Here is a 121,374-nt window from a genome sequence, read left to right as displayed (position 1 = left end):
TCTGGAACAGATTTTCTTTCCCAAGATCTCCATTGTCTTCTTTATGTTCCATGCTGCGCTTTTTGGTGTTGGCTTTGGTTTCAGGTTTCATGAATAGCTCCTTCTGGATTGCATCTCCATGGTAGCACAACGGGATTAGCAGATCTGTACCATCACCAATATGAATGGTATCAACAACCTTCGCTGACTCCACCAGTGCGTCTTGACGATCAGGATGTCTGCATCTCCTTTGGCATGAATCGTAGTGCAGCCCGCTCTCTCTAGGAAGGAACCCAGCCTATGAAGAAACCTTTGTTTACTTTGTTGACGAGAAACTAATTTTTCTGCAGCTTCAGCAAAGTCTTTCATGTGAATATCACATTTGGTCCCTTGGAGCTGCCCGTGCGTCCGCAGTGTGTAGCATCCTTGATGGCAGGCCCATCTTCATAACCATCTGAGTCAATGGTTGACTTTCCGTACCGATTTGTCACATATGTGACATACATATGACAAATGCTCTCAAAGGTTTGACCTCTTGACCATGGTAGACGTTGCAAGAGTGCACCACCCTCAAGCACGTAATGTAGATCATCACCAGTCTGATCCTGTTTCACCATCTCCCAAAGGGCTTCACCTAGTGCCGCTTTGTTTGGCTTCTTGACAGCCCAACATTGTCAAATAATGCCGTGGGATGACTACAAAGCTCGTATTGAAACAAGGCTGCTGGATCTTCCTGATCTTCGCGGGTGGCAATAACACTCAGCCACTGGAAAAGCAACTGTGGATCGACCTGAACTGGATCTCCGCCAATGACAATGGTTGTCTTGGATCCAAGTGTGACTGCTAGATTGGAAAGAGTACTTGTTCACATTTGTTTCCAACCATTGACTCTAGTATCCCATTGGCCTACAGATCTTGCCTTGATGACATTCACTGTTTCATGTGCGGCAACACCACTCATGATATTGTACAGGGATGGCTCACTATTGAATGGATCCTATTCTTTGAAGGCTGCAATGAACTTGTAGATGTCCTCTGTGTCCTGTTCTTGTCTGGACTTGGATGTGTCTTTGTGCTGTTCACTGGTGTTGTGGGTCACACCAGTGAGCTCTTGCATAGCGAGATTTACCTCAGCACAAGATGGCATCCCCAATCTCCAGGTCAGCCACTGAGCCTCCGTCATACCTCTGCCTCTGGTTAACCCACCACTTGTTTTGATTCCCTCATTAGCACTTGCTCAATTACGAGATCAGTTGACAAGCCTGCCCAGTACCGATTGCTTTTCCTGACAACATGAAATCCATTCATGAAGCTTGTGTACACATTAGGAATGAGTCTTCTCAAGTTGGCACATCGTTTGCAGATACAGGTACGCAGATTTGGCATACAGATTGTGCCCTGCTGAAAACATAGGTTTATTTCACTTTATTTGTTTCAATCAGGTACTTAGGTGCAAGGTTATAGTGATAATATGAATTTCCTCTACTGGCAGAAGCTCCACCACTTTCCCATGCTAGGATATTTTAGGACTTTTATTATGGGGTTTAGAGAACCATACTAGAATGTACTGCAATAGAATCAATTATTTTGCAATTAGTGGTGGGTAACCCCGTCAGATTGACTGGACTATCCTGGATGGAAAACAGTGTGCGTTCACAGTGCAGCACATTGCACGCTTCTTGTAATTCATTGTCGCAGACAATCTCTCCCTTTCAGAAAAGAATGGGTTAATTATGGACAGTTGGTGTGGCTTTCACAGCACATCATAATTTACTAACTTTATTGAGTTTATCGAGGAGGTGACAAATGTAATTAATCAGTAGATGTTATCTGCATGGATTTTAATCAGGCATTTGAAAAAAAATCCCCCATCATTGGCTGATCCTGATGATTAAGATGCATGGATCCACGATGACTTTGTATTTTGGATTATCCATAGAAGACAGAGGTAGTGGTGGAAGGAGGCTATTCTGGCTGGAGATCTGTGATCAGTGATTTGTGCTGGGATCCCTTTTGTTTGATATATAGATTCATGACTTGAATGTAAATGTAGCTGGGCTGGTTGGTATGTTTGCAGACAATATCAAAATTTGTGTAATTGCAGACAGCGAGGAAGGCTGTCAAAGAATGCAGCAGGATATGACAACAGACAATAGACAATAGGTGTAGGTGTAGGCCATTTGGTCCTTCGAGCCAGCATCGCCATTCAATGTGATCATGGCTGATCATCCCCAATCAGACTGATCATCCCCAACCCTGTTCTTGCCTTCTCCCCATATACCCTGACTCCACTATCTTTAAGAGCCCTATCTAGCTCTCTCTTGAAAGTGGACGAATAGAGTTAAATCTGAGCAATTGTGTTTTGATGGAAGGTTGAATATAAGGGAAAGATATATTGTTAATGACAAGAGCCTTAACAATATTGATATACAGCAGAATCTTGGGGTCCAGGTCCATGGTTCCCTGAAAGTGGTGACAGAAGTAGACAGAGTGGTAAACTAGGTGTGTGGTATGTGTGTGTGTGCTTGCCTTAATCAGCCATGGCATTAAGTATAGGAATCAGAAAGTCTTGCTGTAGTTTTATGAAACTCTAGCTGAGTTGCATTTGGAGTACAGTTCTGATGCCCTATTAAGGGAAGAACGTGGAAGATTTGGAAAGGGTGCAGGATGGGTTTACCAGACTTTTGCCTCAATAGAGTATGAGCTTGAAGGAGAAGTTTGGAAATTTGTCATTGTTTTCTCTGGAGTGTTGGAGGTTAAGGGGAGACCTGATAGAAGTGTACAAAGTTATGAGACGCTTGGATAAGGTAGACAATCAATCTTTTTCTCAGGGTGGAAATGTCAACGATTTGAGGGCATAGATTAAAGGTCAGAGAGAGAACATTTGGAGATGAGTGGGGTAAGTTTTTTTACAGAGAGTAATGGGCGGCTGGTACGCACTGCCAGGGGTGGCGGTGGTATATGGGATTAATACGGATAGGTGTTTGATTGTCATCATTGACCTGGTGAGCCAGAGGGCACTTTCTCCGCTCTGAGACTCCACAACTCTATGATGGCATGGTGTGGGGGTGAGGACCATGGATAGATCATTGGGCTTTGAGGAAGGACTTGTCAGGAGAATTGATATTCCCTTTTGCCCTCCTTCAGGCATAAGTACCTCATGCATCAATTCCGCGTGACAACCTTTGCTGTCCTTCTAAGTGTTCAAAGGGTCCAGAACAAACCAAAGGAGATTGATCCAAGTACTCAACCCTTGCAATGGGAGAGGTTGAAGGTGAGTGCCCCAGCCATGTACAGGTATGAAGGAACTTTGTAATCTATAAAACCTTTCACAGCGTAAAAATATCCCAACGCTCTTTACAGCTAATGAAGTATTTTTAAATGTGGTCTCTGTTGTTCTGTTGGAAACAAATGTCTACTTAGTGCACAGCAGGCTTGTATAGGGACAAGATGACAGCCCAATAATATGAGTAATGTGGATAGTGGATAAATTGTTGGCCATGGCATGGGAGAACCCTCCTGTTCTTTAAATATTGTGCGAGGTCATTCCCTGAGAGCAAAGATGGGTGTCCGTTTATTTCATCCCAAATAAACTTCCTGTTGTGCATTTTCCTTCAAACCCATGAACATTTGATTCAAGTGCAAGAAGACCATCCGTTGAATTGGAGTTGACACCACTTAGCATCACTCTCATCAAATAATGACACAAGCAGTATTTCCTACGTTTAATTACTCCTTTCCCACTTGTCAGATGAGATGAGAAACAACAAATATGTGTATTGGTTTACAGTTTGCTCCTTCCCCATTCGCCATCTCAAGGGGCAGAATCTTGCTGCATTGGCTGTCCTCACTGAAGTGCACAACTTTCACCAGTATTGTAAGGGGTGAAAGAGGATATTCTGCCACAGCGGGCGGATGTTGGGTTGCCTCTCTTTTTTTCTAAACAAAGTCACCTCAGACTCTTTTACATTAAGTTTTGTCTGGCATATCCCAGCCCAGTCATGTGGGTCCTCCCAAGTCCACTCCTCTGCAACTCATTGTTTATTATGCTTGTACTTCCATCATCAACCATTGGCATAACTTCAAAGAACCCAGTCAATCAGAATTTGTCTTTTGTGAAACAATGTCTATTTTCTTATGTGTTCAAGAAGGAACTGCAGATGCTGGAAGATCGAAGGTACACAAAATTGCTGGAGAAACTCAGCGGGTGCAGCAGCGTCTATGGAGCAAAGGAAATAGGCAACGTTTCAGGCCAAAACCCTTCTTCAGACTGATGGGGGGTGGGGGGAGGCGGGGAGAAGAAAGGAAAAAGGAGGAGGAGGGCTGAGGGAGAGATAAGAAGGGGAGGAGACAGCAAGGGCTAACAGATTTGGGCGAATTCAATGTTCATGCCATCAGGATGCAGACTCAACCTTTATTGAGATAAGGTTGTTCACATCGATATTCTAGAAGCCTTTGCGGACAAAACACAGACACCCAGATCATCCATCTTTCACCACAGTAATGTGAGACGTGTCTCTTTGAATACGCAAACACAAAGTATTGTTTTGTCAGGATTTGAAAGATATCTCTTGTGACCTACCAGAAAAACAATGATCTTTGTTAATGAAGTTGTCGTTGTAATATCGAAACTGATAACTGCTTGTAAGTTACTTTTGGAAGTGGTTTAAAAGTGGTTCTTGGACAATGTACACTTTAAATTATCTAATTACGGCTGCTATTTGGCCTTGAATCATTCACCCAGCAAAATGCCTCATTGTGATTTACGTTTTTATTTTAAATTTTAGGATCTTTTAAAGAGCTTAAGTTCTTCCATCGTTCTTGAGAGAAAAGATGCTGTTAAGGCAAGTTCCAAAATTTAACTTTCAAAATATGAGTGGATTAATGGAGGTGAACGAGTTATTATTCTGGACTGTTCACTGACCTTTCATCTCGGGTACAGATGCTCACCTGGCTGACATGTGGAAGTCCCCTCAGTAACTGGTGCTAGTGCTCAGTGCATGATAGTTCATGGAAGATGTGGTTCGATGAAGGAAAAGGAAGTAATGGGGCAGTCCAGCCTACCCAGGTTGTCCAGCCATGGACCATCCTGCTTCTTCCATTGTGGTCTGTGGAAGGCCTTCCTGAGGCTCCCAACAACACTGTCCATTGTGGAGCAGCACAGTCAGCAGAAATGGCTGCCCCTCTTCATTGGGGCCTGGGTGGAGGGTACTGCATCGAGGGGTCCCTTGCAACCTGATTCTCTCGTGGTTCACAGACTCACCAGCCGCCTACCACTGGAAGAGTCTGTGTTCCACATGTGCATGGAGTGTATGAGGTTGCAGCCCCTGTTCCATTATCTAAAGGGGCTGCTCCTTGCCTTCTGTCTGAACTTCACACCCACCATCCTCATCTTTGGACACCCTGTGTATAAGGGGGAGGGTATGGCCGAAGATGTCCTGGTTGCGTTGCTCCTAGGCCTGGCCAAGCTGGCCATCCGCGAGTCACGGCACCAGGTGGAAGAGCGCTCTGCGCGGGCCGGCTGCCTGCCCCTTTTCCGGGGTTCCGTCCGCACCCTGGTGGTAATAGAAAGGGACTACACGCTGTCCACGGGCACCATGGGGGATTTCCTGGACCGCTGGGCACCGCATGGGATGGAATGCATCCTCTATAAGGATGGTGATATCGTTGTATGGGAGTTTATTTAGTATATTTGTTTGACTTGTATTAAGGTGGTGGGTTTTGTTTTTATTTATTTTGTACTGTAAATATTATTGTAAATAATTGATTAAATGATTTTTTGTTATAAAAAAAAGCAGAAATGGCCACTGCACTGACAGTATGCCTCTGACAGAGGGAGGCTCACTCTATGTTCTCCAGCGGGAAGTGGAAGGGCCTGTCAATGGCTGGTTATTCGGAAACATCTGGGAACAATGAAAACATAAATGTATCAATAAAATAATTACTCGTTTTGTTTAAATAAATTAAAAATAATTAATTGTAAACTAATAACGACACACACACACACACACACACACACACATACACACTACTAAACAATTAAATACTTTGGACTCTGGTGGCTGTCCAGGTTGAGTAGAGCTCTTAAAGTATCTACAGTATGTGTGTATAGAAAGCTATTCACCAGCCCCATGCGCTGGGTAAAATTGGAGGTAATGTCAGATGTTTGATGTCACTGCAAATGCCCAGTGGCCTCTGCACGGGAACATCATGTTCAGAGTGTATCGTAGTTTTTTTTCCTGACTGCTGTCCAAAGACAAAAGTTTGTTTTCCATAATATACATACTGCTCTATGTATTTGTGTGCTTGTACAGTATCGGATGGGTTTGTCCCCTGAATATCAATGGGTACCATTTCATAAACTAGATTGTTTCCTGTAAAACAAACTATTGTGTGGGTTAATATGATGGATATACAATATTGTGAGTCCGTAGTTTCATTATAATAGACACCTTAGGAATTGCTGTCATGTAGTGGTAAATAGTGCTGTGCTCAGACTAAATTGATGAATTAGTGTGTTCAGTGGTAATGCACAACAATCTAAATTTAAACTTTAGATTTAAGAGATACAACATGGTAAAAGGCCCTTTGGCTGACAGAGTCCATGCCGACCAACAATCACCATGTACACCAGCACTATCCTACACACTAGAGAGAATTTACAATTTTGCGGAAGTCAATTAAACAACAAACCTGTCTTTGGAGTGTGGGAGGAAACTGGAGCACTCGGAGAAAACCCACCTGGTCACAGGGAGAACGTACATACTCTGTACAGACTGCAGTCACGGTCAGGATCGAACCCAAGTCTCTGGTGCTGTAAGGCAGCAACTCTACCACTGTTGCTTCGTAATAAATTAATAAATTCAACCTAATACTCTAAGGATAGGTTGAACGTGATGACTTCCAGTGGGAAATGCAGAACTGACACAAATACAGATGACTGAGGTTTACACCACACACACTGCTTGCCAGCTCTAAACTGTTCCACCATAGGAATAAGAGTAGCCAGAAGGCCCTTCAGCCCTGTCATTGCATAGCGTAAGTTCATGGCTGATCCACCTCAACACTATTTCCCTGCACCATCCCCATATCCACCAATTCCCTTCTGATCCAGAATTTCATCAATCTCTACTTGACTGAGAGAATTGTACAGATTCACCTTCCCCTGAGTGAAGAAATCTTTCATCTCAGTCTTAAATGGCCTTTCTTTTGTACTCATCCCTGGTTCTAAGTCCTTTGTCCAGGGGAAACATCAACATTATCAAAATGTCTCACCATTTTAAATAAACACTGCATTTGCAATGTTTAACTTTATGATCTTTAACTTAATAAATAAATAAAGCCCAGCTTTATATCATGAGTTGTTATTTCAGTGTGCTTTTTCCAACAGGCTCTGAACTACCTTAATTGCAACAATAAGGAGATAATATCTGCTCTCCATAACACAGTACGTATTCACATCTGCAACCTTCATCTCATCTACAGGTTATCTTCAAAAGGTGACTGGAGGGTAACACCTGGCAGTGAGGAATAGGCTTGTATCTAACCCAGAGGACTAGATGGTTTGCAAATAGAATAACAGATGAGGCTTGAGGGTAGGATAAGAGTGAGGGGGGGGAGGCATAGGAGGATGGAGGAACTGACAAGGGCCTGCAAACTGCAGAAGGGAGGGTACGAGTTGGGAAAACACCAGGAAGGGGCGAGGAAGAGGAGAAGAACAATAAAATCACAGAACTATACAGCGGGGAAACAGGCACTTCCTCCCACTTTGTCCATGCCGACCAAGTTGGCATTTTGCACCTGTCCCATTTGCCTGCATTGGGAAGCACCCTCTAAACCCTTCCAATACATTATCCAAATGTCTTTTGAAAATCTTAAAGGGCCTGACCCACAGCGGCAACCTAATTAGCGAGTTTAGAAGAGTTTGCGCTCGACTCAAACTCGCAGCATGGTCGACACATGGTCCTAGGAGGTTATAATGCCCGTCCCACTTAGGAAACCTGAATGGAAACCTATGGAGACCTTGCGCCCCACCCAAGGTTTCCGTGAGGTTCCCGGAGGTTTTTGTCACTCTCCCTAATGGTCGAAAGTGGGAAAGTGGGAAATCGGTAATTTTTTAGTCTAAGCCGGCCATGCTCGAGGGAAGTTCCCGCAAAAATATGTTGCCTTTTTAAAAATCGGTAATTTTTTAGTCGAAGCCGGTCATGCTCGAGGGAAGTTCCCGCATACTCGCATGCTAAAAAAATGTTTGTGGTAAAAACTGGTCAGCATGTTTCTTTTGGACTCGTAGTGCAATGGAGTGGGATCGCAATGTAGTTATAGGCAGTCGAGGGCAGCCGTAGACAATCTCCTTTGCTGACCAGGCATTTTAATTGGCTCATTGGAGTTTTTAGAACCAAGGAAAACTACCCCACACCCTTCTTCCCCCCCCCCTCTTTTCTTCTCCCTCCTCCTTCTCCCCCCCCCTCTCTCCCCCCCCCCTCCTCTTCTCCCCCCCCTTCTCCCCCCCCCCCTTCCCCCTCTCCCCTTCTCCCCTCCCCCTCCCCCCCTCCACGCTCTCTCTAGAGGACTTACTGTACACACAGCCGTCTTTTATCTTCCTGTTCATCACGGGTGTGAATTTCAGACAGCGCTCCCCCGCTTTCCCTGGCCCCACCTTTGCGATGTGTGTGTGTGTCTGAGCTGCTGGGTGTGAACTGGTTAAACTGCCTTCCATTCGTTTGCATCAGTTGCAGACCGATAAAGACTGTGCAGTGCAATGTGAGACGATGAAGGCTCTGGTCACGCTGGGTGAGTGCTCAAATACAGGACTGCTGTTCCACTCAACATCCCACTGACAGCGATTCAGCTGTTGGCCACACCCGCCTGGGCTGGTGAGCTGCTCTGGGTCCCTGCGAGAACATGGAGTGATGTTGTGGGTGGGAGTTTTTTTATGAGAATACATATGGGTACGGAGCATGGAGTGGGCTGTAAATGTCTGTGGTCGTGAATAATGAAGGAAGCTGGGATGAATCGTGGGGAAGGGTAATTTCTAGCCCAACCTGCTCAGGTCATCCTCATATTCACAGTGTGGACCCTCGGAGAGGAAGCTGGACCCAATCAGGACCCCAGCTGATGTTTGAATTATGCTTAACAGCTATAAGTTTGGGAGAAAATTCACCTGGGATTCCTGGTACTGGTCACTCTTTAGTGCATGGATCAACTTAGCACAAAACTATGATCTACATAATTAGAGCAGTAATGTCGCCACTATCCTTAACCTGCTGCCCTTGTAATACCCTCTGTCGGATTTGTGCCACCTGGTGCCTCCACTCTGATTCACACTGTCCGTTTCACCATCAGGCCTGCACTTACTGACCCACATGGGCTGCCGACCCAGCTCTACCTAGATTATCAAATCTAAATCCTTTCTTCAAACCTACTTGTGGCCTCACTCCACCCTCTCACTGTTATCTCCTTGCGCCCAAACATTCCTCCTGTTGCAGCCTCTTTAACATCCCCAATCGTATCACTTTGCTATTGACAGCTGTATCTCCAATTATCAAGATCCTGAGCTCTGAGATTCCCTTCCTAAACCTCCACTTCCATGCTATTAACGTGCTCCTAAAACAATATCTCACATCTCCCTTAATACGGTATTCTGAGGCATGCCATCAGAGTTAGTTTGTTTGTTTACTGCTCTGCGACGTTTTACCATGTTAAAATATAATGTGAGTTTGATAACATGAGTTACTATGACTAGCGTATTGGGGCTTGTGGTGTGACTGAAGCTGTTGTCCATAACTAGTCCTCCTCCCATAAAGGGGAGGAACAAACAGGAGTGGTGTGAGGAAAGCAGAGGACAGAGGCACCACTTGTATTACACAGTCATTTTTACTCTTCAGGATACTGGGATGAAGACTTGATAACAAAATTTGTCGATCATTTGAGTTGGTCAAGCGGCACACATCTGGAAGAATTAATTGTGATTCTGAGGGATACACTGCGGGACTTGTCACTTGCACCCGACCACCAGGTATGGTACGTGGCACAGTCCACTTGGGCTTTGCTTTGGTTTGGCAACAGGATTCAGTTTTACTCCAGAAATATGACCACAAACACCGGATATGTACCAGGGAGGTCCTCATTCATAGTCAGAGAGTTATAGAGTTATACAGCACATGCTCTTCTGCCCACCAAGTCCTTGCCCATCTTTTTGCCCCTCTACACTAAGCATATCTTTCAATACCTACATGTCTGTCTGCATGCATCTTAAACATAGTGATTGTATCTGATTCTACCACCTCCTCTGGAAACACATTACAGACATCAACCACTCTCTGAGAAGACCCTATTCCTAAGATTCCTCCCTTCTCCTACCTCTCAGCTTGAACTCTGCCATTTGTCTTCATCTCGGCTATCATGCTGATCATCTAACCTATCTATGCTTCTCATAATCGTATACACTTCCATCAGGCCACACCTCAGCCTCCTTCGCTCCAGGGAAAAAATAAGGCCATCCTATCCAATCACTCCCCATAACAAAAGTCCTCCAACCTGGGCAATATCTTTGTGAATCTCCTCTGCTCCCTCTCCAGTACAACTACATCCCTCTCCTGCTGCAGTGTGATGACCAATACTTCACACAATACTCCCAAGTGCAGGTGAACCAGTGCTGTCTAAAATTGCAACATAATGTTCCACCTGTGTAGGTGATGCCTTTTTAAGGAAGAGGCTTTTAAACCCCTGTCCCACGGTACGAGTTCATTCCAAGAGCTCTCCCGAGTTTGCCCTGATTCGAACTCGGAGATTTACAGTAATGGCCACTCGTCGGTACTTGGGGCTCATGTTGAAAAATCTTCACGAGTCTTCCCGTGCTTACCTGCCGTTAGCGAGTCTCCCCGAGTACCTGCTGTTCGCGTTACGAGCCGGTAAGAGACGTCCCCGAGCTCCGACGTTCATTCTCCGTGCTTATCACGAGTTTGATTTTTTTAAACTCGGGAGAGCTCTTGGAATTAACTTGTATTGTGTGACAGGGCTATTAGGATGTAAAGGAGTCTGTTCATGGCAGGAAGAAGAGCAGGTGATTTTTTTTTTCACATGGCTATCCCTTAATCAACAATGGGAAGTACATGATCTGGTCAGGGTTGCACTGCTATTTTCTGGATCTTCCGGTAACGAATCAGCTCTTGCATTTCTTATATTAAGATAGAAATGGCACTTTATTGACTAAATTACCACGGAACATCCCAAGGTTGTCACTGAGGCTCTGTAAAAACAAGGTCTGTCTCACAAGTGGAACAGCAGCACCCCTCTTCCAGTAACTCCATCTACAAGTCCTTATCTCTCTCCCTCCCTTGGGTACTTAATCAAGTTACTCCTTACACCACTTTCCCCTTCCCCATCTCTACTCTCCTCACCAATGCTTTGCAATTGTTTCATAGGTCCAAGGAAGGTTTCTTTCTGAGCTCCAGGATGCAATAAGGTTAATAATATGAGTGTCAGTGGAAGGGAAAGGGGTGGGCAGACACAATGAGCTTCTTCTGAGTTGTAAAGTTCTGGTTTATAGCAAAATGTTCCAGCCTGTTCCTGAATATCGCACAACGTTTCCTTGTCTTTTCAGAACCTGGAGTTCAAAGCAAAGGAGAAATTGCATTTACTGTTGACAACACTGATGACAACTCCTCATTCCAACGACATGATCCCTGTGCATGCTGCAGCCTCCCTTTGTTACCTAAACAGAAATGATCAAAACGCCATTGAATACATCATGAGCTATCTTTACGCCGGTCACACCTACCAAAAGAACCTGGTACGTGATTCATAAAATGCTTGCCTCTTTAAGAAGGTCAAACTCGTCCTCAAACCCAACAGTCACCCTCCCTACAATCCTCACTGAAAGAGCTCACCCCATCCGCCCCAGGTTGATTGAGAGCGCAAGTGAGTAAGGCACAAAAGAGGGTTCAGAGAAGTCGTGGAGACCTTTGCCAGGAATCAGCTCCATTCCAATCGGTGGATAAGGAGACAATGAGGAGTTTTCTAAGCTTCTGGGTTATAGAAGAGGTGTCGCTTCTCAATGGTGGAGGAGGGCCCTGAGTATGGCCACCAGAACTGCGCACTAAACTCCAGGTACAGTCTCACCCAATATCTTGCACAGTAGATAAAGGACCAACCAAAGCACAATAGACAAGACAGCATCTGTTTGAGATCTGAACAATTTGAGAGCATCAGCACTCAGTGCCCTTGGGTCCTGGGTCTGCAGTGAGTGGTAATCACTACTAGAGGTAGAGGCCTAGCTGATTGTCTGATGAAATTCCAACAGATTTCAGTCTCATTTATTAGTTAGAGCCAGCCGGATATATTGCAATGTCTCAAATCAAGGTGAGACTTCAAATTGCTATCGCTTGGTCAGCATACCCACCATTAAACTTGGGGTGAGAGATCTTTGCAAATGTTAAGGAGAAAGTAAAAGATTAGCTTCCTCTTCCATTTTGCAGGCACTGGATGTGGTGATAAGGTATCTCAGGATATATAAGACTTTCATAATCCAAGTTCTCCTGAAACAGATCCAAACCTCTCGTATTTACAAGGTTAGTCAGCAGATTTCATGACTTTTCCTTTAGTTGAGCGACTTTAAATAATGTAACTATCAATATTCTAGAAGTATCCAATTCATGGGGAAAATATCTAGATCATGATGAGATAAAGTGATATAATGCCTTAACACATCTGAAGTAAGACCAGAGAATGCCAACATTATTCACAGGTCCGGCAGAGCAATGGTGAGAGAGAAACCTGAAGCATTAAATTTGTTTTATAGAAGTTATAAAACTATGAGAGCATTGGTAGGGTAGACGGGGTTAGGGTTCCTCCTAGTTTTATTTTCCAGACTGGAAATGTCAAAGATAAGTGAGCAAAGCTTTAAGGTGAGAGAGCCAAGTTTTTGACAGAGTGATGAGTGCATGGAACAGGCTGAAGGTGGTGGAAGCAGATATGATAGTGGCACTTAAGGGACTTTAAGATAGGCACGTGGCCGTGCAGGAAATGGAAGAATATGGATCACATGCACGCAGAAGAGATCAGTTTAATTTGACATCATGATCAGCACGGACATTGGGGGCCAAAGGGCCCGTTCCTGTGCTGTACAGCTCTGTGCTCTGTGTTCGAGGAATTAGGATTTATATTAATGCAGATTAAAGTTTGGGAGCTACATGAATGGTGGTCAAGGGACTGCAATTGGTGGTTGTGGGGAGAGGGACTGGCGCCATGGATGTATGGGGAAAGGCAGTTAAAGATTCTGAAATGGAGGGAGGAGTTCACGCTGTGGTGGGGTTGAAAGCTTGATGTTCACCTAATGACGAACAACCGGTATGGGGTTCAGGCCCCTTAAAAAAACACACACACACACACACACACACACACACACACACACACAGTTGTGATGAGTACTAGGAAAGCGAGCTCCTGCCGCTGTTGCGTAGAGGACTCCACAACTATCCCAGGGTTAGGGTTCCTCCTAGTTTGCCAGTCAGGAGGGTTCACCTCTCGCACAGTACCCCCACGAAGCTAACCTCCCCAGAAGGACATTGGACATCTTCTGGTTTAGATGCAATCTATCCCGTTGTATAAATCCCGCCTGAAATCAGAACCGCTGCTTCACAATATTCCAGGAGAGAGCATGGGCACGAGCCACCAGGCTCTTCACCCACCATAACATGTGTAGTAGTCAATGATAAACCACACCTTGCCACAGCTCACCAATTTAGGATCATCATCTCTTTACTTTTACCCTTCGTTGATATCACTTCCATCTTCTTCAGCATTGGCCATGATGTTCCATTGAAGACAAACGTCAGCCACGCCCTCTGCTTCCACAAGATTTCCTATGTTACTCGCAAGTTACAAGCAGCCCCTCAAACGTGCTACGCAGACAGGTGATCCAATTGAGATCTTTTAGATGGTTGAGGGATTTGATGGGGCATTAGGAGTAGAATAAGCTAGGTTGTTTAAGTCTGAAATCAGGAAATTTCTTCAGACGAAAGGTTCTGGAAATCCAGAACATTTCCCCTGTGAAACTTTGGTTTCAGGATAGGGAGCAGTTGGTTGTTCTAGAGTAAGGTGATCAAAAGGTTTGTAAGTGAGCACTGTTCGGCAGCTAAAAGAAAAGTGGAGCAGGTAGGACACTGGATGGGAACCTCCTGTTCCCACACAACACACCAACACAACAGGCTCTACTTCATTTAATCTTCATATTCTGCACGTTTAACAAAATCATTTTAATGTTTCATGGCTGCAGCATCGGTTAGAGGCACTAGATTTATTGGTCGTCGTTGGAACACAGCGCATTGTGGAAGCTAATATGTACCACGCTGTGGCTAGTGTGCTGATGAAAAAACTATGGCAAGACCCAGTCGTGGTAAGGAACTTGATATGTAGGTTTCCTGGTGACTTGCAGCATCGGGCAGTAAACATCAGCTGTCCCAGAATGAGCCACGTATTGCACTTCACCACAACGTGGACCGTGCTATAGACAGGCAGGAAAACTCTATCCATTGCTCCTCTATCAGAATTCCATCAGATAATGTAATGGATACTTTAGCTGATGTTGGGCTCCTGTCTGAAGCCACCCCTTTCTGACACTGAGTGCCAGGGATTATACATTAGTAAAGATGATTGATTTGTATACAGCACAGTGTCTTGCTGTCTGTGCAACATTACCCCAGCAAAAGCCCAAATCGGTCGACCGGGTGATTCTGTTTTTATGTTCATTTTAACTCATAAGCTAACAACCCAGATAAACTGGCTATTGCGCCTGTTTGTGAGTTTGTACAGTGAATGACGTGATCCTATAAACCAATTAGCATTACCAATATTGTAGCAATGTTACAAAATTTTGAGATTTTAAAAATCAAGTCTGTAATTTATCCCATCCGATAAAGCATAAAAATAAGTTTAATTTGACACCTAATTCACTTTCATATATTCAGTATTAACAAAGTTATGGCCATTTTCATACTCGGAAATAAGCATCTTGTTCCCTATTGCTTTTCCAATGACTGAACACAAAAGCTGTGATCGAGGACAGTCAAAAGCCTATAACTTTATTAACAATTAAGAGAACTGAAGGAAATTTTCAGTTATTATAGACTGAAGCATTCTGAAACAAATATGAAACAATCTTACTTGGATGACTTGAAATTAAAGCATATAATTAGTTAGTTACCTAATTGTAGCTAATTACAAAATTCAATTACTAGATCTAAACATCTGTCAATTTCTTAAGAATAGATTAACATTTTTAAATAGCCTAAGTGTCCAAATAACATTCACACAAGAATTCACAATAAAACATGTTTTTAAAATCTCATTGTCTTGGATTTATAGACCAAATGGAAATAATTTAATGTTTAATACCTGTAAATTAATGGCCATTTAAATCACCTTGTGAGTGGGTTTTACTGTAACGGGACCATTTGGAACGTTGAGGTTGTGGTGATTTATACCCCCATATCAGCATGCCGGTTCGTATGGGGACTAAATCACCGTTTCGCAACTTAAAATGTGAACTAAAGGCATCTTAAGAAACACTTTTATACATAAAAATAAACAACTTTCTTTTACCTGTCACCTACATGAAATCCATCCCCGTTGTCGGCGTTTACGGCTTTAGAAGCTGGTTTTAAAATGACTCCAGCATTGAAATTGTCGGGCGATTTGTTAAAAAAAAAGACACTGAACGGCAGTTGGAACGATTCTTCAGCAAATGCTTGGACTCCGACAAAATATAATCCAGGACAAGGTAAGAGAAAATCGCGTTTTAACCCCCCCCCCCCCCCCCCCCCCCATCAAACGCGCCAAAATCGCGCACACACGGCAAGTGGCAGAACTGCAGCGCTGCTGAAGGTAAATATTGTAACATACCTAAATATTGTAGTTCAAAAATTAGGGGCTGTTTCTCAATCTTAACCTCTCCCTCAAGACTATGGGGAGAAGGAAGGAACGGGGTACTGATTGGGGATGATCAGCCATGATCACATTGAATGGTGGTGCTGGCTCGAAGGGCCAAATGGCCTACTACTGCACCTATTGTCTATTGTCATGTTGATTTCACACGTGAAAAGCTTGAATTTGTTAATCTTGCACTCAAACCCACTTTCCTCATGAATGAGTCCACCAGATTCAAAGCAAGATTAAATATTAGTTTGTACTTTTCACATATATGCTTTTACCACCGAACAGTTAGGTTTCTATTTAAAAAATAGGATTTCACTTGTAATGTAGTATTACTGTGTAAGCTTCATTTGTCTAGTGTGTTTATTAGTTAAATAGTTAAGGAAGCTGTGTGAATACTTGGCCAATAAACTTATTCATTCATTCATTCATTCATTCATAGGGATTCATATTTAGTTGGCAGGCAGTGACAAGTGGGGTACTGCCACGCTCAGTTTTTGTTCATAAGTTCATATGTCATAGGAGCAGTAGTAGGTAATTCGGCCCATCATTCTATCATGGCTGATCTATCTTTCCCTTTCAACGCCATTCTCATGCCTTCTTCCCATAACCCCTGACACACTTACGAATCAAGTATCTGTCAATCTCCGCCCAGTGACTAGGCTTCCACAGCAGTCAGTGGTGATGAATTCCACAGATTCACCACCCTCTGACAAAATAAATTCCTTTGATTTTGACTAAAGAAATTCCTTCTCATCTCTTAGGGTATGTCCTTTTATTCTGAGGCTATTCCCTCTGGTTCTAGACTCTCCCACCAGTGGAAACATTCTCCCCACATCCACTCCATCCAGGCCTTTCATTATTCAGTAAGTTTCAATGAGGTCCCCCACCCCTCATCCTTCTGAACTTCAGTGAGTACAGGCCCAGTGCCGCCAAACTCTTTTGGTCCCAGCTATTCTCATTATACATCTCTAATGATGATGAGGAAACGATGCGTATTATCTCCAAAATGCAGTTTAACATGGATAAATGTGAGGTTATCCATTTAGCTTTAGGAGCAGCAATGACCATTGGACATAGGTTTAAGGTGAGAGGGGAGGATTTAATAGGAACCTGAGGGGCATTTTTTTCACACTGAGGATGATGGGCATGTGGAGAGAGCTGCCATTGAAGCAGTTACTATAACAACATTGAATATGCATTTACACAGGTACATGGATGGGAAAGAGTTAGAGGGATTTGGGGCAAACACGGGCGGTGAGACTAGCAGAGATGGCCATCTTGGTCGGCAAGTTGAGCCAAAGGTCCTGTTTCCCTGCTCTATGACTCAGTGACTCTATATAAACAAAAATATGTTATCTAGATGGTGATAGATTGGGAAAAGGGGAAGTAGAACAAGGCCTGGATAGCAACAATTGCCCAGTATAGTCACATCCTCTTTATAGTGTTACGAGCGGAACAGTACACAGTACTTCAACTGTGGCCTCACCAAGTTTTACCGAGACCTCCTTGCTCTTCTACCCTGTCTCAGCCGATGAAGCCAAGCATCCTCTGTGCCCTTTTCACCACCATACCCACTCGTGCTGCCACATTCGGGGATCTGTGGACCTGTACACAACATTCCCTTTGTTGGTGAGGCCACACCTGGGGTACAGTGCATAGTTTTGGTCCCTTCCCAAAAAAATAAGGGCTGGAGGCAGTCTAAACAAGATTTACCAGCTCATTCCTGGAATGAAGGGACTGTCCCCTCAGGAGAGGCTAGACCGTTTTGTTTTTTATATTTGCAGTTTAGAAAAATGAGGGGTGATCTTATTCAAACATATAAGATCCGAAGGGTGGGTTGACAGCATAGATGTTGAGATGTTTCACAAGCAGCAGGATCACGAACAAAGGGATATTATTGTAAAATAAGGCGCCTTGCAGGAAACAATCAAAGGGTAGTTGTGTAGGTTATTTTTTCTGATTGGGGACCTCTTCTTCTTATCGAGTCCACACACAATGAGAAGTTGTTCAGCCAGAGCTAAACACACTTCTCGCCATCTGCATGCAATGGTGTCTGTCTTGTGCTTCTTGTGCGTGGAGGTAGAAAGATTGGTGAAAACAGGGCCACGGCAGAACGCTCTTTCCTTGACCCCATTGGGGACCTGTAACCAGTAGAGTTGCCACTGGGGTTTGGTGTTGTATGTTATTTACATTAATGGTTTGGATGATAGTGTAGTAAACATTGTTGGTAAATTTGCAGATGGCACCAAAATCTGTGTGGTAAATTGGACAGTATGGAAGGATATCATAATCATACTTTATAAGCCAAGTATGTTTTGCAACATAGAGGAATTTGATTTACCATACAGTCATACCAATAAAAAGCAAAAAAAACACATAAAATACATTTTAAAATAAACTCCTCCACATTGACTCCTCCACATTCCTCACTGTGATGGAAGATGAAAAAAAAGTTCAATCTCTTCCCTTCTTTGTTCTCCCGCGGTCGGGGGCCTCGAGCCTTCCATTGACGTGACGATCTTGGCTCCCGTAGGTGGCGGTCGGGCCCTCTGTGCCGGGGCAATCAAGCTCCCCTATCGGGGGGGGGGTCTCAGCTCCCCGCGCCGGGGCGATCGGACCCCAGGTTGAACCTCGTGCATCTTTGGTGCTTCCCGACATCAGTCTCTATCCGAGACTGCGAGCTCCTCGATGTTGAAATCTTAGAAAGCGTCTGATACCCGCTTGAAATCTTTCAAAAGCTACAATGTGATTAATAACACTTAAACAAATAAAACTGAAGCAAATAAATGTAAACAGAAGAACCAACCTTGGAGGGGTGAGAGAGAGAGATGGGAAAAATATACTAAATAACGTGAGTGATCGTGAATGAGGTACTTACCTGCAAGCCAGTCAGGAAACCCGTTCGACCGGAGCCCGTAATGACGTGACCCGTTTAAATCCGATACCCATTTAAATCTTTTCCGTCCACCAATACATCCAATTAGTTCAAATGGTAATAGTACCCGCATCAGACAGCTTTAAGAAATTCTCCGCGAATACCTTCAGTAATACTTGAAGGTCAAAACATAATTGGTGACACATCATGTTAATACGATGTTAATAGAGATATTTAACAAGCGCTTAACAATACCCCCACAAGCGGAGATTTTAATTGTTTTTTTCCACCAAATTTCAAACTCCGGATTACAAAACATGGGGAGGGGGAATTATCCCCCACCTCTCAAAACATGGGAGGGACGTATCCCCCCCCATCCCCCCTCAGGATTTCCACCCATGAGAATGCACATTGGTATGTCAAACCAAGACAGGACTTACACAGTAAGTGGTAGTGTTATAGAACAGAGAGATCTGGATGTACAGGTCCATTTTTCTCTAAAAGTGTTGAGCCAGGTGGACAATGTGGTGAAGAAGGCGTTTGGTATGCTTGGCTTTATTGGGGAAGATATTGAGAGAAGTGTAAACTTCCAACTATATGAAGGATGTCATTAAATTGAAAGAGTGGAAAAAAGTTTCATTAGGATGCTACCTGTACTTGCGGGCTTGAGTTATAAGGAGAGGTTGGATAGGCTAGGTCTTTTTCTTTGCAGCATAGAAGGCTGAGTGGTGACCTTACAGTGGTGTACAAGATCATATGGGCATGCATAAGGTTAATGCTCATAGTTTTTTTTTTCCAGAGTAGAGGATTCTAAAACTAGAGGGGATAGGCTTAAGATGAGAGGGGAGAGATTTAAAAGGGACCTTAAGAGTAATTTTTCACTCAAAGGGTAGTCGGCACCTGGAATGAACTGCCAGTGGAAGCTGTAGAAGTGGATATAATAATGGCTTTTAAAAGATATTTGAACAAATATAAGGGTAGGACGATTGTAGAGGGATATAGGCCAAATGCAGGCAAATGGGACAAGCCTAGAATGCTATGGCCAGCATGGACAAGTTGGGCCATAGGGCCAGTTTCCTGTCTGCATAGTTCTTTGACTTTATAATGATGCATAAATTAACCCTTTGCTTTCTGTGTTCAGGCTGTGTCTCGCCGGGCAGCCATGATTGTGAATATGCTGGGCATGAAAAGGGGTGTGTGGGATGATGTTGAAGAGTGAGTCCTTAACAAGCTTTTTGCAATTAAATTAACCCAAAGTTTTTCCTTCCTACCAGCTCTATAATCAGAGTGGGCTTTGCAATCTGTGGTACAGGTCTTGCAGAGGATGCATGCAACACCAAACAGGCCCTCCAGACAACCTGATCATGTGGAACATTGCTCTAGAAAAATGGTCCTAAACTCACTCTCATCTGACAGTTAGGCGGACCCCCTCCTCTTGGGCTACACAGAACGGCCTTCTACCCTCTCTGGACCTCTAATGTCTACTGTCTGAGTTCCCCTGCGGCCAGCAGATTTAACAATCTATCACAGGGCCCCAGTGCAACCAAGGATACATCTCATCAAGCCCACCTCAAGGCACACAAAACATCTAATAATCTATTATCTTCATTCAAAGAACACATGTCCCCATCTCCTCCCTGAAATCTTCAACTACAATGTGCTTCTCCACAATGAATACAGATGAGAAGTATTGATTTGAGACATCACCCACATCTTCTGGCTCCACACAGTTTTCCCTTTTATACGTCGAGTCAAGTTTATTGTCACATGCACAGGTACGTTGAGGTACATGAAATCTTCCTTGCAGCAGTATCCCAGGCACATAGATCACCATCCTGTCACCAACTAGAGAGTAGTCCTGAGCTACCTCTAATCTACCTCATTAGAGACCCTCGGGCTATCCTTAATCAGAGTTTAATTGGACTTTATCTTGCACTAAACGTTTTTCCTTTATCTTGTATCTATTTGCTGTGGGCGACTTCAATGTAATCATGTATAGTCTTTCCACTGACTGGATAGCCCGCAACAAAAAACTTTTCACTGTACACGTGACAATAAACAAAACTAAACTAAACTAGATTTAGACACCAAACAAAAACATCAATTACATATAAATTCTACAAGATACAAAAAGATAAAAACTGCAAAAATAAAATCCCTTTGGTCCATCAGGGGAGCTATCCTCATCTTATTTATCCTCTTGCTCCTAACATAAATAATATGCTTTGGGATTTTCCTCAGTCTTGCTGCCAGTGATACAGTGCTCCCCGCCCCGTTATTTCCTTCTTTGCACTTATTAAACCCCTGAAGAATCTCCAGTGTTTTCAGTTTCCTACACCTGCCATGTGCTTCCTGTTTTTTTCCTTTTACTCAACCTTCAATATCCCTTGACATAAAAGATCCTTGGACTTGCTACCATTTTTTTCACGCTGACAGGACAATATTGGTCCAGGAATCCTACAATTTTAAGTGATCCACTTGTCGACTGTAGACCTCCCTGCAATGACCTCCGTCTACTTCTGCCTTCTACTTCAATCGTCTTATGCCGTGTCATTTGCCTCCTGAACCACTCGCTACACGAGCCCTGCACCAACATGACGAGACCTCCTTGTGCTTGGCTCATCTGCCATCTCGCTCCAATTAGATATTAGTCCATCTTTAGATTCCTTTACCTGAAGCGCATGATGTCAAACTTCCATTTGCTAGCTTTTTGTGCTCTCACACAACCTATCCAAATAGAGTTGCAGAATTCTCATTTTGCTCATCAGAACATGCCTTTCCACCTATTTTCATGTCATCAGCAAACTTGGATACATCACAGTCTCCTCCTCTGGGCCATTAATTTAAATCATATGTAATTGAGGGAAAAGAACTGAGCTGGGACTCCACTGGTTATTTCATTCTCACTCTCTGCTTCCCTCTTATAACCAATCCTCAGTCCATCCGAACACACAATCCCACTATTTCTGAAGTGCTCTTGAACTGAGACTCCAACCTAGCTACACTTGCTTGACACCATCGCAACCCATCCCTCATCCTGACCCCACCATACCCCAACCCCATCCCAAACATCTAATTTTCTAGGAGAATAATTTATTGTTTTCATCCTCATTAGGCAGCTGGAAGATAATGACGCATTGTCCCGGGGAAGAGCAGTCATCTCTATGGTGAGATAGTTCCCCGATGTGCTTTGGTTTGAAGTTTATTCCTGTGAATAGGAACATTAACCTTGGGGAGAATCAGAATGTATCACAGACAGTCTTCATAAGCTCCCAGACGAAAAGTACTGATTGTAAACAGAGCAAAGCTCCGTTCAATCATTGCAGTGTCTGTACATCACTGTATGCCAATTTATCTCCTGAACTGACTAACCTTGTCTTCACTTAGAGGTGTAGCTTTGAAGCTGGGGTAATAGTTTGGAGGAAGACTAATGTTAGGAATTGTAATTGATTTAGGGCCGGTGAGGGGTTAGGATTGGTTTGGGGCTTGAGGTTCAGCAAGTGAGTTCATCCGGTCAGGAGGGGAATCATGAAACTCTGGGAACTGGAATTCTCAGAGGCCTGTGAGGAGTTTACTGTCTGAAGCTTAGGGGCGACCGCGCCTTTGCGGTTGCAGCTCCTAGACTGTGGAACAGCATCCCCCTTCCCATCAGAACTGCCCCCTCCATCGACTCCTTTAAGTCAAGACTAAAATCTTATCTATACTCCCAAGCCTTTCCTGACGTCCACTGAGCGAGGGCTATATGTATATATGTATGTAGTTTGTTTGTTTATACTATTCTTATAACAAATGTAAAGCACTTTGGCCAACGAGAGTTGTTTTTTAAATGTGCTATATAAATAAATGTGATTTGACTTGACTTGAACTGAACAGAATACTCCAATACTGTACCAGGCAGTGAGTTGGAAATCGGATTCTTTATTCAAAAAGCAGATTTGTTCGCCAGATGGCATTTAGAAATTCCTGCAGCCTGAACGTCAGGTCCTGCCTCGTTGTAGATGATATGTTTCCTGTTTGCTCCCTCATGAAGTAAAATGGTGTCCTCCCTCCTTCTGTTTACAGGGCATTCTTGGGCTGCCCAACCGGAAAGTGCTTAACACACTGCTTGAGATGCTGGAGTCAGACATCAGCCAGTACGTGCGATTCCAGGTCTGTGCATTATGCTGACTACAGTGGCAGCTTGGTTCCTTTAGATCTAGAGATGTACGTTTATCTGAAACTGTATCTGAGAACCAGTCCAGAGCATGGGAATGGCAGTCAGCTGCCTGTCAATGAGAGATGTGTCCCAGGTGAGCCCCTAAAGTGACACAGAATCCCACAGCGTTAGTGAGATAGGGGTGGAATATGCTGCCCCAGTGATGCATTTTCATGTTCATAAGTGATAGGAGCAGAATTAGGCCATTCGGCCCATCAAGTCTACTCTGCCATTCAATCATGGCTGATCTATCTTTCCCTCTTAACTGCAATGTCCTGCCTTCTCCCCATAACTCTTGACACCAGAAATAATCAAAATTATCTCTACCTCTGTCATAAAAATATCACTTGATTTGGCCTCCTTCCTTTTAGTCTGGAGACAGCATAGAGAGCTTTATTCTACATCTGACATGTCCTAAAAGTGTTTGCTGGGATGGCGTAGAGAAATGTAATCTGTATCTAATGTTCTCCTGGTCCCTGGATGAGGCTTATTTACTGAACATTTCCATCAGAGCTTGACCTCAGAGGAATGATCCTGAAGCGGTGGACAGGTGGAAAGGTGTTGGAGAATTCTCCAAGGTAATGGTAAATCACTTTAGGTGATCTTCACCCGGTTTTACCATGATACGTACCAGCTAAGTTGTTGCTCATGGTAAGTCTTGACAACCTTGGTTTCTCCATTGCTGTAGCTTCCTCTCTTGGCTTTTTGCAGCCTTGTTGGGAGGCCGTGTTGTTTTATGGTGCATTCACAGGCCTCCACTGCTGAGCACAATATAGCCACGTCACTGTTTACATGACCTATGAAGCTGAGCGGGTCCACAAGACCAGGTGAATGTCCAACAGGCCGTTCTCACTTTCCACGTAGACATTTTCACCCAATCTAACCCGTGCTGACCCTCCCCTGGGAATGTTTGGTGGGACAGTGTAGAGACATGATCGCCCTCTCTGTGAGTCGGCAATGGGACAATGTAGAGGGTGCTTTACTTTGCATCTCCCTGTTATTGGGGTGTTTGATAGAGCAGTGCAGAGAGCTCCACTCAGTAAACAATTCATGGCCCACTGCAAAAAGGCCTCATGCTCAAGCACTCCCGTCCCTCTGGAGAATAAACACATTTCTTCCTGTCCGAGGTCTGATTTGTTTTTGTGGGCACTTGGATGTTTAAATTCTGCACTCTCCGTGGCCTGCTCTGGTTTCATGCAGCTGGTTGTAATCCACTGTGTGCTGTTTGTTGACAGATAATGCGCACATTTGCTAAGCTGCATCTGAAAGATGATCAAGTGAAGCTGAGCCTGATGAACCGACAGCTTGGAGGAGGGCCACTTGCCAGGTATCGTGACGAGAATCAACACAGTCACACACACTGGGTTGCCAACTTTCTCACTCCCAAATAAGGGACAAAAGGTCACAATGCGGGACAAATTCCCGATGGCTATTCGTTGACCGACTCGGCCGTGGCTGGTGAATGATGAGTTGGTCTGGGTGCTGGACTGCACACAAAGCCCAGCCGGCGGGCCAGCTGAGGAGTTTTGGCCCGCGCAACGTCGCACACAAAGTCCAGCACCCCATCCAACTCATGATCAGCCATGAGAAGGAGGGGTGGTGGTGTCGGCGGTAAGCGAAGGTCCAAAGGTCGGACAGCTGGCCGGGCTGGCGACCGACGGGGCCACAGGCGAGGCGCTGCTGCTGCACTACATCGGGACGGGTGAGGCGGATTTCTGCAGATTGTCCTTAATTTAATCTGCAGAAAGTTAAGTGACTGCCCCAGTGAGAGCAAACTCATCCCTATCAACCCATGTGCCAGCTCCTGCTTCAACGCCTCACTGATGTGAGTGTACTTTGGGGCCAATCATGCCCACACATATGCAGTCTCATCTCACAGGCAACATACCTCAGCGAGGTAACAAATGATCCAGCATGAGTTGGTGATTGCAGGAAACGAGAGAAGGGAGAAGTAAATTTAACAGTAAAATGCAAACATATATTTCTCTAATTCCCACTGGCGTTCTGTGCCAATAAACAGACGTTGACCATCTAAATCAGTCAATTGAAGCCACATGAGGGCCACCTGGCATTGGTCAGAATGTCTGTGTTCTGATAATGTTGGAGCACAAATTCAGCAACCCTGAGCAAGTGGCATCAAGGCAAGGCTGCTGTCTCCCTCCCCCACACACAGATGTTTGTGGTCAGGTTAATCAACAATTATCTTCACATGAGCTCCTGGTTCATTTACCGGGAGCTCATTCCATTGAATCTGTTAAAGTTCTACAGACCGTCCTGGATTGGCACTGGTTAAGGTTCAATGTCGTGTTTGGAAACTCATATGTCATCATAAGTGTCAGTGAAGATGATGGTGCCAGCTCTCTGCCTACCACGGTAATGGAGCAGGGCAGACCAGATATCAGCTGGCTCACACTTTCAGTTTAGTATATAACTTGCGTTTTAAATTCCAACTTAATTTAACTTAGCAGCGGTTTTATAAATTACAATTTAACCATTTGAACATTTAGTTAGCATTTTTTTTAGCCATAGAGTCGTGGAGCGTGGCAACACCCCTCCCTTCACCACCTCCAGTTTAAATTCCATTTGGAATATTTTGGAGGACCAAGAAACCAAGAACCAAGAACAGGCCTTTCAGTCCAACTTGCCCACACTGACCAGCATGCTCCATTTACACTAGACCCACCTGCCTGCATTTGGCCAATATACATCTATACCTATCTTGTCCATGTACCTGTCCAAATGTTTTTTGAACATTGTGGTAATACCTGCCTCAGATACCTCCTCCAGCAGCTTGATCCACATTCCTACCACCCTTTGTGTAAAAATGTTGCTCCTTAAGTTCCTATTAAATTCTCTCCCCCCCCCCTCCTCCTCCCCTGCCCTCCTCCCCCTCCCCCCAGATTTTAATAAAGGCCATTTTTATACATTTTAGTTTCATCAAGCAGAAATTACAGCAGTGTTTATACATAGTCCCCCCCCCCCCTTTTCAGGGCACCATAATGTTTGGGACACAGCAATGTCATATAAATGAAAGTAGTCATGTTTAGTATTTTGTTGCATATCCTTTGCTTGCAATGACTGCTTGAAGTCTGCGATTCATGGACATCACCAGTTGCTGGGTGTCTTCTCTGGTGATGTTCTGCCAGGCCTGTATTGCAGCCATATTGAGCTTATGCTTGTTTTGGGGGCTAGTCCCCTTCAGTTTTCTCTTCAGCATATAAAAGGCATGCTCAATTGGATTCAAGAATTGACCATTTTATAGCTTTGAAAAACTCCTTTGTTGCTTTAACAGTAATTTTGGGATCAATGGCTTGCAGTAGAATGAACTGCCGGCCAATGAATTTTGAGGCATGTTTGAACTTGAGCAGATAGGATGTGTCTACACTTCAGAATTCATTATGCAACAACCATCAGCAGTTGTATCATTAATGAAAATAAGTGAAACATTACCTTCAGCATCCATACTTGCCCAGGACATAACACCCCCACCACCGTGTTTCACAGATGAGGCGGTTTGCTTTGGATCTTGGGCAGTTCCTTCTCTCCTCCACACTTTGCTCTTGCCATCACTCTGATATAAGTTAATCGTCTTCTCATCTGTCCACAAGACCTTTTTCCAGATCTGTGGTTGCTCTTTTAAGTACTTCTTGACAAACTGTAACCTGGCCATTGTAGCAGCACCTAGTGGTGCAGCTGGGAAATCAGAACCCTCGTCATTGGTCGGCACTGTCAAGTGACCGCGGGGGTTCGTTCGAGAGCTTTTAATTAGTAATTAGCGCTCGTCAATTCGACAGGAGCCGTGTCTGTTCACTAGACTAGGTACGCGGTATTACATGCTTTTGTTTGTGTTTTGTTAATAAAACCCATTACCTGCCTGGCCTCACTACACCAATCTATTTTTGCAGCTAACCAGTGGTTTGCATTTTGCAGTGTAGCCTCTGTATTTCTGTTCATGAAGTCTTCTGCGGACAGTGGTCATTGACAAATCCACACCCGACTCCTGAAGAGCGTTTCTGATCTGTCGGACAGGTGTTTGGGGATTTTTCTTTATTATAGAGATCATTCTTATGTCATCAGCTGTGGAGGTCTTCCTTGGCCTGCCTGTCCCTTTGCGATTAGTAAGCTCACCAGTGCGTATTGATGTTCCAAACAGTTGATTTTGGTAAGCCTAAGGTTTGGCTGATGTCTCTTAACGGTTTTATTCGTTTTCCTCAGTCTAATAATGGCTTGTTTGACTTTAATTGGTCCTCATGTTGATAAACTGCAATAAAAGTTTCCAAAGATGATGGAAAGACTAGGTGCTGAGAGCTCTCTTATACCTGCAGGAGGCAATTAAACACACCTGAGCAATTCAAACACCAGTGAAGCCAAGTGTCCCAAACATTATGGTGGGGAGGGGAAACTATGTATAAACACAGTTGTAATTTCTACCTGGTGAAACCAAAATGTATAAAAGTACCCTTTAATAAAATCTGTCAATGTGCACTTTAACCACACGTGCTTTTTTTAAAATTACAAATCTCAAATTGTGCAGTACAGAGGCAAATAAATAAATGATGGGTCTTTATCCCAAACATTATGGCAGGCACTGTATGTACAATAGATGAGTGTTTGGGAACCTGCCGGGATGTGTTTGCCAGCTGCTACGGGACCCAGAGCTGCCACCCTGACCCAGAGTTACTCCAACACCTTGTGTCTATCTTCGGTATATACTAGCATCTGCTGTTCCTTTATACACATATAATTTGGCTTAGTTATAATCAGACAATTAAAGGTTTAGGCTCCATCAGTATTTAACCCAATAAATATTCAAGCTTAAGGTGAGTGGAAAAAATCCAGTATGGCTTCCACTGCATTTACAAACATGTTTTTGATCAACCAATTATCAAGCAAATGTTAGGAAGCGCATGCACATGCAGGAGTCTGTAAAATTAGTTACTGATGATCCAGCACAGACTGTGTTTCCGTTCCAGAGGTTGAATACCTCCAAGGACATGGTCCAGTTACTGAGGCCTCTGACTTACTCAGTACCTCCTGAAATCTGTCCATGATCAACGATGTCAACCTCCAAACCCAATTTTTTAAGACTATAATTAGAAATTATTTTACTCTAGTTTATGAGTGTCCAATGCCCATTGTTTGCTTCATTACAGGGAGGCTGATAGAATAATGAAGAACCTTGAAAAAAATTACAGTAACCAGGAAATGACGGTGCCAGCCCAGAAGGCCTTCTAGGGGAGATGCTACACTGCACTTGCGCTCATTTCACTTTTAAATTTGCTCAGCCTTGCTAGGTCTCAATGTTTTTCGCCATAAGAACATAGCCGGAATGAACTGAGGTTATTTGGTCTCAGATCTTTTTAGGCCCGGCTGCCTTCTTCCTGTTAGAAATGGGGGACATACCATCAGATACCTTTGTTTTAGGATCACACCTAACATAGAATTTCCAATGTAGATTGAGATAAAGCTGGGAAATGTGACATTCTGCTCTATATTGTTTCATTTTCCCCTTTCCTGGACTCCCCTAGCTCTACGAATAATGTTTTGCTGGTGTCCAATTTGCTGGTCGTCTCTGTTCCAGACAAGTGTCGGCAGTGCACATAGAGCCAAGTTTACTTCGATATTTACATTACAGCAGCCATGACCTATTCTGACCCCTGACCATATCCACACACAGCCAAGCTCTTTGTATTTATGAGCAACAAATCCATTACCTGATTTTTCCTCCCACAGATAAACGTGGACTGAGAATAAATGCAGCATTTGTGCTGTACCTAGCACTCAGGCCTATGATGCAAATTCTGGTAGGACATCTTGAGTAAATGACAGGGACCTCAGGAGCGTTGATGTACAGGAACCTTGAGTTGCAAGTCCATAGCTCCCTGAAAGTGGTGACACTGGTGGTAAAGGCAGCACTTGGTATATTTGCCTTCCTATGCAGTCATTCATATAATTAATTGGAACATCATGTTGCAGCTGTGCAAAACATTGTTTAGACCACATTTGCAGTACTGTGTACAGTTCTGGTCACCACACAAGAAAAAAATATGGTAGCAATAAAGAATGCAGAAGAGATTCACCAGGATGTTGCCTAGAAGGGAGGGCTGGGATTTAAGGAGAGATTGGATTGCTTTCTGATCACATGACAATGCAGGAATTGTTAGGGGAAGTCAGCATGTCTTGCTTGCCTTTGTAAGCAAAGGCTATTCATAGGCAGGGGAGTTGGGTCATGATGTTGCAACTGTGCAAGTCATTGCTTAGGCTACAGGAAACACTAGAAAGAATGCAGAACAGGTTCACCAGGATGTTGCCTGGAATGAAGGGCTTTAATTATGAGACTGGATAGGTTAGGGTTCTCATTGGAGTACAGGAGGCAGAGTAGTGACCTTATAGAGTTCCATTTTTTAAACAATTGCCTCCTTATTTTGCAACAATGTTTCCTTATTTGGGACTCTCCTGCCAATGAAAACATCTCAGCCTACACAGAGTCAAAATCCCTTATGATCTTAAGTATTTGAATAAGGTAATTCCTTATTCTGCTAAACTCCCAAGGAATACAGATCAAGCTGTTGAGCCTCTTTCAGTATGTCAACTCTCTCATCCCAGGAATGAGCCTGGCGAATCTCCTTTGGATTGCCTTCTATGTTAATATATATATTTTTTTGTTAAGAGGGTCAAACTTGCACACGTGTGGTCTTTCCAAATGCCTTTTTCAAAGTTACCGTACAAAGGTTAGCAGTACACCTACTGGTCAATGAGTAAAGTTGAAAGAGACATCTTAGTGTTTAAACATGAACAGGCAACAATCCAATTCTTCATTGATAAGAGGGAAACCTTAAATTTGAAAAGATTTCTGTGTTCATTTTAAAGTGAATCTAATAAGTAGAAAACAGTAACATGTGATTATCAGTATTGTGAACCCAGCTGGATCTACCATGTATTCACTAAATATAATAGAGGGCATCAGAGGCAGATACATTATGGCTCATTTTGCTAAATTTTCATTTGCACCTGGCTATGTCATTGAATGTACAAATGTTTTCTCCTAAAATACAAACCTGAGCAGGTACACACAGGTTGTGAAAAAAAGAAATCAGCAAATTCAGACTCTTCTCTGTTGGACTCACATTGTAATAAACTTTTTCTTGAATTTACCCGCTCAAGATAGTGCAATTTTAAATGTTAATCAATTGTGAAAGGTGATATTTCCTTTTCCCAGCACTACATGTATGAGTTATGGGAGAGAAATCACTGACATATTTTGCTTTTCATCCTCAATCCTGGCGGAACACATTATAATACCTTGTCCAACACGGTCAGCTTATGGCCAGTACATCCTCTACTGGGCCAATGGAGCAGCTTCTTTCACCTGAAGCAGGTTGTTTTTGTGCTGCTCTACCACATGGTGGCATTGATAAACCCCAAAAACATAAAAACAGTTTTTTTTTCTGACACCTTCAATCCAGAGACACACGAAGTACAGAACAAACTACAGGAAATTCAAAAACTCAGAAGTCTGCTGCTTGGTGCTCCATAACAATTATTTGTCACCGTAATGTGCTTGACACTATTCCTTACCTTTTGTATCCAATGTATACAAAGACACGAGTCATGTATAACTAGGTCACCTGGGCCAAACTGTGATGGTCTTAATCCTTGACCCCAAACCTGGGTCTTAAGCACATTAGCTACCTTGTTGCAATCAGACTTTTGCCCCGACACCGAAGCAATCTGAAGTTGAACTTGGACAAATTTCGCTCAGCCTTGGAACCAGCAAATGATTTCTGCAGCCTTTGCAGCTGTATTCCCTATCTTAATCTTTTAACATGGTATCTTTGAAACATCTACCAGCAACAGACTACTTTTGCCTACTCAGTCCAATCCTACCACTGTCTACCCAAATAGGATGTAATAATTGCCAACAGAAGCTGTGCCTTGGGTGAGATATAACAGTAAACCAATGTTTGCTCCTGTGTAGAACACATTGTGAAACTGGGAATATGGTAAGAGAGGGTATTTGGTGCAGAGAGGAAAGGAGCAGAAGGCAGAAACCCTCATGTTTCAGAGCTTGGATGTGTATTTCATAGAAATTAGGTGCAGGAGTAGGCCATTCGGCCCTTCGAGCCTGCACCGCCATTTAATATGATCATGGCTGATCATCCAACTCAGTATCCCGTACCTGCCTTTTCTCCATACCCTCTTGATCCCCTTGGCCACAAGGGCCACATCTAACTCCCCTCTTAAATATAGCCAATGAACAAATGGCCTCAACTACCCTCTGTGGCAGAGAGTTTTCAGAGTATTCACCACTCTCTGTGTGAAAAAAGTTCTTTGAAACATCTCGGTTTTAAACTACTTTTGCCCCTTAGTCCTTAAGCACTGTCTACCCTTGTCCTGGACTAATAATTGTCAACAGAAGCTGTGCGGAATACAATCTAAACCCTGCATTGCTAGCCTGTCCACATTGTGAAACTTAAAATTTTAAGAAGGGTTTTGGTAGAGGGGAGATCCCCTCTCAATCTCCTGACTCTAGAGAGTATAACGCACCAAGGGGGGAAGGACTTTTAATCATAAGACAGTCCTGACATCCCAGGAATCCCTCATGTTTCAAGGGATGGAAGGGCTAGAACAGGAAGAATTTGACTGAGTGGCTTTTTCAGCTCTCACAGACACAATGTGTTGAACAGACTCCGTCTGCCGTGTGGAGTGTCTATGATTCTACAGAGAAAGTAACCTGTAATTTCCTATCACATTGCTTTTGGTACTTTGTCAGTCACCTGGATATGCAAGATGAATTCCCCACTGCCTGGGCTCACACTTAAACATCCAGTGGAGTGAGGGCTCCTAGAAACTGCGCAGCCCAGAACCGGTGTTTTCAAGGCTAACTGTATGGCACTAGACTTTAAAACAAACATTTATTAAAGGCAAGAAAATCACCCACAGAAAGGAGTGAAAATGGGATTCGGTTTCTGATACACAGAGCAGCTGTTTTCAGTGAACAAAATGTTCGATAGTTTAGCATTTATTTTCTTGAACATTTGTAACCAGTGTCAAAAAGGGATGTTGTGGATATCCAGCAGGTGAAATAGTTCCGTGGCAGTCACATTCCTAAATGAAACGTATACGAGACCAGGAGGAAAGAGCTGAGAAACGTGACTAAAACGGGGAGCTCTTTCAAACGAGCCATGTCTGCGATAATAGGCGGTCCGGCAGCCTTCTTCTCTACCGTCAGATTCAGTAACATCCTCAGGGCAGGGTCGCAAATGAAAAGGGGCGACAAAAGTCATTGGGCACCTATTGATCTTAGCCAGTGCCATCTGCTAAAAGAAGGGAAAGCTGACAGAACAAAGTGTTCCCTTCCGTAGAAAGGCCTATGGTAATTCATACACCAAACATTTGCCTCTGTCAGCCAGCCTGCAGTATGGAGAATCCATTCCAGAGGATCAAAGCATATCTACAAGCTTAAAGTAACCTTCCTGCTTTTTGGGGACCACATTAATAAATGTCTTGTAAAGGACTGACCCTTTAGGAAGGCGAGAGATTATTTTCATGGACTCCGAGCTGCGAGGTGGAGGGACGTAGATTTCTTTGGTATAACGGACTGTGCCATCTTCAAGAGCAACAAGAGTCTTTTTCCTACCCATTGTTACCTGTAAGAAAAATAACTTGCATAAGTATGTGTAAAAGCATTCGTATCTAATTCTGAATAAAAGCAAAGTCTTGTATTCAATTAGCTGGGATCTACAGAAGTGATGATGGAAAGTGGAGTAGAGATGAGGGGAAGCCATTCTAGCTTCAAAAACTGAAAATGAAAAACTTGTTTATGCCAGAAACCAGAAATAAAAACAAAATGTTGGACACACCCAGCAGTCAAGTGGCATCTATGGAGAAACAAAAGCAATTAATATTTGAAGTTGAAGACTTCATTTTTTACTTTAAACACTAACTGTAAATAGACACTTAGTGACCTGCATCTTCTCTTTTTGTCTCACTCAACAACTTACATTTGCTCCTGCGTACCAGCGAATCAGGCGTTGGGTTGCCAAAATGTATCCTGTACGAACAAAAGCCCCTGTGGGAAGATAGACGAGTAATCATTATTCCAGCTTACAGAACAAAACGCAAGAGGCGACTGATAAAGAGCACACTCTCCTTTCCATGTACAGTCTACAAACACGACACAGCTAGAAGTTTTAAATTTTATCTGTGAAAATTAGTTTTACTGTATCATCATATGTAAACCCTAGAATCAAGTCGCTACTGGTACCAATCAGTGGTAACAAAGCTTGTACTGGGAAGAACTCAGAAGAGACTGGACAAGGGACAGAACAAGACGGAATCAGGTATTTGGAGATGGGTTTTGTGAGGCAAGAGCAGGCAGCAGCTATATTTCTGCCAGTGCAGTCCTGTGGATTTTGGGAAGGAGATTGGGCAGCACTGGGCTGGGGAACTATAAGATTAGTGGCTGTGGGTTGGATTGTTCCTGAATGAGTGGCGGGCAATGCATTCAGATGGGGCGAGATTAGAGTGGGTATGGTAAATGGAGAAGTCAAGACAGTTGATGTCACGTTGACAGTTGGAAATAAAAAAGTTCAGTGAGGGAAGAAGGCCGGCAGGGAGAGTCACTACTGTGTCGAGGCCAAGCATCAGTGCCCCGGACACCTCATATCTCCCATGATATTTCACGCTTACAACATTTGCTGTTCAACGGTGTAAGTTCCTATGCTTATTATATGGCTGTTACTAATGGTTCCACTGCACGGTGTACTGGATTGCTTCCTTCTCTCTTGCCCTTCAAGTAAGGCCTATTGTTTTACATCGAGTGTTTTATTGTCATATTGAAACAGAACAATGAAATTCTTACTTGCAGCAAATGCAATTGTTTTTTTTATTTAGTTTCCTCTGCCATTAGGTCTTAAGTCCAGATATCGTTCTATGCCCAATAGTCTTTGGGCAAACAACACTTATCCCATTCAAGCCTAATACATACCATCTCCCTTCTTCCACCCATACCGGTGGCCTGGGCTGTTGCCGCCCAGATTTTTTGAACTGCCTCCTGCCTTTTTGGATGCATATCTCATGGCAATGGCCGCTATCTGTGGAAATTCCAAAAATCCTAAAGGGAATATTAAAAGAAGAAACTTATGTTAACGGAAAAACAACATTGCAACACTTGAAATAGTAAACCAAAGTGAAATTTCTCTCATATGTTTATATTAAAGCTATTGCTTCCTATTTATAAATTAACTTGAACTTAGAAAACTGCATAACAATTTAAACAAAAGGAGATGGCGGAATTAGAACTGGCAGCCTAGAGCAAAGATACTAGAGCGGAGCAAGATAAACCACCCCTGCAAAATCCAATCAACTGACATGTAGTACGCAATGGAGTGTAACTTCCGCCATTTCAGTAAACCCGACCCAACTTCATTTCTGCCTCTTTACATTATACATTAGAAATATCGGTGACCCCTGCATGGCAGCCAGTTATGGAAATTCACCCTTAAAGAATTCACAAATTGCCGACTAAAAATTTGAGATAAATAAATCAATATTTTTTCAACTAGTGTTTCTTGATGCAAGACACAACTTTATGGAAAATCATGAATGTAATGCCCCTGTCCCACTTAGGAAACCTGAACGGAAACATCTGGAGACTTTGCGCCCCAGTCTCCCTACCCGCAACCTCCGGCAACCACCTGCAACCTCCGGGAACCGCATGGAAACCTTGGGTGGGGCGCAAAGTCTCCAGAGGTTTCCGTTCAGATTTCTCAAGTGGGACAGGGGCATAACTCCCATTCTATTCCTCCAGAGTATCATAAAGGACATTTCCCACCCCGGACACTCCCTGTTTGAACTGTTGCCGTCAGGCAGACGGTACAGATCTACAAGGACAAGGACGAACAGACTAAAAAACAGTTTTTACCCCACTGCTATAAAAGCACTAAATGTAGCCGCCAAGGAACGCAGGGGCGATACATACTAAGGGACTGTGGTACACTGTGAAATCGACAGAAGGATGGAGGGTTGGGTGTTTATGCGTGCTATTTTCGTGATATTTATTTTAGTTGTTTATCTTTTAATATTTTATCTTGTATGTATCGTTAGCTTTTAGAAATGTTTGAATGGTGCACTGACTGGCTGACATTTTTAAATTTCGTTGTACATGGTTCATGTTACAATGACAATAAATAAACTATTCTATTCTATTCTCTCCCCCTTCCCCCATAATGTAGAATCACCTCTGTGTGGATATCAACATACACCATGAATGCATCAAAATAATTAACATATTAATTAGAAACTGTACAACGCTCTAATTGGACTGGAGGACAATGTGCACATCTAGACACTGTGACAACCAGAGGGTTTCAAACAGAGTACACTGCAGGGAGGAAGGTGGCTGCTCTCCAAAGCAAGCGCTTAATGTAGATGACATTGTCTAACTTGTTAGCATGGATTGAAAACTAGCTGTCACATAGAAAAGAGAGTTGCAGTAAATTATTTTTTTTTAGGGAGATTATAGTAAACAACAACACACACACACACATATTATATATATATATATATATATATATATATATATATATATATACATATATATATATATATATATACACACACACACATATATATATATATATATATACACACATACACACACATATATATATATACACACACACACACACACACACACACACATATATATATAAATATATAAAATTATAGATAGCCAGAGGGCCAAGATCCAATCTCTGGGTTACTCCACTAGATACACACACATCCGTATCTATATATATTAATGACTTGAAGGAGTGGCCAGAGTTTAAAATATCCAGGTTTCCCAATGACACAAAAATAGGTGAAAGAGCAAGTTGTGATTCTGCAACAGTGTATCAGCAGGGTAAATGCGTGGGTGGAAACCTGGTAAATGGAGGGAAACCTGGTAAATGTGGGGAATTATTAGACACTTTGGTAAGAGGAATCAAAAAGCAGATTATCTCGGTGGAAGAGGCTGCAAATGAAGTTCAGAACGATCAAGTTGTTCTTATGTATGTATCTCACAAAGTCAGCAAGTGCAGTGAGTAAAGAGGGCAAATTACATATTGTAAAGGGTCTGGAGATTAGAAATCTAGAGGATTTATTACAATTGTGCAGGGTGGTGGTGAGGCAACACCTGGAGTACTATATACAGTTTTGGCCCCGTTACCTAAGAAAGGATATGGAAGCAATCCAAAGGAGATTTATCAAGCTAATTCCTGGGATGTGATGGTTGACCCATCGGGGATACCTAAATAGATTGGGTCAGTATTCCTTAACTTTTAGAAAAATGAGAGGTGATATTGAAACACGCTCCTAATGGACATGAAAGATATGCCTTTGAGCAAGCTTTTACCGTTGTAATCCTTCCTCTAATTTTCCTGAAACTTCATATTTATACTCACTTCAAATATGTCTCTACCCCTATCACATTTCTGAAAGGAGTCCGATAAAAGTTGCCCCACCCTTGTTTCCTCCTTCTTCCCACGCCCATATGGTACAAAGGTTTGAAAGCGAGCACCAGACTTGGAAATAGCTTCTTCCCCTGTTAACAAGCTTCTGATTGGCCCTTCCATAATCTAGCGAACTGTCAATTCACCTCCATCCCATTGTGAACATTGAACATTGTCTATGGAACTAGTACATTACAATGTTGAGAACTATATTCTGCAGTCTGTATTTTCCTCATGCTCTACCTATTGTAGTTTATTTACTTGAGTTTGATTGATTATATTTATGCATGGCATTATCTGATCTGATTGAATAGAATGCAAAACAATTCACTGTTGCTCAGCATGTGACAATAAACTTTATGCTATTTTCCAATCCATTTGCTATTTTCCAATCCATAGGTAAGCCTAATTTTAGTGAGTTTTGAAAAAGCTCAGCTAATTAATCTATTCTCGCTGCTGATAATTTCTTTCAAATGCTTGCGTGCTTGTCTATCTTCAACCCCGAGCTTTTTTTAAATACTTGTCCGTTGTGATTTTAAGACTTTTAGAAGTTCTTCTACGCTTTTTGAAAGTAGTCCATCAATTACCAGTCATGTACATAAATGCCCATAAATGTAAATAGGTTAGTAAGCTTGCAGATGACACCACGATTGCTGCACAACTCAGTGAGTAAAAAAGACAAAGTGATGGAGTAACTCAGCAGATCCTAGGTATCAGCTCTGTGGAGCGTGGATAGGTGATGTTTCTGGTCAGGACTATTCTTCAGACTGATGGGAAGAGGGTGGGGGTCGGGTTCGGGGGAGGTGAGGGTCAGGTTGGGAGCCGGAAAAAAGTACGAGATGCTGCCTGACCTGCTGAGTTACTCCAGCACCTGGTGTCTTTTTTGTAAACCATCCTCTGCAGTTCCTCGTGTCTACAGCTTAGTGAGGAAGGCTGTCAAAGTATACACAGGATTTGGAACTATAGAAATGGGCAAAGAAATAGCTGTTGACTTTAATCCGAACAAGTTAGGTGTTGCACTTTAGGTCAAATGTAAGGGGTAGGTAAACAGTGACATCAAGACCCTTAACAGCATTTATGTGCAGGGAGATCTTGAGGTCCAAGACCAAAGCTCCCTGAAATTGGGAATATAAGTAGATATAGTAAAGAAGGCATATGGGATGCTTAGTTTCATTGGTAATGGCATTGTGCAGAAGAGTAAGGAAGTGATAATAACATAAGACTTTGGTAAGGCAGCTTTTGGAACATCGCGTACAGTTCTCATTGCCCCATTACCCAGGAAGGATTTGGAGGCTTTGGAGAAGGTGCAGAAGACGTTTACTAAAATGCAGCCTGAATTATGGGGTCTAGCTACAAGTAGAGATTGGACAAACTTAGATTATTTTCTCTAGAAAGCCAGAAATTAAGGGCAGATCTGATAGAAGTATATACAATTATGAGAAACATAGATAGGGTAGACAATTATGGGCCTGTCCCACTGTATGGTTGTAATGTTTGAGACCACGCAAGGCCCTGTTGTGACTAGCACAAGCAGAAGGAAAACACGTCCGACATCTTGTAAGTATGATTTATTCTGCCCCACCCACGGACACTTCTCCAAGGTCACTTGCTCTCGATCACGAGGCACAGCCCTTTATATTAAAGGGGCACTGGCATTTACATATACTTCACATCTCCCCCTTTACTTTAATTACAATTCTCCCCCTTCCCTTAAATTACCTTCAATGTTGGTCAAAATTAATAACTTGAACCTTAATTAATTTAATGTGGATAAAGTACCACAAATAACACAGTGCTCGTGTCAGAAGTGGGATGAAGTGTGGTTGGAGCGGCTCGCTTGCTTGTGCTTTCCTTGTATTTACATATACATCACAGAGGTAATTCAAGAGTTCTCCTGAGTTTCCCTGATTTGAACTCGGAGAATTACAGTAATAGCCACTGGTTGGTACTTGGGGCTCTCGTGGACATTTTTCACAGAGGTAACCGTTTTCAAGAGTTCTCCTGAGACGTCCCGAGCTTCCCATGATTTGAATTTTTTTTAAACTCGGAGAATCTACAGTACAGTGGGACAGGCCCTAGACCATTTTCACAAGGGTGGAAATTCAAATACTAGAGGGCATACTTGTGGGGTCTCTCGTGGACAGTTTTATCAACATGTATGAAAAATACTGAATCACGAGCTGCCCTCACCATGTCGTTTTGGCCCCGGGTTTAAAACGCGATTTTTACTAGGCTGTACTAATCGCAGATGTTCAGCCTAGTACATTAACCGCTGCAAGACCCGGTAAAAGATTAGTTTTATAGGCCCGATAATATAGCTCCAATAGTTTTAAAATTACTGTCCATTTCCACCTCTCGCAGCCCCAGGGTTTGATTTTTTTTTTTTACAAACTCGGGCATATATATAACTCTTATCAATTACCTATAGCGAGTAGCCCATTTTGGGCTTTTTATATCCCGCAGGCCCTTAGGGCACTAATCCAGACTCATTTTCCACGCGTTCCACATGGAAAGTTTAAATGGATTTAATGAACACTAAATTCAAATTAATGTACTATTGTTTGAGGGCATTAGCTTTAAAAATGTGAACGGACTATCCAAGTCAAGCTTTTTTTGTTTAAAATCAATAGGGAGATGCTATTGCAGTATGATATGGTCATATATACTTGAGATATACAGTGAATTTGGTGTCAAATTATTACACATATACATACAATCTCAAAATTTTGCACATTGCTATACACACACACAAACACACGTAGGTGCCTGGAACAAGTTGCCTGGGGTGGTGGCGGCGGCGCAGAGGCAGAGAGGCAAAGTGATTAAGGGGGAAGAGGGAGAAGTGGAATGGATGCTCCGCCGCAGCGACCGAGCCCCTCGTCGGTGCAGAAAGGCCAGGTGTGAGGAATAGTTTGTACTGGAACAAAGAGACCGAGTAGATAACATTATTGAAATGGTTTAGCAGAGGGGAGGGGGGGGCAAGGCCAGATAGCGCTACACACGCTCCACCCAGACAGGAGTGGATGTCGACCAAGGTGAAGGTCCAGACTCCGTCCTCCCTGGCTCGGGCCCGACTCACCGGTCACACCGCAGGCCGCGGCCGCCCCGACCCAGCGCCCGAGCGCCGCCATCATCCACCCCCGGGAAACCTTCACCCGGTCACTCGCTCCGGCACGGCGCATGCGCCCAACCGCAGGCCAGCAGCGCGCGTGCGCGAAGCCCAGGCAACCGGACGTTCCCGTTTAATCGCCTTCACATTCATAAACAAAGATCATAGAGCGGAGATAGACAAAAATGTTGGAGAAACTCAGAAATTTCCTTCGCTCCATAGATGCTGCTGCACCCGCTGAGTTTCTCCAACATTTTTGTGTATCTTCGATTTTCCAGCATCTGCAGTTCCTTAACAGCGTCTTAAATTACCGCCACACTGTGCTTGAGGAATAGTGCACAAGTGTCTGAAGAAGGGTCTCCAGCCCAAACGTCACCCATTCCTTCTCTACAGAGATGTTGCCTGTCCCGAGTTACTCCAGCATTGATTTTGTGTGTCTATCTCTTCGGTGCAAACCAGCATCTGCAGCGCATAAGAAGTCTGACCCCCGAGTATCTCCAGTACTCTCATTTTACTCGCCACTAAAAACAAAACTGATGGAAATTACAACAAACGGTTGGAGGAACATAAGGAGTCAGGCAACATTTGTGGAGGAAATGGACAAACGGCGTTTCGGTGTAGGAAGGAAATGCAGGTTTAAACCGAAGATAGACCCAAAAGCTGGGGTAACTCGGCGGGTCAGACCGCTTTTTTTTGAGAAAGGGAAAATATGACTTTTCTGGCCGAGATCCTTCTTCCGACTAATAAATCAAACAGATGGAAGGACTTAGAATTTCACAACGCAAGAACAAGGAACTGCATATGTTTGGTTTTCCAAATATGCTCCCTGACCCTCTAGGTTACTCCAGCACTGTGTCCTCATTTAGAATTACACAGCCTTCGACCGCTTGTTTGCTATATGCAGTTCTCTTTGCATTGACTTTGTGGATGCTGCCCATTCCGGGCATTATTTATTTGTTGTATTTTGCATTTGTTTTGACGGTTAAAAAAAAAACCCCACACAAAACCAAAGATACCAGAGGAGCATAATCTTTGCACAAAACTCAACTGCCAAAGATCCTCCGCAAATCGAGTTGGTTTTTGCCAAAGATCTATCTTTGGTTTTTGCGCGTTTCCCGCCCTGTACGTTGATAAGACTCTTCGGCCGTCTGTCGAAGCAACTACTGTTTTCATTCGTCGGCCACACGGGTTCCTTCCGGTTAACCGGCCAACGCGCGGCGGTTGGATGGCGCGCTCGTTGCCGCCTCATCAGTTGCTGATCCGGCCGAGCTGATGCCGGTGACCTTCCTCACACAGTTCTCGTCGACCCGGTGCAGGTAGGTTCAACCGCTGATACACACATCGCTGCATGTCTGGACTCGCTGGGCCACGAATACTTCCGTGTGTGGGCGCCTGCCAATGCCTCGGTGAAGTTTGGAGCTGCACTTAACGTGCCAGGCTTAAACTTTTACCTTCACTAAGATGTTTCACCACTGTATGTAATAACAAGGGATTGCAGATGCTGGTTTAGTACCAAAGACACAAAATATTAGGGTAACTCAGTGGGTCAGGCAGCATCTCTGGAGAACATGGAAAGTTGACGTTTTGGGTCTGAAAACCTGAAACATTGCCTACCCTTGTTCTCCAGAAATGCTGCTCCACCCGCTAGGTTACTTCAACATTTTGTCTTTCATTCACCACTACACTTTGCCTCTTGATCACTCAGCTAGATTTGGACCCAGTTTGCCAACAGACTTTGATTTCTTTGTGCCTTAAACTTTCTAAATCAGCCTACTGTTGAGTACCTTGTTAAAAGCCATATAGAAGTCCATGTAAACCACATCTATTGCACTACCTTCATCAATGTTCTTAGATAGCTTCTCAAAAAATTAAATCCTTGGTACAAAACCATGCTGTGTCCTAACAAAATTGGTTGCCTTCAGAATTCTCTCCAACTACTCTCTGATTAGGTTCAAGAGGGATTTAAGATGACGATTAAATAGGCAAGCCATGGAAGAATATGGTCTTAATGTGGGAAAATTGAATTAGTTTAGTTAGAGATACAACATGGAAACAGGTCTTTCGGCCCATCGAGTCTGCGCGGACCCACGATCTCCGCACATTTAACTAGCCTACAAACACGAGGGACAATTTTATATTTATACCAAGCCAATTAACCTACAAACCGGTACGTCTTTGGAGTGTGGGAAGAAACCGAAGATCTCGGAGAAAACCCACGCGATCACGGGGAGACTGTACAAACCCCATACAGCCAACACCCGTAGTCGGGTTTGAACCCGAGTCTTGGTTCTTGGTTTCTTGGTCCTCCAAAATATTCCAAATGGAATTTAAACTGGAGGTGGTGAAGGGAGGGCTTAAGCCAGAAAGGGTTATTGGGAAGAAAGAGCTACTTTAAATTTAGTTGTATCTGGTTGGGTAACTATAATAGGGTGGAGATTATTCCATGCTTTAATTGTGCTGGGGAAGAACGAATTGCTGTACACATCTGTCTTTGTAGCTGGGATCACAAATTGGATCGAATGCCCTCGTCTGCTCCTAATAGTTGCACTATAAGGCAGTAACTCTACTGCTGTGCCACATTGTTAGCCTGGATGTGGCAGGCTGAAGTGCCTGTTCCTGCATTTTATGACCCAGTGACTTTCTCAAAGCTAACGCAGGTGCAGCAAACAGAGAGGATGGCAATTGATTTAATATCCTTCATTCCAAGAGGATTTGAATACGAAAGTAAAGACATAATTCTTACTGGGTAATACATCCTAGCTGATGAGTGGAAAACAAGGGGTTACAGTCCAAGAATAAGTAATAGTACATTTCTGTCCGTTTAGTTGCAGATGCAGTGTGGAAATGGGCCCTTCGGACAACCTAGTCCGGTAATCACCTGTACACTAGCTGTATTCTTCACACTAGGGACAATGTAACAGAAATAAATTAACCTACAAACCTGCACGTCTTTGGGATGTGGGAGGAAACCGGTGCACCTGGAGGAAACCCACATAGTCACTGGGAAAATGTTCAAACTCCACACAGACAACACCCAAAATCAGAATCGAACCTGGGCCTCTGGCGCTGTGAGGGAGCAGGTCTATCATCTGCACCACTGTATCGTGACTGATCTATTTTTCCACATTATCCAAATGTTCCACTAACCTTTCTTCTCAAAGAAAGGTTAGAGGAATATTTGGATAATGTGGTAAAATAGAATAGATGGAGATCACCCATGATGAATGATAGCATAGACTTGAAGTTCCAGATGGTGTAATCCTAGTGGATGACACCATGGTTTCCACCTCTACCACCTTCCCTACACTGAGTATCAGACTTCAACCAACCTCTGAGTAAAAACAAATTTCCTCTTCTGTTGTGTTGCTTTTTAATTTAACCCCACTGCAAAGCAAATAGGAACTTGCCATTTGCTGTATTGAGGTCTCAGAAATTCGTATGCATCAGTTTTCTCCCCTCATTTACCTTTGCTCCAAAGAAACCAAGTCAAACGTAGCAAATCTTTCTACATGACTACAAAATTTCTAGCCCCAATTTTACAGGTCACTGCACACTCTCCAGTGCAATCATATATTTCCTGTACGGTGGTGACAAAAACACAAGCTGTGGCTAAACTAATGTTCAGCAGAAAATTCTGGGGGGGGGGGGGGGGGGGGGGGGGGGGTGTCGGGCAGCAACTATGGAAAGATGCTTCAGATCGGGATCTTTCGTCAGGCAGGGTGTTATAGTATTTAGACAAAGCAACAATAAATTAATGACAAAGCAATAAAACTGCAGGTGCTGGAAACTTGACCAAACAAACTGATGGTGGAACACAGCAGGTCAGAAAGCATCTGCGGAGAGAATGAACAGACAACGTTTCGCTCAGGATCCTTCTTCAGACTCCAGTTTTTATCAGTCTGAAGAAGGGTCCGGACCCAAAATATTGTTTGTCCACACTCTCCACAGATCTTGCCTGCCCCACTTTGTTTTCTGCTCAAGATTCCAGATCTGCAGTTTCTTATGTCTACATTTGACTGCTCCATTGCAAATTCTCCTCAAAGTGTGCCCACTTTGAAGAAATTCCACCTCTCGTCAAAGTTCAGTGAGATCCTCTCTCACAGCTCCCCCCTCCCTAATTTCTGCTGTTTGACCCCGCTCAGAGTTAAATCTGAAGAAGGATCTCAATCTGTAATGCTGTCTGTCCAATCCCTGCGCAAGGATGCAGCCTGACCTGTTGAGTTCCTTCAACAATTTATTTTAATGAAGGAATGATGGTGTATTTATTGTGATAGTATATAGACAGGATAGTATATAGACAGGATTTTAAAGGAGACTTGTCAATGATGGTGTTACCATGCAACCCTTTTCTGGATAATGGTGGCTGTCAGGCTTCAGGAAGTTTTATGGAAGAAGAAAAGTTTTTGAAGTGCATTTTTGTTGATAAAGATTCCAGCCATTACAGTAGAAGCTGTAGTGGTTTATGGATGCCTGTCATACAAATTGTTTTCCTTGATTGGTGTGGTGTCCTGGATGTTGGAAGTGCACCTGCAGACATGCAAAGTATCTTGTGTCTGCTTAATCAGTCTGAAGAAAGGTCCCAACCCGAAACGTCACCTATTCATTTGCTCTATAGATGCTGCCTCACCCGCTGAGTTTCTCCAGCAATTTTGTCTACCTTCGATTTTTCCAGCATCTGCAGTTCTTTCTTAAACATCGTGTCTGCTTACTATCGAAGTAAAAGTTTCTATGCTTAATCCACCTCATGCGATCTGATTGAGATTGCTGATTGAACAGGAGAATTTGTGTTATTTTTTGAGATGCCACTTGCATGTAGAGACTGGTGCAAGTTGTTTGCTAAGTTGAAGGAGATTTATTATTCCTCTCATGCATACAACATCTAAACTGGCAATGCTACATTCAAAGACTGTGTACCTGTTGTGGGAACTAATTCATCTTTCTGTTTAAATGGCACAAAATCATCAAAACTAATTGAACAATGTGGAATTCTATGTTAATGAAATTGTTTGGCATTTTGTCTTATTTGAGGTGTGCCGGTTTGGAGTTGCCAAGAAGATGCTGTGGTGTAATGATGATTCAGATAAAGAATCTAGTGATACAGACTTGGATGATGATTCTGCCAAGTTGCCTACTATAAACTTCACAGGTATTCAAAGTCATGCAATTTCTGATGGGCCCATGGATTTTAAATATAGTGCTTCCAAAAAGGCAACATCAATTAATGTAGAAGATCCAAACTTCAAAAGCTGTGACCTTCTATTACCTAGTGAAGCTGGATGTGCTCCACTGGATGTCAACCCGTCTGTTGCATGCTTATCCAATGAAGTAGTAATGGTTGTGAGTAGTGAGAGTGATGGTGAAGATGATCTTGTAATTCCTTTGTCAGAAAGACTAAAAATGAGGTTTACTGAAAGCAAAAAGTTTGAGAAGACTGACCATTCAATTTCAAAATCCGGTCAAGAAAACAGTAATTTTCCTAGTAAACTTCAACATGGTAATGTTGATCCCAAGATTAAGTTGACTGATGTCACTGAAATTAAAGATCAAACTACAGGATCTTCATTCATTCGGCAGAGAACTAATATTTGTCATTCAACCTGGGACATTTCACTTTCGGATGATGACACTGAACCAGTAAAATTACATGAGCCTCAGTCAAATTCGAGTCAGCCATGTATCGGGGATCTCACATCCTCCAAAGAGGTGACATCAACTCTGCCTAAGCATCGGAAAAAGATTAAACCAATTTCATCAGAAATGGGAAAACTTCAACAGGAGAAATTGAAAAAATGTGAAGAACGCGAACTGCAGCGAGCAGAGAAGGAAAATATTCGTAGACAACGGGAGGAGGAGAAAGCTGCAAAAAAGATGTTGGCTGACATTGAGAAGATGTTGCGACCTGGGGAGTGCCTGAAATCCATGCAGGTCTTAATTGATCCAGGTGAATTTTTAAAAACAGATTTGATATAATGAGTGCTTAATGAACTACATAGTTATTCACACTTAAGTTGGTAATTATTGTCAGAATTAACTGATTTAATAATGTGGGAAATTAGGTTCTATACAGGTCTGGAGTGTTCTTCTCCAGAAGAATGAAAATGTGACTATTAGTCCTCCTGATATGCATCATCCTGTAACCTAAGACTATTCTTGCTGCCAACACCACCACCAGCTTTTGTCATCTACAAGCTACTAATCATACATGCTATATTCATGCTTATACTATTAGAATATGCTACACCAAGTGGGACCCGTTGGGCCCCGTTTCCCCCAATGCAATCATCCACCACTCACCCGTTTCCCCCAACGCAACCTGTTGCCGCAACACTCCCTCCCCTCCTCTTCACCTCCCTCTCCCCTCTCCCTCCCTCCCCTCCCTCGTCCCTCCCTCATCTCTCCCTCCCTCATCTCTCCCTCCCTCTCTCATCTCTCTCTCCCTCCCCCTCATCTATCCCTATCCCTCCCTCATCTCTCCCTCTCCCTATTCCCCATCTATCCCTCCCTCATCTCTCCCTCCGCCTCTCTCTCGCTCTCTCACTCCCTTTCTCTCCCTCCCTCCCTCCCTCCCTCTATCTCTCTCCCTCCTTCCTTCTCTCTCTTTCTCTCTAACTCCTTCCCTCTCTCTCTCTCTCTCTATCTCTCTCCCTCTCCTCTCCCTCCTCTCTCTCTCTCCCTCCCTCTCTCTCTCTCCCTCCCTCCCCCCTCTCTCTCCCTCCCTCTCCCTCCCTCCCCCCCCCTCTCAAACACTCCCCCCCCCCCCCCCCCCTCCTCCCCCTCCCCTCCCTCCCTCCCCCTCCCTCCTCCCTCCCTCCTCTCCTCCCTCTCTCTCTCTCCCTCTCTCTCTCTTTCTCCCTCTCTCTCTCTCCCTCTCTCTATCTCTCTCTTTCCCTCTCCCTCCCTCTCTCTCTCTCCCTCCCTCTATCTCTCTCTTTCCCTCTCCCTCCCTCTCTCTCCCTCCCTCATCTCTCCCTCCCTCCCTCATCTCTCCCTCCCTCTCTCATCTCCCTCCCTCCCTCTCCTCTCTCATCCCTCCCTCATCTCTCCCTCATCTCTCCCTCCCTCCCTCTCCTCCCTCCCTCCCTCCTCTCTCCCTCCCTCCCTCTCTCCCTCTCTCCCTCCCTCGGTCCCTCCTTCCCTCTCTCCCTCGATCCATCCCTCCCTCTCTCCCTCCCTCTCTCCTTCCCTCTCCCTCCCTCCCTCTCCCTCCCTCCCTCCCTCTCTCTTTCCCTCTCCCTCCCTCCCTCTCTCCCCCTCCCTCTCTCTCGCCTCCCCCCCTTTCCCCCCTCCCCCCCCTCCCCCCCTTCCCTCCCCCTCCCTTCATTTGCTTCCCCTCTTCCCCCCTCCCTCCCTCCCTCCTCTCTCCCCCCTCCCTCATCTCTCCCTCCCTCATCTCTCCCTCCCTCCCTCATCTCTCCCTCCCTCATCTCTCCCTCCCCCCTCCCTCATCTCTCCCTCCCTCTCCTTTCCCCTAACCTCAGTCACTCCCTACCCTCAGTCACTCCCTCCCTCCCCCTAACCCCTCCTTACATCCCCTGACCCATTTGGCCCCATTCCCCCAACACAATATTCCATCACTCACCCAATTTCCCCCAACGCAACCCGTTCCCCCAACGCAACATTCCACCACTCACCCATAGCCCCCAACTGCGCAGGCGCGGCTCATTTCCCCTCATTCCACAGCACTCCCCCCCCCTCCTCTCCACCCTGCCTCTTCTTTCCCCTCTACTCTTCCAATACCCCACTCCCTCCCTCACCTTTCCCCTACCCACAGTCGCTCCCTTCCACCCTCCCTCCATAACCCCTCTCCCCTCCCTACCCCCCCCCCCCTCTTTTAAATAACATTAAACAACAATCCTCTCCTCTTCCCCTCCCCCACTGCTGCCTTTTTTATGCCTTCAAGTAATTTGTCTCAGTGGGGTTTTCGCATCATGAAAATGTGAATAACTTGTAAAATATAACATAAATCTGGACGAAACTTGATAAACCACACTCCAGGACAATGGTGAGTAAAGTGGACCAAAATGTTGTGGCGCTATCATGCACCGTTTTGACGTAATTTCAGGAGCACAGCCCTCACCCCTTGTTAATTGTTATTGTTAATAACCTTTAATAATCCTTTACAGGAAATTACAGTGCCACAACAGCTTCAAGACAGACATAACACCACACATTTCAACAGATATCTTCAATACATAATAAGTTAAAATTTTTGTGCATTATAAAACCTTTCCGTCCGGTTGATATCAGGCACATATTTCCACTCGGATAAGAACTCAACAACACGCGATAGTTGTGGCTATAACACTTATACGTAGTCTATTAAAATAGACTATTAAAATATTATTAAATACTATACTAAAATATTATTAAAATACTAAATAAACATACACTACACACAGCTGCACGCGACAGGCTGCCGTCTCACCGGCGCCATTTTCTTCTATTTTCTTCCCCTCACACACAGACATAGAAACAAACAAGATGATAATATTCAAAGTAAATCCAAAGGGTTTCTACAGCTACATTAATAGCAAAAGGATAATGAGGGATAAAATTGGTCCATTAGAGAGTCAGAGTGGACAGCTATATCCAGAGCCAAAAGAGATGGGGGAGATATTGAACAATTTATTTTCTTTGGTATTCACCAAGGAGAAGGATATTGAGTTATGAGAGGTAAGGGAAAGTAAGTAGAGTAGCTATGGAAACTATGAGATTCAAAGAAGAGGAAGTACTGACACTTTTGAAAAACTATATAAGAGTGGATAAGTCTCCAGGTCCTGACAGGATATTCCCTAGGACATTGAGGGAAGTTAGTGTAGAAATAGCAGGGGCTATGACAGAAATATTTCAAATGTCATTAGAAACGGGAATGGTGCCGAAGGATTGGTGTACTGCGCATGTTGTTCCATTGTTTAAAAAGGGTTCTAAGAGTAAACCTAGCAATTATAGACCTGTTAGTTTAACATCAGTGGTGTGCAAATTAATGGAAAGGATACTTAGAGATAATATATACTAGACTAAGTGGGACCCGTTGGGTCCCAGCATCACACCGGAGGGCTATATTGCACCTCTCCGCCAATTCCAATATTGGTGGCCAGTGGGGAGGCTTTCTGGAGTGTTAGTGTGGGTGTTGTGGGCTGAAGGGACTGGTTTCCAGAGGGCTAGTATGGACATTGTGGGCCAAATGGATTATTGGACTGGCAGCTCAGTCCCTCAAGCCTGGTGTGCTGGCAGCTCACTCACTCACGGCTGGTGGGCTGGCAGTTGACTCACGGCTATTCCTTGAAATTCCATTTCAAGCAGGGTGCAAGGCCACCAAATTCAAGTGCAGTTTCGTACCATTTCAAGCAGGGTGCAAGGCCATCAAATTCAAGTGCAGTTACCTACCATTTCAAGCAGGGTGCAAGGCCAGCAAAGACAGAGAGTTGTGACCTTTCCCTCCCCCATCTTGCAGAGACTGAGCCACGCCCAAGCTTCCGGGTTTTATAGTCCCTCCCCCCTCCCACCAGAAGGGGCTTGGCCTTCATGGCGTGATTGACAGGAGAGAGAATCTCAACAATTTTTAAACACTAATAACTTTTATTTTTCATCGATGGGAAAATCCTTGGTACCTGATGAGCGGAGGGGGACACTGAGTAAGATGGCCAAAAATCACAGCCGTATATGGTAGCGTTTTTTCTAAAATCAATATACAGCGCAAACAGGAAGTGGTCAAGATTAGACTTTTAATTATATAGAAGCCGCACCACTTTTTAATAACCATATAATAACCATATAACAATTACAGCACGGAAACAGGCCATCTTGACTCTTCTAGTCCGTGCCGAACACGTATTCTCCCCTAGTCCCATACACCTGCGTTCAGACCATAACCCTCCATTCCTTTCCCGTCCATATAACTATCCAATTTATTTTTAAATGATAAAAACGAACCTGCCTCCACCACCTTCACTGGGAGCTCATTCCACACAGCCACCACTCTCTGAGTAAAGAAGTTCCCCCTCATGTTACCCCTAAACTTCTGTCCCTTAATTCTCAAGTCATGTCCCCTTGTTTGAATCTTCCCTACTCTCAGTGGGAAAAGCTTATCCACGTCAACTCTGTCTATCCCTCTCATCATTTTAAAGACCTCTATCAAGTCCCCCCTTAACCTTCTGCGCTCCAAAGAATAAAGCCCTAACTTGTTCAACCTTTCTCTGTAACTTAGTTGCTGAAACCCAGGCAACATTCTAGTAAATCTCCTCTGTACTCTCTCTCTATTTTGTTGACATCTATCTATCTATCTATCTATCTATCTATCTATCTATCTATCTATCTATCTATCTATCTATCTATCTATCTATCTATTAATATATAAAACTCAAATCCATCCGTCCGCCTGCAGTACGGATCCCTTCCTGCCTTTTGATTCGTTGACGGCTGCTCCTTCCTATCAGCTTCCAACACACTTCGAAACAAAGTTGCAAGACAGGAACACTGAACTTTTCACTGCTGCAGCAGGCAGGGGAGGTGCAATTGAGGGAGGCAGGGGAGTGCTGGAAACTTACATTTGGCAATGGCTTCAGTTCCATTGGAGGAGACGGGTGCATGGTGGAATATTGGGTTGGGGGAATCACACCATTGGGGGAGCAGACCCAACGGGTCTGCACTTGGTCTAGTATATATTTAAAACTCTGGCCCCATCCGACCGACTGCCGACCGGCGCCCTTCCTGCCTTTCGATTCGTGCCTGATACTCGCAGATGTCCAATCGGAATGGCCGATGCTCGCAGATGTCCAATCGGAATGGATTCATTTGCATGTACGGCTGCCGGCTGCATTTCTTCCCTTTGATTCATTGCCACGCCCAATCCAGACGCTCAATCTCCGAGATCTTTTCCATTTCGGTAGAGATTTCGCTTTTCTTTCTAAGTATCCGCTCCTCATTTCATTTCGTCGTGTTGAAGTACACGTTTTTAATCAAATCCTTCTCCCCCCCCCCCCACCCCCAAGTATTTCAAAAATAAACAGGCTTCTCCATTTACATGTCAGCTTCCAACACACTTCGAAACAAAGTTGCAAGACAGGAACACTGAACTTTTCACTGCTGCAGCAGGCAGGGGAGGTGCCATTGGATTTTTTTTTAAAGAGGCAGGGCAGTGCTGGAATCTTACTTTTGAGAACGGCTTCAGTTCCATTGGAGGAGACGGGTGCATGGTGGAATATTGGGTTCGGGGATCACACCATTGGGGGAGCAGACCCAACGGGTCTGCACTTGGTCTAGTCTATCTATAAAACTCTGGGGCCATCCGACCGACTGCCGTCCGGCGCCCTTCCTGCCTTTCAATTCGTGCCCGATACTCGCAGATGTCCAATCGGAATGGCCGATGCTCGCAGATGTCCAATCGGAATGGATCCATTTGCATGTACGGCTGCCGGCTGCATTTCTTCCTTTGATTCATTGCCACGCCCAATCCAGACGCTCAATCTCCGAGATCTTTTCCATTTCGGTAGATATTTCGCTTTTCTTTCTAAGTATCCGGTCCTCATTACATTTCGTCGCGTTGAAGTACACGTTTTTAATCAATCCTCCTCCCCCCCCCCCCCCCCCAAAGTATTTCAAAAATAAACAGGCTTCTCCATTTACATGCCAGCTTCCAACACACTTCGAAACAAAGTTGCAAGACAGGAACACTCTGAACTTTTCACTGCTGCAGCAGGCAGGGGAGGTGCCATTGGATTTTTTTTTTAATCCACTGCTGAGGGAGGCAGGGCCGTGCTGGAATCTTACTTTTGGAAACGGCTTCAGTTCCATTGGAGGAGACGGGTGCATGGTGGAATATTGGGTTGGGGGATCACACCATTGGGGGAGCAGACCCAACGGGTCTGCACTTGGTCTAGTATATATATAAAACTCTCGCCCCATCCGACCGCCTGCCGTACGGCGTCCTTCCTGCCTTTCGATTCGTTCCCGCCGTGCGATGTCACTGCCCGATGCTCGCGGACGTCCAATCGTGATGCCCGAAACTCGCAGACGTCCAATCGGAATGGATCCATTTGCATGTACGTCTTCCGGTTGAGTTTCTTCCTTTGATTCCCCGCAACTCCGAAACCGGACGCAGAATTGCCAACATATTTTCCATTTCGGTAGAGATTTCACTTTTCTTTCTAAGTATCCGCTCCTCATTACATTTCGTCGTGTTTAAGTACACTTTTTTAATCAAATCCTTCACCCCCCCCCTCCCCCCCCACCACAATATTTCAAAAATAAACTGGCTTCTCACCCATAGAAGCAGCACCTGCCCCAGCCCCTGGTGAACGTTCCATCGTGTGATGTCACAATGCCCGATGTTCGCATATGTCCAATCGGAATGGATTCATTTACATATGCCTTTGCAGGAACCCAGCCCATGGTGAACGTTCCATCGTGTGATGTCACAATGCCCAATGCTCAAATACATTGTTGCCATAGAGAACGCTGAGTGATTATTCGAATTCTTCACTAACTGTCATTCTGACTTTGCTTTGGAAGAGAAAAGTCCTGAATTGCATTTGTCTGATGCAGGAATATTGTTCCAGATGTTGGGGAAGTCCAGGACAAGCGGGACACAGTTTAAGGATAAAGGGGAAACCCTTTAGTACTGAGATGAGGAAAACATTTTTCACACAGATAGTGGTGAGTCTCTGGAATTCTCTGCCACAGAAGGTAGTTGAGGCCAGTTCATTGGCTATATTTAAGAGGGAGTTAGATGTGGCCCTTTTGGCTAAAGGGATCAGGCGGTATGGAGAGAAGGCAGGTACGGGATACTGAGTTGGATGATCAGCCGTGATCATATTGAATGGTGGTGCAGACTCGAAGGGCTGAATGGCCTGCTCCTGCACTTAATTTCTATGTTTTTATGTTTCCCTCTCCTCACCCCTCTCCCTCTGCCACCCATCTCTCTCTCTCCCCCACCTCCTTCCCTCTCTACCACCACCCCCCTTCCCTCTCTACCACCACCCCCTTCCCCCTACCCCTCTGTCACCACTCCCCCTACCCCTCCCCCCTCCATCCCCACTCTTCCACTTCTACCCCCCTTATCCCACGCCTCTCCCTCCCCCCCCCCCCCTCTCTCTTCCCCTCCATTCCACCACTCTCTCCTCCCACCCTTCCCCTACCCCTCTGTCCCTCTTTCACCACTACCCGTCCCTCTTCTACCACTCCCGCTACCCCTCTACCTCTCCCTCCCCACTCTTCAACTTCTCTCCCACTCTCTCCTCCCCCTCTCCTCACCCCTCTCCCATCCCCTTCCCTCTCCTCCCCCACCCCCCACCCCTATCCCTCTGTCCCTCTTCCCATCATTCCTGCTCCCCTCTCCTCCTCCCTCCCCACTCTTCCACTTCTCTCCCCCCTTCCCCTCCACTCTCCCTCCCCACTCCTTCCCCTCCCCTCCCCCTCCCCCCCAGCTCTCTCCCCCATCCCTCACCCCCTACCCTGCTCTCCTTTCACTCCCAAATCTATCCCGTTTCCTCCTCCTCCCTCCCCATTCTCACCCCCCCCCCCGCAAACGCCGTTGGGGAAACAGACCCAACGGGGCTGCAATTGGTCTAGTATATATATAAAAAACTCTCGCCCCATCCGACCGCCTGCCGTACGGATCCCTTCCTGCCTTTCGATTCGTTCCCGCCGTGCGATGTCACAATGCCCGATGCTCGCGGACGTCCAATCGCGATGCCCGACGCTCGCGGACGTCCAATCGGAATGGATCCATTTGCATGTACGGCTTCCGGCCGCGTTTCTTCCTTTGATTCCCTGCAACTCCGAAACCGGACGCGGAATCGCCGACATCTTTTCCATTTCGGTAGAGATTTCGCTTTTCTTTCTAAGTATCCGCTCCTCATTACATTTCGTCGTGTTTAAGTACACGTTTTTAATCAAATCCTTCACCCCCCCCCCCCCCCACCTCGATATTTCAAAAATAAACTGGCTTCTCACCCATAGAAGCAGCACCAGCCACAGCCCCTGGTTCCATTGTGTGATGTCACAATGCCCAATGTTCACAGATGTCCAATCGGAATGGATTCATTTACATATGCCTTTGCAGGACCCCAGCCCTTGGTCAACGTTCCATCGTGTGATGTCACAATGCTCAAATACATTGTTGCCATAGAGAACGCTCAGCGACTATTCGAATTCTTCACTAACTGTCATTCTGACTGCTTGTGAAGAGAAAAGTCCTGAGTTGCATTTGTCTGATGCAGGAAGATTGTTCCAGATGTTGGGGAAGTCCAGGACAAGCGGGTCACAGTTTAAGGATAAAGGGGAAATCCTTTAGTACTGAGATGAGGAAAACATTTTTCACACAGATAGTGGTGAGTCTCTGGAACTCTCTGCCACAGAAGGTAGTTGAGGCCAGTTCATTGGCTATATTTAAGAGGGAGTTAGATGTGGCCCTTGTGGCTAAAAGGATCAGGGGGTATGGAGAGAAGGCAGGTACAGGATACTGAGCTGGATGATCAGCCATGATCATATTGAATGGCGGTGCAGGCTCGAAGGGCAGAATGGCCTACTCCTGCACTTAATTTCTATGTTTCTATGTGTCCCTCTCCTCACCCCTCTTCCTCTGCCACCCATCTCTCTCTCCCCCACCCCCTTTCCCTCTCTACCACGACCCCCTTCCCCCTACCCCTCTGTCCCTCTTTCACCACTCCCCCTACCCATCCCTCCCCACTCTTCCACTTCTACACCCCCTTACCCCACGCCTCTCCCAGCCCCACCCATCTCTCTTCTCCTCCCTTCCCCTCTCCTCCCCCACCCCTTCCCCTACCCCCCTCTGTCCCTCTTCCACCACTCCCCCTCCCTCTTTACAACTCCCTCTACCCCTCCCTCCCCTCCCCACTCTCATCCACTTCTCTCCCACTCTCTCCTCACCCCTCTCCCATCCCTCTCTCCCCCCCCCCCCTTCCCTCTCTCTACCCACCCACCCCCCTTCCCTCTCTACCCCCCCCCCCCCCTTCCCTCTCTACCCCACCCCCTTCCCCTATCCCTCTGTCCCTCTTCCATCACCCCGCTACCCCTCTCCTCCTCCCTCCCCACTCTTTCCCCTTTCCCCCCACCCCTCTCCCCATCCCTCCCTCCTCCCCTCCCTCCCCCCCCCCCCCCCCTCCCCCAAAGCTCTCTCCCCATCCCTCACCCCCTACCCCGCTCTCCTTTCCCTCCCAAATCTATCCCGTCTCCTCCTCCTCCCTCCCCTCTTCTCACCCCCCCGCAAACGCCGTTGGGGAAACAGACCCAACGGGTCTGCACTTGGTCTAGTCCTTCCTATAATTAGGCGACCAAAATTGTACACCATATTCCAAAATTGGCCTCACCAATGCCTTGTACAATTTTAACATTACATCGCAACTTCTATACTCAGTGCTCTGATTTATAAAGGCCAGCACACCAAAAGTTTTCTTTACTACCGTATCTACATGAGATTCCACTTTCAGGGAACTGTGCACAGTTAATCCCAGATCCCTCTGTTCACCTGCATTCTTCAATTCCCTACCATTTACCATGTACGTCCTATTTTGATTTGTCCTGCCAAGATGTAGCACCTCACACTTATCAGCATTAAACTCCATCTGCCATCTTTCAGCCCACTCTTCCAACTGGCATAAATCTCACTGTAGACTTTGAATATCTACTTCATTATCCACAACCCCACCTATCTTAGTATCATCTGCATACTTACTAATCCAATTTACCACACCATCATCCAGATCATTGATGTACATGACAAACAACAGTGGACCCAACACAGATCCCTGTGGCACCCCACCAGTCACTGGCCTCCAACCTGACAAACAACCATCCACCTGGCATCTCCCATTCAGCCACTGTTGAATCCATCTTGCTACTCCACCATTAATAACCAACCATTGAACCTTGTTAACCAACCTTCCATGAGGAACTTTGTCAAAGGCCTTACTGAAGTCCATATATACAACATCCACTGCTTTACCCTCATCAATAAGCCGCACCACTATTCAATAAGCCGCACCACTATTCAATAAGCCGCACCACTATTCAATTAGCCGCACCACACCGCTTTTCAATAAGGTAAACCACACCTCTTTTGCATTTTCAAACCAACCATATTTTCAAACTACATTTTCAAACCACATTAAGGGCACTCTCAGGTCAGTAAAAACAACTGACAGTTTAGTAGACATGTGTTCAGTGTGATTCACAGCTCAGAGAATCGTGACCTCTCGCACTCCCATCTTGCAGAGTCTGAGGCAGTCCACACTTCCGGGTTTTATAGTCCCTCCCCCTCCCACAGTAAGGGGTGTGGCCTTCCTGCTGTGATTGACAGGGGAGTGAATTTCAACATTTTTTAAACATGAATAATCTTTTATTTTTCATCGATGGGAAAAATTCTCTTGTCCTGCGCAGCGGAGGCGGACTCTGAGTAAGATGACCAAAAATCACAGCCATATGTGGTATCGTTTGTTCTAAAATCAATATGCAGTGCAAACAGGAAGTGGTCAAGATTTGAGTTTTAATTATATAGATAAGCATCTGGATAAACAGGGTCTGATTAGGAACAGTGATATGTGATATGCCATTTATTGTCACTATACATGTACAGTGAAACTGAAAGCTGCTCGTACTCAGTGCATACATACAATTTAGCACAAAAAACAAGAAACAGAAAAAACAAAAAACAGAAGGGAGATGGGGGGGGGGGGGGAATAGGTGCACAAATTCTGCGGCGCTACATACATATATACATATATACAGATGGAAGTCCGTGTTGGGCGGTGTAGTCAGTGCATGTGTGAATTTGAATTTATAGTAGATATAATTCTCGGAAAGCAACTATTCCTGAGTCTGTTTGTCCTGGATTTGATGCACCTATAGCGCCTTCCAGAGGGCAGCAGGTCGAACAGTCCAAACGCAGGATGGGAGCTGTCTTTGATGATATTCTTTGCCCTGCTAAGGCAGCGGGAGGTGTAGATGTCCATCAGGGAAGGGAGAGGGCAGCCAATGATCCTCTGCGCTGTCCTGGTTACCCTCTGAAGCCTCTCCCTGTCTGCCGTGGTGCAGCTGCCATACCATGCTGTAATGCAGTATGTCAGCAGGCTCTCGATGGACGAGCGGTAGAAGGTCAGCAGCAGGTTAGAGTCCAGGTTGTGCTTCCTGAGGACCCTCAGGAAGTGCAGCCGCTGCTGAGCCTTCTTGATGACCGCTGTCTTGTTGTCCGTCCAGGAGATGTCAGCCGCGATATGGACGCCGAGAAACCGGAAGGTGTTGACCCTCTCCACACACTCGCCGTTGATGTGTAGGGGGGCTAAGTCGGTGCTGTGCCTCCTGAAGTCGACAATGAGCTCTTTTGTTTTCCTGGTGTTCAGAGCCAGAATGTTTTCTGAGCACCAGGTTGTCAACTTCAGGACTTCCTCTCTGTAGGCTGCCTCGTCTCCCTTCGAAATAAGTCCGACCACAGTAGTGTCGTCAGCAAATTTGACGATGCGGTTGTTGTTGTGGGCCGGGCCAGTGTCAACATGGATTTGTGCCTGGAAGGTCATATTTGACTAATCTTCTTGAATTTTATGAAGAGGTTATTAGGGAAATTGATGAGGGTAAAGCAGTGGATGTTGTCTATGTGGACTTCAGTAAGGCCTTTGACAAGGTTCCACATGGAAGGTTAGTTAAGAAGGTTCAATTGTTGGGTATTAATGGTGGAGTAGCAAGATGGATTCAACAGTGGCTGAATGGGAGATGCCAGAGAGTAATGGTGGATGGCTGTTTGTCAGATTGGAGGCTGGTGACTAGAGGGGTGCCTCAGGGATCTGGGTTGTTTGTCATATACATCAATGATCTGGATGATGGTGTGGTAAATTGGATTAGTAAGTATGTAGATGATACTAAGATAGGTAGTGTTGTGGATAATGAAGTAGATTGTCAAAGTCTACAGAGAGATTTAGGCCATTTGGAAGAGTGGGCTGAAAGATGGCAGATGGTGATAAGTGTGAGGTGCTACATCTTGGTAGGACAAATCAAAATAGGACGTACATGGTAAATGGTAGCGAATTGAGGAATGCAGTTGAACAGAATGATCTAGGAATAACTATATAGTTCCCTGAAGGTGGAATCACATATAGATATGAGTTTCTCTCCCCCCCCCCCCTCTCCTCTCCCCCCCCCTCTACCCTCTCCCCTCCCCCCCTCTACCTCTCTCCCCCCCTCCCTCTACCTCTCCCCTCTACCTCTCCCCCTCCCTCTCCTCTACCCTCTCTCCCCCCCCTCTCTCTCTCCCCCCTCCCCTCTCTCCCCCCCCCTCCCCCCCCCCCCTCCCCCTCTCCCTCCCCCCCTCCCTCTCCCTCCCCTCCCTCTCTCCCCCCCCCTCTCCCCCTCCCTCCCCTCCTCCCTCCCCCTCCCCTCTCTCCCCCCCCTCCCTCTCTCCCCCCCCTCCCTCTCCCTCTCCCCCTCCCTCTCTCTCCCCCCCCCTCCCTCTCTCTCCCCCCTCTCTCCCTCCCTCCCCTTCTCCCCCCCCCCTCCCCCCCCCTCCCCCCCTCCCCCCCTCCCCCCCTCCCCTCTCTCTGCCTCCCCCCCCCTCTCCCCCTCCTCCCCCCCTCTCCCCTCCTCCCCCTCTCCCCTCTCCTCCCCCCTCTCCCTCTCCCCCCCTCCCTCCCCCCCCTCCCCTCCTCTCCCCTCCTCCCCTCCCCCCCCCTCTTCCTCCCCCCCTCCTCCCCCCTCTCCCTCCTCCCTCCCCCCTCTCCTCTCCCCCCTCCCTCTCCCTCTCCCCCCTCTCCCCCTCTCCTCTCCCTCTCCCCCCCCTCTCCCTCTCCCTCTCCCCCCCCTCTCCCTCCCCCTCTCCCCCCCTCTCCCTCTCCCCCCTCCCCCTCTCCCCCCCCCCTCTCCCCCTCTCCCCCCCCTCTCCCTCTCCCCCCCTCTCTCCCTCTCTTCCCCCCCCCCCCTCTCTCCCCCCCCCCCCCCCCTCCCTCTCCCCCCCCCCCCTCTCTCTCTCCCTCCCTCCTCTCCTCTCTCTCCCCCCCCTATCCCTCTTCCCATACTTCCCTTTTCCCATACTTTATTCTGCTGGGAAATTCTCTTTTAAATTTGACTGCTTTCTGTTCTTTTCAGAATATCTCCATTTTTAATTTACGAACTAAACTTGACCGAATTAAATAATTTCAATGCCATCATCTCCCCATGTCAGTTTGATTTCACCTTTGATGTTCTTTGGTGATTTGGTCTTTGAATAACTATATAAATGTAATTTGCAGTTTCCAATACTTTGCACTTTTGAGTTGCTATCATATATTGTGGCAAAATTCTGGGGTCCTGTTCTCGATCAAGAACATTTCCATTTTTTCAACCTCCAGTCGACCCTGAGGCATTGCTGAATTCTAATCATGTGTCTGTTGATTCATAGGATTGTACTAGACTATGTTGGGGGACCAGTCCCAAGGGAGGCCTGGTCCCCCAACGCAACCCATTCCCTAACACAATATTCCACCACTCACCCGTTCCCCCAACGCAACCCCAACACAATATTCCACCACGCACCCATAGCCCCTAATTGCGTATGCGCGGCTTATATCCCCTCATCCCCCAGCTCTCCCTCCCCCCTCCTCTTCACATGTAGGAGACGCCAGTAAAGACGCGAGGGCGCAGGAAAGGGAGGACCGTCCCGCGGACTGACAGGAGAAGAGACTAATCTGCGCGCGCTGACTGGCAGGAGTGGAGATCGATCTACGCACGTGCAGTTTTTAAGATTTTTAAACTTTGCTAACTTTTACAATAGACCACTGATCGGAACAAAACTTTGTGTACTCGCAGCACAAGAGAACGGCGAATGAGCTGGCGAACAATCGTAGTGCTATCTCGTACCGTTTTTGCACAAATAGAAAAAACGCACAAACCTGAAGATAACAAGATCAGAGTTTTAGTTTTGTAAAGGACAGACGTGTGGAACTTAAACACTAACATGGAAATGTATTTTATTATTTGTATTGGTTTTGCAGAGTTGTTAAATCTGATAATTTCAGTGACAGGTAGAACATGTTTTTGCTTTTACTTCACTTTCACAGGATTGCTGCAGATAGAAGGAGGAGGACAACTGCTAAGCACTCTGCAGGCCATGGAGGTTAGCTGTGTGATAGAAGATCAGACCATTCCCCACAGTGTGACCTGGAGGAGGAGACACCCTTGTATTGCAGGGCAGCAGATGGTATGTGATATTCCTTCGTTTTGTCTTGTACGCCGTTGACTGGAAAAATGACCGTGCTGCAGAACTAACTTGCTCTAGATGTCCAATCAATCTGTTTATATTATGTTCAGAATGACCATGAGCATATAATTGGGAAACATGAACATTCAGTCCTTGTGCTTCGTCCGCCACATAATAGGACCAGGCCTGAATCAATAGTAACCTAAACTCTGCATTCCTGTCCACTCATGGTAACCTTTCACTGACTTGTTTATCAAATAGTTATAGATTTTGCTTCCACTTCCCTTTGAGGAAATGTGCCTAAAATTAGTGAGTACCTGAGAGAAAATAAATCACCTCTTTTTAATAGAAAATATTCCGAGTTCATGATTTTCTCAGAAAAGGAAACCTTGACTTCTACTCTGTCAAGATGACTAGATCGTAGATGGTTATATCACATTTTATCCAACTCTTAATTTCAGCAGATACATACCACCTATCCAACCTTTGATATATCCTGAGATAAACTGCACATTCTAGGTAGCTTATAGACTGCATGTTCCAACTGCCTTGTTCACCATACTGGCCACTTGTAATGCCACTTTCAACGAACAACGTACATGTACCCCTAGGTTCCGTAGTGGACTTTCTTTGAAATGTTTCCAATGTGTTGACATCTCTCCTTGAATGAGAGATCAATATTGTACCCAGTACTCCTCCACTGTAGCAAGCAAAACTCCCTACATATATTCAAGTAGCAATAAACAATAATATTGTGTAAAACATTCTTGTTTTACCTGCGTACTAGCCTTTGGTGAATACCCATCTCTACTAATCCCATTTTCTAGCAATTGGCCTGAAGCCTTGTACGCCTGGACAAACAGTGCTCACCTAAATACTAGAATCATAGTAATATAGCACAGACTCAATTTTCCTATCCATGTGCCTGTCCAAATGTCTTTTAAATGCCATTATTGTACCCGCCTCTACTACATCCCCTGGCAGCTTGTTCCATAAATGCACTACCACCTGTGCAGAAAATGTTTTCCCTAGGTCATAAGGGATAGGAGTAGAATTAGGTCATTTTGGCCCATCAAGTCTACTCCACCATTTAATCATGGCTGATCTATCTGTCCCTCCTAACCCCATTCTCCTGCCTTCTCCCCATAACCTCTGGCACCTGCACAAATCAAGGTTTTTTAAAAATCTTTCTCCTCTTAAACCTTTGCCCTCTAGTTTTAGAATCCCTTGCCCTGAGAAAGACTGTGGAATTCACCATATGTTTGCCCCTTGTGATTTTATACCCCTCTATAAGGTCACCCCCTCTCATGGGGGGAAAATCCCAGCCTATCCAGCCTCTCCTTATAACTCAAACCCACCAATCCCAGTAACATCCTCGTAAATCTTTTTTGCGTCCTTTCTAGTTTAATTACATCCTTTCTATAGAAAGGCAACCAGAACTGTAAACATTACTCCAAAGGTGGCCTTGCCAACACCATCTCCAGCTGCAATTTGACACCTCAACTCCTATAGTCAATACCTTGAATAATAAAGGCAAGAATGCCATGTGCCTTCTTCGCCATCCTGTCTACCTGTGTCACCACTTTCATGGAATAACGTACCTGCACCCCTAGTCCCTGTCCTACAACACTCCTGCCTAGAGTTTATTGTGCAAGTCCTGCCCTGGTATATTTTATCACAGTGCAACACGCACATATCTATCTATCATCATATCATATAATATATAAAACTCAAATACGTCCGCCTGCCTGCAGTACGGATCCCTTCCTGCCTTTCGATTCGTTCCCGCCGTGCGATGTCACAATGCCCGATGCTCGCGGACGTCCAATCGGAATGGATCCATTTGCATGTACGGCTTTCCGGCCGCGTTTCTTCCTTTGATGCTCCGCAACTCCGAAACCGGACGCAGAATCGCCGACGTCTTTTCCATTTCGGTAGAGATTTCGCTTTTCTTTCTAAGTATCCGCTCCTCATTACATTTCGTCGTGTTTAAGTACACTTTTTTAATCAAATCCTACACCCCCCCCCCCCCCCCACCTCAATATTTCAAAAAGAAACTGGATTCTCACCCACACAAGCAGCCCCCTGTGAACGTTCCATCGTGTGATGTCACAATGCCCAATGTTCAAATACATTGTTGCCATAGAGAACGCTCAGCGATTATTCAAATTCTTCACTAACTGTCATTCTGTCAGAGTTTTGTCCGAGCCAGGCTTAATAGCCTGATGGCTGTGGGGAAGTAGGTATTCCTGAACCTGGTTGTTGCAGTCTTCAGGCTCCTGTACCTTCTACCTGAAGGTAGCAGGGAGATGAATGTGTGGCCAGGATGGTGTGGGTCTTTGATGATAAGGGGGAAATCCTTTAAAACCGAGATGAGAAGAACATTTTTCACACAGAGAGTGGTGAATCTCTGGAACTCTCTGCCACAGAGGGTAGTTGAGGCCAGTTCATTGGCTATATTTAAGAGGGAGTTAGATGTGGCCCTTGTGGCTAAAGGGATCAGGGGGTATGGAGAGAAGGCAGGTACAGGATACTGAGTTGGATGATCAGCCGTGATCATATTGAATGGCGGTGCAGACTCGAAGGGCCGAATGGCCTACTCCTGCACTTAATTTCTATGTGTCCCTCTCTCTCTCCCTCTGCCACCCATCTCTCTCTCCCCCACCCCCTTCCCCTACCACTCTGTCCCTCTTCCACCAGTCTCTCTACCCCTTCCTCCCCACTCTCCAACTCCTCTCCTCTTACATGGTAAATGGTAGGGAATTACATGGTAAATGGGAGGGAATTGAAGAATGTAGGTGAACAGAGGGATCTGGGAATAACTGTGCACAGTTCCCTGAAAGTGGAATCTCATGTAGATAGGGTGGTAAAGAAAGCTTTTGGTGTGCTGGCATTTATAAATCAGAGCATTGAGTATAGAAGTTGGGATGTAATGTTAAAATTGTACAAGGCATTGGTGAGGCCAATTCTGGAGTATGGTGTACAATTTTGGTCGCCTAATTATAAGAAGGATGTCAACAAAATAGAGAGAGTACAGAGGAGATTTACTAGAATGTTGCCTGGGTTTCAGCAACTAAGTTACAGAGAGAGGTTGAACAAGTTAGGGCTTTATTCTTTGGAGCGCAGAAGGTTAAGGGGGGACTTGATAGAGGTTTTTAAAATGATGAGAGGGATAGACAGAGTTGACGTGGATAAGCTTTTCCCACTGTGAGTAGGGAAGATTCAAACAAGGGGACATGACATGAGAATTAAGGGACAGAAGTTTAGGTGTAACATGAGGGGGAACTTCTTTACTCAGAGAGTGGTGGCTGTGTGGAATGAGCTTCCAGTGAAGGTGGTGGAGGCAGGTTCGTTTTTATAATTTAAAAATAAATTGGATAGTTATATGGACGGGAAAGGAATGGAAGGTTATGGTCTGAGTGCAGGGATATGGGACTAGGGGAGAATACGTGTTCGGCACTGACTAGAAGGGTCGAGATGGCCCGTAATTGTTATATGGTTATATGGTTAAGGTTCACCAGACTGATTCCTGGGATGTCAGGACTTTCATATGAAGAAAGACTGGATAGACTCGGCTTGTGCTCGCTAGATTTTAGAAGATTGAGGGAGGATCTTATAGAAACTCCTGATTACATTTTGTCGTATTTATGTAGACATTTTTAATCAAATCAAGGATCAGGGGGTATGGAGAGAAGGCAGGTACGGGATACTGAGTTGGATGATCAGCCATGATCATATTGAATGGTGGTGCAGGCTCGAAGGGCCGAATGGCCTACTACTGCACTTCATTTCTATGTTTCCCTCTCCTCACCCCTCTCCCTCTCCTCACCCCTCTCCATCTCCTCACCCCTCTCCATCTCTCCCTCACCCCCCCTTTCCCTCTCTACCCCACCCCCCTTCCCTTTCTCCACCCGCCCCCTTTCCCCTACCCCTCTCCTCCTCCCTCTCACTCCCCACTCTTTCCCCGTCTCTCCCTCCACCCGTCTCCCCCTCCTCCCCTCCCTCCCCATCCCCCCCCTCCCCCACATCTCTCTCCCCATCCCCCTCTCTCACCCCCTACCCCGCTCTCCTTTCCCTCCAAAATCTGTCATGTTTCCTCCTCCTCCTCTCCCCTCCCTCCCCTCTTCTCACCCACCCCCCCCCCCCCCCCCCCCACCTGTGAGTTTGGGGGGTGGTTAATTTGAGTGTGATGCCGCAGCCCCTACTCCCCCTCCCCACCCCCCCCCACCCCCGCAAACGCTGTTGGGGAAACAGACCCAACGGGTCTGCACTTGGTCTAGTATGTGTAAGGGGTAAGAGTGTTGTAAAAACAAGCCTGAAGGCTTTGTGTCTCAATGCAAGGAGCATTCGTAATAAGGTGGATGAGTTGAAAGTGCAGATAGCTATTAATGACTATGATATAGTTGGGATCACGGAGACATGGCTCCAGGGTGACCAAGGCTGGGAGCTGAACATCCAGGGATATTCAATATTCAGGAGGGATAGACAGAAAGGAAAAGGAGGTGGGGTAGCGTTACTGATTAGAGAGGGGATTAATGCAATGGAAAGGAAGGACATTAGTTTGGAGGATGTGGAATCGGTATGGGTAGAGCTGCACAACACTAAGGGGCAGAAAACGCTGGTGGGTGTTGTGTACAGGCCACCTAACAGTAGTAGTGAAGTTGGAGATGGTATCAAACAGGAAATTAGAAATGTGTGCGACAAAGGCAAAACGGTTATAATGGGTGACTTCAATCTACATATAGATTGGGTGAATCAAATTGGCAGGGGTGCTGAGGAAGAGGATTTCTTGGAATGTATGCGGGATAGTTATCTAAATCAACATGTAGAGGAACCAACGAGAGAGCAGGCTATTTTAGACTGGGTATTGAGTAATGAGGAAGGGTTAGTTAGCAATCTTGTTGTACGTGCCCCCTTGGGCAAGAGTGACCATAATATGGTTGAGTTCTTCATTAGGATGGAGAGTGACATTGTTAATTCAGAAACAATGGTTCTGAACTTAAAGAAAGGTAACTTTGAGGGTATGAGACGTGAATTGGCCAAGATTGACTGGCAATTAATTCTAAAAGGGTTGACGGTGGATATGCAATGGAAGACATTTAAAGACTGCATGGATGAACTACAAAAATTGTTCATCCCAGTTTGGCAAAAGAATAAATCAGGGAAGGTAGTACATCCATGGATAACAAGGGAAATCAGGGATAGTATCAAAGCGAAGGATGATGCGTACAAATTAGCCAGAAAAGTCAAGTCAAGTCAAGTCAAGTTTATTTGTCACATACACATACGAGATGTGCAGTGAAATGAAAGTGGCAATGCTCACGGAACAACAAAACAACCAAACAAATTCTAAACACAATCACACATATTATTTTACGTAATAAATAATAGAAGGAAAAACGTTCTGTACAGTTAGTCCCTGGTGAGAAAGGCGTTTACAGTCCGAATTGCCTCTGGGAAGAAACTCCTTCTCAACCTCTCCGTTCTCACTGCATGGCAACGGAGGCGTTTGCCTGACCGCAGCGGCTGGAACAGACTGTTGCAGGGGTGGAAGAGGTCTCTCATGATTTTATTTGCTCTGGAGTTGCACCTCTTGTTGTATAGTTCCTGCAGGGGGGTGAGTGAAGTTCCCATAGTGCGTTCGGCCGAACGCACTACTCTCTGCAGAGCCTTCTTGTCCTTGGCAGAGCAATTCCCGAACCAGATTGTAATGTTCCCGGACAAGATGCTTTCCACCGCTGCTGCGTAGAAGCACTGGAGGATCCTCAGAGACACTCTGAATTTCCGCAATTGCCTGAGGTGGTAAAGGCGCTGCCTTGCCTTACTCACCAGTGCTGAGGCGTGTGATGTCCATGTCATATCCTCAGAGATGTGGACTCCCAGATATTTAAAAGCAGCATACCGGAGGACTGGGAGAAATTCAAAGACCAGCAGAGGAGGACAAAGGGCTTAATTAGGAAAGGAAAGGAAAAATAGATTATGAAAGAAAACTGGCAGGGAACATAAAAACTGACTGCAAAAGTTTTTATAGATATGTGAAAAGAAAGAGATTAGTTAAAACAAATGTAGGTCCCTTGCAGTCAGAAACAGGGGAGTTGATCATGGGGAACAAGGATATGGCGGACCAATTGAATAACTACTTTGGTTCCGTCTTCACTAAGGAAGACATAAATAATTTGCCGGAAATAGCAGGGGACCGCGGGTCAAAGGAGTTGGAGGAATTGAGTGAAATCCAGGTTAGCCGGGAAGTGGTGTTGGGTAAATTGAATGGATTAAAGGCCGATAAATCCCCAGGGCCAGATAGGCTGCATCCCAGAGTACTTAAGGAAGTAGCTCCAGAAATAGTGGATGCATTAGTAATAATCTTTCAAAACTCTTTAGATTCTGGAGTAGTTCCTGAAGATTGGAGGGTAGCAAACGTAACCCCACTTTTTAAGAAGGGAGGGAGAGAGAAAATGGGGAATTACTGACCAGTTAGTCTAACATCGGTAGTGGGGAAACTGCTAGAGTCAGTTATTAAAGATGGGATAGCAGCACATTTGGAAAGTGGTGAAATCATTGGACAAAGTCAGCATGGATTTACGAAAGGTAAATCATGTCTGACGAATCTTATAGAATTTTTCGAGGATGTAACTAGTAGCGTGGATAGGGGAGAAACAGTGGATGTGGTGTATCTGGACTTCCAGAAGGCTTTCGACAAGGTCCCATATAAGAAATTAGTATACAAACTTAAAGCACAAGGCATTGGGGGTTCAGTATTGATGTGGATAGAGAACTGGCTGGCAAACAGGAAGCAAAGAGTAGGAGTAAACGGATCCTTTTCACAATGGCAGGCAGTGACTAGTGGGGTACCCCAAGGCTCAGTACTGGGACCCCAGCTATTTACAATATATATTAATGATCTGGATGAGGGAATTGAAGGCAATATCTCCAAGTTTGCGGATGACACTAAGCTGGGGGGCAGTGTTAGCTGTGAGGAGGATGCTAGGAGACTGCAGGGTGACTTGGATAGGCTGGGTGAGTGGGCAAATGTTTGGCAGATGCAGTATAATGTGGATAAATGTGAGGTTATCCATTTTGGTGGCAAAAACAGGAAAGCAGACTATTATCTAAATGGTGGCCGATTGGGAAAGGGGGAGATGCAGCGAGACCTGGGTGTCATGGTACACCAGTCATTGAAGGTAGGCATGCAGGTGCAGCAGGCAGTAAAGAAAGCGAATGGTATGTTAGCTTTCATTGCAAAAGGATTTGAGTATAGGAGCAGAGAGGTTCTACTGCAGTTGTACAGGGTCTTGGTGAGACCACACCTGGAGTATTGCGTACAGTTTTGGTCTCCAAATCTGAGGAAGGACATTATTGCCATAGAGGGAGTGCAGAGACGGTTCACCAGACTGATTCCTGGGATGTCAGGACTATCTTATGAAGAAAGACTGGATAGACTTGGTTTATACTCTCTAGAATTTAGAAGATTGAGAGGGGATCTTATAGAAACTTACAAAATTCTTAAGGGGTTGGACAGGCTAGATGCAGGAAGATTGTTCCCGATGTTGGGGAAGTCCAGGACAAGAGGTCACAGCTTAAGGATAAAGGGGAAATCCTTTAAAACCGAGATGAGAAGAACATTTTTCACACAGAGAGTGGTGAATCTCTGGAACTCTCTGCCACAGAAGGTAGTTGAGGCCAGTTCATTGGCTATATTTAAGAGGGAGTTAGATGTGGCCCTTGTGGCTAAGGGGATCAGGGGGTATGGAGAGAAGGCAGGTACGGGATACTGAGTTGGATGATCAGCCATGATCATATTGAATGGCGGTGCAGGCTCGAAGGGCCGAATGGCCTACTCCTGCACCTAATTTCTATGTTTCTATGATATAAACTCCATCTGCCATTCTTCGGCCCATTCGAACCAAATTCCTCATATGTTGCAAAACATACTTGGCGAATAAATTATGATTACGATTGATGAAGACCCACTTATAATCTTGGATATAGGGACAGGTGTTTCATCGCCTGTGGTTCCAGGAGAAAGTGCCTGGGAAGGGGGTGAAAAGATGAGTTAACCAGGAAGTTGCGCAGGGAACGGTCTCTGCAGAAAGGTGTGGAGATGTGGCTAGTGCTGAGGGAATGGTCTCTGCGGAAAGCAGAAAGGAGTGGAGATGGAAAGATGTGGCTAACAGTAGTAGTGGTGGCTAGTTCTCATCCCTTCCCACCCAAAGCACACTCTCCCCAGGTACTTCACCCTGTAACCGCAGGAGATGCAACACCTGTCCCTATACCTCCACCCTTGACTCTGTCCAAGGACCCCAACAACCTTTCAGATGAGGCAGAGGTTCACTTGCACCTCCTCCAACCTCACCTACTGTATCCGCTGTTCCTGGTGTGGACACCTATATATCGGCAAAACCAAATGCTGACTTGCCAATCGTTTCGCTGAACACCTTTGTCCAGTCCGCCTAGGCCTACGCGATCTCCCAGTCGCTGAACACTAACTCCCCCTCTGGGCATTACTGTCCAGCCTAGAAGCTCAGTCCCTAGAATGTTTGTTAGTGTTATTCACCCTTATTCACTTATAAAATTAATTTCCTTAACTTTCCATAACCCATAGGAAGATACAAAGCGCTGGAGTAACTCAGTGGGTCGGGAGGCATCTCTGGAGAATATGCAAATGTTTTGGGTTGGGTGCCTTCTTCAGACGCTACATGCCTTTCCTTCTCATCAAACCTGCATTTCTACTTCTTGTGTTCTTGTGACCTTTCAGCTTTTTAAAGTCAAACCGACTTAGAAATGATTGCGTTAGGCCTTGCTCCATTTTAAACTTGTTGGTGTTATATCCTTTAGTGTAGGGGCCATCCCCCAGGATAAGAGGGAAATCCTTTAAAACCGAGATGAGAAGAACTTTTTTCACACAGAGAGTGGTGAATCTCTGGAACTCTCTGCCACAGAGGGTAGTTGAGGCCAGTTCATTGGCTATATTTAAGAGGGAGTTAGATGTGGCCCTTGTGGCTAAGGGGATCAGAGGGTATGGAGAGAAGGCAGGTACGGGATACTGAGTTGGATGATCAGCCATGATCACATTGAATGGCGGTGCAGGCTCGAAGGGCCGAATGGCCTACTCCTGCACCTAATTTCTATGTTTCTATGTTTCACCTTGTCTTAATTAATTGAAGAGAACTATGTACAGGCCATGGTATACAGGCCATTATCAGGCTATATTAACCAGGCTACTGTGAGCGGTGGCCCAATGTTAGAGTTAAATATCCTACTATTTATCATTACAGGATGCAGTGACTGAGTGGACGGATGAGCTTCATGTTGTGGTCCACATTCCACTGGAGGAGTTTGTGTCAATGGTTCATGCACAGAAACGGGTAAAATTCCATTAGAATTTATTTTCTCATTGTGTTTTAGTGCAATTATGCCTGGATTATTGAATTGCAGGTAGTTCTGCATGTAATTCCCAACTAATTAAGTTTTCTGTATGGTCTTGTGAGACTTTAGTAGCTTGGGTTTGATTCCTGCTCTGTATTCTGAAGATTGTTCTTGTCATAAAAATTGGTGCTTCCAGGATAGGTTGGAGAAAGAAAATTAGGTTTGGTCCCTAATTTGTATCCACATCCATCATAGATCCCTGCTTAGGAACACAAGTTACTCTTGAGTAATAGATGTAAGGACAAAAGATTGGATTCCGCTATAATACCCATGAGTGGTTCATGCTTGTTTGTCTTGAGTCATAGAAACATAGAAACATAGAAATTAGGTGCAGGAGTAGGCCATTCGGCCCTTCGAGCCTGCACCGCCATTTAATATGATCATGGCTGATCATCCAACTCAGTATCCCGTACCTGCCTTCTCTCCATACCCTCTGATCCCCTTGGCCACAAGGACCACATCTAACTCCCTCTTAAATATAGCCAATGAACTGGCCTCAACTACCCTCTGTGGCAGAGAGTTCCAGAGATTCACCACTCTCTGTGTGAAAAAAGTTCTCCTCATCTCGGTTTTAAAGGATTTCCCCCTTATCCTTAAGCTGTGACCCCTTGTCCTGGACTTCCCCAACATCAGAAACAATCTTCCTGCATCTAGCCTGTCCAACCCCTTAAGAATTTTGTAAGTAGCTGAAGAGTCAAGGCTGAAGAATGACTACACTAATAACCTGCAGTCATTTTGTTCAGCATCTAGTTAACTTTAAACTCAACTGAGGCCCTGTTTCCATTCTCACACAAACACAACTGCAAATTCTAGAGTCATGAGGAAAAAAATGATGGAGGAACTATGTGGGCCATCCATGGAAAAAAATGGACAGGTGAGGTTTTGCGTTGAGATGTTTAAGAAAGAACTGCAGATGCTGGAGAAAATCGAAGGTAGACAAAAATGCTGGTGAAACTCAGAGGGTGAGGCAGCATCTATGGAGCGAAGGAATTGGTGACGTTTCGGGTCGAGACCCTTCTTCAGACTGATGTGGGGAGGGGCGGGAAGAAGAAAGGAAAATGCGGAGACGGTGGGCTGTGGGAGAGCTGGGAAGGGGAGGGGAAGGAGGGAGAAAGCAAGAACTACCTGAAATTGGAGGTCAATGTTCATACCACTGGGGTGTAAACTACCCAAGCGAAATATGAAGTGCTGTTCCTCCAATTTGCGGCGGCACTCACTCTGGCCATGGAGGATCCCAGGACAGAAAGGTCGGATTCGGAATGGGAGGGGGAGTTGAAGTGCTGAGCCACCGGGAGATCAGGTTGGTTAATGCGAACTGAGTGGAGGTTGGGCGAAGCGATCACCAAGCCTGCGTTGGTCTCACCGATGTGGGGCAGTTGACACCTAGAGCAGCGGATGCAATAGATGAGGTTGGAGGAGGTGCAGGTTCAGGACTAGTGGGGAGAGAGCTGGTCGAAAGTGGTCCGTAGAAACGGTGGGGCAAGAGCTGGAAAGTGAGAGATGGAATCAGATAAGGAGGGGTTAACTGTCAGGTGTGGGAAAGAACGTGGTGAAAGTAACCAACGCTGGAACGATTAAGTGGAGAAAATAAAAGTTTACAGATGGTGAATATGTGAAAAGGTAACATTTGTTAGTAAGGCACAGCAACTTCATTCTATAATACAATTGCTGGAATCTGATGTAATGAAGCATTGGTAAAATGTAAATCAGCAATTTCAGCCAAGAACATTAGCACCCAAAATTATTTCTGACACAGAAAATGCAGGAAACACTTAACATATTTGGTGGGTTCTGCAAATTCCTTGCAGGTTCATCATTTAATTTTTTTTTCTCCTGTGTAGGAATTGGAAGGTACTGTTACCAAAGGCCAGATGATGTTGCAAAGTTTTACTCTTGATGTCCTTCAGAAAAGTGCAGGGAGAGTTCCATCGTTGGCCATTGTGGAACTGGAGAAGCACTTCAGGTTAGATTTGCATTGTACAGTGCTCACTTTACACATTACTATTCATTTGAAATGATTGCGCCATGAAGCTAAGATAAGATCTTTTAGTGCTATCAATTAATCGCCCTTGCCGTGTACAATTAAAGCAATAATTAAAATGATAATTTGTTAAATATGCTCAGTGGAGAAATTCAAAGCAAATATTGCCCCACAAAAACTCCAGCAGGCCACGATGCCTTGGGAGGGATGCCACCCACTCCACTTCCACTACCATGACAATGGTGATCTCAAAAGACCATGCTTAATAATTAACACAATGAATGACACAAAAGCTTAGGTTGACCCTGTGTGGCATCAATGAGCAGTGGTAAGAGATGAAGTTGATTGGATTCAAGGGGATAACACTCAATTGATTGAGGAGTTGAAGACATTCATCTAATGTAATTTTGATGTCTTTTAGGATTCAGTAACTTGCCTCTCACCTTTTGCTCCCATTATGATTCACCTGCTTGACGAGCTGGAATCGATCATCCTACCAGGTGACCCAGGACATTCACTGAGGTTGAAATAAAAATGGAAAATACCAAAGATAAACATCAGCATATAATTACATACCAGTCTGCATCTTATGTGTTTAACTGGCTACATGATGGATGATGCTATCAAATTTAGCACATGATAGCTTCCTGAAAATAACAGTTTGGAAACGCATGCTGTGAATTTCGTAAGGAACTAGAGGGCTGCCAGCTAAAGCTAACATATATGGGAGAAATGGGGAACCAAAAAGAGGGTAATATTATTTTTCATCTGCAGTTTACAGAAGAAGCAGAGATCACAGAAGAAACCCCAGCAGACAGCTGCCAAAAATGGACAAGACAAACGGAGACGGAAAGGTTGTGAGCACAATGTGTCTCTGATATCAAGAGCAGATGTCGAAATAGTGAGTTTTCACTGGATTCGGGACTGCGGTTTTGGTTTGTTTATACTGAAAGTATCCATTAGGTAGCTCAGCGGAGAATGGAGCAAAATCCATCATCATCGGGAAATAGTGCTGGAAATCTGAAACTGAACTAAATAATTCTAGGAATGATCAGTCAGATAGTGTCTGGACAGCAGGGAGTTTGCTTTAGATGTGCCTCTATCCTCATTGAAAATCTGTCTAAATTTGGAGTAACAAGGCAAGGAAAATGTAATATCACTTGCGGCAAAGTGAAAAAATAATTTATGACTTTGGAAGAATCTGTCTTAATCTAGATCAGCACCCTATGCCCATTATCTTCCTGAATCACATTTAGAATTTGAGTGCTGCTGCAGCATGGTTCTCAGGGCTCTCTCTTAACTTTTTTTCCCTGTTGCCAGCCGGGCAACCTTGGCAGCTTATTAGGTTGCCAAATTTAATTTAAGACGGTTTGCATGACGCGTGCAATAATGTGCTCGGATGAAGTGTGTAGTTACCATTCGGAATTATGCTCAAAGAAGCATTCTCATATTATTTCTGCTTCAAATAGTCACAAACTAAACATATTCACCAATCAAGACATGATATATACCACAATGACATGCAGCAAAATTACAATACAGTATCTCAACTCTTTTTACACATTGTAATGAATGCAATTTCTATTAGTTCTTTCCACTTACAAACAAAAATGTGGTTGGATTATTCAGCGTATGATCAACCTGTGTCAATAAATCCTGGACCATGGTAACATATATGCTTAACCATGCACACTACAGATTGATGCAAGCATGTTTTCTGTGAAGGATCGAAAATTACCATGACATGGCCATAGCATGCTTCGTTATTGCTATTGGTACAGAAACACTCTCGCTTCCCACATAATTTATCCACAACAAAATATACAGGTTACAAGGAAATTTCTAAAGGCGTTTTATGATAATAGCTGTTAAAACCGACTATACCCATCTGACTGGTTAAACATTACATTAACTTGACCAAGAGATGGCCAAAGGACATAACTGCAGCAAATGTTCTTTTGGTAATATGTTTAAAGGTGTCAAAACGCCACATTACCGGACATTCAGATTAGATGTACGTGTCGTGAACAGCAATGAAGATACCCAGTTTGAACGCACCAGATTAAAAAAAAAAAATTGATAAACGCTGTTTCCATCATTCCCACTTCAGAATTAACGTTAAAATTTCAACTGAAATATCTTCTGACAAAATTTGTGATGTATATGACCGACTGTAGAAGTAAAACCTGGATAAATCCAACATATAGTTGTGAATGTTGCTTATTAAATAACTGCAGTACTGATACTCCATATTAAGAGGATTGATTTGGCGTTAAAATGAATTCTGTAATAACATGTCAACGGTAGCAGTGACAATCATACACTGCGGTTTTAATGTTTCACGTGTTCACAATTTAATTAATTCATCTTTATGGACTAAAACAAATAATAAAATTGGGAATTAAAACACATTTGATTGCATACCGTTATCAAACATAGTCAATGTTCACTCTGAAGACATTTCCAGCACAATAGGGTCGGGGTCAGGGTGTGTGTGAACCAGTGCGGGTGGATAGGATAGATGGGGGGGGGGGGGGGGGGGGGGGGGGGAGGGGGGGGTTGCAAAGGCAATCGGTGCGGTATGGATCGATTGAGGCAGGTGAATTAGTACGTGTTGGTTGGAGTATGTAAAATTGTGAGGGGAGAGCACGGTAGTGTTGAATGGGGGGATCAGTACGGGATGGATGGGGGGTCAGTACAAGATGGATGGGGGTAGACAAAAATGCTGGAGAAACACAGCAGGTGAGGTAGGATCTATGGAGCGAAGGAAATAGGCAACGTTTTGGGTCGAGACCTTTCTCCAGACTGCTGCTCCCCCCCCCCCCCCCCCCCATTCTTCTTGAATAGGGGATCAGTACAGGCTGAATGGATGGGGGGTCAGTACAGTGTGAATCGGAGGGTCTGTGCAGAATGAATGGGGGATCACTACAGGATGAATGAGGGGATCAGTACAGGATGACTAGGGGGGATCAGTACAGGATGAATGGGGTGGCAGTAAAAGATGAATGGGGGATCAGTAAAAGATGAATGGGGGATCAGTACAGGATGAATGGGGGGATCATAATAGGATGAATGAGGGGATCAGTACAGGATGAATGGGGGGGGGGGGCAACATTGATAAAGTTATCATAACAACTACAAAGTTGCAGCATGACGTCCCGGTTCTTATTCTGATTAGTTTGATATTGTGTCCCGTTGGCTTCAACTCCTGGCGATGACTGCTGTTGTCAATCAATTGTTTGATGTGGATGATTTATCCGAAGCTTATGGAAGATATTCTCCTTCAGGAACAAAGAAACCAAGATATATTTGAAAGCAGTCTGATTCTTTTATTTGTCTTGCTTCAGGCTCTGGTGCACTTGCAGCTGTCTGTTGGAGTTCAGGTCGAACTCTTTGAGACGTGGAAGGAGTTTGCAGATTATGTCAGCATGTTCACCAAAGCCGTGGCTGAGGCCCCATTCAAGTAAGTTCATAACTCGCAGCAAAATATGTTTATCATATGTGCAATTTCACACAACTAAAACTCTACTCACTTTGGAAGCATGTTGCTAATGTCTCTCTGAGTAATGCAGAAGGTTGTGGGCAATGAAAATACATAATGTATAATACATAATAGTGGCATCTCACTCCTGAAACGTTGCAAAATAAGAGTTTTGATTTCCTTGACCATGATGTATCTGCAGTGGATTAATCTACCGATCTCTCGATCTTAGTTAGTATCTTGAGAGAATGATCTGGAGCAAGTATGGCTTGTAATTCAGAATGCTAATTAGTTGTTTTTTTTTGTTGGTAAACAGTTGATTTAATTAAGTCCCTCTGTGCACAAACAGTGAAGAAGTTAGACATTTTTTAGTTATCCTTGCAAATAACTGGGGGGGGGGGGGGGGTTCCCGAAAGCCTTCAAAACATATGTAACAAAATAAGTGCATTAAGTAGTGTAGGTTGTTATTAACCCAATTTTACCCGGTTCATTACCAATCCCCCCCCCCCCATGTGAATGTAGGGAGTGGCTACTTTGTGGTTTTAATACACAGTGTAAAGTCTTCTGTAAGACCCTGTTGTCTAACCACTAAGTGTGTCTAACCACTAAGCGTGGCTGACCAGGCAAGCACTACAACGTTCCTTTGCCAGCCCGACCTTTCTTCCCTGTTCGGGAACAATTGGTGCTACAAGACGGGATTATTTTAAAAGGACACAAAGCCGTGGTTCCTGCTTCATTCCATCACCGGTATTTTGACGCTGTCCATGCAGGACACCCAGGTCATGGGCGTGTTGGAGTGATTTCTGGTCTAGCTTCGGAGCCACGCTCGTATGTTGTTAGAGCCGATGGTGGCACCTACCGACGAAACAGACAACATCTTCTGCCTGTGAAGGAGCCAATCTCTCCTCCCTATTATCCAGATCGTACATGTTCATTTCAGTCTGCATCTGGTGACCCTCGCATGCTCTTGCCAGCACAACAATCCATGCCTGTGACAGTTCCTCTGTCTGTCCCAGTCTCCTGCTTCGACCCCAGAGGCGTTGGTCCACTCCCCCACTGTGCTGAAATCACCAACTCTGTCCCCGGGGAAGAGGAATGGAGATGGCCTCTATCGTACACGTGTCGGTCATGAAATATCCAGACTATGTTTGACTTTACATACGTTTGTCATCGGTTGTGGTTTTTGCTTTGCTTAGTTATGGGTATATAGTGCTATTGATTCTTTAAGAGTGGGGATGTAGATTAGTGACTCATGTTATGAGTCATGCTTTTGTAGTTACACCCACTAGCTTATTAGCATCGCGAGCTACGGCACTCCTCAGTATGAAGTTAACTCTCAAGTAAGAGCTTTTAGCTTTTTATTCTAAATAAACAGTGTATAACCTGGCAAGGAGCGAGGTCTTTATTATTACAAGGACTCAAAACCAACAGTGCTCATCTGTGGGGTCATGGTCCAGGGATAATTAGGAGGTGTCTGAGAGTTGGCGCCTGGTGTCAGACGTGGAGATTAGCGCGCCAGACTACCACGGCACCTCCCTAGTCAACAGGTTTGAAGTGAATGTGGTTGGTTGGTGAGTAAGTTAATAGATGACAGCAAAATTGGTGGAGTTCCAGACGGACAAGTATACCCTGGTTATAGATTAGCTACAGAAATAGGGAAAGAAATCGAGTGACACGGCTGATAGAGCGACTCTCATAGGGACAGAAACCTGGATTTGATCCTGATCTTGGGTGCTGTCTGTGTGGAGTTTGCACATTCTTCTTGTGGGTTTTCTCCAGGTACTTCGGTTTCTTCCTACATCCCCAAAATGTGCGGGTTTGTGAGTTATCTAGACTGTAAAATTGCCCCCACTGTGCAAGGGATGGATCCGTAAATGGGATAACATTGAACTTGTGTGAATGGGTGATCGATGGGCAGCATGGATCGTTGCACCAAAGGGACTGTTTCCATGCTGCATCTCTAAACTAAATGAGGTATCTTGAGGTCCAAGTCCATAGCTCGCTGAAAGTGGCAGCACAAGGAGACAAATGATATGCTTGCCTTCATTGGCCAGGGCATGAGTATGTCAGGTAGTCATGTTGCAGCTTTATGGACCTTTGGTAAGGCCTCATTTGGAGTTTGTGTGCAGTTCTGGTTAACCCATGACGGGAAGCATGTGGAGGCTTTAGAGAGGGTGCAGAAGAGGTTTACATCAATCCTGCCTGGATTAGAGGGCAGTAGCTATAAAGAGAGGCTGGAAAAACTCAACATGTTTTCTTTGAAATGTCAGAGGTTGAGGAGACACCTGATAGAAGTATATAAAATTATGAGGGGCGATATTAGGATAGGCAGTGAGAGCCTTTTTCCTGGGGTGGAAATTCAAAGACTAGAGGTCTTAGCTTTAAAAGGAGAGGGGCAAAGTTTAATGGAAATCTGCTGGGCAAGTTGTTTTACACACAGATGGTGGGTGCCTGGAAAACGCTACCAGAGATGGCGGAGGAGGCAAATCCAATAGTGGCATTTAAAAGACTTCAGTATGGGGATATGGATCACATGCAGACAGACGGGTTTAGTTTCATTTAACATCATGCTCAACATGGACATTGTGGGTCAAAGTGCCTGTTACTGTGGTGTACTGTTCAATGAGTGGACATAGGAGGAACATAGGAGGCTGAGGTTTTTAAAATTATGAGGGGCATGGATAGGATAAAGCATTTATCGTAGTCTAGAATTAGAAGGCACAGGTTTAAAGGCAAGCGGGTAAAAATTGCAATTACAACATTTAAAAAGCATTCAGACTGGCACTAACTTAGCAGAGGCATCCAAGCCTGAAGCAGGCAAATGCAATTAGCACGAGGCATCTCAGTCAGCATGGACGAGGTTGACCAAAAGGGTCCATTTCTGCACTGAATGCACATGTGATTGAATTATTCCAGATCAGGAAAGAAAGTGCTGAGAATACACAGAACCATGATCACTTGGACAGTGTTGTCAGTCTTTATAAACGCTGATTCTGTTTTGTTTTTTTCACTTAAGCATTGTGTAATTTTTATTTTCAGTAGATGTGGTTTCTCTTTAAAATGAACCCTCTGGTAAAGTGTCCATTCTTTTGATTTGCATATAATTAAATATGTATACAGATTTGTACAGGGCGATGTAACTGAAATATTTCCACTATCTTGTCAGGAGGGCACGGGACAATAAAGGATTATCTGTCTACTTAGAAAGTGATGGGTCAAAGCGAGCGAAGATTGATCCTTCTGGAAAAGGTCTTCTAAACATTTGGAAGAAGCAAATTCAACAACTAAACCGGGTCAGCTCTGAGATGGCAAATGCTATCATCTCCGTCTATCCATCTCCAAAGTTACTTACCCAGGTACAAATAACGATGTTTCATGAATGCAACACAGTTGCTGAACTTAATAGCAATTGATTAGAAGAGAATGTGAATGTGTACAATGGGCTCACAGTGTTCCTCAGGAATCTGCACTGGGGCATTGCATTTTTACCATTTTATTTCAATGATCTCATTGATTTGGATGACAGTATAGATTTATATTTGAGCTTCCAGATGCATTGAAGGGTGAAGTAGTCGGCAATGCTGCCGCACAGGTCCAGTGCCACTGGGTCGATCCCAACCAGGGCTTTATCTTCATGGAGATTCCGCTTTTCCCACATAACTCTGTTGCTTTTCCACAGTACCCTGTTGTCTTCCAGGTTCCAAAGATGTGCTGGTTGGGTGGTTAGTTGGCAATAGAATGATGAGAGGCAATGGCAGGGTAGACAGTCACACCCCTTTTTTTCCAGGGTGGAAATGTCAAACGGCAAGATTGGTAGGTGCCTGGAACATGCTGCCTGAGTGGTGGAAGTGGTTGGCAGGAGAACGTGGGAGTTAATGGGCAAGCGAGGGAGAAGTTACCTCCTCGAAAACTCCACCGGGTTTGTGAGACATGATCTTCCCTGCATTTGGGATGGAGATAATGAGGATTCACACGATCAAGGGGAGAGTGTACAGTCCATACAGGCAAATACCCTTATTGTTGGGATCAACCAGGTCAATGGAGCGGTGCCTCAGCAGCTGCTTCACTATGCCACCTACTTGTTGTGCAAATCTGCCACCCAATTTTCTTGGAAAGGAGTGTAATACAATTCAGCAGAATACGAGTCAAATTACAAGGATGTTTGCATAAATTTGAAAGTTGTTTCTTTGCATTGACAAAATATGGTCTGATTGATCTTTCAACGATAAAAGATTTTGTTGGTGTTGATGCAAATAATTAAATTTCTTCCAGTGGAAGAATTCACAGCAAGGGAATATGATTAGAGCTATTGCTCTCCTCCTCCACCCACCCACAGCAAAAAAAAAAAGATTTGATCTACATAAAACAGTACAGAAAGAGGCCCTTCGGCCCACCATGACTGTGTTGTACATGATATGACTGCATGTGGTCCATATCACACCATTACCTGCATATCCATGTGCCTATGTAAAAGCCTCTTGCATGCCGCTATTATATCAGCTTCCACCACCATCGCTGGCAGCATGCTGCAGGCACCCATATCGCTCTGCAAACAAACAAAAGGTGCCCTGCACATCTTCTGTAAACAACTCCCTCTCACCTTAATGCTATGCCCTCTGGTCTTTAACATTTCCACTCTGTGAAGAAAGCTCCATCTTCCTGCCATTTTCCACTGTTACGGCAGCTTCACTAAGGTGCCTGAAACGAATGCTCTAGATGTTTAGTTTATAGATACAGCGCAGAAACAGGCTCTTCGGCCCACCAAGTCCACACTGACCAGTGATCCCCGCACATTAACACTACCTTACACACACTAGGGGCAATTTTACATTTATACCAACCCAATTAATATACAAACCTGTACGCCTCTGGTGTGTGGGAGGAAACTTAAGATCTCGGAGAAAACCCACGCTGGTCACGGGGAGAACGTACAAACTCCGACAAGCGTAGTCCGGATCGAACCCGGGTCTTTGCCGCTGTAAGGCAGCACCTCTATCGCTAAGCCACCTTGCTGCTCTAATTTTCTATAAAGTCTTCCCTTAATCTGGACACTCCAGAAAAAACAATCCAAGTATGTCCAACCTCTCCTTGTAGTTAATACCCTCTAAACCAGGCAGCATTCTGATAAACTTCTTCTGCAACCTCTCCAAAGCCTCCACATATTTTTGGCAATGGGGCAACCAAAGCTGCACACAATACTCCAAATGCATTCTGACCAAAGATTATAAAGGTACAACGTGACTTCCTGACTCTTGTACTCAAAGCATACCATGTGCCTTCTTTACCACTCTATCTGCTGTGTTGCCACTTTCAGGGAACTATAGACTTGGACCCCAAGATCTGTCTGCGCATGAATGCTGCTAATGGTTTTGCCATTAAATGAATACTTTTCTCCTACATTTGAACAAAGTGCAACACCTCACACGTGCTCAGATTAAACTCTTACCTATTTCACCATCCAAATACGTAATTGATCTAAATCCCACTTTTAATGTGTTTTTTCTCAGTTATGGCAGATAATATGAACATATTGTTTCCTATTTTGAGTTCATTCCAGGTGAAATTTCTTCTTTCTCTTGAATACCTTGTATATTTTCCTGTTGGAATATATTTAAAGGATCAATATTGTTTAATTTGATCATTGTTCTTGTATAACTGATTGCAAAATACTGGTAAGTAACTGCTTGTCTGTCTGTGCAGGCATACCAGATATGTAGTTCTGAACATGAGAAGGAGAAGCTGCTGGCTGACATTCCTGTTCGCCGTGGAGAAGGAGTAACCTCGACAACACGGAGAATTGGGCCTGAACTGTCGAAACGTGTCCATTTGCTGATGACTACCTTGGAACCAGAACATTTTCTTGAATAATGCAGTAGTAACTTTCTCAAGATCAGAAGCTTCTGAAATGCATTTTTTAAAATTTGTTTCCGTAGACTGTCAACATCCTTAATCCCCTCCTGTGACTGGAATATGAGATTGATTGCTGGAGCGACAGTAACCAATCTTGAAGCCTAAGTTACTCTGTAGCAAGGGACAAAAGTGATAGGACAGGACAAAAGTGATAGGAGATATACCGTTTATTATAGTGGTGAGTTTGAGAATTGCTATTTTAATGGACTGATGTTAGTGTGACATCTGGAATTCCAAAAACATTCATTCTACCTTGATCATGCCAAGGCACTGTCCGAGCGTTCGGGAGGAGAACACAGCTTTCTTTACAACATATACTACATTCGTTAATGAGATCATTCCCTCCAGGCACGTTGAAGCTGCCATGAAACATCGGGAGAAGTTTGCAAGAGTCCTCCCACACTGATGTGATAGAAGTCGGTGTCAGATAGTAAAATCGGAATTTGCACTCTCCTCATTCTATTATAATAACTAAACTTGTGTATAAAGTTTGAGAGATTTGATAACTAATATTTCAATGGCCTGGTGAGGAGCCTTGGTAGAGTCCCCTGGAGGGAAGGTCTCATCCATGGACCTCTGTGATATTGACCTCTACAAACAGATTCTAGCTTAAGATTCTGTTAGCATTAACTGATTTTGGCCATTAAGGCAACTGGAGCACTTCAGATGGTATTGAAGCTTAAAATGTGGGCTGTGGTTCTAATCTTGATGCTTATACACATGATCCCTGATGGAAAATGTGTAGATGTAGAAATTTAGTGAGCTCCGGGTAAGGCTAGGCGATAATGCCTTCACACCTGTCATGTATTTAATCCATCAAAATGTAAAGAATTTGCGTTATTTAAAAGCAATGAACTGAAACAAGCAAAAATCAGGTTTTCATGAAAAAGTGGAAAGAAAGGAAAAACAAAAATAATCTTGTCAGTCAAAATAAAGGTTTTGATTTATTTTTAAGACCTCGCCAAATAATTGCTCTATCATTTCCTTATATGTTAAGAATTTGTGGAAGGAAACAAATAAGCTTTATCTTTGTCAGATCTTAAGTTTCTTACAAATTCTAAGATTAGAAGCTGCAATTGATGTTGTTTATGGGTGGGTGGGAGAAATTGACCAGGCCACTGCCTTTCAGTTTTTGCTCTCACACTTTGTTACTAAAATTGCACCAAAAAACACAAAAGCCAGATAAGTTATCAAGGGCTTCATGTGCTAATTACAATACATGAATTAGATTACAGGGCTGCCAACATTGGGTGAGAGTTGGGAGTGAGAAATTGCGAGAGACCAAGCCCGAGAGAGTATGGCGACTGGTGGGGGGGGGTCCTCCTCCTCCCATTGGAACATTTGCATTTTTCAGCTTGAAATTGTGCAATATGGTGCATACTGTAGCGAGTCTTTTAACTTACAGCCTCCCCCCTTTCAAAAACGATTGGAGCGTTTTTGAAAGGGGGGAGGCTGTGCGATCACTGGCCTAGGGGGTACCCGGTGAGGGAGTGGAGCAACCGAGTGGGGAGAGGGTGTGGAAGAAGGGTAGGAACATTTTGAAATTTGATGTATTAAAATCATGTTTTAGTGCACTGTAGAAGTATGATTTCAATGTTTTTTGTATGAGGTATTTTTAAGAGGTAACTTTTTAAGGAGTAACTTTATCCACACAAAGGGTGATGGGTGTATTGAACAAGCTGCCAGAGGAGGTAGTTGAGGCAGGGACCATCCCAACATTTAAGTAAAAGTTAGACTGATACATGGATAGGACAGGTTTGGAGGTATGGACCAAAAGCAGGTGGCGTAGCTGGGACATGTTGGGTGTGGGCAAGTTGCACCGAAGGGCCTGTTTTCACACTGTATCACTCTATGACTACATTATACCTCCACCATGCATGAATGCTTCAAAATCAAGTGATCGAGTTTTATTGCCATATACTCAAGCATAGAAACATAGAAAATAGGTGCAGGAATAGGCCATCGGCCCTTCGAGCCAGCACTGCCATTCAATATGATTATGGCTATTCATCTAAAATCAGTACCTCTTTCCTGTTTTTTCCCCATATCCCTTGATGTCGTTAGCCCCAAGAACTAAATGTAACTCTCTCTTGAAAACATCCAGTGAATTGGCCTGCACTGCCTTCTGTGGCAGAGAATTCCACAGATTCACAACGCTCTGTGTGAAGAAAGTTTGTTCTCATCTCCATCCTAACCGGCCCCCCCCTTTATTCTTCAACTGTGTCCCATGGTTCTGAACGCCCCCAACATTGGGAACATTTTTCCTCCAGTTACAGTAAGTGAAAATCTAGCAGGCAAGCAGGATGCTTTCACCAACCACCCCCATTTGAAGTCCACTATCTTCCACCGTATCTACCCAGTGCTTGGTACTTACTTCCAGCAGCCACTGGTTGTCCTCCAGGATGCACCGAGCCGCAGCCTGATCCATGCCGGTCACCTGGGCGAATGCGGCACAGAGACTCTCACGGCAGCGGCGCAACGCTTCGACGCCTCCGAAGGCCCGGGACTCTTGCACTGAGGCTGCTCCATGGCCAGAGCTGCAGTGAGCAACTCGCCAGCCTGGCAAACACTTGCCAGCCCCGCTCCCCGTCCGCATCTGGCCCCGCCGCTGCTTCCGTGTCCAACACCCGCGGCCCACGCAGTTGATATGAGTTTTGACATTTTTGTTGATCACAGAATTTCTCAACAGAGCGAGAGAAATTTGTGATCGGCGTGAGAATTTGGTGAAATGCGTGATTCTCACGCTCAATGCATGGGAGTTGGCAGCCCTGCCTCTCTCAATCTCTCCCTCTCTCCCCCCCCCTCTCTCTCCCCCCCTCTCTCTCCCCCCTCCTCTCTCCCTCTCCCTCTCTCTCTCCCCCTCTCTCTCTCCCTCCCTCCCTCCTGCTCTATCTCTATCGTACCACCCTCTATCGCTCCCTCTCTCCCTCTCACTCTCCCCGTCTCCTCTCTCCCCCTCCCTCTCTCTAACCCCCCCCTCTCTCTCCCTCTCCCCTCCCCCCCCCTCTCTCTCTCTCCTCTCCCCCTCTCTCCTCCTCCCCCCTCTCACTCTCTCCCACTTCCCTCTCTCTCTCTCTCTCCCCCCCTTCTCTCTCTCCCCCCCTCTCCTCCCCTCTCCCCTCTCTTTCCCCTAACTGTCCCCCCTCTTCTCCCCCCCCTCTCTCCCCCCCCCCCCCCCTCTCTCTCTCCTCCCTCTCTCTCTCCTCCTTCTCTCTCCCTCTCTACACACTCACCCCTCTCTCTCTCTCTCCTCTCTCTCTCACCCCCCCCTCTCTCTCTCTCTCTCTCTCTCTCCCCCCATTTCTCCCTCCCACCTCACTCTCCCCCTGGCTTTCTCTCCCCTCTCTCCTCTTTCTCTTTGCCCCCCCATCTCTCTCTTCCCCCCCTCTCTCTCCTCTCTCTTTTACCACCCCTCTCTCTTCCCCTCTCTCCCATTCTCTCCTCCCTCTCCACCCCCTCTTCCTTCCCTCTCACCCCTCTCTCTCTGTCCCCCTCTCCCACCTCACTCTCTCCCCCTCTCCCCTACCTCTCACTCCCCACCTCCCTCTCTTCTCTCTCTCCATTCACGCCCCCTCTGTCTCTCTCCTCTCACCCCACTCTCCACCTCCCTTTGAAAGTCTGTCCCTTCGGCACAGAGACTCCCACGGCAGCGGCGCAACGCTTCCGACGGCTCTGCGGCCCGGGAAACTTGCATTGTCCGGAGTGCTCCATGGCCAGAGCTGCAGCGAGCGACTCGCAGCGCCGCAAGCACTCGCAAGACCCCACTCCCCGCATCTGTTTCCGCCGCTGGTTCTGCTCCCATCCCTCCCGCAGCCCCTGCTCTCCAACACCCGTGGACCATGCAGTTTATCCGAGTTTTTACATTTTCGTTGATCACAAAATTTCTCACCGCTGAGCGTGAGAAATTTCTGATGAGCGTGAGGGCGTGAGAGTTTGCTTGAGGGCGTGAGTCTCACGCTCAAATTGTGAGAGTTGGCAGCCCTGAGATTATTATGAGTGGGTAGTGTGAAAATACTGTTGATTACACATGGCTAATTTCCTGCTGACTGAAAGATGTTGGTAGCCCGTGTCCATTTCCCAGCAGGCAAAGCACACCACCTTTCATTTCACTGAAGGGCGATTGGATAGCTGGGATTGTATTGGCCTCAACACTCTGGCTGAAAGGTGGGAGAAATGCAACAAACTGAAATGCTTGTTGACAAGTGTCTGGGACAGTCTGGTGTCTTATCTTTAAACTAGGTCAATGACACCCATCCTTCCTTGAGTAATATCCCGCCAGTATTTGCACTTTCCTACATGAAGAAGTTACTTGTATTTGAGCACTGGATGTTTGCTACGCCTTGTGGAAAAAGGAGTAATGAAAGAGAAAGGAATTAGCTTTTTTGGTGAGCTGGTTATTTTTGTTTGATTTGTGAGAATTGGGCATCAGTATCCAGGTCTAATTTTACTTCGGAGTCACGTGAGTGACCACGTGAAGAACCCGCCAGGGCGCATGCGTGTCATATCGCTACACGCATTGCGAAACGACAGGCGGGGTGGAACCACATTCCCCCGCAGCGGCAAGTTTAAAAGCCGGGACCGACAGGTAAGTGGTTACTCTGCGGTCTTTATTTTTCCCACACTGTTTCACAGGTGGGGAAACGATGGACAAATCCAAAAAATCAACCAGAGTTGCGACAAAGCTGGCGGGGGAGGACCGCGGAGTTGCGGGCAGCCAGCAGCGGCCGGCGGCACAGGAATCACCCGTAATGGGATCAGCTGTGCCCGGCTTAGCCCTCGCACCGGCCAGCTCAACACCGGGGCCGGGCGGGAAGGCAAAAAGAAAAATAAACAGAGCCGTTGACTCTGAGAAGTCCGACTTTGAGGAGCTGCGAGCGGCCAGCGACCGTGAGCGCTGGAGCCCGATGGAGCGGCTCATGGAGCAAATGCTCCAACATGACAGACTCCGGGAGATGGAGTCTAGTCACCGTGGGTCATATATAACACCCACAGCAGCACCTTACATAGGGCTGCACAGTGCATCTCCCTCGTCAGAGGGGAGTACTGGGGGTCAATTCTGGGCTGACCCCGAAGAGGGGTTTGCTGAACAAACTACAAGTGTGCAGGGGGTGCAGGAAGGCGAAAATCTACTGGACATGGTGTCCAACTACATACAGCCGGATCAGACTGGACGGAACCTAGAACAGAAACTAGCTGCCAGCATTGATGTCCTGTCATTCAAGCAACTACAGGAACAGGCTGTGATAGGCACCACTGCCAAATATCTGGCACCAGGAAATTGCGTATCCCTGAATGTTCCAGTCGTGAATAATTGTATCTGGAAACACGTCGGAGCAGCAGTTAGAAGCATGGATGTCAAGCTCCAGAGAATACTAAAACTACTAACAGCAGCGATCACAGCATTCGCTCGCACAGTGGATGGGAAGGAAATGTCGCAAGAGCAACAGGATGCACTGGCACTATTCTGCAATACGCTGTATGAAATCAATAGTGTCGGAAAGAATGCCATCCGACCTGCCTTAAATCCAAAATTTGCAGGCCTGTGCAAACCTGGAGACACAAAGCCACCAATATTATTATTTGGTGGAAACCTGTCCAAGCAGGTTAAGGAGCTCGATGAGGAGGCGAAAACCCTGGGGCTCATAAAGACGACAACAGCAAGGACCTCCCTCAGCCACAGACAGCACCCTTACGCACCCACCAGCAGAACAGGAGAAGCTGGTGAAAGCTCAAAGGCCGGCGTACAGGACAGCGGTCTTTTTTAGGCCATGGCCCAGACCGGCCTTCTTGGAAAATGCGCAAACCCCAAACCCAAACCCAAACCCGGACACCGATGTCTCAACCTCCTTGAAGACCACACAGGAAGAAGTAAACTTTCCACTGGTAACCATGGAGGTAGGTGGGTCTGGTCCCTACCATTGAATTTGTGCACAAATATAGCCCCCCAGTTCATCATGTACCGAAGAGAAAAAACCGAATGTTCGTACTTTCACGAAAAGAGAAATTAGAAGCACATGCTGAACTGGTGAGACTTCACGCAAAGGGGGTAATTGAAAAAACCAACACGATTCTCTGGAATTTGTGTCTAATATCTTTACCAAAAACAAAAAGGATGGTTGTTGTCGCATCATCTTAGATTTGACCAACTTGAATACATATGTGCAAAATATTCATTTCAAAATGGAAACCTTTGTTACTGCCAAACAATTGATTTCTGAAGGCTACTTCATGGCTAGCATCGACTTAAAAGATGCTTACTATTCAGTGCCTATACGGACTGACCACAGACGTTATTTAAAATTCAACTGGATGGGGCTGCACTGGCAGTATAGAGCTCTACCAAATGGATTAACATCAGCCCCCAGGCTGTTTACAAAAAATTTGAAACCAGCCCTAGCGTTTCTTCGGAAACAAAAACATATGATCATGGCCTATCTAGATGACATATTGATTGTGGGCAAAACTTTGGAATTAGCCAAACTAGCTGTACCAGCCACCAAACAATTGTTTGAGAAACTGGGGTTTATCATCCATCCAGTTAAATCTAAACTAAAGCCTTCCACCATAATGGATTATTTGGGGTTCACTATTGACTCAGTTCACATGTCGGTGACTTTACCAAAGGACAAGGCTACAGTCTTAATTGAGGCCTGCAACAATCTCATTGACATCAGTGAACCATCTATCAGATTGGTAGCAAGGGTGATTGGCAAAATAGTGGCTGCTTTTCCAGCCACACAATTTGGACCTTTGTATTATCAAAATTTACAAAGGGCAAAAATACAAGCACTCAAAATTAATGCTGGTCATTTCGACAGACCAATGAAGCTACCAATCAAAGCAATTATGGAATTAAAATGGTGGAGGGATAACATTGGGCATTGTTCCAGCCCTATTATTATCAGCAACCCCTCAGTGGTGCTACAAACTGATGTTAGTGCACTTGGTTGGGGTGCAACCAATTCCATCTCCAGTTGTGGAGGTAGATGGAATGCACAGGAGGCATCATTACTACAGACACTTGGCATAAACTACCTGGAAATGTTGGGTGCGTTCTATGGCCTAAAGTCATACTGTTCTGGAATATATCACCAGCATGTTAGACTACAGATTGACAATACCACCGTGGTGGCATATATTAACCATATGGGTGGAATCAAATCGACATCATGTGACAATCTGGCTAATACAATTTGGCAATGGTGTATCCAGAGAAATATTTGGATATCAGCTACTTACCTACCAGGTAAACTAAATTCAGTGGCAGACACCAGGTCACGCAAATTCAATGAAAACATCGAATGGATGTTGGATATAAAAGTATTTGCTGAAATTGTAGCACGGTATGGAACACCAGATATCAATCTATTTGCATCTAGACTCAATCACCAGTTACCAAACTATGTTTCTTGGGAACCAGACCCTGGGGCATCAGCGATAGATGCTTTTTTGCTGCATTGGGGGAAATTGTTTTTCTATGCATTCCCTCCTTTCTGCCTCATCAGTCGGGTATTACGCAAAATACAACAAGACTCGGTGTCTGGTATTTTGGTAGTGCCCGATTGGCCTACTCAACCATGGTTCCCTGTGAGTGATACTCGACATGGTCTTAGAACCATGTATCACCATCCTGAAACGACCAGATTTGTTGGTTCATCCCGTAACTGGGGATAGCCATCCATGTCATAAAACGACAAACTCATTAATTTGTAGAGTCTAAAGAAACCTCTACTGGAACTGGGACTGACAGACCGAACATTGAACATTATCTCAGCGGCTCACAGGCAGTCCACCAAAAAACAATATCTGGTATACATCAGGAAATGGGAGATATATTGTCACAGAAACAACATCACTTACAGCTCGATGAACATAACGTTAGTTCTGGAATTCCTGGCAGGCCTCCATTATGATGAGGGGCTCAGTTACAGTGCCATTAACTGCGCCAGAAGTGCCCTTTCAGCATATCTATGGCGAGGATCAGAGCGTCATTCTGTTGGGACTCACCCCCTGGTAACCAAACTTGTGAGGGGAATTTTTAATATCAATCCCCCAAGAACCAGGTACTCTCAAATATGGGATGTGAGTATTGTCCTAACGTTGCTAAGGAACTGGTCTCCAGCAACAGCTCTATCCCTGCAAAAACGGACGCATAAAACAGTTATGCTGATGGCTTTGGTCACAGCACAAAGGGTACAGTCTTTACATAAGTTAAGGCTGGACAATATGACTTCTTCAACAAAAAATATAACTTTTCATATTCACGAATTAGTCAAACAGAACAGACCGGGATCATCAGGCCTCAAAATAGAATTCAGGGCCTACCCTATAGATGATCGTCTCTGTATAATAAGACATTTATTGTTATATATGGAGAACACCAAAAACATCAGAGCTATGAGATGGCACTACTAATCAGCCACAAGCAACCCCACAAAAAAGTGTCTGTTCAAACTATTTCCAGATGGCTGAAACAGGTTTTAACAACAGCTGGGGTGGATACTAACATATTCAAATCTCATTCCTCCAGGGCTGCAGCTACATCGGCAGCTATAGAGTTGGACCAAATCCTGGAGACAGCAGGATGGTCAAGGGAAAAAACGTTCCAACAATTGCAACAATAAACCAGTGGTTAAACCTGGAACTTTTTCAGAATCAATTTTAAGTTCTGTAATATGATTTCACCCCATAAAATAGGGGCTATAATTTGTTGTTAAAAAATTTATCATGGATTTTCAATATCAGATTCATGTTTAAGCATGTTAACACAATTCCTCCCTTAGTCAATTAAGGCAGATGTGATGCATGGACTCGTTTCCACGACATGAAATCACAGAGCTTTGAAATCTTCACGTAGTCACTCATGTGACTCCGAAGTAAAATAGTAAGATTAAACGAGAACTTACCATTTCAAAGTTTGATCATTATTTTATGAGGAGTAACGTTGAGGGATTACGTGCCCTCCGATCCCACCCTTGATCATAAAGTTCAACTGGTATCCTCTTCTCTAATCTTACTATGTTCAGTCATTTACTGTTATCTGTGATTTCACACCGCTGCTTTGAAGAATGACACGCATGTGCCCTGGCGGGTTCTTCACGTACTCCCTCAACGTTACTCCTCATCCGGTAGGCGGCGCGACTCTCGTCAGCAGCGGCCTCTGCAGCCCGTCTGCGTTTTTATTATTTTTTGTCTATGTTTCTATGTAGTTTTTGTTATTTTTTGTTGGGGTGTGTGTGTGGGGGGGGTGGGGGGGGGGGGTTGGGGTTAATCTCTCCCTGCACGGGAGACCCGAACTTTTCTTTGTTGGGTCTCCGTTGTCGTTGGGGCTGTAACGAGGAGCGGCCTCCAACAGGAGAAGACCGGGGACTCTGGTGCCGACGACTCACCTCACCGTCGCAGAGCTGGCCGAGTCCAGAGCGGGTGGAGCGGTGGTGGAGCGCTGCTGCTGCTGCGGCCCGACCTCCGGAGATTCGGAGGCTGCAACTGCGGGTCTGGCGGACGGCGGCACCGGGAGCCCGCGGGTCCCTGGAGGGAGACCGCTTTTCAGGGCTCTCGCAACGGCGACTTCTCCCGCCCGAGTTGCGGGGTCGAAGAGCTCCTGGAGCGGGGCCTGACATCACCGCCCCGCGCAGCTTGGAATGGCCGCGGGACTCTGCGAGCGCACGCCGGGGGCTCCAACACCATGACCCGGTGTGCGACCTCGCACCACCCGGCGTGGCTTTAATGGCCGCGGGACAATCGCCATCGACAGCCGGGGGCTTTGACTTTGACACTGACATCAGGGGGTGGGGGAAGAGTGCAGTGGAGAGATAAGTTTTTTTTGGCCCTTCCATCGCAGCTGTGTAGATGTCTCTGTAAATTATGTTGTGTCTTGGGTCTATTTGTTTGTAATGTATGGCTGCAGAAACGGCATTTCGTTTGGACCTCAAGGGGTCCAAATGACAAATAAATTGAATCTTGATCTTGATCATAAAATAATGATCAAACTTCGAACTGGTAAGTTCTCGTTTAATCTTACTATTTTATTGCCATTCATTGCTGAATGTGAGAAAGTGACTGGCATGTGTTGTTAAGGTGCTTCCATGGTAATGCAAGGTAAGGGTTCCAGGTGTGTGACCTAGTTTATAATGAAGAAACAGATATTTCTTAATTGGGATGGTTTGTGACACTTGCGTGCTGATTTCCATTTTGCACCTGGGTTTGTCTGGATCCCATCAGGTAAGAGGTATAGAAGTGTGGGGGAAAAACCTCCAGATTCAGGGACAGTATCTACCCAGCTGAAGGAACCTTTTGAAGCTGCGATGTCCTAAATGCTACAAAATAGATTTAGAATGGTGGAAAAAGCCTTTCAGTACATCCACCCTGGAACAGTCACAGTAGGCATCTTGAAGACAGAACTGAGTATCAGCAAAATGTTGGCATTCTAGATGAGGCAAATATATGCTGGATCAACAAGATAGTGTCCATGATCGCATCCAAAAAAGTATCTGTGACAGCTGGTGGAAGCAGCACTGCATCCCACAATGAATGGTGAAGGAATACTGAAGAACAATGGGACCTGGTTCCAAGATCTTTGAAATGACAACATGGGTAAATAAGGTGAAGGAGGTATTTTGGATACTTACTTTTATTATTCAGGACATAGAACATAACAGCAGGGAGGTCCTAAAATATGGGTGAGGTCACATAAAAAAAAAAGTGATACCATGTAAGGACCTGTTGAGTGTTTCAAGTATCTTTTATTGCAACTGCAGTAATTTTTTCATTGGAAAGATAATGGCAGAAATTGATCAGATGTTGGCAGGTCTGGAGCTTTTCAATTATGAGAGGCTTAGGTTTTGAAGTGTATTTAGACAAGCTATTGTTATTGTTATAGAAGGATGTTGAACAAGTACATGTAATGGGATTGTAGTAATGGGTACTTGATAGTTGGCTTCGACAAAGTTGCCTTAAAGACCCGTTTCTATGCTGACTGCTTCCAACCATCTAGCATCAGTGCATTCAGTTGAAAGGATTGAATCACGTTCTGTTAATGTCAAATGATTTCCACCTAGAAATTAGAAATCTAGGCATATCCTGACATGTAATAAACAAGTTTCATAAACTAGCACTTGCATAACAATTCACCATAGGTAGTCCCATCTCCTGAATGACCTGTGTTATCGCAACCAGAGGACAGTGAGGGCTTCCCATTTGCGCGGCAGCTGGTGAGAAGGGAGGGAGCCCCATGGTGACTGAGCGTATCCTGTCAGTGGCAGCAGCCTGAAGAAAGGAATGTCGGCCAGGGGCTACAACATGAACTGCAACAACGGCCATGTAAACCGGATGGTGCAGCATATTGGAGAAGAAAGACTCACTGCTGCAGACCAGCAGCATCGGCACCTAGTTTTTAAGTGAAACGACACAAAGTGCTGGAGTACCACAGCAGACTGAATCAGTCTGGGAAAAAAAGGTCCCAACCCAAAGCTTCATCCATGTTCTCCACAGATGTTGCCTGACAAGGCAAGTTACTCCAGCACTTTGTGTCGCTTTGTGTATTAACCAGCATCTGCAGTTCTTTGTTTCTACCTAGTTTAAGGTGATTCCAACGCGTAAAATCTGGCTTGCACAAGTCACCTTTACGAAGTCAGGGAGTGTCTGTAAAATCATATAAAGCTAACTGACATTATTTAAGGTTAATAGTTTACATTTGTCACTTCACTTTAAGCCAACATTAATCAGCTGGAATATTTTCACCTCAAAAATAATTGAACTGTGAAATCAATGACCACAGCATTGCCCTACACCAGACAGCGTTAATGTGTTCAGAGCAAAATTAGAAAACTTTAACAAACTGGTTATGTGAAGGTTCACCTATGAAGCATTTGATGAAATTATTGTTCATTTCTGCAGATAAAAACAATATGGAACTTATGATCCTTGAATGTGAGATGGCTCTGGAATGTGCTGAGGTTTCACACGCTGCCTGTGTCCCGTTGCTGGATCATTTTTTTGTCAATTCTTTTACTACTTTAGTTTTACTTAAGATTTGTACTTTAGTCAGTTAATGACTTACTTCCATTCCAGATTTGAGAGGCTGAAAGATTCTTCTAGATGTTTTATTAGATACTAAATTAAGCCGCTTTGGTACTCAGTTAATCTGAAAATTAACACTTCACTACCCCCCTGACTCCTTCCATCAAGCCAATTTTGTATTAATCTGACAGGCTGGATACCAAGTAATCTCACCTTCCAGACCAGCCTACCATTGGGACCTAGCCAGAGGCTTTGCTAGTCATGTAGATAACATTTACTGCTCTGCCCTCGTCAATCCAGTGTTATATACATTCTGTCTCCATCCTGACTTCCCTGTGCAATTCTAGCCCCCTAAATCAATTGCTGCACACTTACTGCCACCTAACTACATGCCAAAGAATCGAGGACTTTGTCTGCTAATGCAAAATATAAAAAATAAAGACCTTTGAACGCGTTCTGAATACCACAAAGGCGTTGAATGCAAAAAAATATTTATTTTGCAGGGAGGCGAGTACCCATTTGAAGGGTCTATGTGCTGTAGAAGAACACGTGAATTAATCATCAATTCCATAGGAATTTCTGTGACTCATCTGGCTCATGGTCATGGAAACGGTATGCTGCGTAGCATTCTCTGGAGAGCCTGGTTTCTCTGCAGGTAATGAAGTGCGTCTTCATACAGATGATTCACGGTACTGCACAGCTGCTTGTGTGGGAGCTCTATTTTCCTACACAGTACCACAGTGGCAACTGTGCAGAACAGCAGGAAGAGGAGAACCTTCACCAACACCCAGCAGAATGAGTGCTTCTTGTGAGATGTCGATAGACTTGTGGATGAAACTGGTTCTAAAAAAATATAGAAAAGAAAAAGCAACATTTTATTTGAGAATGTGCAAACTCCATGCACACAGCACCCGCGTCAGAATTGTACAGAGGCAGCAACTCAACTCGCTGCAGCACTTGGGAGCAATTAGATTGAAGACACATTATTCACTTCATTAGGAAACTGGCTGAGCAGCAGGAGACACTAGATGCTCAACAGGCTGATGCAATAACTGATATTATGTGGGATGTTAATGGCAAAGAAAGACGACCAAGGCTGCTGCTGACACAAAGTGGAGATATTAAGTGACAAATACTGGCAATTTAAATATACAAATTATAATGCAAGCAAACATGAGGACATAAAAATTGATTGAGTTTCTAAATGGTAAAAGTAATAAATCATCTAAAAGAGACCTGATACTTGACATATTGCTCAACATCAGAAAAAGTAATTGATGCTGGATGGAACGTTACTCTTAGTAGTAGAGGATGGGTCAGGGAGAATTATATAGATATAGAGACATAGAAAATAGGTGCAGGAGTAGGCCATTCGGCCCTTCGAGCCTGCACCATTCGCCATTCACTATGATCATGGCTGATCATCCAACTCAGTATCCCATCCCTGCCTTCTCTCCATACCCCCTGATCCCTTTAGCCACAAGGACCACATCTAACTCCTTCTTAAATATAGCCAATGAACTGGCCTCAACTACCTTCTGTGGCAGAGAATTCCACAGATTCACCACTCTCTGTGTAAAAAATGATTTTCTCTAAAATACTTCCCTCTTATCCTTAAACTGTGACCCCTTAGTTCTGAACTTCCCCAACATCGGGAATAATCTTCCTGCATCTAACCTCACAATTATCCACATTATACTGCATCTGCTATGCATTTGCCCACTCACCCAACCTATCCAAGTCACCTTGCAGCCTCCTAGCATCCTCCTCACAGCTAACACTGCCCCCCAGCTTTGTGTCATCCGCAAACTTGGAGATGAATTTTCTCCAAATTGAATATACAGAGCTCTTGTCTGCCACTGGATATGTTTCTGGGCAATATTCCTTGAGGCCATTACCATTAGAATAAATATGTAGGTTTTGAAAAATGATAACAATGCAAAGGTAGGATTACGCAATGTAAAAGTATTCTCTGGAACTTAGTTTCTCTCTGCCTAACCTATCACATCCACCATAGCCATCTATATTTGCTAGTTGAGAAATGCTGAATGAATTTACAAATTAGGCCTTTCAGGAGCAAAGTCTACACTGCAAACAGTGAAGGTGCTTGAAATTGCCCAGCTTTAGCAACTAATGATAGATCAACTGTTAGTTCTAAACCCAAGTGCTGGAGTTTATCAAAAAGATGCATATTGCCTTTCACATATTCATCTAACCCAATTAAACTACTTTTACAGCTGTACAAGGATAGTACAGTTCATGCTCCTTCCACTTACTTTCCAACACACCATCATAATGTTTCTCCTTCGGCTCATTCAACTGTTGTATTTTCTGTGCATCGTACTCCTTCCTGCGTCTCTCCTTCTCCTCCATTTTCTCACGTTTACGTAGGTCTCGTTCTCTTGCTTCCTTAGCCCGCAATTCTGCTTCCTGTCTTTTCTCTATCTCTGTAACAAGATATTTGGCTGTAAACATGGTCGTTAATTCTTTTGTTTTCTGCTAATGTTTTTAATAACTTTTTTACACTGTCCCTCACATGAGATGTTTTAAGCTATGGACATCTGCCTTTTCATGCGGACATAAAAGATCTGAGATCATTAGAAAAAGAAATGGACCTCCTGTTATCATGGGTAACAATGATTTACATTGTTTACTGTTGTTAAGACCTTCTTGTTTGTGAATTGACTGTTGGATTTTCCTATCTTATAGCACTTAAAATTTAATTAATTAAACAAATCAAGGACAAGTGCAGGAAAGTAGTGTTGAGATAAACAATAATCAGCCATTGTCTTACTGAATCATGGAGCAAATGACCGGCTGCTTTTGCTTATGTTCTTAAATTGAAATTGTGCCAAAGATGTTCAAGAGCTGAGGTTTTTGGACCACCCAAGAAAAGCAAATCTTTCAATTTGGCATCAATGGTAGATATCACAGGAAAGCTGCTCCATGCCTTTGACTGAATGTCCGAACATAATTGTGCTTGTGGTACCTTTTGATCATAACACTGAGCAATTCCTTACTTAGGAGAAAGAGCTTTGACCCTCAAGCATCAGGCTACCAGTGGTCTCCAGATTGTTGGCCACCAAGAATAAGATTAAGTTTGGCTCAGAAAACCCCAGTCAAATTGCATATTTTAACAAATAAAAAGTGAGGTAAGTACTGAAGGGACGCAATGCTCCAATATATAGGATCATTGCATAAGGGTGATATTCAAACTGTTGACTGCCCGCCACTTGCAGACATTTGCTGTACATTTGATGAATATATTACATGGATAACTAGTCTCTCACCACGCTCAACCTGTAGCCGCCGCTGCTTCTCACGATCTTGTTCAGACTGAATGGTTTTCATATAACGTAGCACCTTAAGCATCCAAGGGAGAAAACAAATTCAACACATTTTCTCCAAACTGAATAATGTAAAATCACATAAATTATCTATTACAGTAATGTACGGTGCAGTAATTACAACTACAGTAACAGAGGTTTTAGTGGTGGGTTTAAAGGAGGATAAATCTTCAGAGCGTGATGGATGAACCAGAATCCACAAGGGAGGAGATTGTTGGGGCACTGGCAGGAACATTCAAACCTCCGGCCCCAGAAGGGAAATCAGATGACTAGAGGACAGTAAATGAGGTGCCTTTACTCAAAACAGGCAGCAGGGTTATGTTAGGTAATTAGAGGCTAAAATCAGTGGTGAGAAAATGGTCTGAAGGTTAGCATTAATCTGCATTTGGGGAAGCAAGGATTAGTCACAATGCTCAGTATGGCTTTGTTAAGAGGAGGTCCTGTCTGACTAACGTGAACAGTAAATGTGGTTGGAGTAGTTGTTCACATGGACCTGAGTTAGGCCTTTGACAATTAACTATATGGAAGATTGGTTCAAACCGTTAAGAGCCCATGAGGTCCAGGGCAATTAAACAAAGTGATCTGAAATTGGTTTGGTGATAGGAGACAGGGGATGATGGTCGAGGGATGTTTTTGCATTTTGTAGCCTATGCCAAGGGATTGGGTCTGAATTGTGGCAGTTTGTTAATTTTCATGAACAATATGTAAACATAGGGAGGCAAGGTTAGTATGGCTGCAGATGCAGATAGCGCAATGGTAGCGAGAAGGTTAAAAACCAAATAGAGAAAGCCGGGTGGGTTTCCCTCAGTATATTATAATAAATGGTGCAATCATGGAAAATCTGAACATTTTTATTGTATTAATCAACTGTGTTGTGCATGGAATTATCAGACAGCCTTGTCCCAAATTAGGCAGTGGTCACCAGTAAACTAACATTGGCTGCACTTTGTTTACACTGCTTCTCATCCAGGCAATCCCCTGCCACCTTCTTGAGCGTTGAATCGAGCGGATTTCCTTTTAAATCCAACCATTTCAAATTCTGCAGAGAAAAAAAAGAGTATTATCCTCACTTTGAGATATTGTTAAACATAAAATAACTGCTTCTTAGAAATTACGGCAATGAGTCAACTTGGAAATTTCTGAGATAGCAAACAGTGCTGCACGAATTCAAAGAATTTCCTTTGATGACAATCAGTCTCTCTTCCTCTCTACTCACCAGTGTTCTTCTTTACCTTCCCTCAGGTTTGTCTGTAGCTACTTCCATTTACCTGCTATAAATGGAGTGCAAACCTTTCCAGTATTGACATAGTAACTCCCAGTCCTGTGTTAGATTTTGAATATTCTATTTGATATTTTTTGATCCTATATTTTAATCATTGATGATTATTAAATCTGAACGAGACGGCCTTGGTAAATGCCCCCTCCCCTTAAGAACAAGGGAAAACTAGCCTTAACTACCATTCAGAAAAGCATGAAAGTTAGTATGGAATACCGATGATTGTGTCAGTGCCATAGGGAAAACTTTACAGAGACATGTAGTGTTAAATTGCAGAAGGAGAGGAACTTGACTGTGCATAGATTGAATGCATTTTCTAACAAGAGTCCAAGGACACTGATTAAAAAAGTTCTTCGTTTTCTTAGAAAACTTAGTTTTACTAACAGATCTATGGAATTATTAACTTGCAGTTCCGGTCTCAACGTTGCCATTGGCTCGTTGCTTCTTCATCAACAACTATGCCCGAGTCCATAGTCCTGTCAGAGAGCATAACCATGATGTTCAATTGATTGGGTAAACTGCGCTTTAAACTCCACAAAGTTTATTGCAGGACAGCATACTTCCCCCTCTTCTCGTGAAGATCAATTTCTGAAACTCCACCTTGCCCAAGGTTTTCTTCTGAATATAGTCCCACACCTACCACTTCAAACACCAGAAGAAAAAAAGACAGTCCCACACCTACTCAGGAAAAATAAAGACTCTTAAGGGAATAATAAATACCACCACAATAAATAATTTTGAAAATTATCCACAGCAGAAGACATGCACCTAAGTTTGAATTCACATAGAGTTCAGAATTAGCATTTGGCACAGGATGTGCCCGGGACAGCCCAAGAGGGAGCTGGAGTTATAATCGAGCAGAGGGAGAACTTGGGGGGGGCGGTAGTGATCCACAATGAGAAAGTGGGTGATCGATAGGCATTAATTGTTAGAACCAGGTGGGTAAGAGGATGTGCAGTTCTCATCTTCGGCCAGCTTGCATGTTTTTAAATATTCAAAATGGAGTGGGAAAGAAATTTTGCAGTACAAATAAAGTGAGAGTGAGAAACAAGATGACACAAAACCATTCTTTCCTTTAGGCTGTCGGAGTAGACACCTTACCTTGAGCTGAGCAAAGGTGACCGGCAAGCTGATCAGCTTGTTGTTATACAGGTCCAGATGCTGCAGGTTAACAAGTCGCCCAAAGTCAGAGGGAAGCTCCTGCAGCTGGTTCTTGCTGAGATCCAGCCTGATGAGATGCGTCAAGCTGCAAAACTCTGGCTGAAACAAAGTATTAAAAATAAAGTACAACAGAAGAAATAAAAATCACAATTGAATAAAAATACCAACCAGTCAACCCAGATACTGAAGAAGTAAGATCAAGTCATTAACAGGCAGCCAGTAATGAAGTATCATCCTGCTTATCCAAAACCTGACAGAGACCTGTCCACTTCAAAAGCTAGGAATCAGAGCATGAACAGTGTACATAGTGAATGCCAGTTTTGGACAGCAAACAACCTTACAAATGCTCAGCACTGCAATCTCCCACAAAAGGTATGGAGATTAAAGAAAACAGTCGGGAAACTGGAAATTCCCGTGTACAAGCTTCTGCAGAGAGCTTTAAACCATATGACCCGTCATCAGCACCACCACTAAGGCAGGCTCTCACGCTGTGAATCTCCACTTGAAAGTCAGGTGCGATTTCCTCTAGTCTCTCACAAATATAGACACTAGTCCCCAAGCATCACTGTCCTTGTGAAAGATGTAGTGAGCGACTTTCATAATAAGCCACTGCAGCCATTGAGGAGTTACTCCTACAATGATGTTAGATAGAGTTACATTTGTTCTAACAACGATGAAGGCACAATATATACTTCCAAGTCAAGATGGTATGCAACTTAGTCACAAAGCACAGCACTTTGGCTCATCTATGTCGACTAAGATGCCTCATTTCAGTTACTCCCACGTTTGCCCATATTCCTCCCAACCTTTTCTATCCATGCACCTGTCCAAGTGTCTTTTAAATGTCATTATAGTACCTGCCTCTGGCAGTTCATGCAATATATCCACCACCCCAAGTAAAAAAGTTGCCCCTCAAGTTCCTATTAAATCTTGTCCCTCTCATCTTAAACCCACGTCCTTCTATTTTGGTTTGCCCTGGCTAAAGCACTCTTCAAGCACTAGAGAAGACACCTGTCAATCTCAGTCGTTGTTGTATTGAATGTGCACAGCCTGCTCAGTGTTGCATGGAATCAACTTAGCTGAAGACAGCTGATATTGGGGATATCAGGATGAAGTGGAGAGGAATCCTCCACTTAGCACTTGTGGCCAGTAGTAGTTGAAACATTCAGCTTTGCCTTTTGTAAATAGTAGGCCATTCAGAAAGCAGTCCCCATAAATGAATGGAGGAAAATGGGTGATTAATAAGCAAGCAGTTCAGAGTTGAATGCTGTCAGTGCTCCGGTACAAAAGACCACAAAGTATATATAGATTAAGTGAGTGGGTGCATGAAACCAGGAGGGAAGGGAAATGGGTGACCGGAGCTAAAAGGGGATATAGAAACGAGGACAATAACAGAAAATTCAATGTTCATACCATTGGATTGTAGACTACAGAGGTGAGATACGGCAAATTGTCAGAAACTTCTACCCATTGCAGTTGTGTCTACGACTAGGCAGCATACATTTAAGGTGAGAAATAAGAGGGTTAAATGGAATCCGAGGAAGATTATCTTTCCATTCAGAGGGTAACTTGAAATCTTGAACAACACAGCACCTGGAGGAGTATTTGAATCACGAAGGCATAGAAGGCTGCAGACCAAGAGCTGGTAAAAGGCATGAGTACACATAGATATTAGATGGTCAGAGTGGGGACAGTGGGCTGAACAGCTTGTTTCTGTGCTCTACGATTGACACGATAGAATTTTACATTAAAATACTTAGTGATTTGGAACAATCTTTAACATAGCCATACATGTGAATGACACAAACTAAGATGCGAAAGTAATGGTATTTTAAGCATAGCAGATATTTAAAGAATTAACACAGTTTACCAGTTTACAGTTAATATATCCCTTTCAGGCTAAAACTAAAACAGGTTGGCGTTGCATGGAATCAACATAGCTGAAGACAGCTGATATTGGGGATATCAGGATGAAGTGGAATGGAATCCTTCACTGAGCACATCAGGGGAAGTTTTTTTTATAAATCAAAGGAACATTTGTTACCAAAAGCATCAAGTTTGGGAAAGTTTCAGAATTTGCAGCGGTTTAAGGCACTGATAATGAAAGGAAAAGTAGAATTAAAGATAGACACAAAATGCTGGAGTAACTCAGTGGGTCTAGCAGCATATCTGGAGTAAAAGAATAGGTGACGTTTCGGGTCGGAACCCTTCTTCAAACTAAAAAAAGTGTTCCGACTCAAAATGTTAACTTTCGTTTTCTCCAGAGATGCTGCCTGACCTGCTGAGTCACTCCAGCCTTTTGTGTCCATCTTTTGTATAAACTAGCTTCTGCAGTTCCTTCCTAAACTGGGAATTAAAGAGTACTTCAGCCCATAAAAGGAAAATATTAACAAATGTTAAAGTGGACCTCTTACACAGCGAATAAGCTGAAGTTACACTAGGGAACGACGAAAGGCACCAAAATTAAACAAATGTTTTGTTGCGGTCTCCTTGTCTTATAACAACGTAAAGATTTCCCACAGGAATAATCCCATTCACAGAAAGCACAGAGAATCTCTCAGAAATCGTGAAGTACTGACAGTGAGCTCAAAGTGGTTGATATTAGTTAAAAACAAAGCATTGGAGAAACTAGCGAGACTGAAAGGCAATAAATCCAGACCTCAGGAGGTATCTATCCCAGCAATTTGAAAGAGGTCACTATCGAGATCTCTAGAGCATCATCCAACACATGTTTTAGACTTGTTCCAATTGTTTGAAAGGCAACAAATTTAACCACATTACTAAAGGAAGGAATGGAAAAATGGAACTTTACACCAGTTTGTCAGAAAAATGGTGGAATCTATTACTAAGAAGTAGTATTACTGGGCATCATTAACATGGATTTATGAAAGGAAAATCATGCTTCATGGATCTGTTCCCATTAATTTTGGGGGCTGTAACAAAATAGATAGAGAAACCAGTTATGGTGCTGAAGAAGGGTTTTGGCCCGAAACGTTGCCTATTTCCTTTGCTCCATATATGCTGCTGCACCCGATGAATTTCTCCAGCATTTTTGTGCACCTTCGATTTTCTAGCATCTGCAGTTCCTTAAACATGGTACATTTGGACTTTCATAAGGTGCCAGGTGAGATTATTAATTAACAAAATGACAGCATACAATATTGGGAGTAATATATTGTTGTAGATTGATGATGGTTTAATAGACAAAGGAGCAGGAATGCCCCTTTCGGGTCAGCAAGGGTCTGGGCAGGTGATGCATGAGCCCCAGCTGTTCACATTCTACGTAATAAAATGGTGAAGGGATCAAGTGTAATATATCCAAAGCTGGCTGGCTGGGCAGTTTGTGAAGAGAATGCACACTTCAGAGGATATGGACAGTTTAAGTGAATGAGTGATCGCATGGCAGATTGAATAAAACGTGGAAAGAAGCAAGGATGTACACTTTGGTGGAAAAAGAGCCTTTTTAAATGGTAAGTAAACGAAAGGCATTGGTATTCTGGAGGACACCGGTGTCCTTGTACACAAATTACTGGACTTGACAGAGGAATAGGAGGAGACTGAGCAATTGAGATGGTTAATGGTGTGTTGTCCTTTATCACAAGAGGATTTGCGTATAATGATCTAGTTCCAATTATCGACTCTCCTGGTGAGAATATAGTGTAACGGTCTAATCTTCCTAATTAAGGAGATATATACTTGTGGTAGGAGTACAGTAATAGGTTCATCACATTTATTGTTGAGATGGCAGATGTAACATATGAGGAAGGATTAAGTAGACAGCTGGGATGTCTGGAATCACTGGTCATGCAGGAACTGGCCAATAACCATATAATTATTTCAGCACGGAAACAGGCCATCTCGGCCCTGCAAGTCCTTGCCGAACAACTTTTTTTCCCTTAGTCCCACCTGCCTGCACTCATACCATAACCCTCCAATCCCTTCTCATCCATATGCCTATCCAATTTATTTTTAAATGATACCAACAAACCTGCCTCCACCACTTCCGCTGGAAGCTCTTTCCACACCGCTACCACTCTCTGAGTAAAGAAGTTCCCCCTCATGTTACCCCTAAACTTCTGTCCCTTAATTCTGAAGTCATGTCCTCTTGTTTGAATAAGGGCATAAACAAAAGGAAACTTTTCCCAGATGGTGGTGAATCTTTGGAATTATCTTGCTTAAGCAAGTAGCACTGGGTGAAAGTTCAACCACTCTTAAGGGGCCAAACTGCCGACTCCTTTTGATTTCCTATGTCAAAGGTGATGATGGCCCTTCAGCCTATTGAGTCTGTGCTGACTACTCACCAGGATGGAGACATCATGGCCGGCACAACAAGCTGTGGAAAGCACAACAAATGTGCCAGGGAACATAATTCCCAAAGCTAGTTCTTTTTTAAAGTAATTGTTTTTGTAAATGCCCCGAAGACATCTTGTTCTCACACCGAGTCTCGTGTGACCACACAGTAACAGTGACTGTCATGGTGCTTGTTCTATTGGCAAATGCCCCGGAGACACATTGTTTTCACAACCAGCCTCATGTCTCCGTGCTGTACCAGTGACTGTCACACACAATATCATTCTCAGCAAGATCACGTCCTGCAGAGTCCCACACGCACCAATTCCAAATGCTAACTGGCTGGTCTCACATCTGGTGCCATGTCTCTGCCACTGAAACACTGTACGGGCACCAACTCACAACACACTGCACATTAAAGACTTACCGGCAACAAGACAAAGCTATTGCAGGACAGATCCAGGGTGGTGGCCTTAGGCAAGGCAGCCTGCAAACACAAATTAGACCAATTTACAGCACAAATCATTAACACAAGCAAAAAAGGCTTTCTCAAATACATTGAACAGCTATGCTTTATACCATGGCTGTGGAATATGCAAAGAAATAAGAGCACCTGGGACAAATCCATGCAGATACAGGGAGCCCGTGCAAAATTCATACGTGAAACAGAGGGGGGGGGGGGGAGAGAAGGGGGGGGGGAGAGAAGACGGGGGGGGGGGAGAGAAGAGGGGGGGGGAGAGAGATGGGGGGGGAGAGAAGAGGGGGGGGGGGAGAGATTTTTGGGGGGGAGGGAGAAGAGAAGGGGGGGGGGGGAGAGAAAGAGGGGGGGGAGAGACTATTCTAAGGAGAGAAGAGGGGGGGGGAGAGGTTGGGGGGGAGAGGGGAGGAGAGGAGAGGAGAGGGGGGGGGGAGAGATTGATGAAATAGAGAGAGGGAGGGGAAGAGAGAGAGGGGGGGGAGAGAGAGGGGGGGGAGAGGGGGGGAAGAGAGGGGGGGAAGGAGAGGGGGGGAAGAGAGGGGGGGGAGGGAAGGGGGGGGAAGAGAGAGGGGGGGAAGGGGGGGGTAAGAGAGAGGAGGGGGGGGGAAGAAGAGGGGGGGAAGAGAGAAGGGGGGAGAGAGCACACTTCAGGGAGAGAGACAGAAAGAGGGGGGAGGGGGAAGAGGGGAGGGGATAAACGGGCGGGGGGGGAGGGGAGGGGAAGAGGGGAGGAGGGGAGGGGGGAGGGAAAAGAGGGGAGGAGGAGGAGGGGGGGGGGAAATGGGGGGGAAGAAGGGCATTGGTAAAGAGAGGAGGACTCAACAATGTACCTCGGTGACTGCCAATTACGGGACGCCGCCCCCCGACACTCCTACCACAGGAAAAACAACTATGTCTGTTACATGTAAATAGATTTATTTATTGAAATCAATTCGTAGATGGTCGCTGATCCAGGGAGATGCTAACTGCATTTCGTTGTCTCTGTACGGTACACTGACAATGACAATTAAAGTTTAATCTGAATTCACTTTTGAAGTGCCACCTTTAATTTCACTGCACATCTCGTATGTGTATGTGACGAATAAACGTGATTTGAACAGAATTGAAGAGGGGAGATGGGCGGAGGGGGGAAGGGGATAGGAGGGAAGAGGCCGGAGAGAGGAGGGAGGGGGGGAAGGGGAGGGAGGGTCATGCAGGGGGGAGACCAATAAGGGGGGGAGAGAGAGAAAGGGAGAGAGGAAGGGGGGGGGGGGGGTGAGATCTTTGGGGGGAGGGGGGGGAGAGAGGAGTAGGGGACTGAGGTGAAGAGTTCAACCACTCTTAAGGGGAGGGGGGGACTGAGGGGAGGGGGGGAGATTTCCTATGTCAAGAGAGGGGAGGGGGGGGGAGAGGCCTAGAGGGGGGGGAGAGGGGAGGGGGGGGAGAGAGGGGAGGGGGGAGAGAGAGGGGAGGGAGAGGAGAGGAGGGGGGGGAGAGGAGGAGGGGGGGAGGGAGAGGAGGAGGGGGGAGGGAGGTGGAGGAGGAACATAATTCCCAGGAGCTAGTTCTTTTTAAAGGAGGAGGGAGGAAATGGGGGGAGGGAGAGGACAGGGGGGGGAGGGAGAGGAGGAGGGGGGGGGGAGGGGAGAGGAGGGATGAGGGGGGGGATGAGGGGAGGGGGAGGGGGGGGAATGAGGGGAGGGGGACTTTGGGGGATCAGGGACCAGGGGAGGGGGGGGATGCTGGGAGGGTGACTGTCACACACAATAATGTACTCAGCAAGTGACTGCCAATCCTGCAGAGTTCCCAGGACACCAATCCCACAGGCTAAAACACTGGTCTGTACATGTGAATAGAATTGGTGCCATGTCTTCTGCCACTGAAAACACTGTACGGGCACCAACTGCTAACACACTTCGTTTAAAGACTGTACGGTACAAGGACAATGCTATTAAAAGGACTGAATTCACTTTTGCCTTAGGCAATTTCACTGCACATCTAGTATGTGTATGTGACGAATTTAAAGCTTGACTTGAATCTGAATCTGAAGAGGGGAGGGGAGGGGGGGGAGGAAGGGAGGGAGGGGGGGAGGAGAGGGGGGGAGGGGGGGAGGGGGAGGGGGGAGGGAGGGGAGAGAGAGGGGGGGGGGGGAGGGGGGGGGGGAGGGGGGGAGGGGGGGGGAGGGGGGAGGGGAGAGGGGGGGAGAGGTAGGGGGGGGGGGGGGGGGAGGGAGAGGGGAGGGGAGGGGGGAGGGAAGAGGGGAGGGAGGGGGGGAAAAGAAGGGAGGGGAGGAGGAGGGGAGGGGGGGAAGAGGGGGGGGGAAGAGGGAGAGGGGGGAAGACAATGAAACTCGGGAGAGGCCAATCAGGAAGCAGGGGAGGGGGGAAGAGGGGACAGGGGGGAGACAGGGGGAAACACTATGGGGAAGAGGGTAAATAGATTTATTTATTGAAATCCAAGGGGGAGTCGGGGAAGAGGGGAGGGGGGGCAGAGGAGAGGGGGGATTAAGAGGGGAGGGGGGGGGTAACTGAGGGGGACTGACATTAAAGTTTAATCTGAATTCACTTTGAGGGGAAGGGGGGGGGAGGGGAGGGGGGAAGATCTCGAGGGGTAGAGGGACGAATAGAGGGGGACTTGGGGAGGGGAATCTGAAGAGGGGAGGGGTGGAAGGGGGAAGGGGGGGAAGAGAGGGGAGGGGGAGGGGGAGGGGGGGAGGGGGGGGGGGGGGGGGGGGGAGGGAAGGGGGGGGCGGGGGGGGAGGGAGAGGGGGAGGGGGGGGGAGGGGGGGGGGGGGGGGGGGGGGGGGGGAGAGGGAGGGAGGGAGAGAGGGGGGGGGGGAGAGGGGTAGGGAGGGGAGTGGAGTTTAGGGAGGGGGTGGAGTGAGTGTAGTGGAGGGGGGGGGGGGGGATCCGGGTGTCCCATCCCATCTCACCAGCTCTCGCACCGGCGCCTCGCTCAGGCCGCTGAGACTCAGGTCGAGCTCGTGTCCGTCCAGCCGCTCCCGCAGCCCTAGGCCGGGGCCGGAGCCGGGGGCTGGCGTCACCTGCTTGCCGCTGTTCTTCGGCATCTTCCCGCTAGCGGATACCGTCCACCCTCCGGCCGCTCCCGTCGCGACACGTCACGACCAATGCTGGCGCCAACGAGCCGCTGGGCAGGAGCGGCGTCGACGCCGCAGACCGAGCCGCCGCCCGCAGCGCCACCGGCGGACTGGAGGGCAACCGAGCCGCGGACCACTCAACATCCAATGTAAAGACACCCGGGGGGTTTAATAGTCAAAGTTAGACACAAAAAGTTGGCGTAACTCAGCGGGACAGGCAGCATCTCTGGAGGGAAGGAATAGGTGGCGTTTCGGGTCGAGACCCTTCAGACGGGTGGACGGTTCGCCAGGTGGTTGGACGAAGGCCAGAGATGGAAAAAGGGAATGAGTTGTGAAGCTAGAAGAAGGAATGTGGAGAGAGGTGAGAAATATGTACAAGTCCAGGAAGGGTACGGGTGGGGGAGAAGAAGAAGGAGAGATGGTTTGTGAAAGGATACCTAAAATTGGAGAATTCAATGTTCATACAGTTCGGTTGTAACATTCCCTAGGGGAATATTGGATACTGTTCCTGCACTTTGCTGGTGGCCCCATCCTGGCATTGAAGGAGGCCCCTTCAGAAAGTCAGTATGGGAATGGGAAGGAGAGTTAAAATGGGAAGCAACCAGGAGATCCAGTAGGCCTTTGCGGACATAGTGTTAGTATTTGGCAAAAAGGTCACCAAGTCTACACCATATCAGGAACTCCGTATGCAGTAGATGAGGTTAGAGGAGGTGCATATGAACCTTTGTTTCACTTGGAAGGATTGCTGGGTCAATGCTGGGTCTATGGATGCAGGTGAGGGAGGACTACAAGGACAGGTGTAACATCTCATGCGGTTGCAGGGAAAGTACTTGGGGAGTGTGTGGTTTTGGTGGGGAGGAATGAGGGAACCAAGGAGTTGCAGAGAGAGCTGTCTCTGTAACCAAACACCAAGCCAATCAATGGAATGATCTTAACCAGATCCAGGCTTAATGTGCCTGATGAGAAATAAAATTCCTGCTATTCAGTTCCAAGGAATTGATAGTGAGTTATTTTCCTCTAATTGAGAAGTGACTGATGAGGCCCATGGGTAAGTAGCTTGAGAGATGGTGCATTCCTTCTGCCATTTCTGCTGCCGATGTACAAGTTAGCAGACAATGGGTGCAAAAGCATGCCCAAAGTTGCACTCATCCTGATGGCTATCTTCGTATATGACTATACAGGCTGTGCATAGAGCCCAAGGACATGTGCATTGTGTCATTACCTCGCTTGGCCAGGATGGGAGAGGCCCTCCCAGTCAGATCCTTCCTGCATCGTCAGAATCTTACTTCCGATGTACATTACCCTAAGGATGGTTGCTATGGAAAGATGATGGTTGCCCACCTCTTTGCAGAGTGAGGATTTGTGAAGGAAAGTCTAGATTGATGCAAGGATCCTTGTAAGTAAATAAGTAAGTTTATTGGCCAAGTATTCACATACAAGAATTTTGCCTTGGTGCTCCGCCCACATGTAACAACATGACATACAGTGACAGTTACGAATGACTCAGAAAACACTAAGCATTAATAATAATAAGACATTAATGATAAAACACCATTAATCAAGCATGTGAACCAACAAAATACGAGATCAAACAGAGGCTACAGATTTTTGGCTGTTGAGTAGAGCAACTACTCGTGGATAAAAACTGTTTTTATGTCTGGCTGTGGCAGCTTTGACAATCCGGAGTTTGTGGTCAGGGTGAGAGAGGTCAGAGATGATCTTGCTCGCTCGCTTCGTGGCTCTTGCAGTGTACAATTCATCAATGGAGGGAAGGTTGCAGCCAATAATCCTCTCTGCTGATCGGACGATTCACTGCAGCCTCCAAGTGTCGTGCTTGGTGACTGAGCCAAACCAGACCATGATGGAGAAGGTGAGAACAGACTCCACGATGGCCGTGTAGAATTGGACCATCATTGCCTGTGGCAGATTGTGCTTCCTCAGCTGCCGCAGGAAGTACATCCTCTGTTGTGCCTTTTTGACAGTGGAGTCGATGGGAGCCACCCACTTAAGGTTCTTGAAGATGATGGGTCCGAGGAACTTAAAAGACTCCACAGATGTGACTGTGTTGTTGTTGATGGTGAGTGGGGTGAGGGGAGGGGGAGCTCTCCTAAAGTCTACAATCAATTCCACTGTCTTAAGAGCATTGAGCTCCAGGTTGTTGCTACGGCACCAGGACGCCAACTGTGACACTTCCTGTCTGTAGGCAGATTCCTCCCCATCCTGGATCAGTCCAATCAGGATTGTGTTGTCCGCAAACTTGAGAAGCTTGACAGAGGTGTCTGTGGAGGTGCACTCGTTGGTGTAGAGAGAGTAGAGGAGATGAGAGTGTACGCAGCCTTGCGGTGCTCCTATGCTTGAGTGTTTGCGGGTCTGAGATGTGCTTTCCCAGCCTCACATGCTGCTTCCTGTCTGTCAGGAAGTTGATGATCCACTGACAGAGGGGTTCAGGCACAGTCAACTTGGAAAGTTTGGAGAGTAGTAGCTCTGGCACAATGGTGTCGAATGCACAGTTCATCTCCAGCAGTTCCATAACAGAAGACTCTTTAATTTACAGGCTCTTCCCAGGGACACACTCATATATATTGTGATTAAATGCTTTGAGAAACATAGACATAGAAACATAGAAAATAGGTGCACGAGTAGGCCATTCGGCCCTTCGAGCCTGCACCGTCATTCAATACGATCATGGCTGATCATCCAACTCAGTATCCTGTACCTGCCTTCTCTCCATACCCCCCTGATCCCATTAGCCACAAGGGCCACATCTAACTCCCTCTTAAATATAGCCAATGAACTGGCCTCAACTACCTTCTGTGGCAGAGAATTCCAGAGATTCACCATTCTCTGTGTGAAAAATGTTTTCCTTATCTCGGTCCTAAAAGATTTCCCCCTTATCCTTAAACTGTGACCCCTTGTTCTGGACTTCCCCAACATCGGGAACAATCTTCCTGCATCTAGCCTGTCCAAGCACTTAAGAACTTTGTAAGTTTCTATAAGATCCCCCCCCCCAATCTTCTAAATTCTATCGAGTACAAACCGAGTCTATCCAGTCTTTCTTCATATGAAAGTCCTGACATCCCAGGAATCAGTCTGGTGAACCTTCTCTGTACTCCCTCTATGGCAAGAATGTATTTCCTCAAATTAGGAGACGAAAACTGTACGCGATACTCCAGGTGTGGTCTCACCAAGACCCTGTACAACTGCAGTATAGCCTCCCTGCTCCTATACTGAAAAATCCTTTTGCTGTGAATGCTAACATACCATTCACCTTCTCCACTGCCTGCTGCACCCTGCATGCCTACTTTTAATGACTGGTGTACCATGACACGCAGGTCTCGTTGCATCTCCCCATTTCCTAATCGGCCACCATTCAGATAATAGTCTACTTTCCTGTTTTTGCAACCAAAGTGGATAACCTCACATTTATCCACATTGTACTGCATCTGCCATGCATTTGCCCACTCACCCAGCATATCCAAGTCACCTTGCAGCCTCCTAACATCCTCCACACAGCTAACACTGCCCCCCCCAGCTTCGTGTCATCCGCAAACTTGGAGATGTTGCATTCAATTCCCTCATTCAAATCATTAATATATATCGTAAATAGCTGGGGTCCCAGCACTGAGCCTTGCGGTACCCCACTAGTCACTGCCTGCCATTGTGAAAAGGGCCCGTTTACTCCTACTCTTATAAGTTGGTTATGACACAGAACAATTCCTGCCTTAGTAAGGACCTGGACCCACTTCGATCTACCTACCGCCACAACAGATCAACAGCGGATGCGATCTTGCTGACTCTCCACTCTACTGGACCACATGAACAACCGGAACACACTCGTCAAGCTACGGCTCATTGTTTAACACCTAAATCCCTTATCCCTAATCCCTTATCATGAAACTCGGAGAACTATATCTCTGCTCCTCCCTATTCAACTGGATCCTCAATTGCAGACTTCAAACAGTACAAATTGGCAACCACACCGACTATAAGACACAGGATCATAATTTGACCATTCAGCCACTCGATTATACTCTGCAATTCAATAATGGCTGATCTATTTTTCCCACAGCCCCTATTTCCTGCCTTCTCCTCGTAACCTTTAACACCCTTCCTAGTCAAGAACCTATCATTCTCTATCTTAAAAACATCCAATGCCTTGGCCTCCAATTGTCTGTGACAATGAACTCCACAAAGAATTCCTCACTAGCCGCACATGGGGGCAACTCACTGCACTGTGTTCAGTCCCCCGCTTTACTCTCTACATCCATGACTATGCAGCCAGAAACAGCTCCAACAACATATTTAAATTCACGAGTGATACCACCACTGTTGGATGAATAACGGGTAACAATGAGTACATGAAATAGTCGCCAACCTGATTGAATGGTGCCAGAACAACAGTCTAACTGTTAACGTAAGCAAGACCAAGGAACTATTGTTGACTTCAGGAAGGGAAAGTCGAGCGACCACAAACCTGTCTTCATCAGCGGGCAGCAATGGAGGGCAACTTCAAGTTCCTGGGCATGTATATCTCTGACCTGGACCCAGCACATTGATGCAATCACAAAGAAAGTTAATCAACACCTCTACTTCCTCAGAGAATTGAGGAGATTTGGCATATCACTGAATGTTCTATCAAACCTCTACAGGCTTAATATGACACAAAGCATACTAACTGGGTACATCACAGCCTGGTTCAGAACTCTAAAGCCCAAAAAAAACAAAGAAAGCTGCAGAAAGTGATGGACATGGTCTGGTCCATCGCTGGTACTGATCTTCAGCATCAAAGAGATCTACAAGAAGCTAACAACATCAAAGATATACTGTACAACATCCCAACGACACTCTCATCTCACTGCTACGATCAGGAAGAAGGTAGAGGAACCTGAGAACCATGACCTCCAGGTTCAGTAAGAGTTGCTTCCCACCAACCATCAGGCACAACCCTAATCACAACCACATCTCAGCAACAAACTGCCGTGGCCTTTTTATAGGTTGCATTAAGCTTACACGATCGTGGTCTAGTATAACTGAAAGACCAGTGAATGCCATGCAGTGTCACCCAGCGCAGCAAGTGAGGCCATGTCCTACTCCCGGTGGCAGACGGAATTTAAGGAACAGCGGTCGCTCACAGCCACCCGAGCTACTTCTCTCCCTGGGCACAAAGTGCAGCAGCGGTGAGTGAGTGAGTTGCTGGCATGATCCCTGACCCTTTCCTTCTCAATGCCCCTGCCCTCCTGACCCGGGCCATAAGCTGTGAAAGGAACTCCCCCCCCACCCTCCAGCGGCGCTGTCCTTTTAAAAAAACAGCATCATCATTGCCGGGAAATACGGTATGTGTTGCGTTAATGGCTCTGTAAAGCTGCAGTGACAAAGAATTTCATTGTTCCCTTCCCATTGTATGTGACAATTAAACACTTGATTCATGATGCCTGAGAATTTGATATTCAAACTTCATTTTGAACCATCCTGCAAAGTCATTGAGCAAAAGCAGTGGGAAAATGTCATCTTCCTGGTCTGCCTTTACCGGGAAGTGGTCCGTCTTTTCTCAGGTCTGGAGATTGCAGATTGGCGGAAGACCTTTAACCCGCAGACTTAGACTGTAAAGCCCATTCTCTTCTTAGAAATTTTTTTTTTTTCACTTACATTTTTATTCATTTTTCACAGAGATATATACAAAACAATGCAACACCATCACCATAAATAAAACAAAATAAGAAAAATAAAAATAAAAAAATTAATAGATAGGGGAAAAAAAAAGAAGTAAATAAATAAAAAATTGGAATAAGACCGTGTGGTTCACTTACCCAATTAAAAAAAAAACGTTACATTGATTAGTTATCTGGAGATATATCAGTACTCACACAAACATACCATCTAGTTCTATATAACACAATCTTCCCATATCTACCTCGGCATTTATCTAGTTGGTGTCATGGCTCAAATAAGCGGTCCATTTTCCCCAGACCTTCTCAAATGAATTCTCCTTGACTCTCAAGGAATATGTCAGTTTCTTCATAGTAAAGATGTCTCGCACAATTTCTAACCAATGTTCCTGTTTTGGACTTTTTTCATTAAGCCACTGCCTGGTAATGACCTTCTTACTTGCTGCAAGCAAAACTTTAATCAAATAGGTATCTTCTATCTTTACAATATCTTTAATACGACCCCAGATACATCACAGGGCAGGTATTTGGGATTTTATAACCCAAGATATTTGTAACAACTGTGTTAACATTTTCCCAATATGGCCTTATCTTTACACAGTTCCAGAAAATATGCGAGTGATCTGCCTCCATACTCCCGCACAGCCTCCAACAGTGTTGTACAGCAAGTTGTCTGCTTTTTATTTTGGGTGTTATAAAAAAGCGAGATAGATTCTTCCAGCAAAATTCTCTCCATACTAGTGAGCTTGTAGATGAACATTATGTTTCAACACATTTGATACCATTCTTCTTCTGTTATTTGAATCTTTAATTCTGCTTCCCATTTAGTTTTTATGTAGAGCGTTCATTCTCCCCCGCTTCCCAACAGAGCTTGGTAGAAAGCAGAGATGACCCGAGATCCATTCTGTTTGTATGCATCCACAATCACCTTGATCACATTATTTGAAGTTTCGTCTAGTTCTGGGCTTATCTCTTTTGTAAAGTAGTCTCTTAATTGCAAGTATCTAAAAAAATCTTTGTTTTCGAGACCATACTTTGACTAAATCTTGGAAGCTCATAAACTCGCCATTTTCTGAAACTGTATACATTGCCGTTATGCCTTTTTGTGCCCATTCTTTGAATCCTGAATCATACACTCCTGGCTTAAACTTTGAGTCATATGCGAACCACTTCAATGCATGAACCCCTCTTTTTAATTTGTTTTTTTCCACTATAACATTCCATATTTTTAATGTAAATGCTACTATTGGATCCATAGCATGTCTCAAAGCCCCTCTCAGATATTTGTCTCCCACCAAAATCTGGGCCTGGTAACCCTGTATCTCCCTTTCCATTTCTTTCTATCGAGATTCATAATCAGGTCTACACCAACAAGCCAGAGGTCTGAGTTGAGCTGCATAAAAGTATTTCCTCAGATTCGGTAAAGCCATTGCTTTTCGGCAGTTGAAATGTTGTTAGTTTTATTCTTGGTTTTTTGCTATTCCAAATGAATCTAGAGATCATCTTATCCCAGGCTATGAATTTGTCTCGGGGAACATTAATTGGGAGAGATTGGAACAAATATAGTAGTTTAGGTAGGATATTCATTTTTACCATTTGTATTCTGCCACTGAAGTCTAGAGGAAGGGTAGTCCTTTCAACATCCTTTTTGATGTTTTCTTCAATTTTGTTATAATTAGTTTCAAACATGTTGGAAAGTGTTTTGGTTATAGTTACACCAAGATACTGCATTGTTTTAGAATTCCATTTCAGATTATACGAATCTCTGATTTGTTGGGATGGAGAATAATTGAATGAAAGAATTTGTGTTTTTGTTATATTCAGTTTGTACCCCGAGTATTATTCATATGTTTCAAATAGGTTCATTAGATTTGGGAGACATTTTCGTTCAAGAAAAATAATGACATCATCAGCGAAAAGACCAATAATATGTTCTTTCCCCCCTATTTTGACCCCCTGCAGATCTTCTTTCTGCCTTATTACTTGTGCTAAGGGTTCAATATACTAAAGGAAGAGAGTAGGAGAAAGGACAGCATCCTTATCTTATGCCCCTCTCTAACTGGATCCTTTTTGATAGGTTTCCATTTACCTTAATCCTAACTGTAGGCTCCTGATATATTGTTTTAATATACCGAATTGCATCTTCATTGAAACCAAATCTCCTCAGCATTTCATATAAAAATACCCAACTAACACTATCAAAGGCTTTTTCTGTATCTTAACTGACCAGGACCATATTTGTATCCTTTTTTTTTAGCATTATCCACAATGTGGAGGGTTCTTCTAATATTGTCCTGTGTTTGACGCCCCCTAATAAATCCAGTTCTTCATTAATCCAGGTCTTCATTAATCAGATCTGGTACAAAAGTCTAGAGTCTTTTGCAAATGATTGAGGTAAATAGTTTGTAGTCTAGATTTAAAATTGAGATTGGCCTGAAATTTTTACATTGCTCTTTTCTTTGCCTTCCTTTGGTAAAATGGTAATAATTGCTTCCTTCCTCTTTAAGGGTCCAATTAAAGCAAGACAGGAGCAGAGGTGTTAGCTCTTTCTTAAAGGCCTTGTACCATTCTACTGATTGCAGCTTCCAGCTCCTTAACCGTAAATTGTGACAAAATTGTATTATTTTGTGTCTCACCAATGGATGGCAGGTCAAGTGAGTTAAGAAAACTTCTCATTGTCCTTTTGTCAGTTGATGGTGGTTTAGAATAGAGTTTCTTATAGTACTCTTCAAATATTTTTTCTATCTCATCTGGCTCATGTGATAATTGATTGGTTTTAGGATCTCTTATTTTATTAATTGTATTAGAGGCCTGCCATTTACACAGGCGTCTGGCCAGGAGTCTAGTTGCCTTTGGACCTGCTTCATAATAGGACAGCTTTACAAATCTTGCCCTTTTTTCCATATTTCCCCTGAGGATCTCATCTATCTCCCCCCCTTATTTCCTTAATCTGTTTTAGTACCAACTGATCCTGTACGTTTTTATGTTTTTTCTCCAATTCTTTCAATTTTTCTACTTTATGTTCATACATAGCCGGGCCTTTTTTTGTGATGATGTCAGGGCGATCGGCTTTCCACATATAACTGCCTTCATAGCATCCCACAGTATTACAGGATCCACATCCCCGTTATCATTCTCTTCTATGTACCTTTTTATCTCTTCCCTTATTTGTTCCACATTTGCCTTATTATTCAAAATACCCACATTGAGCCTCCAAACAGTATTTCTTTTTCTACTATTCAGGTGTACTGTCAAGCTGATCGCACTGTGATCAGATACATCTGCCACCCTGAGTTTACACTCTGTGATCCTGTAGCTTTCACCTGGATTCATTTAAAAAATAGTCAATCCTGGAATAGACTGAGTGAGGTAGTGAATAGTGTGTATAGTCCCTTTCTAAGATAATAATAATAATTATTATTATTTTATTTATAGAGCACTTTAAAAACAAACATAGCTGCAACAAAGTGCTGTACATCACTAATCATTGACAAAAAAGTTAATACACACCAAAAATAACAATCAAAAGAAATAGTAGGAAAAGACATGTAAAATAAAGAAACATCAAAAACACCACAAACAGAAGCAAAGCCTCAGGCATGGTCAAAGGCCAGGGAGTACAAATGTGTTTTAACACTGGATTTGAAGATGGACAGTGAGGGGGCCTGTCTGATGTGCAACGGCAGGGTGTTCCAGAGTGCCGGAGCAGCAACAGAGAAGGCTCTATCCCCTCTGAGCCTCCGACTAGACCTCGGTACCTCCAGGAGCAGCTGACCTGAGGGACCGGGCAGGAGCGTATGGGTGGAGCAGCTCAGAGTGGTAAGGCGGGGCGAGCCCATTCAGAGATTTAAAAACAAATAACAGTATCTTAAAATGAACTCGAAAGTGCACCAGGAGCCAGTGTAGGGAGGCCAGAATTGGCGATATGTGCTCCGTCTTTCGAGTCCCTGTTAAAAGGCGAGCAGCAGCATTCTGAACCAGCTGGAGACGAGCCAGTGAAGAACGAGCAACACCAAAATAGAGCGCGTTACAGTAATCCAGCCTAGATGCGGCCCACCTGCAGTCCGTCTGATTTTTTTCTTTCTTTTTGTTCCTTTGTCATGTTTTAGTTAATTTTGTTTTATTAAGTTGTGTGGGTGGGGTGGGAGAAACATGTTTTGGTCTCTTCCTTCGGGGGATGCGACTTTTTTTCTGTCGTATTCCCCGCTCCGTCTGCGCTGAGGTCTAATGGCGGAGCTGGCGGCCTCGGAACCGTGGCGGTGGCAGTGGCGGCGACAGCGGAGACCCGACTCGGCCCCGGAGCCGTGGCGGAGGCAGCAGCAGCAGCGGAGACCCAACTCGGCCTTGGAGCTTGAACAGGCTCATTCGCGGAGCACGGTTGAGCCACGGGATTTACCATCACCCGTTGGGGTCACAACTTCTGGAGCCTGGATCACCTCGACGCAGAGGGAAAACAAAGAGGGAAGAGACAGAGACTTTAAGATTTTGCCTTCCACCACAGTGAGAAGGTGTTTGGTGAACTCACTGTGGTGGATGTTAAATTTGTGTTGATTGTGTGTTTTGTCTGAATGACAATAAACAAATCTAATCTAATCTAAAGGGTGAAGTTCTGAAAAAGCTACTTATCTTAACTTTAAACCAGGTTCGCTTCTTAATAAACAGACACCACACAAACGGTTTGGTAGACCAGTTCAAAACTTTACTTAACATCGGCCGATGGAAGGGAGGGAGAACTACAGTCAAGTGACCAACCCAGACACTTGACTGTGCTCAGTCACCTTCCCTGAACAACAGAATTACATTGCTTTAAATAGGTTTTTTGTCCCCTTATCACATTCCACAGACATTAGTCATGGTCAGAAGTACTGGAAAAGGTTTCCACAGAATACATCACATCAAACCTTTTTTTTTACATGGTACAAGATATACTAAAAACATTGTCCATTTGCCTTATCTCCAAATAGACCACCCCTAGCTCTTTTCGCTGCTTCCTCTGTCATTTGGTCCCTCATAAACATAGGTCACTTGTTTACAAAGATGCAACTGTTTATTTCTCTCTTCCTTTATTGCCTGCTAAACATAAACATTGGTCATTTGATCTCTACTTCAAAGATATCTCCCTAGCTCCTTCACTTGGGAGACAATGTTATCTCACACACCCCGCAACCTGAGGAAAGCCTAATTTGACACTAAATATAAGCTGTAAGCTAGCCCAGAAACCAATTTAATATCTTCTTATATTTTTAACTAAAACTCGGCTTCATCATTCCATCCTTTTATCAAAATTTTGATAACAACTACAGTCCTTCCTGAGTACATACGAAAGACCATAAGCATCTCATCAGACAAATTAATAGTACACTAGTAACCCAATCAATTCATAGTGGACAATCGTTCCACAAGTCCCTCCAAACATTTTAAATGGCCACCAACCTCCCCCGGACCTTACTACCATAGGACAGGAAAAGGATCATAAAAATTGCTCAGCCTTTATTCGGCTTCATTTGGAATTCCCCGTGTGCTGGTGTAACTGGTTCATGCTTCTCTTGTGTGACACTGCATTTGCAACATAACAATGCCCTGTCACAAATATACTGTTTCCTTAAAATACACCAGTGCCTTGGTTGTGGCAAAAACAGGTAGATTTAACTGGCCTTTGCAGACCTCTTACTGTCTGTAGTCAGGGTATCTTTGCTGTGCTTGTCATGTTTGACTTCAATCTTGTTTAAAAAGAGGTGTGTACCATCCTTTAAATGTGTTTTAGTCCGCAAGTTTGCCATTCTGAAGAAAGTTCAATCCATGTGGGCTGGGCCACCCCAGAATAAAGGAAGCATCAATAGCCCATCGTCCTTGTTTCCACAAACTGTTCACAGTCAATCAAATGTATCCAGCGATGATGATCTTTCATCTTTACAGCAGTTCATGTTGTTAGCAACACTTGGTTGTTCTTTTCAATACAATTTCAATTTCTTCTTGTCCCAGCACCCGCATCGTATAGCTTTTATGGCTCCCAGCAAAGCTCCTCCAACCTGGGAATGTAGATCTGGCAAGACATGGGTTAATTGCCGACCATACATAATTAGTTAATTGCCCAGGGCCTGTTGGTGGCTTCCCCCCCACTCTCCAGGGGGTGGACACGCAGCTTTTCCTGCATCAATAAAAAGTTGTGAATCTTGTTCACCAGCCGTTTCTCCTGTTTTGTCCCCCTTGATCCTTCAGTATCTCCAGTCACTTCTTAACACTTCCCTGTGAATTTATCCTTTAATCTGATTATATCCAAAGAGGCTCTCCCCACCTAAATATTCAATTCTCCAAATATGTTCTCTTCCCCAATCTACTTTATCTTCTCACCTTTTGTCCCTCATTGTGAGTTCCCTCAAACCTCCTTTTTTAAGCCATAAGACAATTTTTCATCTACCTTCATTTCTCTCATACAGCACATGCTTCAACATCTTTTGTTTGCTTGAAAACAGTAATCTTGCTTCATTTACATTTTAAAAGACAACCTCTGTTATCATATCAAAACAATCTTTTCCAAAAGAACTCATTCAGAATCAGTAATCAATAATACATTTTCTTTTCTCTGTAATTTTGACATTTACAATCTCATTTAACACTTTAATCGGGATGAGTCTTTTTTTTAAACTTGGTTCAAAAGATCTATAATCAGCCAACACCTTTTATCCATCGAGTATAGCTTCGCCCCCCATTCATGCCTGTTTCTTAACAGACACACCATAACTTTGTCTATTTACATTTTAAAGGACAAAGCGACACACAACTTTGCTCATTGCTTCGAATTTCACACATTCCACATACAAAAAACATTGTTTTACAAGCAGTACATATACAAAAACATTGTTTTACCAGCAGTATATAATATTTCATCTTCATAGACATCTCTTTGTAATTTACTTTCCCTTTTTCTTTTTTTTTCTTAGTTCTCATTTGATTGTTCTAAAACACACAATTTTAGGCCTACTGCTATTCCTAGCAATACTATAAGCCTCTTCCTTTATTTTCTCCTGGCATTCAAAAACAAATCACATTTCTTGGGTTTTGATGCTTTAGAGGAATTATATAAATCATTTATTTGAATGATAGCCATTGCATAACCATCATCAAGCTTTCTAATGTGGCTTGTCAGCCATCCCACTGCTCATAACTTCATAAATCCTTTTATTTCAATTTGAGAGCCCAGTTCTGTATTAACCCACATCAAACTCAATGTAAAATTCCACCATCCTATGTGGAATTTTCCCTAAAAGTGTCTTTAAAACAAGACTATTAATCAATTACCCTTAGTGTACAATACTCAATTCAACAATAAGCTTTTTGTAATTAGCTGGATCCTCAACAACATCATAGTTCTGAAAACCCTTGTGTATATATTCTACAAATTTGTCCTTCACCTATAACTGATCATTCATTTTGTCGATCCTATGATATGTAGATGATAGTACTTTCTGCTTTTTCTATTTATCCATATCTGCATCTATTTTTTATATTCATAGTGTACTTATGAATACACTACATTTCCACATTGCAGAGGGGATGAATTCCCAACAAAATGTCCACAAAGAGATTTAATGTACTGCCAAACCCTTGACAAAATTTGTTGATTCTTTTGCCTTTATTTAATTTTTCCTTACACAATTTCTATTAGAGAAAAGTAGGCCCAAATCCTCTATCGATTTCCTCCACAGATGCTGCCTGTCCCGTTGAGTTACTCCAGCACTTTGTGTTTTACTATTGCATTTACATTTTATTTGTGCTGTTAATTTATCTACCTTATTGCAATGCCGTACACAATTAAGTACATTGCCTTATTTTTCCTCATTTTTATATACTCCAACCTAATTTACTACTTGTTTTTGTTTCCACTGCCTATTTATTTTGCTTTCCAGTTGTCTAATCTTTATTTTCCAACTTTCCTTCTTAAATTTCCTTTTGTTATCCTATCATTCCCTCCTTACCAGCATGGGTAAGACGGGTAAAAATGTATCGTTATACACCAACTTGTCCAAGCGGGGTGTGCTGAATCAATGGCACAGCCCTCTTGTTTCCATAGTTATTATTATATACAAGAGGCGTCCCTCTGTAATGTACATACCTCCCTCATGTTTGGCAGGACCGTTCTATTTGCTAGCATCTGTTTAGCTGCTGTCACTATGCATTAGGATGTACAGGCTGCACTGTTTGGATACACTATCAGCAACCCATTGCCTTTTGCTATAGGGTCCCCAGCACCAGTGTGTGCAGTACATTTAATAATGACCAGCTGTTCTGGTAGCATCAATGCCTTAAACAAATTACGCACAGAAAGGCATTCCCGTGCTCCCAATCCTGGAGAGCTTTGTAAGGTCAGAACTTCAAGTTATAGGGATGTTACTGATGGAACTGTACCAGGTAAAGATGCCATTGCTACTGTTAGACATCTCCCAAGATGATCTAACTCCTCCTCATCTTCATTACCAAATAGGGTCGTCGTGCCAGACTAGTGCTATCCTAGTGTTCGTAACTCTAATTAGCAAAAGGTTACAAAATTGAGGAAGATTTTTCAAAAAAAAAAATCCAATTCTGCAACTTTTGATCCCCAATCAGATAAGGACAATAAACAAAAGTTTTTAATTTGACGACCCTAAATTTCCCCACGTTCATCATATCCTTTCGGTATAAAAAAGTTTTATGGGCCAGTTTTCATACTATCCCCCGGAAATTAAGCCATCTTGGTCCCTAATTGATTTTTCCTATGGCCATACCCCAAAAAGCTGGTGACCATAGGGACCCCCGTCCAAAAGCCCCATAACCTTAACCCGTTCTTAACAAAATTAGAAACTGAACTGAAATTTTTCCAGGTATCTAGATGTGAACCCATTCTGAAAACCCCCCTAAAAATATAAAATAATCTTCCTTGATGACTGAAAGTTAAAAACATATAATTAGTTAGTAACCCAATGTAGTAATTTCAAACTTCACTTACTAGTCTAAAGTCTATCCATTTCTTAATTAAAATGATTAACTTTTAAATGCCTAAGTGGCCAAATAATATTACCATAATAAGTCACATTAAAACATGATTTTAAATCTCATTTTACATCAATTTCTAGGGCCAAAGGAAGGAATTTAGGTCAATTGCTGTAAATTAAAGTAATTTTAAACTGGTTAGTGGGTCACGGTCTTCCTTTCCCATAGTCGAAACACTCTGGTATTAATTGTCTCAACCCTACATGTTCCCCCCTATGGCAAGCATCATCCTCCGAACCGTTGGTCAACTGTATACTTATACATTCTAAATTATGATACTATTAGGATTCAAAAATTTAAACAAATATATAGGATGGTTTCCCGAGCATCCCCATAGATAGAGAGAAAGGAGGAACGAGTAGAGGAGAAAAACAGATTTTAATTCGAATCGATCCAAATATAACAGGCGAATCCCACGAAACTGAGACCCCAGTTTCTCAACTTTGGGTGACTTTTTTAATACGATTGTTC

The 121,374-nt window shown here is 44.6% G+C and overlaps 4 protein-coding genes across 5 annotated transcripts; 2 read left to right on the top strand and 2 right to left on the bottom strand.

The window, feature by feature from the left end:
• Positions 1–7,373: 7,373 nt before the first annotated feature.
• On the top strand, positions 7,374–30,390 carry LOC129708366 (uncharacterized). The gene is made up of 11 exons (XM_055654057.1): positions 7,374–7,426; positions 8,709–8,769; positions 9,864–9,994; positions 11,582–11,770; positions 12,456–12,548; positions 14,255–14,374; positions 19,929–20,002; positions 21,903–21,954; positions 22,850–22,936; positions 24,218–24,309; positions 28,136–30,390. Exons 2-11 carry the CDS (start codon positions 8,748–8,750, stop codon positions 28,215–28,217), a joined length of 942 nt encoding a protein of 313 aa, XP_055510032.1. The 5' UTR covers positions 7,374–7,426; positions 8,709–8,747; the 3' UTR covers positions 28,218–30,390.
• A 1,493-nt stretch (positions 30,391–31,883) lies between these two features.
• mrpl27 (mitochondrial ribosomal protein L27) lies at positions 31,884–39,708 on the bottom strand. 2 transcript variants are annotated; one of them, XM_055654060.1, is made up of 4 exons: positions 39,558–39,708; positions 33,973–34,098; positions 32,987–33,054; positions 31,884–32,632 (listed from the first exon to the last, which is right to left on the bottom strand). In XM_055654060.1, the coding sequence occupies exons 1-4, from the start codon at positions 39,658–39,660 to the stop codon at positions 32,426–32,428; spliced, it is 504 nt and encodes a 167-aa protein (XP_055510035.1). In that variant the 5' UTR covers positions 39,661–39,708; the 3' UTR covers positions 31,884–32,425. The 2 variants fall into 2 exon arrangements, with proteins under 2 accessions (XP_055510035.1, XP_055510036.1); XM_055654061.1 differs by lacking the exon at positions 39,558–39,708 and adding an exon at positions 37,330–37,387.
• Positions 39,709–40,688: 980 nt separating this feature from the next.
• On the top strand, positions 40,689–81,518 carry eme1 (essential meiotic structure-specific endonuclease 1). Its single transcript, XM_055654055.1, has 9 exons — positions 40,689–40,903; positions 44,616–45,528; positions 59,627–59,766; positions 69,042–69,131; positions 71,034–71,155; positions 71,948–72,074; positions 74,521–74,636; positions 77,821–78,010; positions 80,355–81,518. Exons 2-9 carry the CDS (start codon positions 44,643–44,645, stop codon positions 80,520–80,522), a joined length of 1,839 nt encoding a protein of 612 aa, XP_055510030.1. The 5' UTR covers positions 40,689–40,903; positions 44,616–44,642; the 3' UTR covers positions 80,523–81,518.
• An 11,538-nt stretch (positions 81,519–93,056) lies between these two features.
• On the bottom strand, positions 93,057–106,264 carry lrrc59 (leucine rich repeat containing 59). The gene is made up of 7 exons (XM_055654056.1): positions 106,046–106,264; positions 103,084–103,143; positions 98,307–98,465; positions 96,864–96,968; positions 95,873–95,945; positions 94,859–95,029; positions 93,057–93,425 (listed from the first exon to the last, which is right to left on the bottom strand). The coding sequence occupies exons 1-7, from the start codon at positions 106,178–106,180 to the stop codon at positions 93,184–93,186; spliced, it is 945 nt and encodes a 314-aa protein (XP_055510031.1). The 5' UTR covers positions 106,181–106,264; the 3' UTR covers positions 93,057–93,183.
• Positions 106,265–121,374: the final 15,110 nt, after the last annotated feature.

Source organism: Leucoraja erinacea, chromosome 23, assembly GCF_028641065.1.
Source record: "Leucoraja erinacea ecotype New England chromosome 23, Leri_hhj_1, whole genome shotgun sequence".
NCBI lineage: Eukaryota > Metazoa > Chordata > Chondrichthyes > Rajiformes > Rajidae > Leucoraja > Leucoraja erinaceus.
This window is presented reverse-complemented; position numbering and strand designations above follow the sequence as displayed.

What these genes read in the sequence shown, in the direction of transcription:
- LOC129708366 (XM_055654057.1), top strand. Translation starts at nt 8,748, where the DNA reads ATGAAGGCTCTGGTCACGCTGG. An exon ending in GAAGAGCAGTCATCTCTATG is followed by an intron (nt 21,955 to 22,849) that starts GTGAGATAGTTC and finishes TTCTGTTTACAG; the next exon opens with GGCATTCTTGGGCTGCCCAA. An exon ending in GGAGGAGGGCCACTTGCCAG is followed by an intron (nt 24,310 to 28,135) that starts GTATCGTGACGA and finishes GCTTCATTACAG; the next exon opens with GGAGGCTGATAGAATAATGA.
- mrpl27 (XM_055654060.1), bottom strand. Translation starts at nt 39,660, where the DNA reads ATGCGCCGTGCCGGAGCGAGTGACCGGGTGAAGGTTTCCCGGGGGTGG. An exon ending in TGGGTGGAAGAAGGGAGATG is followed by an intron (nt 33,055 to 33,972) that starts GTATGTATTAGG and finishes ATCTTCCCACAG; the next exon opens with GGGCTTTTGTTCGTACAGGA. An exon ending in GCTGGTACGCAGGAGCAAAT is followed by an intron (nt 32,633 to 32,986) that starts GTAAGTTGTTGA and finishes TTTTTCTTACAG; the next exon opens with GTAACAATGGGTAGGAAAAA.
- eme1 (XM_055654055.1), top strand. Translation starts at nt 44,643, where the DNA reads ATGCTGTGGTGTAATGATGATTCAGATAAAGAATCTAGTGATACAGAC. An exon ending in GCAGGTCTTAATTGATCCAG is followed by an intron (nt 45,529 to 59,626) that starts GTGAATTTTTAA and finishes TCACTTTCACAG; the next exon opens with GATTGCTGCAGATAGAAGGA. An exon ending in CAAGAGCAGATGTCGAAATA is followed by an intron (nt 72,075 to 74,520) that starts GTGAGTTTTCAC and finishes GTCTTGCTTCAG; the next exon opens with GCTCTGGTGCACTTGCAGCT.
- lrrc59 (XM_055654056.1), bottom strand. Translation starts at nt 106,180, where the DNA reads ATGCCGAAGAACAGCGGCAAGCAGGTGACGCCAGCCCCCGGCTCCGGC. An exon ending in TCACCTTTGCTCAGCTCAAG is followed by an intron (nt 96,969 to 98,306) that starts GTAAGGTGTCTA and finishes TTTTCTCTGCAG; the next exon opens with AATTTGAAATGGTTGGATTT. An exon ending in TTATGATGGTGTGTTGGAAA is followed by an intron (nt 93,426 to 94,858) that starts GTAAGTGGAAGG and finishes ATATTTTTTTAG; the next exon opens with AACCAGTTTCATCCACAAGT.